Genomic DNA, 144,179 nt, shown 5'->3' with positions numbered 1-144,179 from the left:
AAGGAGGAAATAAGACACTCCATTAGTAGCTGATGTTATGGGAGGTCTTCTCAGGATTACTGATCTCCGGAACCCTATTCAATCATAAAAATTACATATTGTAGGTGTTGCTTGTTACTCTGGCTTTATGCGTGCATATAAGTTGCATATAAGAAAGGGCATAATGACACATTATCAGAATTTTTTAACTGAAGAGGGAGGAAAGTGCATCTCTTGGCCTCTTAAAAGTGAGAAAACAGGAGTGTGTTCCCTTTCAAGTTGTTCATTTCAAAGCTGTGTCAGTAGCAGACTGTGGCAAGGAGAAGGGCATGCCAGGCCAAGATGACGCACACCCGGCCCCTAATCAGCCTATCAAGGCTGGAGGCGGCAGTTCGGTAGAGAGAGAGAGCTACAGGCAGCTGCCCAGAATGTGTTTATGTTTGTGTTTTTTGTTTAATTAAATATAAATTTGATGCTTCATCCGGTTCTCACCTCCTCTTTTCCATTTTACCTTGTTACATTCGTGCTGAAGCCCAGGAAGGAGGAGGGATGTGCCATAGTAGAGTCCTCACCACTACCATCCACCCCATAGAAGTAGCCGTCCCATCCACCTGAAAGCAGAGGAATGACTGCCGACCATGTCGGGCCGCTACCAGGGGTGGAGGAGACCCCTACCGGCTGCTAAAACATGGCAGGGCCAAAGAGAAGGGGAGGGGCTCACTGCTGAATGCCTGGAGTGGGAGAACTGCTGCCAGGGGTGGAGAACTCTACCATCCACCAAAATGTGGCGGAGCATTCTGTCCACCAGGGGCCAGAGGACTTCCTCTGATCCACTCGGAAAGTAGTGGTTGTCATCCACTAGAGGGTGGAGGGGTGACGAAGGACCAGGCTACAGCGTATCAGAGAACCAGCGAGTAAGTTTTTTTTTCCTCTCTCTCCTGTCTTTCTGTTGGCCTTTCCCTATCTCTTTTTTTCCCTCCCCTTATCTCCCTCCCAGGTCCAAGAAACCGGGGAAGACCTGCCGGCAGGTGGGGCTGGAAGATTGAAGAGTGAAAAACAATCCTAGACCATAATGTGAAAAAAAGTGGCACTAGCTTACAGGGTAGTGGACCAATACAAATATAATTATTCACAACATAGTGCAGAATAGAAAGGATGACATGGTTAAAACCAGTCTGTAAAAATGTTAAATGACACTAGCTAAACAGGGTATATCATATACAGTCTATATAAGTGTATGATTCAACTTTTTCCCATGGTATAGTGTTAAAAAAAAAAATTCCAATATTTGAAGAATCGCAATTCTTAAGAATCGCAATACATATTGTATCTGCACCCAAGTATCGTGATAGTATCGAATTCGGAGATAAACATATCATCCCAGCCCTAGTAACAACCTGAGCCCTTAAAGGGGATGTCTAGCACTTTAGGGACAAAACCCTCTCTGGGCATAAGAAAAGCTTTTGATAAGCCAAGTCCCAACTCTAAACAGACGTCTATGATCAAAAGGCCGGAAGATCCCAAACAAGTTTGACTGAAGCCAAAGTGATCAGCAGCTCAGTATTCAAAGAGAGTATGTACAAGCTTACCACCTGTAGTGGCTCAAAAATGGAACCCGTAAACACATTTAATACCAATAGCTGGGTGAAAGGGTCTTGCACCATGCAAAAATGTACTGACCGGAGGGTGTTTGCCTATAGATAAACCCCCCAAGAGTTCATGGGTGGTTGCTTAAATTAGCAACATGTACTTTAAGCATGGATGGAATACAGCTCTTGCAAAAAGCATATTACCGCTCTTTTTTGGCGATAAGAAAGTAACAGATGTTAAAGGCTTTCTGTCCTTGCTTGTTGGTACACTTTCTATCACATCTTTGACAAGGAGATTCTGTGTATCTGAGCGTAGGATTGGCATGTCCTGCACTGACACGTTGGAGGAGAGGACAAACTTAAGCACAAAGGCATTTTCAATTGTGCTCAGTACCTAGCTGGAGACCCATTGAAGACTGCAGCACAGGTAGTCGCTAAGAGGAACAGAGGGTCTGTTCGCCACCCACCCTCATGATGTGATGAGTTGATTAAATATGGAAATTTTATAATTTTTGCGAGTAGGTTTGAAACTTTATTGGAGTGTGACAAACATTTGGTACAGAGCTAAGATTGCACTTTGAACATGACCTCGATCCCAGCATAGAGTGGTGGGTAGAGCATTACATGGACACAGAGGAATGTTCCGGGCCTTCTTTGGCGCTGGAGTGAATTGGCATGTGGGCATCAGGAATGATTGGCATTCCCAGAAGGAACCTCTCTGCTGGGCCAAGGGCCTGAAAGCACAATCTTTCTTTTGGTCCAGGCTGCTAGGGCCTCACTGGTGGCTCTGGCTCAACTACTTGAGGAGGAACTGGAGTGACAGTGGCAGTATGTTTTGCTCAATGCTGCCCCGGGAAGAGAACGAATGAACCGATTGAGGTAAAAACCCACCCATCAAAGTTCTTCAGCCGGTGTAACTGCTAAGCTTGCAATTTTGTGTACAGAGCTGCAACAGCCTGGCCTGTTGAAGGCTAAGCTTTAACCAGCAAAGCGGATGTAAGCTTACATGGCTTGGATGGATGCACCGTGTAGGGCTCCATGTTTAGGAGTGGGTTTGGTTATTAGCAGTAATTAATAAGACAATTATCAATTACTATCATAGACAATTATCAATTATTAAAATCAATAGAACACTGATTATAATCAATGTTAGCTTTATAATCCTTTAAATCAACAATCATCAAAGACAACCATAAATTATCTAATTCAATAGAATATTAATTATTATCTAAGATAATCATTAATTATTAAAATCAATGGAACATTGATTAGAATTAACACTAACTTATTGGTCCTTCAAATTCAACAATAATCAAAGATAATTGTTAGTTATCAAAATCAAAAGAATATTAATAAGGATTAATATCGCCGGGGCACCACCCTGGAATCAGGGACTAATAACCAGACAGTATAACTGTCTCAATATTAGATTGTTCTCCTAGGAAATTCAACATCCGCAGAATATCAATTTTAAAAAGGGAACAATGAAGGCTTGAATTCGAGCATCATCAGCCAGCCTTTTACACATGTGTATGCAAAACAAAACAAAATACTTCTCTTTGAAATATAAAGTTTATTGATGCAGATATTAATTAATAATCAAAACAATGCAGTCAATAAACTTCCGACTTACAACTACAAACTAAACAGTGACATGATTAGATATAGTAACCAAAAATAAGCATATAACACATGAGGAATGTGTGTGTGTGTGTGTGTGAGAGTGTGTGTGTGTGTGTGGAGTGACACGCACAAAATGGCGGACGTGACTCTCGTGGAGAGTACGTCACGCAAGATTTCTGGCCAGTGAGTATGGCCGCGAATGTGGGCGGAGAGAAGTCGGTTAATGGCGTCTGCCCGTTTACAGTGTGTCTCCGCTTGTATGACAACTTGGGGACAAAGCTGAGCTTTATCGCAAAGTTATCTACTGGCCAAATGTTTGTGAGGGGTCACGTGTGTGTGTGTGGTTAGTGCGACCGAAGCCGGTTTCGCGATCGTGGGAGAGAAGGCAACTGTTTGTTTATCAATCAGAGACGCAGTGAACGGCTCGTAATCCATCCCGAGGTCTTTGGTCCTTTAATGGATAAACACAGTGTGCCGGTCTCATCCGTGATGCCGTTAATACACAACAGTCCAACATGGTTGGATTACAACACAGCAAATCTCATTTGTGATAACAGTATGTTACAGTAATATCTTAAGTATTATTAACAGCAATGAGCGGACTTGGTGGTCTGTAAACTATAGCAATAAAGCAATAAACTTGATACACAAGAATAACACACTATAATGTTCTATCTCTGCCCAGACGTAACCTCTTACTTGAACCGCGTGAGGACGCGAGTAGAATGTGTGTTCATCCATCGTTTGACTCCGACTTGGTTCCTCGAGGCTCGGGTGATGACGGGAGGCCGTTTCCTCGCTCTGTCGGCGGGCAGTACGGCTACTGATTCTCGGCGGGCTGGCGGAGAAATCAGCGACGTTGACTCGATTGAAGATTAATCTTCTTTCTTCATTTCTGCAGGCAAACGGATGAAGATGAGGATTGCTCGGCTGTCTCCTTCGGATCCGTTAGTGTTCGGTGGAACACAGAGTAATCAAGATGGAGATTGTATGCCCACAGTTTCAAGTCGTATGTTACTTCCATGTGCAACGAGGCTACACCTGAGAGCAGCGATGAGCTGCATCTACGTACGGCACGCAAAGTCGCTGGAAGCACTGCTTAGAAGGAATTCGGAGGTATTTCTACTCCCGATGACATCATGGTTGAGGGGCATTCTGTTGAGTGCCTCATCCAATAGGAGTTAAGAGTTCAATCCTTTGGAATACATGGGACAAACCATGTATAAACTCTAACCTCTGGTTGATGCGTCTGAGACATGCGTTCTCACTGAGTGTGGTGCACACCATGTCTTGAGCAATTGGTTGTGCAGCTCAGGAAAGAATGGCACCAGATGGCATATTATGTGATCACGGTAACGATCACAGTAAGAACCGTTTGTCCAGCCGAGAGCACTCAGGCACATCAAGTATGGGCCATTGGAGCTGTAGTCTTTTAAATGCCTGACCAAAAACCTCTTATCAACTCGGTCTTAGAAGCAGGCCTCGCACTGTTTTCCATTGGTGCCCAGGATTCTATCACATTTGGCTGCAAAGATGATAAGTGAGATGCTTTTTCGCTCCAGGCCTCTGATGCTGAGACCTGGCCAAATCAGTACAAGTCATTTGCATTTGTATTTGTATAACTTTTCACAACACATTGTTTATAATGGTTAGGGCAATTAAAAAAAAAAAAATTAAGTACAAATTTTTATTAAAAATCATGCTTTAAATATTATTTGACTTTATGAACCCATTGAGCAAGCCAAAGGTGACTGTGGCAAGGAACCCAAAACACTATTCGATTTTTGTTGATAGAGAAAAAACCATGGGAGAACCAAGGGCTCAGCTGAAGGAGCCAGTTCCAATCTGGCTATACAGCATGAATATAATGCCAATTTTAGTGATCTATGTGTAAAACACAGGGTTGGGAGGGTTACTTTTTAAATGTATTCCACTACTGATTAAAGAATAGATGCTGTAAAATGTCATTTGAAACATATTCTGTTAGATTACTCAAGGTCAGAAACGTATTCTAAATACTTTGGATTACTTCTTCAGCACTGGTAGATTTTTTCACTTGTTTTGACTATAAAAACTCTACCAGTACAGTAAGACAAAATACACATGTTAAAAATACATTCTCAGAAAAACCTAAATATCTTATGCAGTGTTGTTTCTAAAACAAGATAAATCTAATTGACTAAATTATTTTTAGATATTTTTACAGGAAAACAATACATAAATTATTATCAAGAATACGATTTTGGCCCTAATATCAAAGGTCTTCCTAGAAAAAAAGAAATGATCCAACATGAATTTTCTTGATAAAAAATATGATCATGCCTGGTAGCATGTGCATGTACATTTACATTTATGCATTTAGCAGGCGCTTTTATCCAAAGCGACTTACAGTGCACTTATTACAGGGACAATCCCCCCGGAGCAACCTGGATTAAGTGTATTGCTCAAGGACACAATGGTGGTGGCTGTGGGGATCGAACCAGCAACCTTCTGATTACCAGTTATGTGCTTTAGTCCACTACGCCACCACCACTTCATGTAAAATGGCTGGAAGTAGCATTTTAGCTTAGCTTGAAGCTGACAATTTACATAAGTTTTATTTCTATTTCTTCTGCTCCAAACTTCCTTCTCTGTCTGCTTGTATGAATGTAACACATCATAAGAAAGTGTTTCAACTCTGTTCATATGGCCTTTTAACGCATCATTTATATGTATAAATGTTTTCCATATGAAAGGACTAAATATTAAATGAAACAAATGAAAATAAAATGCAACTTCAACTTCAAACTCAAAGGTAAGTGAGTCTTTAATTGGCTGACCGCTAGGGTGTGCCCAGGAGGGGGTGGGGCTGACCACAAACACACTATCTGAAACTGGCTCTTCTGTTCTCTACCTCCTCTATCTATGGTGTGAATTTCAAGAGTATTTTCCTTTTGAAAATAACCTTAAATTTGAGGATAAGACCTAGGGGCTTCAATTATTTCATCTTTGGGCCATCATAAACAACGTATTAAAAATATGTGTCCCTCAGTGATTGGGAAGTACATTAAAAAAAATCAAGAAAAATACTATAGAAAAAAATAACTCACTTTTCATTCACAAGTCAGCCAATTAAGCACTTAATGAAGTCATTTGTGCTGACTTGTGAAACACGTTCGAAAACACGTTTGACGGCACACCGCCAGCGGCAGCCGCTTTTTAAAAGCGGCAGCCGCCTTCCTACCGCCTTCGTTCCGCGGCCGGCCCGCTGGCTATCCGCTGTTCCGGCGCCGTTATATCGAAGGCGGACCGTCGGAGGCAAACGCTTTTTTCGAGCGATCTGTCACGCTTATTGTATGTGTATATATATATATATATATATATATATATATATATATATATATATATATATATATATATATATATATATATATTTTTTTTATATATATATATATATATATATATATATATATATATATATATATATATATATAGCATGCAGTTTATCAAGAATAATGATTGATCAAACCAGACAAATTTCCATTTGGCGTTTTAATTCCACATTTCAAAGTACAGTAACTGTCATTGAAACAAGATGTCAGATCACTGAAATATAAATAACAGAAAAATACAAACATTATATATATACACACACACACACACACACACACTAAAGAACATGCAGGTTTCCAATTCGATTTTGGTAAAAAAAAAAAGTTTTTTTAAAAACACTATTGTAACACTTACAATAATTGTTAATAATATAAAGAGGTCAGCTCTGGGATGAAAAGAATTACCAGTAAACATAAGCAATGAGGATATTTGGTACCAAATAAAGTGCAGCATACCAAATAAATTGAGGTATAACATCATATTTACAAGCCATTTCTAACAATAGGTTAAGTGGTAATAATTTAGAGTAAAGCTCTGGAGTAGAATATACCATTATAACTGCAATGCTGACCTGTGGCACAAGGATTTACAAGCTATATTTAACAATAGAATAACAGTTAAGCACTGTGACGGAATGAAAGTAGAATTTTTGGAACTAGTTAATGTGCAATATCAAGTATCAGAGGTATGAAATAGGATTTACAAACTATAATAGAATCGTTAAGCACTGACGGAATGAAATAAGCCAATACTAAAGTCACGGTAAATAGAATATTTGATACCAGATAATGTGCAAATATCAAGTATTAGATGTATAATCTAGGATTTACAAGCTATATTTAAAAATAGAATAGTTAAGCACTGTAACAATGAAATAAGCAGCAAATTGTATATGAAATAATTGAGATCTTTGGTATCAAGGAATGTGCAGGATAAAAGGTATAATATACATTTTGACATTCAGCTTACACATGACAACAAGTGGGAATAAATATAATTAACAGCAGAAAATCTGGCTGTAGAGAACACAGCCAATCAGAATGTCTGGAGAGGTTGGGGACTGCGTGGCGTAGTGGGCTAAGAATCACCGGTTTTCCCCGACCTCCAGAATGAGGCAGTGCAAATTGGCATATCTTCAGTGATTCCTCGTGCGCCTGTATAAAAGGACAAACCATCCCATATTCATCCAAGGAGCTGCCCTCAAAGCAGGGTCATGAGAGAAAAAACAAAACAAAAAAAAGCAATTTCCACAGTGAACAGTGTGGATTGGGTGAGTGTAGTCTGACACTTTTAGCAGGCTTTTTTAGGGTTCTTGATGTTACTGACTGCAGGATAAAGAAAGGGTTCCAGTTGTCAGTGACGCTGGGGTGTCAGTAGTCAGCCTAGGTTTAAGGGGTCGGCTGTGGGTCCCTCTCAGCTGTGCGGCGCCTTTTTCCACCTTCATGTTCAGATGCTCCTTTCAGGTAACGCGTAACGTTAACCTGGATCGCCTCATCAGTGGCATCCTGGGTTGCCGGGTTCTTTCGGATGGCTCCTGTAGAAAATAAAGATCTGTCATTCCATTTGAATGGCATAAGGTCATACACATCTACTTAAATATAAAAAAAATATCCAACTTACTTTGAACAATGGTCTTCAGGAACATGTCTCTAAAACATGCTTTATCCCCTACACTGCCCTACAAAGCAAAAAGGCAGTAACTACGCAGAGTGCAGAACTGAGAAAAATGACTTTAAAGTTATCCTGTCATCCAGCCTAAGTAGTTGTAGGTAGATTATTAGACATGTGGCTGTTTTGTTACTTTATATTAGCTTATTCTTTGTACATATCAATCCTCATATTTAATTTGATATTTTACCACTATTTTGCAGTTAATGTATTCTTGCTTTGTATTACTTACCAAAAACGTGGCACCATACCAAGGAAAAAGGCAGTAACTACAGATTCTCCAAAAACAATTTTGCCACAACTTGGGCTCTGGGTGTGTTAGATACATTGTATTTGAAATAATTGGAACCATTTGTTTTCCTGAACATGGATATACCAAACCCAAACTAATTTGACCATTTTAGGTCAATATTTTCCACCCGGAAGCTGTTCTGATGCTGAAACGGCTGCTTAAAGTCTCACATTGCTAAGCTGTATTAAGGCCCAAATTGGGACAATTTATTTTGAATAGGACCACATGCTTTTCTAGTTATTGAATATTTTTCCACCGCTGGTTGGATTATAACTTTGTGACATGAACAACAAAATGATGACATGGCATCGGCGATGATGTGAAGTTACAGAGAATAAAGTTACAGCTAGGAGCAGGGAGGATCAGGGGCAGGTAAGCAAAGCTATTTAAAACATTGCCTGTCAATTAGCATAATGCTATCTGAATGGACCTCTGAGAGGAAGTGCCGCCCTGGTGGCTGACAGGTGTTTATATTGTGATAGCCTAGCCTCTAAATGTTTAATTTGTCACTGTTACTTACCATTCTCCGGGTATTTTCTTTTCAATGCCAGTTCGACCATCTTCTTTCCCCAGCTTTGTGCCATCTCAAACAAAATTTGTGTGAAGTTAGAAGGGTGAAATCGCAAATGTTAAAACCATCCCGTGAGGATGCCGCGAAGTCAGCTGTGTGTGTTCACCATGGAAACAGTAACTTCACTGCGCAGCAACATGGTTATTTTTTGTTAGGTAAAACATAACAAGAATACTGTAATGGATGTTAATGTACTCATGCTTTGTTTGACTAGGGCTTTTTGCAGTTACTGTACAAACGACTACCATTTTTCTCCAAAACGACACACATTTGAGATAAGATGTTTTGTCACATAACAAAGGATGCCTTGAATGTCATGAAAATGATAATAACTCATTTTTGACCAAAAATGCAGTTACTGCCTTTTTGTTTTGTAGGGCAGTACACCAGTCCAGGTTGTATTGATGGAAAGGTGATTAGAGAAGATACTCTGAAGCATTCGCCACACGGTTGTCTTTAGGTCCCTCCCACATTTGATTGCCAAAAACCGAAGCTGAAAATACAAAAAAAAAATGTTACAAATTACATTTCTCTGAAGCTTCTCATAAATTTAAAATGTGACAGGCTGTGGATTCAGACTGTAGAATATGCAGTGTACGATCTTAATTTTACTTTTTAGATTACCCTGTGGCGTTATAAACGAAATTGGCACACTTACAAATCGTTGCTGGAGCTCTTTATCCTGCCTCAAACTGTTGTCAAGCAACACCAAATCTTCCTGGGTGTCTAGGGGGGGGAGTAACAGATCCCCTCGCAGGGATAACTCTCCAACAGACACATTGGCACTGAAATGTTGCAGCATAGCATTTTGTTGTCCATGCTACGCACAACATCGCCAAACTCTCCAAGACGTCGCAGCATTAGGGTTTGATCTGCACCTACAGGGGTTCCCAGAATAAAAGAATAAAGTAGTCAGTCCTGGTCCTTCAACTACTAAACTATGACATTTATATCTAGGTCTACTACATGTACAGGTGGCCCCAGTGGGAATTAAACCAACAACCACAGGTGTTGTTTGCAAGTTGTACCCGATTGCCCAGTGCGAGCAAATGTCTTCAACATTGTCCCAACTTGCTTCACCTGCTCATGAAGTGAGCCACTGTCACCTGGGAAGTAACAATATATTGATTAGCAATACACTAAATATAATAGTAATATAATATAACCACAATTATCATACCAGTAACTTTCCCTGTAATTTCTATCCACAGTATGTTATGCATGGCATACAAGTTCATAATGAAGAACCCTTATGATAACATCAATTTCATTTTTTTTCTTTGAAGCAGAATATTTGTTTGTAAAAGGGGAGGAAAAAGAAAATAATGAAATATTGGTATACAGATTTTGGTTGATATATCATACTGTACAGTGAAATTTGCTGTTTTTGTATCCCTTCTCACCTGAAGGACTGATAGATCAGGCAAATCTCCAGTCAGGCCTTTGTAGAGTGTGTGCTCCTGCATATCCACAGGTATTTTAATTCAAACATGCAACATATTGTAATAAATCTACAATATTCAGCCTTTACCTTACACCCTCGGTTGTTGCTCTACACTTTTATTATATTAAATACTTATTTATATAGCTTGCTCACTGTATAATCATGATAGCCTAATACTTATAACACAAGATTGCATCTTAAACGAATGACTGAGTTGAAAACTTGAATATGAATGCATTTTACACAGAGGGGACCAGTTAGGGAAACTTACCTGCCTACAATAACTGTTTTCATTTGATTTGAGTTACATTAAACATGAATAACCTTAGCCGAGTCCCCAGGAACATCGGGCTATTAAAGTAACAAGCCTGCAACTGCGGTCTTATAAATTCTAGCTTCACCATACACTCAAACTGTGAGGTTTATGTGTTTTCCTCATGGACCTGTAGCACAATGCCCTGCCAGTGACTTCACCTGTGCCCTGATCTTTATTAGAAACTGAGAGGAGAGCAAGTTAATATAATTTATATTACAATTATCACAAAAATTAACAAACAGTCTGCTTTAAAACTAAGAAAAAACAAGCTTCTATACTAACCTTACATAAAAAATGAACACGTGGCGAAGTAGCTTAGCCGCTATCTGCCGGCACGCCACATTAGATTGAAATACTTACCCTTGTAGTTGTGCAGATAACTCGATATGTAGAGTTTAAAGCCCTTGTCCCTCTTGCTTGTCGGAGCAGGGGACCAGGCATCAACAATGCGATTAACATCGCTGACGCGTATTTTCGGAAGATTCTGGAGACAAAAACAGACATTTTGGGCGACGCGCAAGTAAACCGGAAACAGATATGGTTACAGCGGAACTTCACAGTTCAGTCTTTGTAATGTGTTTTAGCAACACATTTTTAACATTTATAATGTGTTTAGATTTTTTTTTTTATTGCCTTTACAGGGACTTTAACACTTTCTTAAACATTTGTACAGGTCATAATTGCAAAACCTATAAAAGGTAAAATAACAAAAAAAAATCGAGGTTGGAAAAAATGTAGACATAAACGAAATTTCTGCGCAACTGTGAAACCAGAGGATAATTTCACTTTTTCATTGAGTTTATCCTTCACGTCAAAACAGGGATTTTCATGTTTATGACAGATATCACAATGGTTGCAAATTAATAAAAAAAATTAAAGTATACCCGAGATTTTGGCCATGTTGCAGATGTCTTTCACTGTTCACTGATAGTCAGGCATTCGTGAAAAGTCTAACTTCATCAATTTATTCTGCTAAATTGTGTTAGGAATTCCTTGTCTTGTTTCACTGTTGCCCTCTGTCTGCCATTTTTGTCACCTTTGCATTCCTTAGTTTTCACTTTTGTCCCTTGTGTAGCCCCTTAGTCTCTTTGTTAGCCTTCGTGTTCACTTGTCTTTGTTAAAGAACTACACTTCCCAGAATCCACCTGCCATCATCACTGCCATTTTGTTCATTGTTCTCACCTGTGTCTTATTCAGTCATCACTCACTGTGTATTTGTGTATCCCTGAAAACCATCTACCAGCTCGGGCTACCAACGTACCAGCTGAGGGGATTGCCGAACTCCGGAGACCTCACGTGGAGGGAATATGTGGATCTAGTCTTGGGAGTACTCGCTGCCGGGGAACCACCTCTCTCGATCCCGGTTTCCGCCAGCGAGCCAGAGCCCACGCCTGCCACAGCCAGCGAGCCAGAGCCCACGCCTGCCACGGCCAGCGAGCCAGAGCCCACGCCTGCCACGGCCAGCGAGCCAGAACCCTCGTCAGCTACGGTCAGCGGGCCAGAGCCCTCGCCTGCCCCGGTCTGCGAGCCAGAGCCCTCATCAGCTACGGTCAGCGAGCCAGAGCCCTCGCTTGCCCCGGTCTGCGAGCCAGAGTCCTCGTCAGCCATGGTCAGTGAACCCAAGCCAGCGCATACCACGGTCACCCAGCCAGAGCCTGTCGCCTCAGAGGTCAGTGAGCCAGTGCCTGTCGCCTCAGAGGTCAGTGAGCCAGTGCCTGACGCCTTGGTCGTCCTTGAGCCAGCGCCTGTAGCCTCGACCGTCCCTGAGCCAGCGCCTGTAGCCTCGACCGTCCCTGAGCCAGCGCCTGTAGCCTCGACCGTCCCTGAGCCAGCGCCTGTAGCCTTGACCGTTCCCGGGCCAACGCCAATAGCCAGGACTGACCAAAAGCCAGCGCCAGTGGTCATGCCCGTCCTAGAGCCTGCGCCCCTCGAGCCTCCCGAAGCTTCCTAGAGCTCCGCTTTCCAGAGCTCCGCCTTCCGAGCTTTCCAGAGCTCCGCCTTCCGAGCTTTCCAGAGCTCCGCCTTCCGAGCTTTCTAGAGCTCCGCCTTCCGAGCTTCCTAGAGCTCTGCCTTCTGAGCCTCCCGAGCTTTCCAGAGCTTCACCTCCAGAGCCTCCTACGTCTCCGCCTCCCGAGCCTCCTACGGCTCTGCTCCCAGAGACTCCAGAGCTCCCAGGGCTCCGCCTTCCGAGCCTCCCGAGCTTGCCAGAGCTCCGCCTTCCGAGCTTGCCAGAGCTACGCCTTCCGAGCTTCATAGAGCTCCACCTTCCGAGCCTCCCGAGCTTTCCAGAGCTCCGCCTCCCGAGCTTTCCAGAGCTCCGCCTCCCGAGCTTTCCAGAGCTCCGCCTCCCGAGCTTCCTAGAGCTCCTTCCGAGCCTCCGAGCTTCCAGAGCTCCGCCTTCGAGCTTTCCAGAGCTCCGCCTTCCGAGCTTTCCAGAGCTCCGCCTTCCGAGCTTCCTAGAGCTCCGCCTTCTGAGCCTCCCGAGCTTTCCAGAGCTTCACCTCTCAAGCCTCCCAGGGCTCCGCCTCCCAAGCCTCTCGAGCCTCCCAGGGCTCCGCCTCCCGAGCCTCTCGAGCCTTCCAGGGCCTTCCAGGGCTCCGCCTCCAGAGCCTCTCGTGTCTTCCACGGCCCTTCTCCCCGAGCCCCCTACGGCTCCACCTCCAGAGCCTCCTACGTCTCCGCCTCCCGAGCCTCCTACGGCTCTGCTCCCAGAGACTCCAGAGCTTCCTACGGCTCCGCCTCCCGAGCCTCCTACGGCTCTGCTCCCAGAGACTCCCGAGCCTTCTAGGGTTCAACCTCTGGAGCATCCTACGGCTCTGCCTCCTGAGCCTCCCTCAGCTCCGCCTCCAGAACCTCACAAGCCTCCGACGGCTCCGCCTCCCGAGCCTCCGACGGCTCCGCCTCCCGAGCCTCCTACGGCTCCGCCTCCAGAGCCTCCTACGGCTCCGCCCCCAAAGCCTCCTGAGCCTCCCATGGCTCCACCTCCTGAGCGGCCAGAACTTCCCACGGCTCCGCCTCCCGAGTCTCCTACGGCTCTGCCTCCAGAACCTCCCGAACCTCCTACGGCTCCGCCTCCAGAGCCTCCTGCGGCTCAGGCCCCAGAGACTCCTCAGCCTTCCTCGGCTCCGTCTCCTGAGCCTTCCTCAGTTCCGTCTCCTGAGCCTTCCTCAGCTCCGTCCTCTGAGCCTTCCAGGCCTCCTGACCCGGTCCCTGTCCTGTGGCCTCTGCCCAGGCCCCCTGACCCTGTTCCCATCCTGTGGCCTCCTCCCAGGCCTCCTGACCCTGTTCCCGTCCTGTGGCCTTCCCCCAGGCCTCCTGACCCGGTCCCTGTCCTGTGGCCTCTGCCCAGGCCCCCTGACCCTGTTCCCATCCTGTGGCCTCCTCCCAGGCCTCCTGACCCTGTTCCAGTTCTGTGGCCACCTCCCAGGCCTCCTGACCCAGTCCCTGTCCTGTGGCCTCCTCCCAGGCCTCCTGACCCGGTCCCTGTCCTATGGCCTCCTCCCAGGCCTCCTGATTCGGTCCCTGTCCTGTGGCCTTCTCCCAGGCCTCCTGACCCAGTCCCTGTCCTGTGGCCTCTTCCCAGGCCTCCTGACCCAGTCCCTGTCCTGTGGCCTCCTCCCAGGCCTCCTGACCCAGTCCCTGTCCTGTGGCCTCCTCCCAGGCCTCCTGACCCTGTTCCCGTCCTGTGGCCTCCCCCCAGGCCTCCTGACCCGGTCCCTGTCCTGTGGCCCCTTCCCAGGTCCCCCAAACCTGTCCTTGCCTGGTGGCCAGCTCCCAGACCACCTGAACCTGTCCTTGCCATCTGTGCCCCCTTGAACTTCCTGCCTGCCATCTGTGCCCCCTTGGACTTCCTGCCTGCCCTTTGTGCCCCCTTGGACTTCCTGCCTGCCCTTTGTGCCCCCTTGGACTTCCTGCCTGCCCTTTGTGCCCCCTTGGACTTCCTGCCTGCCCTCTGCGCCCCCTTGGACTTCCTGCCTGCCCTTTGTGCCCCCTTGGACTTCCTGTCTACCCTTCATTGCCCCCTGGACTGCCTGTCTGCCCGTCGTTGCCCCCCTTGGTCTGTCTGCCCACCACAAGCTCCCCCCCAGTCAATGGACATTTTTTGTTTTGTTTTATGTTGATCGTCTGGAATCCGATCCTTGAAGGGGGGCTATGTTAAGAATTCCTTGTCTTGTTTCACTGTTGCCCTCTGTCTGCCATTTTTGTCACCTTTGCATTCCTTAGTTTTCACTTTTGTCCCTTGTGTAGCCCCTTAGTCTCTTTGTTAGCCTTCGTGTTCACTTGTCATTGTTAAAGAACTACACTTCCCAGAATCCACCTGCCATCATCACTGCCATTTTGTTCATTGTTCTCACCTGTGTCTTATTCAGTCATCACTCACTGTGTATTTAAGCCCTGCTTTTTGTTCACTCCTTGTCGTTCGTTGAGTGTTGTTAGCCTGGTATGTGTTTCCTGCCCGTTTCCTCTGTCTTGTGTTTATTTCCCCACTGTGGGTTTTTTCTTTGTGTTTATTTGTTTATCTGTTTAAAATAAAGTAAGCTTGCATTTAGACCCGCTCTCCTTGTCTGCCTTCGCTGTCTGCGCTTGTAACAAATTGTTCATACCATGAATTAAATATCTATTTTAAAACCTAATCAGAATCATAAAGATATTTATTGCCAAGTAAGTTTTACAAAAGGAATTCTTTTTGGTTTATTGGTGCATGTCTCAAATGCGCAACAATCAAATAAATGTAAACAATTTTCAAGTGCATAAAATAATTCAATATAGTTTACATATATTACTGTATAATCGCTTCAGAGTTTCAAAGTAATTTAAATGTAATTTCCTAAACCTTACCTTATCATGGAATCAAGAGTCAAGACTCTGTTATAAACCCTAATGGCTTTGGAGCAAAAAATAATAATAGCCAACATGGCTGGTCGATTTTGAGAGTAGAAATCCTTGTATTTCAAAGCGGCTTGCCGCCAGCTTTTCGCGGGCGGCATCTCGCAAGAAATGGGAGTGACGAATTCGGCGGCAAACGTTTCATCCCCGCCAGTGGGACGCACCTATAGCCTACAGCTTAGGGACGGCAGCAAAAAGAAGCCGTGCGGATAATTTTTGCTATCTGGGAAGGGGCCCCTGAGAAGCTATTGGAGTCATTTGGAGCTTTCTGAGTGGTGTCCACCAAGCCGCTAGAAAATAAATGGTATAAATTGTACATGGGATTCACTCTAGCATCGCTTTGTGAGGTTCTACAGATCCCAAATTTAACATGGTGGTAGCCTGAGGGCCCTCAAACACCATATTAAGAGATGAGTCTTTAGAATGAGGACAAAGATTTATTGGCCATTTTTGCAGGAATCTCTCAAACAGGCCTCTTTAACTGATGCCAAGACAGAGCCTCTTGAAAGTTCAGCGTCAGCTAGGTTTAGAGTTGGGATCTATGCAGAAAGGTTCTAGAGCCCCCAAATTTTGGGGTCTGATTTAGGAGCCCATGTGGCTCAAGGATCTGGAATTTCACCTTTTGAATCCTCTTTTCCATACATCACACTCGCCCATTAAACCAATGCAATTTTTATAAATGGTCTGTGGATGACATCCCTAATTGGGCCAATTAAGTGTAAAAAAAGGTCAAAGGTTCATGGAACTCTGGACAAGGCCTAAGAGAACCCTAACAAGACCCATATGTCATTTTCTGGACATTTGGACCTTTTTGAGCACATCCATTAACCACTTACCAAAAATTAATGGAATAAATTGCAGGTAGAACTTTTCACATTTTTGATGTCCCTCAAAAGACATATCGAGTGCAGAAGGCTCTAGAAAAAAGGAAAAGTCTTTTTTAGAGTTTATGCAAGATTTTCTCACACAGGCCTCTTGCTTGACAGAGCCTCTTGAATTAGATTAGAGACAACTAGGGATATGGTTGCCATCTACACTCAGAAAGGATCTAGAGACCCTAGATTTTGGGAATCGATTCAGGGGCCCAGACGGTCCTGGGGCCTTTGGAACCCCCTTTACTAGATGTTCCACTTGCCCACTTGCACCAATGCAATTCCATAGTGTTTTGTGGACAGGCTTCAATTTGGTGCTAAGACCTGCTTCATCATAGGGCCCTTACAAACAACATATTAAAAAGCTGTGTCCCTCTGAGTTTGGGAAGTACTTAAAAATAAAGAAAAATATTTTAGAAAAAATAACTCACTTTTCATTCACAAGTCAGCCAATTAAGCACTTAACAAAGTCATTCAGACTTCAAACTTTGCACACTTACTAAGGGGGCCTGAGAAGCTATAGATTTAAAATTGGAGTCATTTGGAGCTTTCTTAGAGGTGTCCACGAAATACCTATTGAAATTAATGGAATAATTTGCTCACTGTAGCATCGCTCCATGAGGTCCTAAGGACATCATATTTCACATGCTGAAACGTCGAGGGCACCTTATCGACAAACTAAGAGGACTAAGTCCTAGGATACAAAAAAGTATTTTTCATTATTTTCAATATATCTCTCTGCCTGTCATAGAAGCTTATGAGACAGACTGCCTGAGAGGTCTAAATGCACCAGTACATTCATCACATAATTTAGTTATTAGGATGAATTTTGAGATTAAACCACATGCACAACACTCAGGGCTTCCCATTGAACACATTTACATAACCCACTAGTCTTGAACATGTTGATTTTGCATGAAAAATGACCACAGACCATCTACTTGGCAGCCTTGAAATAGATCGCATGTGGGCACTTCCTGTGTGACCTGGTGGAAATAACCTTAACTTTGGTGCTAAGACCTGGGGGCTTTGAATGCTTCATCGTAGGGCCCTTAGAAACAACATATTATAAAGCCGTGTCGCTCAGAGTTTGCAAAGTACTTTTAGAAAATCAAGAAAAATATTATAGAAAAATAACTAACTTTTCATTCACAAGTCAGCCATTTAACCTGTTAACCTGCACCAGTGCGCAGTCGCACCGAAGAGTACCCCCCCCCCCCCCAGTTTAATGTTTATGAATAGATTTAACGTGAAAGAACATCATTAATCTTGGCAAACTATATATCATTTTAAAGGTGTAAGCCTCAAGCATCGATGATAGAGCTCTGTTTTTCGATGAAAAGCTTATAACGAATGTATTTCTTGCATTTATGTAAGCAATACAGATCAAACACTCGTAATCAAAAACGGAGTACATACCAGTAGTGTCGTAATAACGAGCCACACACGCATCCACTGCTAAAAGTTCCAGATTGAATGGAAAGGTGAGGGTCCACTGAATAACATCCCATAGAGCATTTTTAGTCCAAAGAAACAATAACGTTGTAACATCGATGGTTATTCCTTTGTTTACATCGAAGTTTCTTCAGGGTGAAGTATCATACTTGTCGGTTATGCAATACAATTATGCATAAAAACAGACTCCGGTAGCCGAACGTTATATGGGTGTGTTGCTTAGAGTGTAATGAACAAATTAAGACCGCACACACACACACAAATACAAAGATAGGCAATATATAGGTCGAAATATCCAAACACTGCGGTCAGTTTTTTGACGTCATGATATGCTGATCCTATTGTTTTGTCTTTACAATGAAAGCCAATGAAAGAACTGAAATGATATGACTGATAGAAAATGTAGCCAAGCAGTGCACGATTCCAACGATATCCGGGAAGTTTAAATTCCTCGCGAACAAGATGTTTTTTATTTATTTGAATCAGCCACTAACCTGCGAATTAGGCTGTGACCACACCCCCGCCATTTGACAACAAACGAGCCATAGTAAAAGACGGTTCCCCAGTCAACATCTGTTTTCGCGTCTTACTTACTGGACGGATTATCTCATCAAATGGATCGTCAAAAGAAGTTTTTTTCTGCTGAAGATGTTTTATTTGAGATCACTCGAAGCAGCGATGACGAAATTGAGGAGTGAATACAGCGACGACGGTGATATGCTTGAGGACGGAAACATGGTCCAATTTTACATCGGTGAGTTGCTATGTAACATGCACACATTATACGTGTGTGTGTGTGAGAGAGAGAGAGAGAGAGAGAGAGAGTGTGTGTGTGTGTGTGTGTGTTTGTTTTCCCATTTGATTTATAAGGTAAATGCATTGTGGTCTGAAAAGATAAGGTACTGCACCTTATAAAACAATGGCTTGTCTGATGGCTGGCCATCAGTGTGATTGTTGATTCTATGTCTGACCATCCATATGAATGCTGTCTGTATCACTGGCCATCACCAGCCATTGAATGTTGAATGGGCTGACTATCGGTATGAATAGTGTATATGATGACTAAAATAGCTTGCAGTACCCTTCATAACATTTGGTCATTAGGATGCTTTTTGAGGTATCCAAGGAGGCTTCTTGGTACCTGGACATAGTCTTGGAAAAAATATTGCAGAAATCTCATTTTTCATAATATCTTCCTCAAATGTGAAATATAAACTGATGAGACTTGTGGCTTTCAATCAATTGCCTAACTGGATTCCTCCAGGTTGGTTCATTTATTTTTTCATAAAATAATGAAATGTTACTTGCAGTACAAATTATCTTCAAGACACTTTAAATTCTATAAATGTTTGTCTGTGTAAGTTTTTTCAACTTTTACATTTGGGTAATAAACTCCAAAGTGTCTTCTTTTTAAATATGTCTAAATTGTGCATGTAGAGCAAATTGTTCAGTAACTACAATTATTTTAGTTTGGGGATGTCATTTCTGGGGATGTGCCTCGGGCAGGTGAACAGAGAAATGGAACCAACATAGTCTTGGAAAAAAGCTTGCAGGAACCCCATTTTTCATTATATCTTCCTCAAATTTGAAATATAAACTGATGAGACTTGTGGCTTTCAATCCTTTACCTAATTGGATTCCTCCAGGTCTATTTTTATATATTTGTACATGAAATAATAAAACATTTTTTGAAGTTCACATTATTTATGAGGCACTTCAACTTTTATAACTTTTTATTTGTTTGAGCATTATCAACTCTGATTCATTGTTAGTAGAGTGCCAAGTGTCTTCTTTCCAAAGAGACCTTAATTGTGCCTGTGGTACACTGTTCTCAGGAGCTATATTTATTTTAATTCAGGTATGTCATTTTCAGCTGTGAGCCCCTGAGTGGGGGTGCAGGTTAACAGGTTAAGCACTTAATGAACTCATTCAGACTTCAGATTTTGCACACTGTCTAAAGGGCCTCTGAGTAGCTATAGATTTAAAATTTGAGTCATTTGGAGCTTTCTTAAAGGGTGTCCACAAAACACCTATAGAAATGAATGGAATAAATTGCTCATGGGATGCGCCCTGGCAGCGAGCCCAGAGGTCCCAGAGACCCCAAATTTCACAGTGTGACCCCTCGTGGGCCTCTTGAAGACATACTGAGAGGGCTAATGAGTTTGGTGAAGTTTTGGTCAAACATCAAAAAACATCTTTAAAGGACTCTGGGTGGGCAGAGCAGACACCCGCCATTTGCCCCACGAGGAAATGGATTGAAAACAAATTTGTGTCAGGAATGGCTAAAAACAAACTTACAGGGGTATGTGGGACTTAGTGCGTAAGGAACCTAGGTGGTCCGTGGGATCTAGCCCTATTCATTTAAATTGCGATTGGACCCATAGAAGGGGCGATGTATCATACCCCTTCTGTGGACTCCCACTTGCCCACTAACTTGGTGGCCATCTGTCACTTTGCACTTAAGTTTCATTCTTCCTTACCTCGCCGTATGGACACCTCTAGGGGCACTCTTGAGTTGTCATGGTCACTTCAGGCATGCCCACGAACCACCTACTGCCTACGGGGCATTTAGTAATGTAAACAGCATCCACAGAGCCCTTTTTTGTCCACAAACCCACTAGTCTTCCTATGTCCACAAACTCACTTTCTGCGTCCCCCTTACCCACTATTCTTCCTCATAGTCTTCCTCTTGTCCACAAACTCACTTCCTGTGTCTCCCTTACCCACTATTTTTACTCATAGTCTTCCTTCCATCCACAGAACCGTAGATCCCTTACCTCCCTACAGTTGAAGTCAGAAGTTTACATACACTTAGTTTGAAGTAATTTAAACACATTTTTTAACCACTCCACAGATTTCATATTAGCAAACTATAGTTTTGGCAAGTCGGTTAGGATATCTACTTTGTGAACGACATGAGAAATGTTTCCAACAATTGTTTATAGACATATTATTTCACTTTAACTTTACTTTATCACAATTCGAATGGGTCAGAAGTTTACATACACTAAGTTATCTGTGCCTTTAAGCAGCTTGGAATATTCCAGAAAATTGTGTCAAGCCTTTAGGAAATTAGCCTATTAGCTTCTAATAGGTTGTAAAATAGCCAGACTACAGTTTGCAAGTGCACATGAGGACAAAGATCTAACGTATTGGAGAAATTTCCTCTTGTCTGATGAAATAGAAATGTAACTGTATGGCTATAATGACCATCATTGTGTTTGGAGGAAAAATGGTGATGCTTGCAAGCGAATAACACCATCCCAACCGTTAAGAATGGGGTTGGCAGCATCATGTTGTGGGGGTGCTTTGCTGCAGGATGGACTGGTACACTTCACACTATTAGATACATCTAGATGCTAACACCTTCAGTCACTTGCAGTCCCTTATGACTGTAGCTTTCAGCCAGGAGAAGATGTCATCAGGTGGCATTCAACTTTCATGGGACATTTTAAACCTAAACCACAATGCCATCCAGTTGCCAGGTCAGCAGTGATTGACTGTCACTGCCCACAAAATAGATGGCATTATGAGGAAGGAAAATTATATGGATATATTGAATCAACATCCCAAGACATCAGCTAGGAAGAAAGCTCAATCGCAAATGGGTCTTCCAACTGGACAATGACCCCCAAGCATACCTCCAAAGTTGTGACAAAATGGCTTAAGGACAACAAATTCAAGGAACTGGAGTAGCCATCACAAAGCCGACCTCAGTCTGATCAAAAGATTGTGGGCAGAACTAAAAAAGTGTGTGCGAGCAAGGAGGCCTACAAACCTGACAAAGTTACACCAGTTGTGTCTGGAGGAATGGTCCAAAATTCAAGCAACTTATTGTGAGAAGTATGTGGAAGGCTACCCAAAATGTTTGACCCAAGTGAAACTATTCAAAGGCAATGCTACCAAATACTAACAAAGTGTAAGTAAACTTCTGACTCACTGGGAATGTGATGAAAGAAATAAAAGCTGAAATAAATAATTCTCTCTACAATTATTCTGAAATTTCACATTCTTAAAATAAAGTAGTAATCCTAACTGACTTAAGACAGGGAAAGTTTTCTATGATTAAATGTCAGGAATTGTGAAAAACTGAGTTTAAATGTATTTGGCTAAGGTGTATGTAAACTTCTGACTTCAAATGTATTTGTCCACCAATGCTTCAGATTGTGGCATTGGAGGTGTCATCACACAGATCGAACCAGACTATACAGATCGTCTGATAGCATTTGCCTCCCGGACATTGACACCGAAAGATAATACAGTAAGGTCGAAAAAGAGGCATTAGCTTGTGTCTGTATTTATGTCTGTATAATTGTAATGGCAGTCGCACATGGACTCTGATGTACATTCCATCATCTCCTCTAGTACTGCCTGCCAGTCTTGTGATAAGATTGCCCAGACATGACCCGCCACTTTACATCCAGTTGACTTGCCAGATGGTCCATTTAAAATAATCACAATAGACATTGTGGGACCCTTCGAGAAAGCAATACATGATTGCCGTTTTGCTATCATACTGGTGGATTTCTCTAGTAAGTGGACTGTTGCATTCACCTCAAATGTTATGACAGACACTGTTACAAAATTCCTAGCCCCTGTGTTTGTGAATGAAAACAGCTTACCTTAGTTACTGATAATGGTACTCAGATGACATCTACATTGTTTGCAGAATTTCTTGCAGAAAGAGGAATACAAAACATTGTTCAAGCATTTACTGGCCCCAAGCAAATGGTGCTGTGGAACGATGGAATCGTGCCTTGAAGGACTGTATCTTGAGTCACTATGTATTCCTTGAGCTACCCCAAACGCAACAACTGGGGTCTCACCGTTTGAGCTTTTGAGAGGGAGGAAAATGCATACTAAGTTGAATGTTACACCAGTGCTTTATGAGAATGCGAAAAAGGGCATGCGTGAATGTGTACAGAGAGCCCATCTGGAAACAGTACATTGTTATCATAAACATGGACCACCAAACATCCCCTATTCAGATATGGAGATCCAGTATGTATAAGAAAACCAATGCATATACCAAAAGCTGGAACGAAATTCCCTGCTCCCTTGTCGGTGTATAAGAGACTTATACAAATTAAAATAAAAAACAAGGTTGGAGTATTCTTGTTTAAAATGTTATTGTGTTGAATTCTTGTTATTGAATGTACTGCATGAGTAATTGTTTTGTTTGAATAAGAAACCTGCAAATGAAAGTACATAATGTGAAAGTACATTTATAACTGGTGATATAATTGGAATTATAATTCAGTAAGTTGCTGTTATTTAGTTAAACTGAATTATTCCCTTATTATGAGTAAAAATCTTAAAAATAAGAGGGGGATGTTGTGTTCTGTGATATCATTCCTAGGTTGCAATACTATCCCAGGCCCTTAGGGGACACTGTGCCATATTGAATGTGAATTCTACCTGCCAGGGAGCCATAGCGTTGAACTGCTGAGTGTTGACTGTATGCAATGTGATGCAGATTTTAAAAAATTTGCAGATGGTGCCTAACCAGCAATCCTCTACTTTGATTTATTTTACAGACGTTCACATTACAGCATCCGCCCTCAATTCGAGTCCTGCCTTGCAGAGAATACTATGAGACACTGTCTTCTGAAGTGCTATTGAAAATGGTTGCATAATTCCACATTTCTTCTTATGGTCCCAAATTTGTTTGTAAAGAAATTCATATAGTCACTACTACTGTGCTGTGAGGAAATATCTGGTTCAGTCGAAGCTTTGTTCCTTGCTAATTTAGCCACGGTATTGTTGTGGTTATATTCTATGAGTATGCTACAATATTCAGACCTGAGAGCTTTTAGAGCCTAGCTAGAGACAATATTCTTCCATGCACCACAAAACACCTCTAATTTTGTTCTCTTTAACTTGCGTTCGATTTTCTGATCTGCTCTCTTAAGAGAGTGAGTGTAATCATTGAACAATGGTGCAGGGCTTTTTCCTTTTCCTTTCTTTTATCGAAGCAGGGCGACACTATCTAGAGTTCTAGAAAAGACTGTATCTGTTGTTTCTGTGACTACATCAAGTTCTTCTGAAGTTTTTGGCATACTCAGTATTTGGGACAGATCTGGAAGATTATTAGTCAAGCTAGCTTTAGTGGTTGAAAGAATAGTCCTAACCAAACAATGATGTGTTGTTTATTGAGTGACCTTAGCCAAGCGCAACATAAAAGAGATGTATAGGGCAAAATTGAATGAGCTGGAGTGTTTGTATAAAACATTTTCTGAAACAGAGGACTTCAATGAATCCGACATTCAGCTAAAATGACTAATGGGTATAAGCCCAAGAAGATTATTACTTTATTCAACAAGTGTCCTACTTTTTCCTCTGTTAAGTGATCTTAACTGCTATAAATGAAGTCATAAGGGGCTTATTTACTGTAATACGTGAGAGCAGCCCATGGCTCTGGTGGCTCTAATTCGTTTTTGAAACTGCTTTTTTAAATGTGTTAGAAATTAAAAAAACTTCTGCCTTTTGTTTGACGTTTGTATGGTTATGAAGGCCAGAATAAACATTGTGGTCATTATACTACATGAAGATGTAGAGGCCCTGTTCCATATAAAAAAGACATTCTGTTCTTTTTCCTCCTGCTGGCTCATGTACTAGCCTTTGTTTAAAATCAGTCCAAATTTAGTAAACAACCTGGTATTGCATTTATATCCAGCAGAGGTCACTATTACCCCAGAACCCCCAGTTAAATTTGACAACTTAACTAGCAAATACCGGCTGATTCACTAGCCTAAGCAGCAAGAGTGATTTTTCAACTAACTTCAAAAGAAAAATCATGCTGGTAAACCAACACCTGCCAGTTTTGTGTTTATCCACCTGAAGAAGAAAAAAAGCAATAACCAGCATAAACAAGGCTGGATTAGCATTGAATTCATAAACTTAGCTTTTTTTATTGAAGGGACCCCTACCCAGTTTGATTTACTGTATGTCAGGGACACGCCATCCATCCAAGCAGGGTAAGCAGTGCTTACCTAACAGAAGAGTGAAAAGAAAGATTACACTTTGAAATATTTAAATACAATTGTTAATATAAAACTGCTGTTTTCGTTTCAATTCGTCATCTTTCATCTCATTTGAACAGTACAGACAGTTATTCATTTATTTGCTTTGGCGCCACCCTCAGGTATAAGCACTTTATATTATGATTTCTCTGATTTAAAGCATTGTTTACCGCATTACATTCACCACTATACATTCATTCAAACTGAATCACCCTACTAGGCAGCCCTACTAGGCAGCCCTAAGAACAGCTAGGGCCAAACTGTCACGGGCAATCAGAGAGGCAAAGCGCGCACACGCCCAGAGAATCCACAGTCACTTCCAGGACAGCGGTGACACGCGGCGCATGTGGCAGGGCATCCAGGCCATCACCAACTACAGGACAACATCAGTTGCCTGTGACAAAGATGCCTCCCTTCCAGATGCGCTGAACGACTTCTACGCTCGGTTTGAAGTGCAGAACGATGTGATGGCGAGGAAGTCCACCCCTCCTCCCAACGACCAGGTGCTCTGTCTTACCACGGCAGATGTGAGGAAAACTCTACGTAGAGTCAACCCACGGAAGGCTGCTGGACCAGACAACATTCCTGGCAGAGTGCTCAGAGGATGTGCAGACCAGCTAGCAGATGTTTTTACCGACATCTTCAACATCTCTCTGAGCAGCGCCGTTGTTCCAACGTGCTTCAAGGCCACCACCATCATCCCCATGCCAAAGAAGTCTTCAGTGTCCTGCCTCAAGGACTACCGTCCCGTCGCACTTACACCCATCATCATGAAGTGCTTCGAGAGGCTCGTCATGAGGCAGATTAAGACCCAGCTGCCCCCTCACTAGACCCACTGCAGTTTGCGTGATCGTTCAAACCGTTCAACGGACGATGCCATCACCACAACCCTCCATCTGGCCCTCACCCACCTAGACAATAAGGACTCATACGTTCGAATGCTGTTCATAGATTTCAGCTCAGCATTCAACACAGTCATTCCCCAGCACCTGATTGGAAAGCTGAACCTGCTGGGCCTGGACACCTCCCTCTGCAACTGGATCCTGGACTTCCTGACTGGGAGACCTCAGTCAGTCCGGATCGGGAACAGCATCTCCACCACCACCACACTGAGAACTGGGGCCCCCCAGGGCTGTGTGCTCAGTCCACTGCTGTTCACTCTGCTGACTCACGACTGTGCAGCAATGCACAGCTCGAATCACATCATCAAGTTCGCAGATGACACGACCGTGGTGGGTCTCATCAGCAAGAACAACGAGTCAGCATACAGAGAGGAGGTGCAGCGGCTGACGAACTGGTGTAGAGCCAACAACCTGTCCCTGAATGTCGACAAAACAAAAGAGATGGTTGTTGACTTTAGGAGAGCACAAGGTGAACACACTCCGCTGAACAATCGACGGCTCCTCTGTGGAGATCGTCAAGAGCACCAAATTTCTTGGTGTTCACCTGGCGGAGAACCTCACCTGGTCCCTCAACACCAGCTCTATCACCAAGAAAGCCCAGCAGCGTCTCTACTTTCTTCGAAGGCTGAGGAAAGCACATCTCCCAACCCCCATCCTCACTACATTCTATAGAGGGACTATTGAGAGCATCCTGAGCAGCTGCATCACTGCCTGGTTTGGGACTTGCACCGTTTCGGACCGCAAAGCCCTGCAGAGGATAGTGAGGACAGCTGAGAAGATCATTGGGGTCTCTCTTCCCTCCATCAAAGACATTTACAAAAACACTGTATCCGCAATGCAACCAGCATTGTGGACGACCCCACACACCCCTCACACAAACTCTTTACCCTCCTCCCGTCTGGCAAGAGGTACCGAAGCATTCGGGCCCTCACGGCCAGACTGTGTAACAGCTTCTTCCCCAAGCCATCAGACTTCTCAATACTCAGAGACTGGTTTGACACACACGTGTCCTGAGTTGCACTTTAATAACTGTCACTTTATAACTGTCTGCTACCTCAATAACTGCTATGTGCATAGAACATTATCTCATAGTATGTTATGTTTACATTTTTAGAAACTGTCATCTTTTTGCACTACTGAGTACTGGTCGGCGCTGCACTGTCTATTGTCCTGTTCATTGTCAGTAATTTGTTGTACTGTCCTGTACTTTTTGCACATGTTTGCACGTGCACTTTATATAGGTATATATAGGTAGTTTATATAGGTATTTTATTTCGTTGTTTAGTCTCATGTGGCCCTATGTTGGTCCTTTGTTGTTTTTATGTAGCACCATGGTCCTGGAGGAACGTTGTCTCGTTTTGCTGTGTACTGTACTAACTGTATATGGTTGAAACGACAATAAAAACCACTTGACTTGACTTGACTTGACTACAAATGACCAAGATAAGCATGCTTACCTTAACAAGTAAGCCAATCGGAAGCTCCATTCTTCAGTCATGCTATCAGATTGGATAGATTTTTATTTTGCATCAGCACGTTCAAGTTCACGTAACTAATGTGTTATTAAGCGCTAAAATACACTGTACCCCCTCCCCCCCATGTAATCAATGGAAATAAATATGAAGTGTTGTATTGACCAGTGAGAGCAGCCCATGGCTCTGGTGGCTGGGGTCTCTGATGATCCTCCGAACTTTTTCACACACCACCTGGTATAGATGTCCTGGAGGGAGGGAAGCTCACCTCCGATGATGTGTCTGGCAGTTCGCACCATCCTTTGCTGGGCTTTGTGGTTGAGCGTGGTGCTGTTGCCGTACCAGGCAGTGATGCAGCTGGTCAGGATGCTCTCTACAGTGCTGGTGTAGAACCGTGTGAGGTTGTGGTGGTTCATTCCAAACTTGGAAGAAGAGGCGCTGGAGAGCCTTCTTCACAACGGCCTCAGTGTGGACAGACCATGTGAGTTCTTCAGTGATGTGGAAACCGAGGAACTTGAAGCTGCTGACTCTCTAAACTGGTGGTCCATTTATGGTGATGGGGCTGTGTTCTCTGTCTTTTCTCCTGAAGTCCACCTCAATTTTCTTGGTCTTGCTGACATTGAGGGAGAAGTTGTGATCCTGACACCAGCATGTCAGAGTGTGCACCTCCTCTCTGTAGGCTGTTTCATCATTGTCAGTGATCAGAACTACCACCATCGTATCATCAGCAAACTTAATGAAGGCATTGGAGCTATGTGTTTTCACACAGTCATGTGTGTACAGGGAATACAGGAGTGGGCTGAAAACACTAAACCAGAGTTGAGGGTCAGTGATGAGGATATGTTGCTTCCAATTCTTATTTTATTCCTGCTTTACAGGAAGTCCAGGATCCAGCTGCACAGTGAGCTGTTTAATCCCAGAGCCCAGAGTTTCTCATCAAGCTTGGAGGGCACTATGGTGTTGAATGTTGAGCTGTAGTCTACAAACAGCATTCTCACATATGTGTTCCTTTTTTCCAGGTGGGAGATAACAGTGTGTAGTATAGATGCAATGGCATCATCAGTGGAGCGGTTGTCATGGTATGCAAACTGCAGTGAGTCCAGTGAGGTGGGCAGCACAGAGCAGATGTAATCTCTGATTAGTCTCTCAAATCACTTGCTGATGATGGGGGTCAGAGCAACAGGACGCCAGTCATTTAAGCAAGTGATTTTGGATTGCTTTAGTACAAGCAAAATGGTGGATGTTTTAAAGCATGTGGGGACTACAGACAAGGAGAGGGAAAGGCTGAATATTTCTGTAAAAACACCAGCCAGTTAGTTCACGCACGCTCTGATGACGTGGCCAGAAATGCCCGCAGCTTTACAGATATTCACCCATCGGAAGGATCAGGTTACATCTGCTACAGAGACGGAGAGTGAACCAACCTCTGTAGCTTTGGCCGCGAGAGTTCTCTCCATGAGGGCAGTGTTATTTCCCTCAAAAAGAGCATAAAAACTATTTAGCTCATCCAGGAGAGAGGCAGCAGTGTTCAGGGTGGAGTTTTTATTTGCTTTGAAGTCTGTGATAATATAAATTTCCTGCCACATGCTTCTAGAGTTGGTGGTGTTGAACTATCCTTCAATCTTGTCCTTGTACTGGTGTTTGGCTGCTCTGATAGTTTATCATAATAGGCTTATTTATGCTCCTCTGTGTTCCCGGAATTAAAAGCGGAGGTCCGCGCATTAATTGCCCCACAAACATCGCTATTTATCCATGGTTTCTGGTTAGGGTAGATTCGAGTTTTGGTTGTCATTACGTCATCTATGCACTTCCTGGTGAAACAAGTTACGGTATCAGCATAGACCTCAATGTTGTCATCAGAGGCGGACCGGAACATCTCCCAATCCACATTATCAAAACAGTCTTATAGCATAGATTCTGATTGGTCTGACCAGCACTGGATCATTCTGAGGGTGGGTCCTTCCTTTTTCAGTATCTGCCTGTAAGATGGCAGAAGCAGAACAGTCCGACTGCCTAATGGTGGGTGGGGGAGGGACTTGTAGCCATCCTGGAAGGGAGAGTAGCAATGGTCCAAAACCCTGTCCCCTCGTGTGTTGAAACGGATGTGTTGGTAGTATTTCGGTGCTATCGACTTGAATTTGGCTTTGTTAAAGTCCCCAGTCACAATGAATGTGGCCTCAGGGTGTGCAGTTTCCTGCTCACTTATACTCCCATACAGTTCCTTGAGTGCTCGGTCTGTGTCGGCTTGTGGCGGGATGTACACATCTGTGATAACGACCACTGTGAATTCCCTCTGTAGCCAGAATGGTCCACACAGAAGCATGAGAAATTCCAGATCAGGAGAGCAGAAAGACTTGATGTATGTTCCTCTTATCACACCAGGATTTGTTGATCATAAAACATACACCACCACCTCTACTTTTACCTGAGAGGTCTTTCACTCTGGCTGAGTCTGTAATCTCTGCAGACAACCAAGTTTCTGTAAGGCAGATAATGCAGCAGTCCCTCTTCTCTCATTGTAAAGAGATCCACACTCTCAGCTCGCAGGGCTTGCTTTCCAGAGACTGAACATTTACCAGTAGAATACTGGGTAATGGGGTTCGAGTTACGCGACATCTTAGTCTAACAAGAATGCTCTCCTTCCCCTTTTCCGGCTGCGTTTCCGTGGCCGGGCTGCCCAGACAAAGGGCTCCGCTGTCGTGTTTGTAAACAGTGGGTCGTTATTGAGGTATTTAAAGTCCGGTTTTCAGTGTGCTATTGCAGAACCAATGTCCAAAAGTGTTTGTCTATCCTAGACAATAAGGCAGACAACATCCAAGACAAAAAACATAAGAATTGTAGACAAAACAAACAAAAAAGCTACAACATTGGGTCAGAGCTTGCAACGAAGCAGCCATACTCGATGCCATCTTGAGCATTTCTCTTATATCCTTCTTGTGTTATGCTCTGTCTTCTTTATAGTTATAATGTTAAGGTGCCGTGTCTGTTTAGAAAAATATATATAAAGGGATGACTGTCGTGTTTATGTTACATTTGTCATGTGCATTCAGGTTAAGATTGTTGTCTTTAGTGGTTAGATTAATTAATTGCTGCTGTTCATTCCAGTGTTTATGAACTTTGGAAAGAGTGACGTAGTGAAACTAGTAACTTGCAATCTTTTCTTTTTGCTGTATCTCTCAAGCTCTTCTGGCACTATGGTTCATTGTATGATTTAATGGACATAAACATGCTCAGCTCAATATATGACAGTCAAAAGACTGTCTGTTATGTTTATATGTGATATGAGCAATATTGAATTTAAAATTATTTGGTCATGAATTTTGCCACTTTGACATTTGTTTCCATTGACTGGTGGGTTCTAAGGCAACAATTTACATCAATAACATTTCCGCGACATTACACTCACCAGTATAATGTGTTTTGGGTGCAGCATTTAATAATGTATTAAAAATCTTTGACACTTGCCCAGTCTCAAACCCATGGCACTTGTCTGCTGTACGTACATTATGTATTTTGTATTTTGTGGTTATTTATGAGTTATTCCTCAATTAGGGGAATTAATAAATAAAAGCTGAATAGTTCAATTTTCCAAATATTGGACTTGACCTAAACTTTTCCAAAAACTGAAAAATGTTGTTTCCATCACGCATCAAAATGTACTTAAAGGTTGATTAAGGCCTTAATACAATATTTATTCCAGGACATGTGATAATGTTTACTATAGATGTAACAATATTTGAAAAGGCTTAATTTTACAAGATTTCAAATAGTCCAAAGTGCCTCTTTTTGAAGAATTACCCTTAAATTGTGGTATAGTGTACAATGTACATTGGTACCTATGTAGAGATCTAGAAGGAGCAAAAATATTTTAGTATTTACATATGAAAAGGAAACTTTAACCTATTTAACCTAAAATCTTAAAAAGCAAAGGCTTGACTTTGTGCCAGTATAAAACTGTGTCTTATCTGATGATTGTGTTCTGAGAATTACTAACCATTTCCTGAATTTCAGTTTTAATAAAGAGGCCTAAATTCTACACAAGCCTCAAGATAATGAGATGGTTTTGTATTGGGCTTGATACCAAAACTTATGTAATATGCTGAGCTGAGATGGTGTACAGGACTGATACTGTATATGCTGGATAGTTCTGCCTTATTTAGTAACAGCCTGAGAAACATTCTCTGTGGTGAAGAATTTTCTGGCCAGCCTCTGTGCAGTGCCTTGTGTGGTGCCGCCCTTCTTAACAAAATCAATAAACTGCCTTTGAGGAGCATATTGGCTTTTATTTGTCTTTACTCTGCACATCTCTCGGATCTCTGCCAGCTTGTGCAGGACCTGATCATACCACCTGTACCATCTATGTACAATTATTGCAGTCTTGCACCCAGCCAAACATATCTGCAGTTTTTCTCTTGGGGCTTCACAGAGGGGACACATTTTTAGAGCTTGGAAGGGTGTCATAGTTGGACAATAAGATATTAGAAAACTTAGTCTGGCCTGTACCCTCCCATACTTTTCAAGGCCTGCTTTTCTGGACTTGTTTCTTCCAACAATCTCTTGATGCTTCAGTCTTGAAACCACCCTGTTTACATCCTCCTCTGCATATTTAATTATAAAATCAGACAAAAGTATGCAGAAATGCCCAACATTCTGCCATAAAATTTTTCCTCCAAGGACGTATCCTCTCGCGAAAGCCCACAAGGATGCCATCCATGTTCCTGGTAGAATGAGCCCAAATACTCAGGCAAAGGCAAATTGCATGCATCTTTAAATTGCCTGCACACGTCAATGAGACCGAAGACCGAAAACCCTCAGTTGTGGCCACCAAAACATACAAACAGCTATTTTGACTATTTTGACATCACTAGCTAGTTCAATTTATTTTTCAACATAGACTCACAAAGTTTTAACAGGGCACAACATATGCAACCGCTCACTCTCATCTGACTCAACTGGGCGAGGAGAGAAGGACTGCAAAATAATAACTTGCAATCGAATCGGGGTAGCACGAACCAAGTGAGGTCTCAAAACTAACTTTGATAAGCCTGGAGAAAAATTCATACATGATTGACCGACAGGGCATGTAAATCATCAACCCTCTTGAACACTGCTTCATTTAGAATGACATTAGCTAAAGCATGGATAAACCATCATTCAAGAGAGTGCCCCATTGGGATGCCTACAACTTAAGGGGTTAAGTCCGGCCAAGGGTGCAAAATACTGCCACACACAACAGATCTGTCCTGAAAGGAATCTCCCAAGAAACCTCTTCCAGGAAAGAGACCAGAGTTGAGAACCACATGTGAGAGTGCCAATACAGCACCACTAACAGGAGCAGAACCCAATCCTCTGAACCCTCTGCAAAACCACATAATGCAGATTGATCGAGGATAGACAGGTGTGCCACTGACCACTGATGCGCTAGCGCATTTAAGCACAGAAAGGCCGGGGACGAGAGGGAATCAACAGGGGAAAATGTGACGTCTCTCTCAAGAAGAACAGGTCCATGCCTGTTCTGCCTGGGAAACAGAGTCTCTTGCCTTGGTAACAGAACAGTCTTGTCTAGGTTGACTCTCAGCCCTAAACTGTCCAAGTAGCTGAGAATTATATCTCAGGGCTGTAGCATAGCCAGACTCTCAGAGTGGGCTAACGCCGAACAATCAAATTTTAATGGGGGTATAATTTATTACAGCTGACAGTTAACAAGATTTGAACAAGGTCAAATTTAAATTCATGACTGTTTAACAAATTTCTAGGCTGGTTAATGTATCAGAACAGGCAAACTTCATATTATGTGACTACGCATTACCTTAATGAGAACTTACAACCTACTAGTTAAGTCTTGCCTTAAGAACAGGTGGTGCAACCAAATTAAGCTCTTACTTAGTTACAAACTAACTAGTAGTTACTAAGTTTTAGTGTGAAATTTACGTATCAATTTAAGTGAGACCTTACACACAGCTGGTGCAACCCTACCCTGGTGATTATTGACTTTAATCACCTGTGTCTCATTTCATTGATGGCGGGACGGGCTTTAAAAGGCCGGCAGAATGCCTGTCCTGGAGAGAGAGTCCGAGATCACACACACACACACACACACACACACACGCTTGTGTTTCCATGTTTTATGGGGACTTTCCATAGACATAATGGTTTTTATACTGTACAAACTCTATATTCTATCACCTAAACCTAACCCAACCCCTAAACCTAACCCTCACAGAAAACTTTCTGCATTTTTATATTTTCAAAAAACATAATTTAGTATTATTTATAAGCTGTTTTCCTCATGGGGACCGACAAAATGTCCCCACAAGGTCAAAAATTTCATGTTTTACTATCCTTATGGGGACATTTGGTCCCCACAAAGTGATAAATATATGCTCACACATACACACACACACACACAAACAAACAAACAAACACACACACACACCAAGAACAAAGCTGTATGTTGAAAAGCCATTTGATTAATATCATTATTGAGTTTTGTTGACTGTTATCATTGAAACTGTGTGTGAAAATTGAAATTCTTGCTGCAAAGCCTAGGTTGAGCTAGGCCTAGAGAATAAAAGAATACACACATGGACTGTGAGTATTCCAGCTCCAGTTTCCTTCTTGTCACCCACTCTGAGAACTCTTACATCAACCAATCCAAATATACTTGAAATATACTTGTAATTTTTAAAAAGTAAAGTAAACAGTAAAGTATTTCAAAAATAGTAATGTGTATACAAGCAAGCAATTACATGATAATCTGTCAATTTCTTTTTATCTGGCATAACCTGATGTTATGCAAACCAGATGCAAATGTTAATCTCGGTTATGTTGCTTGGTGGCCAATTACAAGCAAATTCAAATGTTAAAATGTCTTGAACCCATGTCTGGTGCACATGCAAAATTCACATGCCATTCTTATTTTTCAATAAAAGCTGGAGAACTGAAGGAGTGATTGAATTGAGGAGTGATTGTTTTTAAATTTGATGACAGATCCAAAAGCAGGACAGAGATTATTCAGGGCAAAGGCTAAACTTAAAAACATCCTGTTAGCACATTAATTTATGTGGGAAAAGGCATATGCAAACTCACAAATGCACCCTTTGAATGAAAATAAAAGACGCTTCCCAGTCAGGGGCCACAAAATGTCCTATCTCCATCAAGAACACTTAATTAATTGCATATGCTTGGTAAAACTGGCCCTGCAATACTTTAACTAAATGGGACTTTGCTATGCTGCACTCCAACTCTAATTAAGGAGTGCAAAAGCTACAAATGCCTCTAGTTTATAAAGTGTGACCAAAATGAAAGGAGAAAATGTTCGCCTTTCAGTTCTGAATTAAATATCTCTATGTATAATGGATCAATGGCAGATTTTATTAGGGTTGTGTTTAACTGATGTGAAGATACAGGTTATGCAAGCAGTTTAATAGAAAGCATACCCACATTAAACTAAACAACTGCTGAGATTTGTCTGAATGTGAGATGCATTAGTGGAATTTTCCACAGAATATAAGTCAATGCCTGAACCATTATCAACAGACATTTGAGCAAAGGCAACAGTATGTTCCCAAAGATCCCAATAGAGTTTTGTTGCTTTTAGTCCATGGCTTCATTTACATTGCAATGCTTAGTGCACAAATCTGATCTTTTGACCATATCCGATTTTTGGTCTCACCTGTTTACATTCACTTAATGCATAACCGATTGGGTTTACATGTTTGCGCTAAGATGCACTAGGCTGTCACCCAGCAATATTAGGAGCGGCTGGAGTGGCTTTTTTTCCTCGGAAGAAGGACGGCTTTGACTGCAACGTTGCCATGATCATGTTCTCGCAATGAGAACACGAACCATCCACGAATGCTGCCTCAGTGTGATTGCGGCCCAGACACGTGAGGCAGTGGCCATGGCCGTTAGAGGCGGTGAGATAACAACCGCATCCAGGAATCACACAAAGACAGAAAGGCTTCTTTAAAAAGATGTTCATGTCAATGTGTAGCTCTTATAGAGGAAAATATACTCTTTGCAGAAATATATATTCTCTTAGTAGCTCTGTCGTAACCTGCACTAAGTGTGCAGAAGGTGAGAAAGCCGCTGGAATGCGCCATATATCCAACACCATACTCTTCTTTCGTGGTGAATAGACCGGCAGTGGAGTTCAGCTTGCTGACACACAATCGCTCGGCTCTGAAGAAAAAATCTGTATGAGTGTATGCATTCCAGCTCCTTTTATACCCGTATGTCCGGGGTAGTGGCATGCAAATTCCACTCGCCAATTCTCATTGGCCTTTTCTCCAAGATTAGAGGTGATTAGAAGAGCGACCACTAGAGTCACTACATCGATACAATGTCGAGTGAGTGATAGAAGGGGAACTCTGTCAGATTTTCTTTAAATCCTGTATAAATCAAAAAATGCCCTGATCAACTTTAACTCCAAGTACCCCTTTCCCACTTTCTGCTCATACTGGATGCAACAGTAGGACACGTGGTCTGGTACGTTTTATATGTTTCATATTTTAAACAAACAATGTATAAGTCTCTGCCATTGCAGCTTTAACATGTCAACTCTGTCATTCTCATTATTGTAATTTCTGTTAAAATTGTGGGATCAATTGTGGCATTTTAGTTTAGATTATAGAGGCATCTTCAACTGAGGCTCCAGTGTACAACACATGGTCAAGAGAGAGAGAAGCGGTAAGGGCAGTTACACCTGAGCTAAATTATTTCTAACACCTGTCTCTAATTCCAGTGAGCACGGGGAGAGCGGGTAGAACGACCCACGCCACCAGCAGTCCAGAGAGAGAGAAAGTCTGGGGCCTGAACAATTATTGTGAAGCTGTAAACTTATTATTGTGAAGCTGTAAATGTATTATTGTGAAGCTGAAGGATCGTTATTGTGAAGCAGTGAGCACTGCAGTGGGTCCATTAAAAATCCTTACCTGAGAGGAGCAACTCGTCTTTTGTGTCCTCCTTATCAGTGGTGCCGAAACCCAGGACATCTAAGTACGCCCCATGGAGTCTTTCCAGTTGGCCTCCAGTTCCTTGCCGGTATGCATCAGACAAAGCAACAATCCCTGCTTGAGCTGCGCCAAGACCAGGACCAACAGTTCTTCGAGATCCTGCGGGCTCAAGCAGAGGACCGGCACGCGATCCGGAACCTCCTTGGCCAGGAGAGAGCCCTGGCTGTGACCACGGACATCCCCCCCACACACACACACACTTCGGAAAATGGGGGCAGAAGATGATGCAGAGGCCTTCATCGACCTGTTTGAGAATCATCAGATCTGGGGTTGGCCGCGTGACCAGTGGGCGGCCAGGCTCCTTCCATTACTCTCCGGGGAAGCCCAACAGTTGCCAGTGGCTAATCTCCTGGCCTACGCGGACCTGAAGAAGGCTGTCCTGCAGCAGGTGGGTCGCAGTATGGAACAGTATCGGCAGCTGTTCCGGTCCTTGAAGATAGGGAAAAACGACCGCCCGTTTGCTTTCTCCCAGCAGCTCTGAGACACGTGCCGGAAATGGCTGCTGGTGGGAAGTGATCGACCAGGTGGTACTGGAGCAGCCGGTTCATGGACTGCCAAAGGGGACAGCGGAATGGGTCCAGTGCCACCGCCCGGAGTCGCTGGAGGAAGCAGTCCAGCTTGCGGAGGACCATTTTGTGATGTACTTGAGGGCAGAAGAGCCCACTTCTCTCTCTCCGGACGGGCACTTGACCACGCCCCCGCTGCCACATGGTCGCTTCATAATGAATAGCTCTGATTAAATGTGACTTTACTGTTCCTGCACCTCCAGTAACATATACATGGAAAGTCTCTGGCTTTTTACCTCTAACTTTCTCTAAGCACCACTGTCTTGAAAGAAAATATATATTTTTTTGGAGTTCAGAGGCCTAAGTAGATTGATAACATCTGATCTACACAAGACATACAAACTAGATTCAAATCAATTGCTTCTTTAATTCTGAATGGATAGATCAGGAATTATAGTCTACATATGTCTGCCAGGGAGGTACCCCTGGCCAGTAGCCATGAGGATGCAACACTCCTTGTTGAGTGGGCTCGGACCCGCAAGGGGGGGGGGGCACAGCCTGGGTATGGTAGCACAATGATATGGCATCCACCACCCAGTGGGACAGCCTTTGTTTGGAGACAGCGTTCCCTTTCCGCTGTCCTCCAAAGCCGACAAAGAGCTGCTCAGAACATCTAAAGCTCTGCATGCGGTCCAAGTAAGTATGCAAAGCACATACCGGACACAGCAACGAAGGGGCTGGGTCTGCCTCCTCCCGGGGCAGCGCTTGCAGGTTCACCTCCTGGTCTCTGAACGGCGTGGTAGGAACCTTGGGCACATAGCCCGGTCGCAGTCTTAGGATCACATGTGTGTCTGCCGGACCGAACTCAAGGCAGACGTTGCTAACAGAGAACACTTGCAAGTCCCCGACCCTCTTGATGGAGGTGAGCGCGATCAGTTCATCTGATTGTAGTGGCTCGAAGGGGGGTCTCTGAAGGCCCGTGAGGACCACTGAGAGATCCCAGGAGGGGAACAGGCTTGGTCAGGAAGGGTTTAAACTCCGGGCCCCTCTTAGGAACCTGATGATCAAGTCGTGCTTACCCAAAGACTTGCCGCCTACTGCGTTGTGGTGGGCCACGATAGCAGCAACATACACCTTCAAGGTGGATGGGGACAGCCTCCCCTCCAATCTCTCCTGCAGGAATAGGAGCACTGACCTAACTGTGCACCTCTGTGGGTCTTCAGCCCAGGAAAAACACCAATTCGCGAACAAGCACCAGAGAGGTAGAGGGGGCTCTGGCTTGGCTGATCGTGTCTATGATGGCAGGTGGTAGACCAGATAGATCTTCCGTGTCTCATCCAGGGGCCAGACGTGGAGGTTCCAGAGGTCTGGATGCGGGTGCCAGGGCGTTCCCCATCCCAAAAAAAAGAAGGTCCTTCCTCAGGGGAATTTGCCAGGGAGGGGCTGTTGCGAGGAGGATGAGGTCCGAGAACCAGGCCAGTAAGGAGCCACTAGGGTGATTTGCTCCTCGTCCTCCCTGACCTTGCACAGCACCTGTGCAAGAAGGCTCACTGGGGGAAATGCGTACTTGCACAGCCCCGAGGGCCAGCTGTGTGCCATTGCGTCTGCCCCGAGGGGAGCCTCTGTTCGGGCATACCAGCAATGGGCAATGGGAGGTCTCTTGGGAGGCAAACAGGTCAACCATTCCCAAATCAGCAGAACAGACTGGGGTGAAGCCTCCACTCTCCACCGGGCCAATGTTGTCATGACAGCGCGTCCGCCATCACATTGAGGTAGCCGGGGATGTGAGTGGCATGCAGCGACCTGAGTCGCAGCTGACTCCAAAGGAGGAGACGACAGGTGAGTCGCGACATGTGGCGGGAGCATACGCCGCCTTGGCGATTTATGTATGCTACCGCAGTGGTGCTGTCTGACCTGACTATGACATGTATGTCTCGAACTAATGGGAGAAATGTCCGCAGGGCAAAAAATACAGTCAGCAACTCTAGGCAGTTGATGTGCCAGCGCAGCGGGGCACCTTTCCAATGGCCCGCGGCCACATGCCCGTTGCACACGGCGTCCCAACCCGATCTGGATGTGTCGGTTGTGACCAGGACCAGAGGTCTGTCCAGGGTTTGAACATTTGCCGGCAGGCAGCGGTGATTGTTACCCATTGCGTGCCGTGGCACCATGCTTGTCTCGGGACTCGAGTCTGAAGCCAGTGCTGAACGGTCTCATATGCATCAACCCCAGTGGTGCGACCGCCGTGGAGGATGCCATATGCCCCAGGAGCCTCTGGAAAAGTTTTAGAGGGACCGTTCTGCCTGGCCTGAAGGTGGCGAGGCAGTCCAGCACTGACTGCGCACGCTCGTTGGTGAGACGTGCTAACATCGAGACTGAGTCTAACTCCATGCCAAAAAAAGAGATAATCCGAACTGGGTTGAGTTTGCTCTTTTCTCGGTTGACCTGAAGCCCCAAGCGGCTGAGGTGCCTGAGCACCTGGTCTCTGTGAGTGCATAGTAACTCTCGGGAGTGGGCCAGTATGAGCCAGTCATCGAGGTAATTGAGTATGCGAATGCTGGCTTCTCAGAGCGGGGCAAGAGCTACATCTTTTTCATCAATTTCCACGAGCAGGGATTTGGGGAATAGTCGTGGGGCTGGGGCGGAGGGTCCGCGTCGGCAATGAAAATAAATTCAACAAAGCATTCTGCTCCCAGCCCTCCACTGGGGGACGGAGCAGTCTGCTTACCTGCTCTGGAGCTAATGTCTTGGTCCTTGGGTCGAACGCCTGGGAGCCTTATGGGTCCGAGAGGGGGTCCGAGAGGCGGGGGGGCGTCGACTTCTTGCGGGGTGCTCGACACGTGTGCTGAGAGCTGGGCCCGGGTTGAGGCGGAGCAGCTTGGCATTTCCTCGCCGCAGGAGGACGCCCTCGGCGAGGAATAGGGAAAACAGGATAGGCAGACTGGCCGTGAGGCGAGCCGCTGTTGCCTCAAGCACGGACGGGAGTCAACGAGCGTGCCGGGGGGGCGGGTGGTCCGAGGGGGCGTACCCAGCGGTGTACCATACACCCGGTGCCATCCCCAGATCGCCTCCATCGTCAGCCGCACTGTCCTCAATCTCGTGGGAAGAAGGAGCAATGAGGGGGGGTGGCTAGAGTGGCGTGCTTTCGGTTGAAAGCAAGCCGCGACCGCAACGTTGCCATGGTCATGCTCTCGCAGTGAGAACATGAACCATCCACAAACGCTGCCTCGGTGTGGTCGCAACCCAGACACACGAGACAACGCCTGTGGCCGTCTGAAGCGGAGAGCACTCTACCGCATACAGGAACTACGCAGGGGCGGAAGGGCATCTTTATAAAGACGCATTCAACGTCAGTTGCGTATTTGCTCTTTTAGAGGAAATAACTCTTTTAGAGAAAATCACTCTTTATAATTCTTTTAGTTTCTTGCGCTGTCGAAGAGCCCAGGGGCAAACTGCACTGCCGTGCAGAGGATGAGAAAGCTGCTGTAATGCAACGTCGAATCCAACAGGCAAGCATCAGAGGAAAACAGGAACAGGTGTTTAACTCGCAGCTGACTGCAACATGACCATCGGCTCCGAAGAAGATTTCTGAATGAACTCGATGTATTTGCCCGCTTTTATACATGTATGTCCGGGGTGTGGTATGCAAATACTGTCTGCCTAATTCCCATTGGCCTTTTTTCATAGATCAGAGGCATATTCGTCGCTCAAGAGTGACCCCCTAGTGTCGCTTCTTCGACACAACGTCGAGAGAGCGACAGACTTTATTCACATGTCTACATATTGTCAGTTCAAATCCAATTTTGTCACATATCTAAATTGCATCACCTTCAGTGCAGTTAACGTATTCCATGTCTGATCTCTGTGGAACACCTAACCATTTTTTCAATAGTCTAATATGATGTTTTTGTTTCATCAGTCACTGTTAGTTTCTTTGGTGCTGAAATGCATTTGACAGGTTTTTAAGCATTTTTACACTCTCTTTTCTTCATGTTTAAGAAAGCAACAAATTATTATTTTATTTTGGTGTGAATCCTCTCCTTTCCAGTCATTATTCAAATGAATTAAAAATGCTTTTCATTACTAAACAACTTAAGTAATAACAGCCAGTTTTACATGGGTTCCATAATTTCAAAGGGAGAAAGGCGGCAGGCGTCTGAAAGGATCGAAGCAGCAGCGTTTGTAAAGCTTGTGCCATTGCACAAGATAAAAATATTGTATATTTTTTGTGGCTGCTGCATATCATTGACTTTTACCATTGACCATTAACTTTCCTTTAAGTGCAGTCTGATTTGATCGATTGCACCATATTTTGTGGCAATCACTACATCGAGAATAGTAGAAGAATGATTGATTTCACATTATGGCTGAGTTCTATTCGAGGTTAAACTATCTTACATTTTATCACAATATATTTTGAGTACAATATTTTGAGATAGGCTACATGTTTTCACTCTCTATTGAGTTGAAGCAGTTTACATTTAAATTTATGCATTTGGCAGACCAAAGCGACTTTCAGTGCAATTATTACAGGGACAATCCCCCTGGAACAACCTGGAGTTAAGTGCCTTGCTCAAGGGCACAATGGTGGTGGCCATGGGGTTCGAACCAACGACATTCTGATTAACAGCCCTGTGCTTTAGCCACTACGCCACCACCACTCCATAGTTGTCCCCTCCTGTTAAGAGGTGGCAAGATTGCAAAAAATATATACAACACCACCTGAAGATATCAGACATTCACTCCAACTAAACAACTGCAAATGTATTTTCATTTACATAATTTCAAAACAGTATATTTAAAAAAAGTAATACTGTTTCCCTTGATTTATACTGGATTGGGTTGCGGAGGCTAACCTTGGTGCCCCCTCAAAAGAAATTGTTTCATGATGCCCCGACTCCTCACGGCAAAATGCATGCTTCACATTTCACAATTGCTTGACACCTCGTACCTCCAGAATAACGTTGCTATACATTCACAGACATAAATGAAAACCCTGTTTTAGCTTATTTTAATTTAAAAAGATGAGAATCAGACACGAGTGCTTAGGATGTAGTTCAGATGTATATCAGATACAGTATGAATCTGATTTAAAACCACATTTGGAAGTAGCAGTTGGAATGTGAAAAAATTGTTGCTGTTTTTTTTTTTTTTACAATGTTATTGCAGACGATGTCTATTCGTTTTGAAGTAACTTTTAGCTGATATACGCATTTTCACTACACCGATTTTTGTCCAATAAAATGCTCTCTACAATGAGAATGTCTTTTCCCCTGCAAATGGTTAATGGCTATTTTGAAATTAAAGCCTGTTAGCCAATTAAAAAAAATTCCCACCAAAATAGGAAATGCATTAACATAGGATAGAAAACTGCACTTGTTAAGTCAGAAGTTTTGAGACAGAAAATTCAATGTTGCGTTTCTGTGGATATTTGGCATATGCCTAAACAGCACCTCCTCAAAAACCCCACCCACACCACAACAAAATATTTGACTGCATTCTGTGTTTGACTTCACAGTGTCTTAATGGCATATCTTGACTATCCGAATATGATTTCTCCTCAATGTAAATGGTTAAGACTATGTAGTGTAAAAGTATTTTACACTTGTGCTACATACATGAGATCCAACAGTGTCCATCTAGTCCATTCATAACAGTGTCAAAATGATCCTATTGGATCCAAGTCCATATATGTTCTTAATACCCATTAATCAGCTCTAACTCTTAAACTTTTAAATGGTTTGATGTCAGACGTTGCGGATTGTCTAAATCTGTGCCACTTGTTTTATAAACGTAATTCTGAATGCAATGTTGCACCTGTAAAATGTTAAAGAGCTTTGATCTGAAACTGACTTAATAGTAATGAACAAAACTGACCATTTAGCATGAAGCTCTGGAGCTGTCATAACTTATACTGAGAAATGTTTTCACATTATTCAAGGGAAAGTGATATTCAATGAGTAAACAACATTTAAAGTGAGGCTTAAAAATTTTAAACTGAAGTTTGACCTATGTTGAGTAAACATTAAGAAAGATTTTAGACAGTTTTTAAAAATCAATATCATAAACATAATGATTGGCCATTATATTCAACTTTCTTAGATCGCCATGGAAAGTTTGATGTTTCTAAAATAATGTGATCCAAGTTGACATATTCATGAACTGGGATCGGTTCACTGAAAATAAATATAATAAGATGTATGTGGCTGAAGCAAACAAACTAAGTCTGCTGACGTACGATAATAGTCGATCCACGCATACTCAAATTGATGTCACAGGAGGGCATGAGTGAGGCGTGCACTGAAGCTATGATGTCAAAAGTGTCAAATATTAAACCTTTACTTACATAAAGTCTTCTGCCACAAAGACTTTGACTTAAGAACAGAGGCATTATGAATAGGCAAAATTAGAGTGTGAATTAGTTCCATGATGAAATGTGTGATGTTTTTTCAATTTTGTATGTTTTGATTGTTACTAGCATCATTGGGAAAAAATACTTACTGTAAACCATTATGCTGCGTAATTGTTATTTGACTGTTAGCCAGAATTCCAATGATGTGTCTTTATGTTGAGTGAGGAAGTATTCACAATAGGAAGAATAATGTATTCATTTTCAGAGAGGCCTTTTTACTAATCATAATACTGTGTTTTATGTTTAACATTTGCGTATGTCATTTTATTATCAGCCTTATCTTTTTATGGTGTTTTGTTTATTAAATAACTAGTAACCAGAGAAGTTTATTAGAATGCTATATAAAGAACAACATATATATATTTCATTGCTGATGTTGTGATTGTGATCTTTGAACTTTAATAATTTTAAAAGTAATTTCAGCATATTAGATAAGATATAGGGTGTGCCCCTACCAGGAACTTGCATATAACCATCTTATTGTTTGCTGTGTGGTCAGTCAATATGAGTCATGATAAGTCTATTACTTCAACATTTGTACACTGCATGATGTTTCTGATACAAGATTGGCCCCTGGTATGAAGTACAATATATTCCTGGTCACACCATGGAAAATTGGTTATGGCACTTTGAACAAATAGGGCATAAAACAGAGCCTGAAACTTTTTAAAAACTAAGTACACATGAATAAATTCCATTGACATATGGTTCGGTAAAAGAAGGTTCTATACCGATGGTTTGAAATTTTTTTGAAACCCTATTATGATCTTTTGGGGCATAAATACAGTTTAAAACCCTGGTTTCTGTGATTTGTATTTTGTATCTACATAAACATCTAAATTAAATGGGCACAATTTTTAATAAAGATTCAATTAAAACAATAAGGGGCAAACTAGTTTGGGACCAGATTTGGGACCAAAATTAATCAACCAAAAATAAAATTAGTTAAATATAGTTTTTTTTACTACATTATATCAATTATCAGTTCAACAGGTTATGTCAAAATAGTAGTGGTGTGGGGGGATTGGGGATACAGACATTTGATGTGTTAAAAACTAGCTAATTTTAATGTTAGGTTAATTTTATGTCCTAACATATCTAATAGTTATTACAGCAAAAACATAGGATTTTTGTGCCTCTAATGCTTTAAAAAAGTAAAGGGACTCCAAACTGAAGCATATTTGTGAAAAGTGCCTTATAGTGTTTCTGAAATAAAGTAGTGTTTGAAATAAACTGGTAAACAAGATTTTACAAATGTGCTTTATAAGTGGTTTAATGTATTATTAGTTGTATCAGTGTTTTTTAAACAATTTACAGTATAAAAATGTATACTGTTTTGAACAGTAAGCTATTCATATGTGACAGGTTTGACGTGCACAGCTCAGCTGTTTGTTAGTGTGACGTGAACCGACTGGGGCAGATTGACTGGTTTCACTAGGATATGCAGGCACACCTGCCACACAGCTTAACTACATCTGACATGTGTCTCATTTTCTGAAGAGTGATAGAGACACATAGCTTGAGATGTGATTTATAAATATATGTGCGTTTTTGATTTTGTGATGTCATTAAAAATATATGACAGAACATTTTCTAAAATGCAGCAACAATTTTTACAAGACTGTTTACAAGCCTTAATTTGTTTTGTAGGATTCAATTATTCTGAAAGAATATATATGTTTGCTTTGTTCAATATGTTACAGTTTAAGAGTGTATGGAAAATGTATGAGGAAAAACTTTTAAAAAGACATTGTGTGAGTGTAAGAAGAGTGCTTGAATACAATACTGTTGTCTACTGCTGTCAAAGTTCATCTACTTGTGTGTCAACATAATACACTGTAGTCTCATGTTTCTCATTCTTTCTTGTCTGTCTTGATTCAAAACAGACTGTATGAAAAGCTGAACTAGAATCACATTATCAGTGACATGACATGGCATGCATTTACATATCTTGCTGTTTATTAATATATTTATTGCTGGGCTCCAGCGTCACTCCTTGGAAGGACATTGCCTGATCTGCTTAACCCTTCCATGCATTTGGCAATCAAGTAGCAATGTCAGCAGCCCTTAGCGGGTAAAATTGATCTGGCTCATTAAATTGCAGTTCAGCAGTCACAATTTGCACATTTCCCCCACAACTAGTGTTTTACAATCAATAACCATCCTGTGTGTGTGTGTGTGTGTGTGTGTGTGTTCACTGGGCTCCTCCAGTCAGGGTCTAGGTTCTCATGGACAATTTTGCTCTGACATCATAGAGAATTTAAAATGAATGCCTCGCTCATGAAGACCTCATTCCACTCCTGAGGAGATACATTTTAAAGCCAGATGCTCATGAGATTGACTTCAGATTCGAGTCCCAAGATGAGCCCAACGCAGTGGACGGTAAGTCCCTAGGGAAACACGACCTGATCATCAGATTCCGCAGAGGCGCCTGGAGGCTGAATCCTCCCATGCCATGCCTCGCCTCTTCCCCTCATGGGATCTCTCCTCGGGCCTCCTGGGCCTTCTAGAGCCACTAGAATCAGTCAAGCTGAAAGCCCTCTCCTTAAAGATGGCCCTCCTGATAGCGCTCACCTCCATCAAGAGTGTGGGGACCTGCGAGCGTTCTCTGTCAGCGACACTTGCCTGGTGTTCAGTCCGGCAGATTCTTACGTCATCCTGAGACCCTGACTGGGATATGTGCCCAAGGTTCCCATGACCCCCTTCAGGGATCACATGGTGAATCTTCAAGCGCTGCCATGGGAGGAAGCAGACCCAGCCCTGTCGTTTCTGTGTCCGGTATGTGCTTTGCTCACCTACTTGGATCGCACACAGAGCTTTAGATGCTCTGAGCAGCTCTTTGTCTGCTTTGGTGGACAGTAGAATGGGAACGCCGTCTCCAAATAGAGGGTTGCTCACTGGATCGTGGACGCCATCGCATTGGCCTACCAGACCCAGGCCATACCCGCCCCCTTGCGGGTTCGAGCACACTCTAAAAGGAGTGTGGCGTCCTCGTGGGATCTGGCCAATGGCACCTCTCTAGCAGGCATCTGCAGAGCAGCAGGCTGGGCAATACCCAATACCTTCGCAAGATTTTACATTCTCCAGGTTGAGCCGGTTTTGTCCTGTGTTCGTTCATGTACGAACAGGTAGATTTCGGTAATACGGAACAGCTGGCCAGGTGTATCGCTTGCGTATAGCGCCTTTCCCCTCTCCTGAGGTGAAAACGTGCACTTTTACCCCCAGTTGAGTTCACGAAGTCGTGGACCCTGGATGTCCTTCCTCCCTAGCCCTATGATTTGCGAGTTCGCAGCCAGCCCCACTACGGGGTCTAATATGCCCTGTACTGGGATAGGTGCTCCACAGGTGCCGATTACTCCGGTAACCCCTGTAATGTATATTCCTCGGTACAGTCTCCGTGTCGGTGGACCGTGTCTCCCTTGGGCAGAGCTCTCTCTGACCCCGGTCGCTGTGTTTGTAGAGTTCTCCTCCCTTTCATGGTGGGACCTACCACCGCGCCTCTTCCATGTGCGGCTGCTGAACCCATGTGTCGTAAAGAATAGGAAAGGAAAAGAACACATTCTCCGATGCGTATGATAGTGTTAGATGGCCCCAGCCGAATCTAATACTCTGTGGAAACAAAATATAACGAGAAAAGTCTGCAGTTGGCGTGGAGCAGAGGTTACGACAAGGAATGGAGGTTACGACAGTAACCGAGATGATTAGTAGCATGTAAGGGCTGTGGATGTGGTATGCGCACTGGATGTGATAACTGTGAGTTCCCTATTAATTTTGGGATAGGAAAAGAGGCACCAGCAACTAAACGGAGACGTCTCCACTTGTCAAGCACGTTCACGAGATTTAAATCGAGAATTCACTGTCTGCGGCACACACTGCGATATATCTTTTTTTTTTTACTTTCTGCGGCTTCCGTGTGTCATTGACCAATCACAGGTGACTGTAATCAACTTGGTCAGTTACCTTCAGAACAGTCTGAATTTTCCCCCATTCTGCAGCATTCACTATAAAGATAATTAATTAACGAGTGAGTGTTATCGTTCACAGCCAATGTCTGCCCACCAGTCACATTTATTTAAGCCAAGTTCTATTCATGACTTAACTGTTTAATGAAGAAATAAAATATTTTATGGAGATATTAAAGCAAAATTAACATAACATATATCGAAATCGGGGAAGAAGGCAACAACAGTGAACTTACGCTGGTCAAATGGATGTAAACAGAAAGCTGAACTCTGCAGTATCCATCCATCCATCCATCTGTGGAGGCGAGGCCGTGGTCGAGCGTTCATCTGGGGAGAAAGGAAGCAGTAAGGGTTTTCACCTGAGATTAATTGCTGGTAATTGCTGTTTCTATGTTCGCAGTGAGAGATGGCGGAAATAAAAGGTGCCCATTCCAAAGAGTAAGAGAGATAGAGACTGTGTGTGTGTGTGTGACTGGGAGAGACACCTGAAGCTATTTGGTGTGTTGGCCATTGCCGTATTTGATTTGTAATCCATTCATCCATCAATTTTCCATAGTGTAAGAAGGAATAAACTGTACTTCATACCACAGGCCAATCTTGCATCAGAAAAGCATACAGTGCACAAATGTTTAAAGAATAGTTTCTGCCTTATCATATAGTTGACTGACCACACATCAAGCAATAAGATGGTTATGCACAAGCACTAAAGTTCCTGGTAGGGGTGCACCCTATATCTTATTTTATATGCTGAAATTATTCGTGAAAATATGAAAGTTCAGATGCATTATATAATGCTCAACAGATCAGCGGTGTATCACAGTACATTGTAATTCTAACCACATGATAAACCAGTGTGAGAAAATATCAAAAGAGAAAACATTTTATACCTAGGGTTCAGGCCTAAATAAAAAATAGGATGGTATCAATAAAAATAAGAAATCAGGAATGTTTTGTTTTGTTCATGTCCTATATACTCATATAAGCAAAGACATATCAAATAGTGTGGATGATTAGAGACAGAAATTATCATCTGATGAAAGATTTTTATCCTGTTACTTTCCTACCCTGTTATGACAATATTTTGGCAGGAGATATTGGCAGATATGGAACCCTGCGGTACTGCACGTATTAAACTTAACTATGTCAGCTGAAAGACATCCTGTAGGAGCCTTAATTCTAATTTCATTTTACAACGTTTCCATTAAGAATTGATTAAATATGTTATGTTATTTTTGGTTTGTGAGTATGTGTGCCCCCTCTATAAGTTGTGAAGGAGAAAAGAACTTCTAAATGAAGCGCACACTTTCAATTGGCCATGTATTGGGAGCCATAGGATGGCAGCGTCTTATCTAATGAGCCCCTAAACTTGTCACAACTATGTTTAAAACTATGTTTTTATATATATTTAAATATAAATATATATGTTTGATTGTTTATTTCAAATATATGTGCAACAAGCTTCATTCACATCAGCATGAGACCTGTTTTATTGGAAGCACACATCAAATGATCAAAGCACCATGGTTTCCAAGTGGTAAAACAAAAGAGGACATAGAAACGAAGGTTATTGGAAAACCAAACTTTGTTTTAGCCATCTAGCCAATCTCTATCCCCTTTCCTGAGTGAGCAGCCATCACAAATTACAGACCAGGGGCCTGTACCTTGAAGCTAGTTAAGCAAACTCAGTCATACAGGACTAGTTCCGAGTTGACAAAACCAATCCAATCAGGCTTAATTTGTACTTTGACGCTGCTCATGAACTTTCTCTGTTTTGATCCTGAGTTTACAACTAGTTAATGCACACAAGCACATGAATGAGTGATTTTTGCAACAGATCATGTGAAAAATGGAGAAAGAGAGAATGTGCTCATTATGAAAATATGGAGAATTTAAGAAATCGCATTGGGAACTCTATACATTCACACCATGTGAACAGTAGCTGACAACTGTCTATGCCTGTGTGGCAAGCATATTAATGGTAAATGGTCTGCACTTATATAGCACCTTTTTTAACCTTAGAGGTTACCAAAGCGCTTTACACTGTGTCCCAATCACCCATTCACACACACACACTCATACACCAATGAGAGCAGAGTTGCCATGCAAGGCGCTAGCCTGCCATTGGGAGCAACTTGGGGTTCAGTGTCTTGCCCAAGGACATTTCGGCATGTGGAGTTGTGTTAGCCTTGAATCGAACCATACCCCATATATTACACAAGTCTGGCCAGGCGTGCCACATGCTACCCTGTGCCTGAGACAACATGTCTGTTCTGTCTGTAATCTCCCAAACATTTCCTCCAGGAGAGAGATCAGAGTCGAAAACCATAATTGAGGCAATAACAGAAGCTGAACCTGATCTTCCTGAACTCTCTGCAGAACTGCGTGCAGCAGACTGATTGGAGGGAACGCGTAAATATATGTTGTCGGCCACTGATGCGCCAGTGCATTGATGCACAGCGGTATCGGGGGCGAGAGGGAATCGCATGAAGCAAACAGGTCCACTTCGCTCTGCGGAACCTTCTCCAAATTTGTTCCATAATCTGTGGATGTAATGTACATTCTCCGGGCATTAAGCCTTGTCTGCATAGGAGATCCGCCCCCAAATTCAACTGGCCCGGGAAATGCACAGCTCATAGAGACAGCATATTGTACCGTGCCCAAAGAAAAACGTGACGTGCCAGCCTCAGTATGGCATGAGAACGCACTCCTCCATGGCAATTTATGTAGGACACCACCGTCCTGTTGTCCGACCGGATAAGAACATGGCTGCCCTGAATCTTTTAGGAAAATCTTTTATAGCAGCAAGACCATGAAAATATCTAGACAGTTTATTTACCAATATTGCTGCTGGCCCATCCAAACCCTGTAGGCTGGATGACCCTCGTATACAGTGCCCCAACCCGAGGAGAAGGCATCTGTCATTATAAATTTGCAATGACACACATGTCCCTATGGAACGCCCAACATCAAAAGGCAGGTCAGTTTCCATGGTAGCACCCACGCTTCACTTTGAAGAGATGGTACGCATGCGTCAGTGGTTGAAGTCCCTTTGTGGTGGTCTTGCATGCTACATGCCCAAGGGAATTACATCAGAAGCTGCAGTCATGAGCCCCAAAAGCATGTAAATGTTCTCACATTGAACATTGCCAGACATAAAAGTATGAAAGAACGCAAACTGGAGACAGATTTGTCTGCATCGGCCAAGAATCCAGCTCCACCCCTAGAAACAAAGTGCATTGCCTTGGCAACAGGACACTCGTCTAGGTTTATGCACAGCCCTAGATTGCTCAAATGGCTAAGAATGACATCACAGTGTTGGGTAGCTCACAGATGCCCTGAAGCATCAAGAACGTCAAAGCTGCATCCTTGCATTTTGTGAAAATGCATGGTGCCAGTTCAAGTCCAAACAGAAGACCACAAAACTGATACACCTTGCCCCCAAAAGCGAATCTGAGAAAGCACGTGTGCTTCAGCGCAGTCTGAATATGGAAATAAGCATCCTCCTCAGCTACACTTGTGACATTATTTGCTTCTGCATCAGCCTTCTGAATTGACATTTCATCAGATTGTAATTCAAATGTCTCAAATCCAGAATGGGTCACAATCTGCCATATTTTTTAGAGACCAGAAAATAACGGCTGTGAAAACTGAATCTCCTCTATTGGCCCTTTTTCTAAGAGATAATGAATTTCCTGAATCAAGGAACAGAAACAACTTTAGGAACAACCCCACTGAACAGTGGAATTCGCCTGAATTGAATTACAAAACCATGCTTTATCGTTCAATATATCCAGTAAGAAACGCACGTCAGCTGTTGCCAAGCCGACAGACAGGCAGACAGAGAGATTAAGAGACAGAGAGGTGTGAAAATGGCAAACTCAACCCGATGCTGTGTGATGGGCAAACAGGAAAGACGCGGATACATTTGTACGGTCTGATTTCGTTCACCAAATGAGGGCTCACCCTTCGTTTCACTGCAAGTCCATCAGGCTTGCTTCTGGTGTCCTGCCGGCCACTTAAAAGGGGCTGGTCCCACATCTAAATGCCTATGTTCGCTGGTGATGGCGAGAATGAACGAGGACCCCATTCCTTTTGAGGAGGTGCAAAACTCATGTCCGATACCTTATGCAGCTCTCTGGTGGGACGTCGTGAAGATACCGAACATGAACGCACCATAGTTGCAGCGGGATTTTCTCTCTATCAGCGAGGAAGCATTTGCTGGAACGCAGCAGTCTGCTGTTTCACAGCGCTGAATTTTTCCAACCAGACTGGACTGCATCACTGAACAGTCCAGAGCGTGACACAGGGGCATTCATTAGGAAAGCCTTGTCCTTTTCACGAAAGTCAAAGATGGCATTCTTCCGCCATGAGGCCCGTCATATTCTGACCAACCGCATGAGCAACATTTCTGGCACCGAATCAGAAGCTCGGTGCAATTCCATGACAGCCTCAGCATTCTGTCCAGCTCAATCATCTAAATCCAGAAGCTTGACACACATTAAAAAATTCCCAGGCCAATTAATTTGTGATCCTGGTCGAGTAAGGTTGATCCCGGAACTTTGAAATCTCACGATGGAGGTGCGGGGAAAAATGAAGCGGCCAACGAGGCATAGCAACGTTTTGGCCCGCTGAAAAAGCAGTCATCCAATACTGATTTACGATCCTCCAACTGCGCTACATCTGGCCAATCCAGATGCAATATTTCCACCGCATGTGTAATAACCTCCAGCAATTCCATATAAAATACCGAAGGTCTTCAAATCCAATCGCTAAGAGGCAAGGCTTCGGCCTGATCCGATGCCACCATAGACATGATGTCCTCATCCTCAGCCGATGGAAACCACTGTGCGGGCTTTAGGGCTAGGACGCAAATGCACACGTGTTAACTCCATGGGAGAACATCTAGCCAAACCCGGGGAGTGTGACAGAGAAAACCGAAGGTGGTCTGCTTCTCAGCTCCCATCTCCTTGGTATCCACGACAGCCTCCCACGAGTCACACGGCCACATAACGCTGGCAGACATGAGGCCTGCACCAGCATGCGGCTTGACAGAATTTCCAGAGGCAAGTCTTTAACAGAGCATCCTGACTTTCATTAAATCATCCAGTGGGCAATCCGACCTCTCCAACGCTGCCTCTGCATGGCGAAACCACAGACAAGTGACACACATGTCATGGCAATCTTCACCGATGATGAACCGCATGCACATCCTGAGTTGCCACTCAAAAGGGAGAATAATAGTGATCTTCAATTCAAAGTGAGTCATAGGTACAACTCGGGACAGACGATATCAAAGAACAGAAAATCTGACTAGATGGTACCAAAGCAAGTGCTTTTTTGGAGCCTGAGACATATCTCCCTAGGGACATTGCTTAAGCACCACCAGCCAATACATTTCCATGTGAATTCCTATGTGAAAAATCAGTACTTCTGAAACTACTTCAAAGTGTTCTCATCAAAAAATCTTCCACATGTAGCAAGACACCTTTTCAGATCCTTGGCATTCTAGCTGTCAGTTTGTCCAGATACTCAGGTGACATTACACCCCACGCTTCCTGTAGCACTTGCCATAGATGTGGCTGTCTTCTCATGCACCTTAGCTAATCCCCAAAAAGCTAAATGGGATTTTTCCCATAATGCCTGCACCTCTGAGTCTTCTCTTTACTATTGTACATGAAACTTTGTATTTAGTGGGTAGAATTCAATGAAGCTGTCAGCTGAGGACTTTGACATCCTTGATGCTTCAGGGCATCTGTGAGCTGCCCAACACTGTGATGTCATTCTCAGCCATTTGAGCAATCTAGGGCTGTGCATAAACCTGGTTGAGTGTCCTGTTTCGTTTTTGTCATTTTTGACCTAATATTGACCTTAAGACATGACAGTCTACTGCATACTGTGGCAACTCAAAAACAAACTCAGACAATGTTAAGCTTCATTTAATGAACCAAGTAGCTTTCAGCAGTGTTTGCTATAATGTCAAGTGATTTTCTAGTACCAAATTAGCAGTTTAGCATGATTACTCAAGGATTAGGTGTTGGATTGATGGCTGCAGGAAATCGGGCCTGTCTAGATTTGATAAAAAATATATTTTTTCAAATAGTGTCCTGACCATACTTTGTGATCAGTTGAATGTCTTTCCAAAACAGCAAAATCTGTACATTATTCCAAACGTTTGGCCACCAGTGTAAGTTTTAGGGTAAGGGTTGACAGTGTAACTACGAATGTTATTAAGTGCAGTTACTTTAAATGCAAGTACTATGCAACAACATGTTTATAATTAATAAGTACATTTTATAGTATATAGTATATAGTAGTTGAAAGCACCTAATATAAAGTGGGACTAAAGCTTTTATATATATTTGAATTGATAGCTTAATATAATTTAGTACTATTACAAATTAATATAGGCTACTATTGAATAATTAAAAAGTGAGCAATCAGAATACTGTATGCAATAATGTGTATGCTATAATAAGACGTATTTGTTATTTTTCAAAGACTTATTTTTTTGTACTGCTTATCCTGTACTTCAAGTGAAAAAAATTATGTTAATTTATAGTCCATAAAAAAAGGGGTTTGTGTGACATTTATCCCTTTCTATGTGGAGTAAAGAGAAGTCCACTAACATAATGCATGTAAATGTGAACACGCTTTCATATCTTATTTTCTTAGCTTAGTGTCCATGTGAACGAGCTATTGTAATTTGACATTATGATACAGCACAATATACTATAATGTTGTATATTATTATTATTATTATATTAGATTAAATTGCATTGCATCACATTATACAGTATGATATATAAATTATAACCTCCTATTCTTCCCCATTAATGCAACCATTTTCAATTTTGTTCTTTTACTGTGTTGTCCTGTATTTCTTCATACTATTTAACCTATGATTCTAAAAACAATTCTGCATCTAACACCCTATGTACAAACATATAATCAATCTCTTTATCTCATACTTTTTTATGATTCTTTATTATTATCATTACTATTATTGGTATCATTGTATCTATTTTCATCATCATGGTTTACCTAAACCAGTGGAAGGGAGAAGATCCATCGTGTCCGCTCTGCCAAAAAAATGGCAACTCTAAGGCACATCCTTACCGGCTATAAAACCAGTGTTTCTCAAGGCCTCTATACCTGGAGACACAATCAAGTACTCCGGCAACTAGCAAAAATCCCGGAGCAAAGGAGAACTGTTGCCAACGCCCTACCTTCCCATACAACTGGCTTCTCATACCAGCAGGAAAACTGCTTAAGCTAACATATACAAGGAGGGAATCAAGCCTGCTGGACATAGCCTGTGACTGGAAGATGCAGGTGGATCTAGACCAGAAGCTCATCTTTCCGCCAGAGATCATGATAACAAATCTAAGGCCAATTATTGGTACGCTGGCAGGCTACAGTAGATGAAGCATACATATGGAAAAGTTTGAAATACGCACATATACCAGCTGAAGCAGGGCAGCAGGGCTGGAGAGTAAGAGTGCTACCAGTGGAGGTGGGTTGCAGATGTTTTGTGGCCAGATCAACCACCGGCTCCTGAAAGAGATAGGAGTTCGAGTGAGGGCCCTACGGCAAGCCACCAGGTCATTGTTGGAGGCTGCCGAGTGTAGTAGTAACTGGCTTTGGCCTGTAGGTAAAAGTTTACTGGGAAAACTCCATATTGTATAATACTGCAGTACACAGCAAAAGGATCTGTGCATTTGTATGTACAGTAAATATATTTTTGTAGCAATGTGTTACATGTAAACAGAAAATTCACATTTGCATGTCCATTTTTACACATTTCTTTTTTGTGATTAACATTTTTTTATTGATTCATACATTGCAGTTTTTCTCAGTCTTTTTTCTCAAATTTTATACATTTTTCAAAACTATAATCAGTGCTCTTAAAACAATTCACACAGCGGATAAAACAGGCACTCGGTTTTGCAAAACAATTCAATTTCACTGCATAATGAAGCAAAATATTCTTTCCTGATAATGCATTTATTAAAACTAAATAAAAACATTAAAACTATATATGTGTTCTCTATTTAATTCATAACATTTTCAACTATAGACACACAACTCTAATTGCAAACAAAACAAACAAAAAATTGCAGTCTTGCTCAATTGCATGGACCAAAGGCAGCACTATAAGCACAGATGGTACATTAATTGTGATAGACTGGCATGCAGAGGAATGGCATTTCTCCCTCTTCTTTTTTGTTGAGATTGAAGTCACTGTAGATCTGCTCACATTAGTCCAAACACTTTGTGTGTCTCAGAGAGACCGTGATTCATAATATGATAAATTAGATTATCAGATCATTTGAGACTCTTCTGTGTCTTCTTTAATCTTCCACCCTGCTGTCCACTTTCTCTCTGCTCACCATCATTACACCATCTCCATTTGGTCCTTCCTCAACTCTTTTAATGCAGTGCTCACCCTTGAAAGAGTTGAGAAAACCTCACCCTTTTCTAATCTCTTCTTCCTCCTATTTTTTCTTCCTTTTCCCACTCTACCTCTTCACATTTTACACTTCTTCTTTGTGTTGTTATTCTTCTTCTTCTCCTTCTTCTTCATTGTTTGTTTGCTCTGAATTTTTAAAGATAGCAAAGTCATGACACTTGTGTGAAACATTTACTAGACTGCATTTTCTTTGCTGTGTGCATTACTAACACAGATATCAATATGAAGGCATTTGACAACCTGACACGTGCATTTGAGAGTATGACTTTAATTTAGTTGTTTGTGTTAACTGTTTTGAAACCATGAATTTTAGATCAGACAAATTTGTATGTAGTGTTTCGAGAAAATTAGGAAAAATCTGTTTAGGACAATTGCAAAGTGTTCAGATGGCTGTGTTAATTGTATTGAGAGTAGTGACCTGAGTTTAGAGGAATGCATAAAATCGATTGAGAAAAACTGTAAACAAAGATAAGCAAAACATATATACACAGGATAAATATTTAACCCCCACTATTACCCCTCCAAATCCCCAACCCCACCCTGACCCTCAACAAACATTCCTATGGTCACATATGAGTACATACACACACACACACACACACACATATATATATATATATATATATATATATATATATATATATATATATATATATATATATATATATTAGCAGGGAGTAATACACTGATGCCTCATGACCTTTTCCAAAAGCAGTAATCACAACTCCCAGAGTGTCTGCTGCTTTTGGGGGGGTCTATGCTACTCCCAAAAATAGTACACAGCTGGTAGCGCAGCTGTAAACCTAAAAACTGAGATCTGGGAATGTTGAACCTAATTTTCAAAGGATCCCAACATTCCACTCTCATACAGGTCACCAAGTGTAGTAACCCCCGTCACAATCCACCAAGGAGGGGCTCTCTCAGGTGGACGTGTCCAATGAGCCAAATGTCTGAGACTGAATGCATAATAATAAAACAAAATTTTGGGTAGGCCTAGCCCACCTTTACTGAAATGTAAATTGGGACGTTTCCCAGTCCAAATGAAAGACATCGCTATGCTATCAAATTGGTTGAAATAAGAGAGGGGGACATCTATAGGGAGAGACTGTAGCTGGTAGTTGAATTTTGGAATGCAATTAATTTTAATAACATTAACATTCATAATCATAGATAAATGTAATGAAGCCCATCTGCCCACATTGCTTGATGAATTAAAGGTTTAAAATGAACTCTAACTAAATTACAAAAATTAGCTGGGAATAAAATACCCAAATACTTAATGCCCTGTTTGGGCCACTGGAAAGCCGTTACCTGGCAGTACGCTGTCAGAGTCAAAGCTTTGGATTTAGACCAATTAACTCTGTATCCCGAGAACTTAGTAAAGGAATTAATAATTCTGTGGAGGCAAGACATAGATCTAGTAGGGTCAGAGCCAAATAATAAAATATCATCTGTGTAAAGCAAATGCTTATGCACCACACCTCCCGCCACTACTCCTGGAAAATCATCCTCCATTCTTATAGTGGCTGCTAATGATTCCAAGGCAAGACAGAACAATAATTGGGAGAGAGGGCAACTCTGCCGGGTCCCCCTATCTAGAGTAAAATAATCTAAAATTAATCCATTCTTTTGTACTGCCACTACCGGGTGTCTTAAAGTAACTTAACCCAACCAATATAAGAATTTCCAAAACTCCAAAATGTAAAAAAGAATAATCCAATTCTTTCATATTAAACGCCATTTCGGTGTCAAGTGAGATGGCAGCGACCGGAGTCTGATCATTCGCCACTGACCACATGATATTGATGAAATGTTAATGTTATCAGAAGAGCTATGGCCCCGAATAAACTCCACCTGATATATATCTATAAAAGATGTCATAACATTACTTAATCTGTTTTTACTTAAAATTTTTGACAATATTTTAACTTATAGCTGGTCCAGGGAAATTGGATGTTAACTCTTACACTCGCTTGGATCTTTGTCCTTTTTAAGAATCAGACTGATCAGGGCTTGCTTCATGGTTGGCGGAAGCTTTCCATTCTTTAATGATTCCATATAAACTTCTAGCAAAAGTTGAGCCAATTCTGTAGCATAATATATAGGCAAGGCCTTAATTACCTTTCCAAGCTCCTCCAAATTTACCTTAGAATCAAGAAAATGCTTTTGTTCAGCCGTCAGTTTAGGTAGTTCTAATGGTTCCACAAAGATTCTAATATTCTCACCAGTAGATGCCTTGTCCCTTGACTCCAGTATGACTGTCTTACCCCGAATAACGAGTTCTCGATTTTTTTTGTGAATGAGGCGTTATGTATGATCCGGCCCCTAAGAACCGCTTTAAGTGCCTCCCAATCCACACCCACAGAGGACACTGAGCCCAAGTTGGTCTCCATATAAACATTGATTTCAGCCTTTAACATTTGTTGGAATTCAGGATTTTGCAAAAGAGTTACATTAAAGCGGCAACTGTATGATTTCCTTTTCTCCATATGTGGCATCACCACTAAATTTACCAGGGCATAATCTGAGACTTATTTTTCCAAATATATATATATATATATATATATATATATATATATATATATATATATACACAAATCTATTCTAGAATAAATCTTATGGACTGATGAAAAAAATGTATAGTCCCTGCCAGATGGGTTCAAAGTTTCCAAATATCTGTAAGACCAAGAGTTTTACCCATCCTGTGAAGCGTCAATGTTGTTCTAGGGGGCTTACGCACTTTTGCCCTGATCATAAACTTTAGGTGCATAAATATTAGCCAAAATAAGACTTTGCTAAAACAATAATGACTCTTCCTAATTTATCTTTAATCTGTTTGAGATATTTGAATTGTAGATGCTTACTTATCAGTGTAATGACTCCCCTGCTCTTACTTGAGCCAGCACTAAAGAAAACATGTCCACCCCATATCTTCCCAAAATGTTCAGCTTCCTGAAGGAAAAGATGCATTTCTTGAAGAAACACTATATCATATTTCTTACGCTTAAGAAGAGAAATAACCATCTTTTTTTATGGGGTGCCCCAAACCATTCACATTCCACGTGGAGAGAGACAATCCACTCATATTAACATTTGACATTTTGACATATTAGAAAAAAATTATAAAGACCACATTCCAACATTAGTGCAGTAATCAAACCCCAAACTTCCCCCCGAACCAAATAAACAGAAAAAAGAAAAACGTGCCCATTAACCCTATGCACGAAAGTGCCAACTGGTGTCCATCCCTCTAAACTAAAACAATCCATGTACGCCTACAAGAGCACCCGTGACAAATCTGCTGTCGGCTTGCTCAAGTTCGGTGTTTCTATACAAATTGTGTGAGACAGAACGGTTTGACGGATATCCTTAGCATCTATTCTCAATTTGGCCAGGAACATCAGCGCAAAAGCGACCTTGTAAGAGTTTCTTGCATTCCTTGAATCGATCACGTTTCCCTCTTGTTGAATTCTCAAAGTCTGGGAAAAAGAAAATGCTGTGGTTCTTTCAAGAATGCCTTCTTTTACTCCTTGTCTCATGTAACACAAGATCTTTGTCAGATGATCTCAGAAATTTAGTCAGAATTGATCAGGGTCTGTCTCGCTCAGATTGCCGAGCTGGAACTCTCTCAATTTCCAGTTTATGGCCTGTTATGTCGAGCAGACTCGGAAAGAGCCCGTCCGGGAATTTCACCATATCCTGACCCTCTGCTCCCACAGGAAATCCAACAATACGGACGTTATTCCCCTGGATATGTTTCTTCAAATCTTCCAACTTCTCCCAGACATGCTCCAAATCCACCTAGGTCACCACCGTAATAGCTGATAATTCCCTCTCTAATGACTCCAGATAATCTATCAGTTTCTCAACATCCCCCACTCTTGTAACCACCTCAGTGAATTTTCTCCATGGCAGTGATCGGTTGACGTATTACAGCAAGATCCTCCAAGTCAACAACGACCTTCGACCGCATTGCCGACATGTTCAACATTTCTCACCGAAATTGCCTCATTTCTCCAATCCTATCGACTACCGGGATTGCGGCCTCCTGCTTAGGGGCATAAGCTTGAGCACATAAGTGTCTTTAATGTCTCCAGAGCCCAAGTATTTTGAAATATTTCACATTTTGTCCTCCTAGAACAGTTATGCAACAGAGTGTATCAGATCTCACTGGTTTATGACATTATTAGTGTTAAAATTAGCAAAGTGCACAGAAGTCGCCGTTCACACGTCCAAACCTTGCATGGTGTCACGTGACTCCCCATTTTTACACATTTCTTTAATACAAATTCCTGTGGAGTTTTCTAATTCCTCCTGGTTAGCCACTGTTCTTGCACTATAGTCATCTGTTCTGCAGTTAAACGTTTTAGTGTAGTTGCACTGTTTACAGTTAGATTTCAACCAAATGAGTTCAGTCATTTTAGTTCTAGTTTGATTAATGAGTTATCACTATATATTCCGATCCATAGTAAATTAAGTGAAGAAAATCTGAAGAGATGGCGCCAAGCGGACGCTTATAAGGAGCTCATGACACAGCTCTTTAATATGCGTCGCTTAAGAGCTATCAGCCGATGAATTGCTGTGATTCTTCGGGGCTTCAGACCATCTTGACCAGCTGGGGGTATTCAAATTGCATCAGCTACTGACACAGCATATCATTCCCTTCTCATGGAACCTGGGTTTCATACACTTAAGAAGGGTCATATTTGTTCCTAAAAGTAAAACAAGATGGAAAGAGGGAGATTTCTGCCATTCCATGAATATTCAGAAAGGCCAAAGAAAAGAGTGTAATCAGTTGTTACCTCGATGCTAGAAATTTCCTTGGTATGTGCTGATGGTAAGTTTGAATTTTGTATTGTATACATTAGATCATTCATGTTTTGACAATCAAACAGATTAATTAGTATTTTTTTTTCCCTTGCCTGACCCATGACTTGGAGTACCTGAGCACACACACTGAGGATGGCATCTTTTACGTCAGTTATTCACAGTCTGAACAAAGTCATATTGAAACTATTTGAGTTCAAGCTTAACCAGAATTTTTAAAAGAAATTATAACATAAAAATATTTGTCTATAACTTGGCCCATACTGTTTAAAGAGACTAAATAAAAGTGAATGTGGACCTAGGCACAGGTGTGTTAGATATTCCAGATATCTAATGAGTGCCCTCTCACTAATTTTAAAATAATATAACAGAACCTGTTATTATTGCCACTTATGACTTACTTTATCAAAGTTAAAAGTTTTAAAGTCAGAACAAATGTGATTAAACATTTAGATTCTTAGCTCGCTTAGTACTCTTGAACATACTGTTGCGTGAAGTGTGGAGAGTTCACAAAATACTGATATAAAGAAAACTATTCTGTTTGGATGCTAATTCCATGTCAGTAAAACTTCTTTGATCTCACACAGAGGCGTTTCCAGCATTGAAGGACATCCGGGGCTTAGCCCAGACAATTTTATTTTCACACTAGCAACCACTTCTCTGTAGTCCAAAGCTGGTGAGAGGGTATTCTTTGAGTTTTGCTCTGGCTGGGCCTGTTTCTACAGTTCCTAAATCTTCCACTCTAGTACTATCCTCGACTAACTCATACTCTCTCCTCCCTGAATCATCTCTGATGCAAAATAACAGATACAGCACATAACTTATTGCAAATCAGCTTCAAACAACTAATTCAACAAGTGCTACATATTTCAAATTGTAGACCAATACCACTGAAGAAAATGTATTGGGAAGAGCAGATCAGTGGGATTGCCCTAAGATCTATCATGATTCTTGAATTTTCATGTACATTACCATAAAGTAATCACAAAATAGTTATATTATAGTGAGTAAAGTGAGGTAAAAAATAATATTGAATATAAATAATTGATATTTTTTGACATAAATAGTCAAAATGATGTATAAGATCCTAAGTTAAGCAATACATGAATAACATTAGTCTAAGTTCATTGACACACCATGGCATCGAACTGTATATAATTCTCATCATCTCTATGAGAATAATTCATCTGTCAAAATCCTTTCATTAGGATCATTGGGATAAACAATGTTTCACTTTTAACTTTCTCTAAAGTAAAGTGACTGATTCTGGCACAGCTGCTGCTGGCTCCTCGTTCTGTTGCTCATCTTTGCTACACTCTACAAAACCATTTAATCAAATCAAAAAGTGTATATTTACTACAAACTAATATCATAAAACAAGTCACACATACATTTTATGTTAATGCTCATTGGTTATCCTTAGCTAAAGCAACACCTGATAAACAAGAAAAGTACACTCCGAACAGGACTTGAACCACAGTCTCTGGCGAGAGAGGCAAATGCGCTAACGAGGAGCTACCAAGATGCGTTAGTTTATACAAGGATTAGCCTACTGTGGGTGAAAGCCAGCTGGATGATGATCTTCAGACTTTAAGGACAAAAACATATATGAATTCTTACCCACTGACTTCTTTCGGAAAAATCCCCAAAGCCTCATTTGGTAATTTTTGCTGTCTTTCCTGCTAACTGCTGTTAACTCGCCACTAAGTAATGTTAGTTAATGTCAACGACTGTGCAAGCTCCTCCCCTACCTGCTGCATATTCAACAGAGGAAGAAACGGAGTCGCCCATAGGCTACCGACAGCAAAGGAACTTATTCTATTGGCCAGATTATGCCTATGTCTATTTTTACAGGCTGTATGCAGTATGTGCAAAGCCAAAGCACAATGATGATTTAGTAAAGCAACTTATGATTTCGGGGGTTTACATAGGCTTTTGTCCGGTTTCAGATTTGTCAGTCAACTTTTCAAAATACATTCGGGGCTACACTCAAAACATTCGGGGCTGAAGCCCCGGCAAAATCGGCTGCCGCCGCCTCTGATCTCACATGCCCTTTTTATTGGGCCTTGACCTAAAATGTCAGAAGTTTCTTTTGTTGCCATTTGGCAAGATGGTAGCCGAATGCTGTAGAACCTCATGAAGACTTTTAAGAACAGGGGCTGAACACCAAAATGTTGTACCTAAATTCAACATTGAATTGACTGACTGATTTTTCAATCACCTCTTTTTAATGAATTAATAGGTCTAACTTCATGAAATCTTTCTCATTGCTCTAGCCTACATCTCCAAGACAGTCTGATCTCAATTAGACAGTCTTGGGAAAAGCACAGCTGTCAAAACAATGCATCGCTGAGACAACAAACACTGCAAACATATCTGACTATATGTATTGTATATGTATTTCTCATGTTCATATTATGCAAAAGTATGTTTTCTATGTGGAAAAAATACAGGTTCTTCAAAAGGTCGGAAACTTATATAGTAACTTATAAAGTTTCACACATCATACCTTTGTCACCACTGTGCCTATTGGATAGCCATGCCCCTGTTTAGTCTCTTTCCTCTAAAGATCGTGCTGATAATTGGTGACCAGCTGCAGTGGACTAAGAGGTTACTGGGTATGATGGACATTTTGTCCTGTTTTATCCTCCCAGCAAACTGCTTTTTCAGCTGCAAACAGTCTTGTCCTTGGCATCATACCAGTGTTTTCCCCAAATAAAGTAAAGTTGAGAATACAGAAAGGTCGTACGTCATAGTTTTTGCTATTAGCCTATTTGTTTTAGCTTTAGACATCTAAACATTCAAATGTTAAAAAGAGATAGTACACCTAAAACTTAAAATTACGTGACATTTACTGTTTGATTTTGATGACATCATTTTTGGGTGGACTATCCCAGTGGTGGAAAGAGTACTGAAATATCATACTCAAGTAGAAGTACTGTTACTTCCCAAAAATTTAGTGTGAGTAGAGTAAAAGTATCTGTCCTAAAAAATTACTCAAGTAAGAGTAAAAGAGTAGCTTGTTAAAAAGTACTCATGAGAAGTGTGTATTGAGTACTAGTTTCAAAACCTATGCCCCATTATAATGAACACTGTATGCCAACTTTTAAAATACATCACTTATCTATGATAAACACTACATGAATCTGATTCCGAAAAATATAAGAGAGAGATGATAACAGAAATGAAAAGATTAAAAAGTTATTTTCAATACACAGGTCACCATTTTAAATCGTAATATATATAAAAAAATTACATTAAAATCAGTTTATGTGCAGGATCTAAATTTCCCTTAATGCCGACAGTGTGTTATTGTTGTGCATAAAACATGTTCAAACGATGCAAGGACTGCAAAAAAAATGCTAAATAAGTAGGATCACTTGGCATGTCATGTCCTGCACAATAGAAGAGGTAGAGTAGGCAAGGGAAAATTTGTTTGGTATAGGGGCTACATCACACTTAAAAAGGAATAATTCACCTACTCATGCCATCCTGGATGTGTATGACTTTGTTCTACAGAACACAAATTAAGATTTTTAGAAGAATATCTCAGCTCTTTTGGTCCATCCAATGAAAGTGAATCAGTGCTAAAATATTGATGCTCCACAAATCACATAAATCAGCATAAAAGTAGTCTAATCCATGTGCCTCCAGTGGTTTAATCCATGTCTTCAGAAGAGATATGATAGATGTGATGAGAAACAGATCAATATTTAATTCCTTTTTTAATAATTATCCTCCCTGCTCAGTCAATCTCCACTTTAACTTTCACTTTCTTCTTGTGTTTTTGTGTGATTCACATTCTTCATGCATATGCATCCACCTACCGGGCAGAGAGAAGAATTTCTAGCAAAAATTGACTTAAATATTGATCTGTTTCTCACTCACACCTGTGATATAATTTCTGAAGTCATGGATTAAACCACTGGTATGTATTACTTTTATGCTGCTTTTATGTGCTTTTTGGAGCATCACAATTTTGGCATACAGAGCTGAAATATTCTTTTAAAATTCTTCATTTGGTTCTGAAGAAAGAAAGTCATAGACAGATGGCACGAGGGTGAGTAAATGATAAGAGAATTTTCATTTTTTGTGTGAATTATTTATTTAAGTAGCACATGGGGGCCCACAGATACATAATGGAAATAGTTGTGTTCTCATTCTAATGCATGATGCACGGTTTTCTGAAGTTTGTGACTGGTGGAATGTTCTGCTGAAGTATTGCTCTGCAAATGTTACTGCTTTTCTATCTTAATAAATGCTAAGCATAATTATAAATTATTTTATCACCTCTACTTTCCTGGTAATTTATGATACTAATTAACACACTCTCTACATCAGGGGTCTGTATTATTAAAAAACTAGCAATATTTTAAAAACATATTATTATAAGAAATTTCACTGTTTTATTCTATTACATTAATACTTTTAAAGCTACTCAAGTTATTCAGCCAAAAGTAGTGAGTGGTTTTCTCGTTTCCTTGTTAATATTGTTTGATTAATAGCCTTTATATGACATAGCTTACTAGACATTGCTCAATTCGGTTACATGTACACTTCAAGTCCGACTTTTTGATGCAAATACGCTTTTTGTCCCACTGTTTAAATTCACTTTAGGCCACACTGACTGCGTTTACATTAATGCCTCATCAAGACGGGCATTGGCGGAATTATAAAGTGCATTTGACCATTTGGGCGCAAACCCGCGTCAAACAGTATGCAGCGACAAACGTCAGGAAAATAAAAAGTCAATCTTTTATATTTCATTCAGATCAACCAACCAGTGGTGCGCTTGCTATCGCAATTGTTGTAATGAACAACAAATGAACAATTCAATCTTTGGTTCTAGATTGAAAACATAAATATAGAAAACTACTCTTTGATCGAGGACATCTCTCTTTTTTCAGATAAACATCTAGATCATTTTATTGCCCAGCCCTAGTGATAACATTGCATCAATCTTATCAGTGATAGATAGTTAAATTACAGGCTACATTATAGGTACACAGAATCTAGTAAGCAGAAATATGAATTTTACCTTGATTCTTCAAATTAGAGACAGGATTAATGCTGATATCTGGCTTGAGCAAGTTAAACTCACATGACACTTTCAAGCAATTGGCCTTTTTCACTGCAAAAAGCCCTTCCACGTGCGGCCATGATGTTCAGCTGTAAACTATTCTTGAGGCATTCTCCAGATTCATAAAAGTTGGCACCAAATCTGCAGCTGCCATTCAAGTTTTTTACGTGTGATTTGATTTGACGGGAGTCATGAGAAAAATAAAATCAGGACAGGGAAGTAGCGAACACAGACGGTGGGAAAATAGCGCAGTAAAAGTACAGTTACAGCACTTAAAATATACTCAAGTAAAAGTATAAGTCTACAATTTTTAAACTACTTCAAAAAGTACAATTCTTGGGGAAAAGTAGTTAATTACAGTAACGTGAGTATTTGTAATTTGTTACTTTACACCCCTGGACTATCCCAAAACTTTACATCCTCACAGTCTGGGTAGATACTATATTAAATTTGACTCAATTGAAAACAAGACTGGACTTAAAGTCCAGTCTGTTCAGTGGGTTGTTCTATTGTGTTCCTTGATGCTTATTGCTCAGCCAAAATTTTCATTGGACTAAAACCTCTGGAAAACATGTTTTGTGAAAATGAGATGTGTCCTAGAACCATAAGACAGTACAACCCATTGAACGTCCTGTCCTCATATTCCTCACAAGCTCATTTTCATTCACCTCAAATTAAATATGGCGTCTCCTGACTAAGGTCCTTGTGCTCTTTGTATGATGTGGAAGTAGGCAAACAGGTCTCAACTGGTTAAGCATGGTGATTCATTTGTTTGTAAAAGGACATTTCCAGGATCCATTGCAGATCACGTTATATGCATTTTGGTTGACCTATAGACTGATTACAGTGGATTTCCCTCCTCTCAATTATGTACAATTAGCTCTGATGTGATCATTGATAGCCTTTGCAACCAGGACCTGTTTTATTTGTGCAGTTTTCCATAAATGAAGATCCATGAAAATGTTACTAATTTTTATTTAGCTTGTTCATTCAAGCAGGTCTTTGTTAGTGGGGGAATGTGTGTTTGACCCAGATTTATTACATAACTGCCAACGCCCCACCCCCATTTTCCACCTTTGCTGCACAAAACATACATTGTCTTGGCTCTATTCAGCTGCCATGGCAACTGTGCAGATTTGGTCCTGCCTTGTTCCTCTGCCACATTTTGGATTTAACCTCCCCCTAAGCTCCAAAACGTTTGCTGTCTCCATATTGCTTTTGTTATTTTTGCAGTTTTGTGTCTTTCGCAACTTCTACCATCTTGTGAAACTCACGTTTTGCAGTCCATTTTGTCCTACAATTGCCTACATTTTATGTTTGTATGTGTGTGTGCACGGCTCTCCAGCTAAGTGGCAATTGTCTTTGTGGACTGAAGAGTGTAATTGCATTTCTGCCACATGGCTCTTACTGATGCTGCATGTGATTTGCACATGACAGCATTCAGTCATGCTCTGCCCCTATTTGTGTGTGTGTGTGTGTGTGTGTGTGTGTGTGTGTGTAATTATGTATGCCTATTGTGTAAAAAGGGAAGGGAACTAGGCTAAAGGCTAAGGGAACACAATATTTAATAATCACAAAACTCTTTGTGCCATAACACTATATCCCACAAACAGGGGAGAAGACGATGCACCATCTCAGAGTTTAGAATTCGAATAAGCCTAATCAGCCTTGATAATCATTCAGAGCATGAAACTAACTGAACGCTGATTGGTGAGATTCATCCGGACTGTTCTGGTCCAGGCCTGAGACCTCCACTGCTGAACTGAGACACACTCACAACGCCATTATGTAATTTTTCCACCAGACAAATAATAGCAACAGCAACCTCCAACCTGCCTGATTTAAGACTGTTTATGTGTGCCTTGTTTCCAACACTACAGAGTACACATTTATTAAATTTTATTGTCAATCGATATTATTTTTGGTTACTGTAGAGTCTGTCTTCTGTCAAATGGTATGAACACTGACTGTGAATGAATTTACAATGGGCATTCTAATAAACAATCTGCATAATTTTCAGTCTTTGGAATAAGACCGCACCCAGTACAGACGTTCAAAAGATATGTAACTAATCAAATATTAGAAGTGTGCATCAGAAAGAGAAAGAGTTCAGAAAGTAAAGTCAATGATGGAATTTTGATGTGGGTGCAGCAGTTTATTTTGTGAATTCTGTTGGGATATCAACTTCACTGAATGTTGTAATTTTTGAATGAAAATACTTTTATTTGGTGTGCAGCTGTGCATTTTCACAAACATGTGGCTCTGTTTATTGGACATTTGGTTTGTGTCTTTAGTCACCTGTATTTTGAAAAACAGAAAGTGTAGTTTTACAGTATTTTTTTTTTTTGTTTGTTTGTTTTTTTGTACTTTGTACTTTTTGTACTTCCAATCAAACAAAAACATCAATAACAGTTATTTTATTTTGAAAGGAGGCCATGGAACATGAACATTATTCAAAATAAAATATGGCCTCCTTTCAAAATAAAATAACTGTTATTGATGTTTTTGTTTGATTGTATTTTAAAAAAAAGAGTACAATGTGCTAATAAGGTTTTATATGAAATAATTACATCAGATCAATCCCAACTAAATTTGCTGTGCTATTAAGCCTTCTTGAATTCAGCTAAACATCATTAGACTCAATAAATTCAATAGAATTTGTTTATTATTGACTAGCATTTTACAATTTAAAAAACGTAAAGTTTTCACTTTGGAACAGGTAAAAGGGGTTTAATCCCATTTTTCATTATGTTCTTCAATATATATATATATATATATATATATATATATATATATATATCAAGCTTTTAACTTTTCCTTCTCAAGTCTCAAGAGTATTTCTAAGTGACTTGGGATGAAAGGGATGTGAAAGCTCTGTCAGATGTGATCCAAAACATGACCGTGTATAAATCAGACCTATGTGTTTTGAATTGCAGCGTGGTAATTCAAGCTCTAACAGACTTCCTCTTGGCCCAACGTGGTGTCCAGTGCCAGGGTATTTCTGCTTCCACGGTCTGCCAAATCACGGTCATCTCAATATAGCTACAACATATCCTCGTCAGTTAAAAGGTTAAGGACTTCCCTCCAAATAACAAACCACACGCTTCCACCTTTACAACATAACTGACCTACCACTGTTTTTTCAAGGAATTTGGTGAAAGGGTATGAAAACACACAAGCAAAAACTTGCAGGTTCATTGAAACATCTAACTTACCTTGATATTTCCTTGCAGGCTAAATCTTCCTGGTGCCTTTTGGGAAGTGTTTACAGCTTAACCCTTATATGCATACCTCGGAAAGTCATTGTATGTAAGAGTGTTGATTATTTCATATCTATATGTTTACTATAACAGGATATACATTTCATTGTTTATTAAAAGAGAAATACTGTTAAGTAATATATTCATACAAATAAATACAATATCACATTGATTTTAAGTGATACTATGAACTATCAGCAATGGTGAATTATAAGTACCCCATATGCTTATGCACATACATATTATACATGCAATTTGTTTCACAGTATGGCGCTGTTTTTTCAGTTATTGACTTGATTTACAAATCACATTGCTATTTAATGAAACAATATGAAAGTAAACTATAGCAAATACAACACATGAACAATATATGACTATTGTCATGTGGGTGGACCACTAAATTTACGTAAGTTGTGCATCTATTAAGACTCATTGCGTGCCTAGGAAAAAATGCATATGTGTAACTTCTGTTATGCGTAGCTCAATATGTGTTTGACAACAAGTTGCATCTCATGAAGTTTGTGAGAAATTAATGAATCCTCTTCTAGATTTGTTGCAACTCTTTGATTTGTGAAAAATAAAACATTCAAATATATTTCATTCTATTATTTTCTAATTATCTTAATATTTTGAAAACGTTACACTATCTGGGCATTTTGTAGATCAATGTGATATTAAGAGAAGTACTGGGTCTCTAAAGACCTGAATAAGAGTGTTTGGGAAATCACATCATATGCATTTAAGGGTTAATCATGATGACACAGTCCACTGATGTTCGGCAGACAGGTGTTGGAGTCTAGATAAAATACACGGATCAGCCACATTAAAACCACCTGCCTAATATGGGTGTACGTCCCCCTTGTGCCACCAAAACAGTGCCAACCCGCATCTCAGAGATGCCATTCTTCTCACCACAATTGTACAGAGTGGTTAGGAGTTACCGTAGACTTTGCCAGTTCGAACCAGTCTGGCCAATGGCCATTCTCTATAAATCCCTCATCAACAAGGCATTTTCATCCACAGAATGTTTTTGCTTTTGGCACCATTTGTAGTAAATTCTAGACTTGTGAAAATCCCAGAAGATCAGCGGTTACAGAAATACTCAAACAATAATGCCACAGTCCAAATCTTTGAAATTATATTTTTACCCCCATTCTGATGGGTGTGAACATTAACTAAAGCTCCTAACCTGAATCTGCATGATTTTATGCAATTGCGCTACATGAGATGATTGTTGGTGCCAGACGGGCTGGTTTAAGTATTTATGTAACTGCTGATCTCCTGGGTTTTCCCCCACCCTATAGTTGCTTATCCGAAGATCAAGAACCCACCTTAAAACACCTCCGTGTCAACACGAAGATGAAACTAGTATTAAGGGTAGTCTTTTTCCCCCTCACCAGTCTTTAAAAAGTCATGCAGAATGAATATGCCTACCATAACATTTTTAAACAGCTGTGGATTTTTAACTAAATTCTTGATACAAGCACACAAAAAGCATATATATATATATGGAACTTGTCAGGGAGGACAAAACACTGCGCAGACAACTGACATTTTAGTAAAATCCTTAAGTGTTTTTAATGTATAGACAAGTTATTCACGGTTTTCTGAAATATGACTCTTAATGCAATAAATGCTCTTTGAACACCATGATATCTGTATAAACGATGCATGTTGGTCACCAAAAGACAGTACCAAAATTTACAAACCAGTGAACACTATTCTAAAATTGACAACAAGCATGTATACAGTTCATAAAAATCTTGTTAAAACAATAAGTCAATACACAAGAATGACTGTAGATATAAAGGCAAAGTAGTAATCTTAGGTGCAACTTCAGTCTCTATGAAACTAGATTTATGCCAGATGCTGGCATCATTGGACCCACTGAATCAGTTCTAAATAAACAGGAAAATACCAGTAGAGAGAGAGAGGAAAAAAAAAAAAAAAAAAGGCCAATGTGCATTTCTAAGGACAACCCACAAATTGGTGAGCAATTCATCTAGTTCCATCCCTTGTTTTAGACAGACTAGGGAACAGCAAAATAACGCAGTACTAAAATAATTGACACGTTCACGTCGCAGAGCAAGAGAAGATAGATGATTGGTTTGGTCCAATTATTCACTTTAATTCCACAGGCTCTTCACCCTCTTCATTGAGTAGACATGTGCGTATAAGAGCTTCTGTGACTGCGTATGGATCACAGTTGGCTGAAGGACGGCGGTCTTCAAAGTAGCCCTTCATTTCCTGGCCCACAGAACGTGGGATTCGAATGCTAGCACCACGGTTCGCCACTCCAGCAGAGAACTCATTGATGTTGGAGGTCTCGTGATGACCGGTCAAGCGTCTGGCATTGTCCAGCCCTCCTTTAGGATCATATGCACGGATATGGTACTGGTGTCTCTTGGCCAGCCTATCAATAGACTCCTCAATGTGTCTAACATGAAAGTGTTTGATTAGTTAACAGCAGTCTTTTGATGAAGTAAACTATTTTAAAAAAATGCTCCAGTTCCTTTATAAACACTTACTTCAAACCACCTTCCTCACGCATCTCCTTGGTGCTGAAGTTGGTGTGGCAGCCAGCTCCATTCCAGTTGCCTGGGATGGGCTTAGGGTCGAAAGAGGCCACAACACCGAAGTCTTCACAGACCCTGTGCAAGAGGAAACGGGAAATCCACAAGTGGTCTCCCATCTCAATGCCCTCACAAGGGCCAACTTGGAATTCCCACTGCAGAGGAACAAGACTGTAATATTAGAAACTAATTTCCAAAAATATCCAACATCTAATCATCACGGTATATTGTCCCAATACCAAAACTTTACCTGTGCAGGCATGACTTCAGCATTGGTACCGCAGATTTTTACACCAGCATACAGACAAGCTCTGTAATGGGCCTCTACAACATCACGTCCATAGGCCTTATCAGCTCCCACACCACAGTAGTATGGACCTAACCAAACAAAGCTAATTAACAGTGGAACCAGCAGGATTTTTCCAAGCCATTTAAAAGTATTTAAGTCAACATACAGTACATTACACATACCTTGAGGACCAGGGAAACCATTAGAGGGCCAACCAAATGGATGACCATCTGTGCCGAGAATAGTGTACTCCTGCTCCATTCCAAACCAAGGATGCTGGTTTTGCACCATGTCCATGACCTTTTTACATGTCTTCCGTAGATTGGTTTCTGAGGAAGAAATACAACCAACATTAAATGTGTAAAAAAAAAGTTTTTATTTTTTTATTAAACAATTCAGGGTTTCCCAAATTCAAAATTTCCTTTTCAGGACCAACTAAAAGGAAAGTCAAGTATAAGTTCATGGGAACACAATATGTCATTGCATCGTTCTCCAAATTTAAATGCCAAGGGAGCACAAGAACTCATTTACTGTATACAGTAGTAACATTTCAAAGTTTACAAACGCAACTTAACACATCTCCATACATTTTTAAATAACTTTACAAAAGTAACACGATATGGCTTGAATACCTCTGCCCTTAAATCACCAGAATGTGGAAATAACTTGCCTTCTGATCAGACCAATTGTACAATTTATATTCCTCTACGACGAAGGCATTTCATTTTAAGCATTTAAACAACACCCAAAAATATACCTCAAAGAAATGGAATAAAATAAGAGATCACCAATAAAAACATGTTAAAAACATTTTTTCAAATACATTTGACATTATATGACTTTTCATTTGTTATAAGAACCTCCCTATGATTATGCAATCCAAATCCTTTGTCCTAGATTAGCCAATATATAAATGCACACACGGTGCCACGCAGTTGACATGATTCACGAACGGCAAAGAGACATGCCAAGGTTAGAGTAAGTGGGGGTTAACTTTTGAGCAATAGGTGGCGTGTGAAGCATACCAGGTTTCATTTTAAAACAAAAAACATTGCCTCATTTCCTGTTTTTCGTAGACCTTGTTAAATGTGCGTTATCGTAATTTCAAACAAAATCAATTAAGCTATTATTCACTTTGTGAGGAACGGTCTGGAGATTGATCCATTGTCTAGGCAAAGTTCGACGGAATAGCTAATAAACGATAAATATCAATCCACAATGGTGGCCACTGTAATTAACAGAGCTTTTATTCAAGCGATCCATTTGCATCATGAGGTGTGCAATTATAGAGAATAGTGTTTCTATGACAAATGTTTCAAAAGATACATGCAAACGAAAAAGTAATTTTTTTTTAATTGGTGGTGGAGCCAGTGTCCTAAAGACCCTACATTTGGTATGGGGGGCTATTCATGCCCAATAATTACTAGTCACTTTAAAACGACTAACACAATGAGAACCCAATTGCTCATGCAAAATTTAATACCATGACCTTGACAATTATTGCACTGATTTAAGTCCTTTTAAAAAGGCATTCATTTGCTAAAGGGTAATTTTTTTTTTTTTTTTTTTTAGACCTACAGATACCCTGCAATTGTACTGAAAGCATTTGTGACATCAGATACTCACCCGCAGGTTTGTGGTTGTATTTGAGAACTTCGCACAAGACCAGTTTGTTGGGGTCCTTCCTGAAGGGGTCTCTGAACATGGCTTGAGGGATCAGGTACATGTCACTGTTGGATCCCTCAGACTGATATGTGCTAGAGCCATCAAAGTTCCACTCAGGGAGTTCTAAAGAGAAACAGAACATATATATATGCGGTCAATCGATTGATTTTTTTTTTTAATCGAATGATTGATCGAATTACATGGTGTCCCGATTAATTAAATCGCAATTAATCTCGTATACAAAATTTGCTGAGAAAGCCCCTCATATACCTAAGACTGCATTTGCGCTCCTTTGAGTGTTTTGAATGCAAGAGAAAAAGAACATATATATGCGGTCAATCGATTGATTGATTTTTTGATCGAATGATTGATCGAATTACATGGTGTCCTGATTAATTAAATCGCAATTAATGTTTGTGTTCTGCCTACTGAGGTGTTTTCTTCACTGTATGAACTGCGGGTTGCTCATACAGCTGAAAGTTCACTTACTGCCATCGGGAGTAAACAGGTGGTACTACAAGCTTGCATTTCTCAGGAATCTTCCTTATGGTCCGTGGGTGTGCGATTAATTGCGCGCGCGCATATTATATATATATATATATATATAAAAAATGGACGAGTGAATTTTTTTTTTGTTGCCATAAATGATGTCAATTGAGCTTCACTTGTAATGCACCCGGAACACAATTTTAATCGTTCTAATCGTGGCTTAGTTAACAACTTTGTCAATTTAATAATAAAACTCCTGTGTACACAATTCCTACCTTCAATGGTCTTGGGTTCCGAGTCTAGAGTCCTAGTCTTGCACCGCAATCCCTCTCCGGTTCCATCAATCCAGATGTACATGGCCTGAACCTTGCCTACCTGAGGGAGCTCCATGTACTGCTGTTTCACAGCTTTGCTCAGCTTGGAACTGTATGAAGTGGCCATGTTTGGGCTATATCCAACCTGAGGTAGAGCACTTGCTTAAAAACATGGTTCATAGTCTTTAAATAAATGCATCTTATACATGATATAATTTCGATCACATCTAGAATCTGTCCCCAAATCCAAAGTGTACACATCTCACTAAAGCGGATTTCACAGGGAACCCCTATTGTAAGAAACAACGTGGCCGGAGAAGAGCTGATCGGTCAATACACAATAGAGGATGAAGCACCGAGAGCGAGCTGTTCACTTTTAATCTTAATATACTGAATTATTATGAATAATGATCAAATTATTGCCGTCATTACTACCGATTAATTATCGTTACAAAAAAAAAAGCACACAAAAACACAAAAGGCATCAATGGTAAAAAGTAAACAAAAGCAATTTAAATACTTTTATCGATACTGATGCAACAGACTACTGAAGTACATGAAAACAATGTTGCGTTTTTTTTTTTGTTACACCAGTTCCTGGTTAATCAAACCGCAGCGTTGACAAATGAATCCTTCCGATTAAGACAAAATCATATATAGCGACTAAACAGTAATAAAAAAAGCTGGCATATTATCATGTAAATATTTTTGTCAAAGCATAATGATACATACCTATCAACGAGTATAAATAATCACTATATGAGTGCCTGTATCTCCAGGTGGTTTTAGAGGATAACCTTTCGTGTCTGTCTCTCATTATACTACCACTTCGAACCTCAACTACTTCGTTGGGCGACAATTTATAGTCGGGCTCAGAACTCTCTGCTGCTGATTGGATGTAGAGAAACGTGATACGCGCGTAGCTATGTGTAAGCAGTATTTCATTGGGTGCCTCTGACATAATGGGCGTTTCTTTCCAAACGCGTTCACGAGTTAGAAAGTGATGGGCCATACAACTCTTTATTTTCTTTTCGGTCCGATAACAATTATTTAATGTCCAATATCGTCGATACCGATACTTCTATTAAATTAATTTTGTGTGATTTATTGGGATAAAATTGGTCATAATTCAATTCATTATTATTATTTTACATTTGTGAGCCTAAACAGAAAATTATTAAACTTCTGTTTCGTTTACCCTTGCAAAAATGAACCATCTACACCTCTAAAAGTCACCGATCCTTCTTGTCTGAACGAGCCTTGTGACGGCGCAAGCGCTTGTCCGCTTGTGTCGTTCAGCATGAATGTTAAAATGGGCGGAAGAAGAAATAGTTCCCATCTTGTAAAATGATTTGCTAATATAGCCTAATCTATTTTATTTCACTTTGAAGCTTATTGGTATTGTTCGTGTGCATGGTAACCCAATAATAATATCCCTAGTAACAACAAATAAAATAAATAAATATATAAATACATGTTAGAATCGAAAAAATACCTAAAGCATTGCCACATCACGCCCCTTAGCGGTGTTATGAAAAACAGCACGTTATCTACAACACTTAGAGGTTTTGGGAAAATTAAAACTAAACTAAATATAATAAACCTAGGCTGTCTGTTGAAAAATATAGGAACATATTGAAAATGGGAAGCTGGATGGTTTCACATTATATTGTAAACCCCAAATGAAGAGTGGCTACCATATCTATCTCAGCCAGTTTGATGGAGTCAAAGATTCAATATTACTGCTCCTCTGATGGTGTAACCCAAAAGTCATAATTGAGTGATGCATCAAAATTAACCATTTGAAACCAAAAACCAGGCAGGCCCTCCAGTTGGTCCATTGAATAATAGAGGTATTGTAGGCTACACCTTATCAATGTTGTAGCTATTTAATAATGAATAAAGCTATTTAATAAACTTTTCATTTTCATACAGTGCCTCTACAAATGTTTTAATACTTTTTCATGGCACTTGTATGAATATAAAGATAACTAATTATCAAACCAAACGGCATCTGCATACAAGTAATGCAAGCAACTTCAGTTAACCCATTCATTATGTTAAATAAATGGGAATGTTCCACTAACACCACAAAGTGTCTCGTCCAGAAACAATATTTTTTGTCTTTATTTTAAACAGTTATATCTTTTCTCATTTAAATCCTTACAAAATTATTTTAGTGAAATGCTTTGCTAGAAATTTGTACTTATTGTACTTTGTACTAGTAACTTGCTTTAAAACAAATGGCACTGGTTTTCTAATTCAATGACATCGAACATGATAAACTAATCTAACTTTGATTACCTGGATCTAAATGGGCCAGTCGTAATTTCTCAGAGTAAGCAGCCTATTCAAATTTGATTATAATAAACTGATTTAAGGAAAATATGTTACACTTAGAACAACAGACATTTTTAATATTTTGTTATTATGTTGCATATATAAGGAAAATATTTAACGTTTTGTATTATATAATTTTATGCAGACTTACTTTTTCATTTTGTATGTTGTAATACATCTGATTTCAGATTTGTATGGGTTTAACCTGAAAGCTATTTAAAAGTCAACTGGTACTGAAATAGGAATTTATATAGGATTTGTAAAAAAATTAAATAAAATTCAAAAGTCCACCACACCCCACTGAAATGGGCTATATACAGTTTGTTCTTTGGGAGTGAAAGCATCAATATAATTGATGACTACTGTACTGATTATTATAGATTAGCACAAATCTGGTTCTCAAAGAGTACTTTATAGCAAATATATCCCACAAAACAGGACAATTTTGATTTATTGTAAATGGTAAATTAAATAGGTGGAACAAGCTTTACCTTTTTATGTGATGTTTTATTGTTCTCTTTACATAATTCTGGGGTAGGATAGCAAACTGAGTCTACAAACCATATTGCAGGAAATGACTCTTAATACCATTGATTTGAGCTATTTGTTCGGTATTGAGAAAATTAGTGAGATACATGGACAATCTCCCTAGATCTACCAGGGTTTAAATATCTTAGTTGGGCACAATGTTGGTAGAAGAACACATTTCTGTTTAGTTCTCTCCTTTTCTACTGAACCCATTCCAAATAAGCAAAGTCATGTCATATTTTGTAGGAAATGCATTTACATTGATTTAGAGTATTTTTAAACCCCTATGTGCATGAATACTTAATAATTTTTTCTTTGCAGAATTATAAATTGAACAATTAAATCAATAAAATGATGTCAGAAAATCTATGAAAATAGTGCACTCTCCTGGTTAATGACAGATATAGCAGTTTGCATAACAAATGTTTGCTGTAATTGCTGCCTTCACATAAGTGCAAAATTAGTGGATACATGCAAGTTTTTTCTTTGTGTGGTTGTGTGTCTTTGGTGAGGATGTGGTGCGGTTCAGTGCATATAATCAGGTGGTTGCATTACAACTGCTGATAACTGCATAATTCCTATACAGGGTTCTGTCTGATCACTCTTTCTATGGTTTGGGTACAGGCTTCAAATACCCCAGTTCTATACAAATGTACTTAATCATTACATAACAACTTATACAGTGCTTTGAGGCACAGTGTCCAATGTTTAGGGCTCCCTAAATTGTTTTTGAAAGCACCTTTAGTGTATGCATTACTGTTGTGGATGTGATACTCAATTTTATTTTTATTTTCTTTAATTTTGAAATGGCTTGCTTTGTGTAACAATTAATTGTCTTGTGAAGGTCATCTTTGTGTCTTTGCCTGATTATGAGGTCCTTGGCATTATAGAAATGGGATATTGTCCAAAGAAGTCTTCAATTTGTCTACACATCATAGATCGAACACATCTTTTGTTTAAACTATTGTTGATTTGCTGTTTTTAAAAGGGTGTACATCAGCGTTCTGTTACTGTGTTACTGTGCTCAGAGCAGTGGTGCAGAGATAGCTGGATAGATAGAGACAGATAGAGTAGATGTGTTCACGAAACGAATGAGTGTAGTGTTCCAAGGGATGTCCTTGGACACCAACCTGCAGGGACAGCAGATGAAAATTAGCCATTGGCTAAATCTGAAACATTTAAATCAGTGTGATGTTTGAATAATGTGTATTGTCCCTGACAAATAAATGAAAATGAAAAATGGATGCAAGTTCAAGAATGGCATGTCTAAATCCCAGTCTCCCTGATTCTCCATGATAATATTCTGTCAGCATCCCCAATACCAGTAGTAAAAAGCCCCTTACACATTGACCCCAAAACAAATTTGGGCAATAAAGCCACACTTAAAAATATATATTCATTTAATTGCATTAGATTAGAAAATATAAAACAATGTGGCATCTGCAAACAAAGAATTTCAGACCTTTTCTTAGTACTAATTTCAACAAACTTTTATTAGCCATTTTTGTACTGACTTTGTACTGGTGTAAAGGAGGGTTTTGTTTGTGGATTTAGGAAGTCAGTTCCTCTCAGGTCCCCCAGGTGTCCTAGCAGAGTATAGACAGATGTACTTCATCTTATTAAATATGGACATATTCCACTAACCTATAAAAAACACAATGTGTACCTACTGTATATACAGAATTTGTGTGTGTGTGTGCCTGCGTGCGTGTTCTCGCGCGTGTGTGTTTGTGTGTGTGCCTTAAGTGTCTAAATAGTTTTAAGGTCATTACAAAATTGTCACTGCCTTCGAGTTATTTGAATGCAAAGCTCGTGGACCCTTGCATAAATTTCACACCATGTGTACACTATGTACATTATTACTTTTCCCTGAATTTTGTAATATATTTATTATTTGTATTTATTGTTTATAGTGTTGTTTAAAGTGGAGTAATTGCATTGCTTACAGTGTGTTTGTTACCAAGCCTTCTTTTCTTGCTTTAAAAGTGTACTGCAGACCTGGTGAAACAACCTTTCATTTCACTGTATAGGTGTACAGTATATGGCCTGAACAGCAATAAACTTGACTTGACAGATTACCAAATAACCAGAAAACATGCAAAATAATCAGGAAAATACATTTTATTTTTATACCAATACTGCATTCATAGTTAGAAAATGTTTCTGCAGATCTCCAAGTCTTTCCATTTTTTTTTCTTCATGCTTAATTTTGATGGAAGGAAATCAAGGCATTTTAATTTTTTCCTGAGTAACAACATTTTAGCCTACACAGGTCATGTTTCTCTGTTTGAGAAACCAACAATTACATGTTGTGTCCACAAGGTGCCAATCTTAGCTTTATTATGCTCTCTAGTAAAGCCAAGGTTACAATTCAGCATTACAGAGAAGACTGCACACAGTGACATTTTGCAAAACAGTTTTTCCTAAAACATATTTGAGCTATTGCCTATAAAAATCTTTACTTAGAATAAACAAATAAATATTTAAATAAATAAAGAAGTAAATTTACTTCACTGATGTAAAGATAAAGTGGTGTATTGAGTGGCTTATTTGTGTACTCAGAAGGTATATGTATTTGTACATAATCAAATTAATTTTAGATCAAGCAACGATGCTAAAAATGACACAGAATGGAGCAGAAGAGGGAGTGAAGAACTTAATGTTATTAAATTCCCTGTCACCCAGGAGACTGTGAAACAAACTTCCTTAATTAATGCAGAGAGACTAATGAGCAGGGAGGTTAGTAGATACAGTATACAGTAGAGGGGCCAGTTTTCCCATTCACCCTCTGTGGGTTAATTAGCTAGTTGGGGTTGAATATGAATATTGCTGTGGTCACATAGCAGTAGGACTGTGGTTACACTTACAGTAAACTAACTTAAACAGCTGAGTGTCGTTTACCACAGCCTCGGTGTCACACTAACAATCTAAACAAGAAGAATTATAGGTGAGACATATTGTTAGAGTGGGGCTTGGGTGTTGGGTGGGGAATTTATTGACAACTCAAAAAAGCTGATTTTCTGGCCCAGGGTGACTTTACTTTGCTGTTCTCTGTGTTCTGAATCTCACATTGATACACACTGCAGACTGGTTTGGTTTTAAAATTATTGTGGATAATAACCGTACAACGATATATAATTATGTTCACATGCATCATTTCCCAGCTCTCTCTCTCTCTCTCTCACACACATACTGTATATATTCTTTGTCCTTTTTGACTTGTAGCATCAGTTTCTCATTTTTATGCACTAGGTTTAAATGCTAATGTTAATAAATTATGTTCTCACACCACTGAATTCATTGATCAGTGAAACCTGTGGATGAGTCATCATCAGACTCTGCAATGCACCACAATATCCCATACTGAGGGAGGGTGGAGACTGACAGAAGCTTCCAATGAAAGATTTGTTTCAAATATAGACACCAACTAAGTTGCACCATTATGGTATTTTTGAATAATGGGCTTTTTTAAAAAAAAAAATATTTGTTTGTTTTTTGTTACACACTGGATGTTCAGAATGCCACAACAATGAAAATGCCCACAGCAGGCTTTAAGTCTGATGTGAAATCAAAGAGGAGTTTGTTTCTTTGTGTTGGCTGACATAACTGGGAAATCAAATCACCGGTGCAACCTGTTGCTTCACTGTATTACATGAAGAAAAGAGATTGGAACACAGTGAATACAGACAAGTGGAGTGATACAAACAGTGCAATCTCCCAGTGCTGAATACTAAATATCACTCTTACCACATTGCTTGGAAATTCAGATCTAAAATAATGCATATAAACTTATAAAATCCATAGCTGATGTTATAATTACAGCTTCTAGACTGAAAGTGAAATATGCATTTTAGTCAGTGAACACATTTACATTCCTAAACTCTGCCATGGCAACCCTCATGTGCCATCGTCAAACAAAGTAATGGTCTAACTTAAGTGTCAGATTTCTACAAAATAATAATAATAATAATACCTGTGTAATAAGGATAACATTTGCATAGCATTTTAGCCTACATAATATGAAAACAATAAGCATTCAGGTGGATTAGTGTCTGACATCAACTTACATCTACAGTAAATGAATAGATCACTCGGACTCTTTTGGGTATCTCATTTTCAGGCATCATACAAAAAGAAAACATTGTAAGTTTCCAATTATATGCAGCATACTGTAATACACCTTTATCAATGGGATTGAAATGATAATTTTAGCCCTGAATACATAAACATGCAGGGGACATGGTTAATTAAGACATGCCAAATGTAAAATGTTTTGAAATATGGTGTTTAATAGGATATTAGCACAGAAGCAGTCAGTACAACATGGTGAATAGAGCTGATTGGTCCAGGAGGGGCTTGTCTCTGTCTGTGAATAGAATATAATTATAATAATAAGACCTCTCAAGGATTTAAAATGATAAAATAAAATTTCACAAACAGCATAAATTTATAAGACAGACAAATGTGTTGGTGACATTAATTAGGGAGTCAGACACCCTTGGGTCATTAGCATGCACATTTCAAAGCAGAGGGGCTAAATTGACCAGAAGGTAGCCAAATATCAGAGCTAAACATGCTATTCTAGAAATAAGAGGAGGTGGACTCTTCTGGTAAAATGTGCCCATTACTTTACTTTGTGAAGTGTAATTTATTGTTATCTTATGTGTTCCTCCTTTCATAATAAAATGCATAATTAATGGCCAATATCTGATCTAATTGTGAAAAAGACAGTCAGACCATATAAATAGTAGACCAATCAGAGATTCATGATTTCAAACAATAATCTCTATTTTACAGTAATCCAATACAGTGAATATAACTCTTGTTAGACTTTATAGATACAGCCACAAAGGGTTCAGCCTGAATGAAATGAACCATGATGCCATTATTCAATTAAATTATTATATATTTTTTAATCAGGTTTCATGAACATTTCTGCTAAAAAATTTGTTATAGTAACAATTATGGAAATGGTTTATTTGAACATATATCATTAAAGAACTGAGCTAGTAAGAATTCATTTAACTTTATTGTATCACTATAAGCAGACATTTGCCTGGAAATCTCATCAGTCATTTAGACATTGTACATGGGCTAAAGCAACAGCAGTCTACATGGAAACTCAACTGAAACTTGAACAATTATGTATGACAGAGTCACCGGCGCTGCAGTGCGTTAGCAATATTTCATGAGTGAAAAGTTTAAGAGTAGGGAATGACAGCAAATCGGCTGAGCATTTGACAGCTGGACCCAAGGGAGATGATGGAATTTACTCTGTAATGTACAATGAAACAGGATTTTTAAAAGAAGCAAGAAGAGGGTTAGGTACTGTAGAATGCGAGCGAAAGGGAGGAAAAGACTAAGGTAGACGCTTAGCCCACTATTTGTATGCAGGCTTCATCTTTCAGAAATATCTTGTGACGGTTCACACCATGTAATTTGAGTCTCCTGGTGTCATTTAAATGTCATCTTCATCCAAGGCTCCAGAATTGTATTGTGTTCCTGCTGCCACAACTGAGAGCATGTCTTTTACATTATAGAGCAGGTGAAACCACAGCACTCTTTCAGCAAAGTGAGGCCTGTCTTGGTCACAAAGGGTGTCGAGTTCGGCTGCGCTCTGGGTGGCCTTCTCCCACTGCGAGGGGTATCTGTAAGCATTTATTTCAGATATAAATGGCTTATTTTATACCCAAGATACAGGATAGGTAATAATATGGGTTTCAATTAAGAACTGTAACAGAGAGCTTACAGTAAATAAACCTCAAAGTCATGAAAATGTTGCAAACTGATAGTTCCTTTGACATGTAATTAGATAAGCAAATACATTTGCGTACTCTCTCTTTGTCTAACGTTTAAATTGCCTCAGTTGCTTGAAGGTATGCCAGTATCACTGCAGTGCTCTACAAGAGGTTTCTATATGAAACCCTCCTCCTTCCCAGTAACATATGTCTAAATCTCCTTCAAGGAGATTGCATGGATGTATAATTGTGCAGCAGCAGCAGTATGTCTGACATACTCATCACAGCAAGTCTGTATATGGACCCTTTTCCACTGTAGGTACTAAAGCCCATTTGAGGTACTTTTCCCTGAGACTAGTACTTTTTGTCACTTTTGCACCTGAGGACCTATAGTTCCTTGTAGATGTTTTAAGGGGACATTTTTAGATCCTACTTCAGCGTAATTACTTTTGGGGTGTATAGAGACTGTGTGAGGTGCTGCAGCCTGTGATTGATCAAAAATGTATGACGCACAAGCATTAAGAAGGGAGAGGAGTCCACAGCTGCCATTTGTAAACAAACTAGCTGTGAGCCTGCTATTCAGAGGATTGTGCTAATTCCTTTAAAGGGGTCATGTCATGACGAATCCCATTTTCCTTGATATTTTGACATACAAGGTCTTTTTACTATAAAAACGAACTTAATCCCCAATAAAAGCAATCATTGAAACCAAGCTGCCCAAACGCTTCATTTTCTACTTCCATAATATTCTGATGCCACAAAGGGTACTCATTAATTCATAACTGCCTCTACAGCAACATCATCAATGCCTACTTTACATCATTGCACCCTTGAAACCGTCCACTGGCCCTTGGGCTCAGTTCGTAAACACACAGAGAGAAAGCAGGGGCTGGCCTAGTGTGGTCTGAAAATCCTAAACACCAAATGGGACCAATCTGGACTATTTTGAATTATTTTTGTAAATAAATATGGACTACACAGATGTCTTTGACTGTTGTCATGTCTCTAGCGCTGCTTTTAAAAGACACGGTGTCAAATTACAACTCCGTTTTAATCCATTCGGTTACATTCAGCTGCCGCCACTTGTTGTGTGTACAATTGCTCAACATACCATTCTTTCACCCATCTGCGCTATTTTTAATTGTTTGTGTATTTAAACCATTTTGATGTGTTTCTGATGATGTGCACCTCAGTACAGGATGATACTGGAAACAGGATGTGTGCATCTTCATTGTGCTTTGGACTATGATTGCGTGTCATGTGGATGTGTCTTCAGCGTATTTAAGCGTGGATTGCTTGTGTTTGTGACACAAACTTTCGAAAACATTTATTTGTGTTGTTGTTGGCAGTATTTGCGCCAGCACGTGCAGAGAAAAATGGAACGGGAGATCTGTTTACTGTTTACTGCAGCGGACACTTCCATTTGTAGACAGCATCATTGATTATAAAGGGTTCTATTGCTTCGATGCGACATGTCTCTCTCATCCAGTTGCGCTTCAGGTGAACAATTTAATATATTTGGATGCAATGTGTTGGATCTGTGTTATGTGTAATCCATGAAATTTAATTCGATAATATTGTAGGGTTGTCCATTCTCTTCCGATTGAATTTCAAATATGGCTGTATTTGAGATGCTGCACGATGTTAGCCAATCAGAACAGTGGGCGTTTACGTTGACAATTTAAAGGAGGAACTGAGGCCAAAACCGAGTGTTTAGTCAGAGGGCTAAAATCAGGTTGGAAAATGATCATATATTACATATATGACTGTTTTGGTGAAGAAAAAAAAAACCTTCACTAACATTATCAGTGGACCTAAGGGAAGATAATAAAACTGCAAATAATAAAAACAAAAAGAGCATATCATGACCCCTTTAACAGAAATAAATGAAGACCAACAAATTATCTGAAGAGGATCATGTTTCACATATGTGTGTTCGAACTTTGAGTTTTCATTGCATCAGATGCGTGTTTCAAAATAATGTTCATTTGATGGCAGGGAGTTTAAGGCTCTGTTGCTCCAGCCACCTCTGACCAACTTTTATCTTCATACATGTCCAGATGAACATTGTCTAAACATGCAAGAATTTTTGGATCTTTCGAAACTTTGATTTACCTTTTTGTGGATTTTGAGGCTGCTTCGACTTCAGGCTGGTTGTGGTACTCCAGTCTCCATGTCATGTTATGGTGTTGGGAAATCCTTTCTTATTCTTTCTTTTTTTGAAACACAACAGTAATCTTGTGTAAAATAATTAGCTATAGCTAGTTTTGTCAGTTTCTTTTGTCAGTTTCTTTTTGTTATTAGCCTGGTTTTGTTTGTTTTTTTGGGCATTGGGTCTCTCTGAAGCCACTCCGCATCTTGCTGCTTTTAATAAATTTGAGATTAATTTATTTTTTCCTTAATAAATGACCTTTGAAGTTATTGTGCTTCCCTGGTGTTTTGGTCTGACGGTTGAGTGGGAGTCTTGTTTTTTATTGTGTCTTACCCTTTAGTGGATGTAAACATTCATTATCGGACATAATATCTGTTTGTTCTGTGTGACTATACAGAAAATAAAGTGATTTCTAGATTACTACATTTATGCCGTTGCACCATCCATGTGGATGCTGCACACTGGTGGTGGTTGAGGAGAGTCCCCTGTTCACTAAGTAAAGCACGTTGAGTGTAGTATCAGAAAAGTGCTATATAAATAAATATAACATTAATTGACACATAATTGAAATTTATTATCAACTAAACCGTTATTAAATCTAGTTTAAACAAGGGAAGTATTGTGTGCCTGTTACTGTGTAGTTAACTTGCATCAAGACGCCTTTTTTAAATCAATGAGTATTTCAGTAATTTATGTTGAGTTATAAAAGCCTTTATTGTAAAAGATTGTGTTGATAAATAGGTTTTTAATGCATTTTCAACATGTTGTCCACTAAGTTCAGTGTGTGCTGTGTGCTTAAAGAGCACCTCTGCTGCCTTGAGACATCTCTTCTCCGGCTGCAGCATGGAGCACCGCACGCACGACTCACGAATTAAACTGTTTCCTGAAGACACAGGATGCATCTGAAAATTGGATAATGCTGCCTTCGGAGGCTGTATTAAGAGGTAGGATGAAATAAGGTGCTTTTTAAACTGTTTTAAACAGAGATCAGTTTTTATAGGAGTTCCATTCATCCAAAAATGCTGTCGGTTAAACCATTAACTGATTAGGCAGCTGCCTACATTTTCAGATTTAGCCAAAGTTCTCATAAAACAGCCCTAACAAAAGTGAAGCTCCGATCCCAGCATCCTCCGTCAGTGTTGTTGATTTTGCAGGTTTTGCTATTGAATCTCACAAGAAAAATGGTTGATACTAGATGACGTCACTACGGCGTTACTTTTGTGAGTGCGAATGCAAGCGGGCAAAATTATCCTCAGTTGTTCCGTTCCTCTTATGAGTTCTCATCTAGAAAGTTACTTAGGGAAAAGTACCAGGACTGTTAAAAAGGGCCTTATGTTCTAGCAGTAGCAAGTCTTGTTACTTGCTCTGCAGCAGCGGCAGTGTACTGTAGGCAGATCTAGTGAGCAGATCATTTAGTTGTCATGACTGAACTAAATAACATTTAAGTTTAATCCAAACAGGAAACACAGGTTATAGGCTGCAGTTAGTATATTCTGTGCAATACAGTGGCATCAGACTCTTTTGATTTTATTGATTGCATAATGACTATTGCCTTGAATAGCCAACTGACTTTGGAAACTTAGCATCTATACACACTACATCACTTGGTTCAACAAACAATAAATGAATAACTTACTCTTGGCATGAGGACATATTGATAATTTGGACTTTAGATATTCAGCCATTTCTTTGTCCTCCTCCCGTTCCCTGTAGAGTAGAGGTAACTATGGTGATTGAAGCAGTGCATTATGGGTAGATTGACTATATCATTGCCTTTTTAAGTACAGTCTTCATGTCCTTCACTCAAGGTCTGGAGTTGTTGCAGGAGAAGCAGTATCTACATTTAACATAAAATTTATTGTATCATGCATTTCCTAAAGGAAATAGGCTAAAGTATGTGCAATGCATCTTTAACACTAGCTGGACTAAAAATATATTCAGCGCTGTTCAGTTTTGCCTCAGCTGCCACTTCTTAACATGTAGCTGCAATTCCTAATTTGTACTTAGCACTTAGAATATAAATGCACTGAAGCTAAAAGAATAACAATATGTACAGAAAAACCGAGTTGTTAAATCCCTTTAAAGGAACAGTTCACCCAAAAATGAACATTCATTATTACTCACTCTCATGTCTATCCAAACCCAAATCACTTTCTTTCTTCTGCTGAACACTCAAATAAAATAAAAGCACTGATCAACTGCTGTAAACAGAGCACAAATCAAATATGGCAAAACATCAATAACATCAAAACCTCATTGGTTCTTGTCTCATGATGTTTGATCACGAGACACACAACCAATTAGGCTTGTTTGCTATATCTGATCTGTGTTCTGTTTACAGGAATTGATCAATTATTTGATTTAAGAGCTTTTGGTCTGTCCATTGTACAAAGTGATCGTATCCTTTTAAGAGACTTGGAATATGTGGCACAAGTCGCATGGAATACTTCTATGACACTTTTGCTTTTTTAAGATCAGGGGTTTACAAATTGGTTGAAAGTGAGCCTCCCCCTAGATAACTTGAAAACATTATTATTGGTACTACTAGGCTACTACTATTAGTAGTAGTAATACTATTATTAGTATTGCTAGGCTTTGTTCCACTCAATTTATTTAATCACTATACATTTTTTTGGCGGAAAGCGGAAAACCCGCACTCACATAAGTGGAGGTGAAGGGGATGAGGACTTTCATAGCCTTTCGAGAGAGGTGGGGAAACACATTCCTATATGTAAAGCAACGCAATATGACGCTTCAGTCGCCTTAATATTAACAGAGCTAAAAGTCTGGATAACTTTCCTTTGTGTTTGCAATTCTTTCAGTTTTCAGTCAAAAAATTCTACACTAAACTAGAGCTTTGCCTCAGTGTGACGCCGGAGCTTACAGTGTCTCATACTATCATTTTCTAGTACCTATTTGCAAATAACACACCGTTGCAGCGACGCATCATTGGGAGCAGTACACGAAAATCCCGACTTTAAATATTCGCGATCATACTTACTCTGTTATTTGCTTGGCCCAGAATCTGCCTCATCTCCTGTAGACTTTTGTATTGTAGACAATACAAAGCGATCAATTTTGCGACACGCATATGCATAACATGCACTTTAACATGCAAGCTAGCAGGACAGATGTGTACAGACGTGAAATGTTATGATTTACTTTCCACACGTTGCGCCTACCCTGGGACTCTCTGGCGCCCCCCAATGGCAATTGGTTTTCACCAATTGAAAACCTCTAGTCTAGATCCTTTTCACATTTCCGGGTTTGGAATGGTGAAGTAAACTATTGGAGGATAAACTTCTATTGCAATGAATGATACACCATAGCAAAATCATTTTTTATTTCCCATATGCTTCAATAGCAAAAGAAAATGTCCACAGAAAAGTCAGAACAGAGAAAGATGCCAAGTTTACTGTTAATTCCTCAGCTTGGTAACTAGTTTATTATTATTATTATTATTACTATTATTAATGCCAGGGTACGATAACAAAAAAGATAGTTTTATAAATGTACAATAAATAATAATAATATTAAAAATAAATAAAATAATGTTTTCTAGACACTACTAAAACAAGCGAAAAATGCATCATTACAGTCTGTGGAAAGGTCCATTGAAATATAAATATAAAATATCTCCTGTTATCTGCAGAAAAAAAGAAAGTACATTTGGTTTGGAATGACATGATCATGAGTAAATGATGACATATTTTTCACTTTTAAGGGGTCGCTGCATTTAAATTACATTGAAAAGATTACTATTCTATAAAACAAACAACAAAACAAATAGGATCTTAAACACTGGAAAATCCAGATTCAATCCCATCAACATTTGTGCAGATTTCTCAAGTACTGAGCAGAATTGTCTTGCTGAATTAAATTCCTGAAATCGCTGAGACAGAAAGTGGGAGCATGGTTTTATTACAAATACAATTGTATTACTTCTGTACTTAGAGTGTGAGTAATGTTTTTCCTCAGGGCTGAGTCAGAAAGCTGTCTGCCTCCAAATGTAATTCAGTCAGAGATTTACTAAAGAGTGCAAATGAATTGTCTGTCAGCTTCCATTATTTTCCAGCATAATCAGCTCATCTCACCTGAGACGTTCAAACTCCACGTCATCCACCAGGAAGTCTCGAGCCTCCACTAATTTATGAATCTGTTGCAGGAGCTCTTCCTCCTTCTGTTTATCTTCATTAGACTTGTCATTATCTGAAAATTGATTTTTATCAAGCAACAGCTTTTATTACCATGTTTAGAGCCACTCTTTACTCTAACTGAAAAACACAGGTGTTCACTTTACCAAATTGTTTATGCAAAATTATTAGTTTGTCTTAATTTAGTCAATTAAAATGTACTTTTTTTAATTGCTTAAATTTTGAACAGAAACAAATATTAAAAGTAGAATGTATTTTTGAAAAATATGTTTAAAATGGTGTCAGCGAACATAAAAAGAAAATGTGGAATATGTTATAAAATAATAAATTAATAAATATCATTAAAAAGCAGGAGAATAACAACAAGCAATATCATTATTTGGTAACACTTTACAATAAGGGTCCATTCGTTAACATTTGTTAATGCGTTAGGTATCATGAACAAACAATTAACAATATTTGATTACAGCATTTATCAATCTTTGTTAATGTTGGTTAGTAAAAATACAATTGTTCATTATTAGTTCATGTTAGTTCATAGTGCAAACTTTTAATTTTTAAAAATGTATTACTTCATGGTGACCTTAACATTAATTAACATTAATAAATGCTTAATAAGTAGCCTATTGTTTATTGATAGTTCATGTTAACTAATGTTAACACCCGGGAGTAAATAATGAGAGAATTTTCATTTTTTGGGTGAACTATCCCTTTAACAAATGGAAACTTATTGTAAACTGTTACCAATTAATTACAGTATGGTTGTTTTCCTTAGTGATTTCTATTAAATTGCAGCAGAGGGATCTTTTCAGTGGTATTGTAACAGCTACTGATAGCTTGTGACGAGGCAGGCAAAGAATGAGGATCTAAGTGCAGCTTTATTAAAATAAACAAGAAAACACAGAGTAAAGAAAAACACAGGGAACCTAGCACAGAGCATAACAAAACATGCAAGAACTGACAAACAATCTGGGGGAAACAAGGGCTTAAATATACAAGGGAACAAACAAGGGAACGAGGAACACCTGGGGAAACAATCAGGGGAAAACCAATCACAAAATGAAACTACAAAGAACTACAAAAACAGGAAACAGGAACTAAACCAGAACTTCAACATAAAAGCACAAAAACAAAAGACAACAGGGAATGTGACATAGCTAAACAAAAGGTAAACAATATTTGGATTTATTTATTACAGAAACATTACAAGAGATCACCTGGGATGGATAGAAGCATTTTAAGTTCTTTTTTCAGCCTTGTAATTTCTTTACATAGCTGGATATCGTCCATCCTATGAAACAAATGGACAGGCAAGCATGAGAACACCCTGCTGTTCCAAATTCATCTAAAATAAAAAGAATGTAAATAATTAAGCAATTAAAATAAGATCACTATTAAACAAGGTACATAGATATGGCAAAAACAGTGAAGAAGGTCAATCTAGAAACACTTGTTAATGGAAGAATTTATTTAAAACAAAGTTAGTTTTTTTGGCACACAATACTTCATCAGGTTTTAAAGTAAACAAATGAAGAAAAACTTTTTTTTATACAAAACAACAGCAAAATCCAAAAAATTAATAGACAAGAGAGCATTAAATCCAGGATTTGGAATTGGTGTGTTCTAATTGAGGGATGACACATTTTATTGTCTATTCCTTGGCTTGATTAAGATATTGTTTGTATTTAAAGTTGAAGTGTGACTTTGTGAAAAGTTTCTTTTCATTTGTTTTCATTTAATCCTGGTGAAGGCCTATGTGCCGAAACACATGCAAGTTAAGTCAGAGAGCATATTGAAGTGGCATTCTGTTCTTAAACCTGTGTTCATATAAATAAAACTTGGAATCCCTGTTTGTTATAAATCTGCAGTTTAATCCCATTTTAGGCACAAAATATGCAGCCAAATGGAGAAGCTGTATTATTGGATATCTCACTACAACTTTGCTGTTCAATTGAGACAGACTGTGGAAACTGATCACCAATCAAATACTTTCATAATAAGCAAAGCGCCTTCCCAAATGATTGTGAGGGGAAACAGATATCGATACATTAGACACTCTGGTAGCATCAAAATCAAAGCATTAACATTTTAATAAGGGGCAGCTGGCTGATTGTAGCTCTTGGCAACAGGAAGGATGGATGGCTGCAGTTGTGATAGTAGGAAATAACTCAAATCAACTTATTTAATGCTTGTGAGTGTGACTGAGCTTTATCTCATGTATGGAGAGTCAAGGTCTATTAAATCAATTAGCCATGAGAAACTGTGCACAATTACATGCAATAGGTGTTCTTAGGCATGACACAAAGAAGAGTATAACCAATGTAAGTCTAGAGTGGCTTGTTGCTTTTATAAAACAGAGTCAACAGCATACGATCAAAGACATCACCGTCAAATAAAAATAAAAATGTAATAATAAATAATAAATGTATTAATAAAAAAATATTTCGACAAGTATTTTAGTTCATTAGCCAAATGTTGTGCTGTTTGCGATTGCATTAATATAGAATGGGCCATCACTAGTGTGAGTTTATCAGCATTTTCCAATGGCGATAAACATGGCTCAGTCACAATTTGGAACTATGCATTTCATAATATTGATTTTTTTTGTGGAAGGAAAGTTTTGATTGGGATATGTTTACAATTTATAATTTATCATTTATAATTGATATAATTAGCAGTCTATTAAATTCATTTAGCAGTTATTGTCTAAGTAGCAATTGTAAAATCTATAATCTGAAAAGTGTACGCTTTTAAAATTAACTTCTGTTAATCTAAAAACACTATAAACTTGTGCACACTTTGTCTGTCAGAATCATATTGTTATGATTCAGACGAGGGCAGATGAGGAGTGAGGATCTAAATGCAGTTCTTTAATGAAAAAGGTGAACCGGATAACACAAAATAACAAAACAATACAGGGAACAAACAAAACATCCACGAAGGGAAAACAAAGAATAAACATGAGAAACATCCATGGAGAACATGGGCAGGAGAAACATTGAGGACAACCATAACATTATTTGACGACCGACAATGAATGAACAAACAACAGGGTGTAAATACAGAAGGGTGATGATGATTACATTACATACAGGTGAGAACAATGACACTGGCAGTGATGAGGGCAGGGGATTATGGGAAGTGTAGTTCGGGACAGGTGACAGAGGAGAAACACTGAGCAGACAACAGGGAATCGTGACACATATGAACAAAACCAATAACTTCAACTTGAATACTATATATAAATATGTATATATATAGGATTATAATATATATATATAGGATTGGGGAGTAACGGAATACATGTAACAGGATTACATATTTAAAATACCAAATATAAGTAACTGCATTACGCTACAGTTACAATTTAAATAATTGGTAATTAGAATACAGTTACATTAAAAAAGTATTTTGATTACTGAAAAGATTACTTTTCATTTTATTTTATTATTTGTTTCATTTAATATTTAGTCCTTTCAGATGGAAAACATATGAATTATGCAATCCAAAGTGCATTTGAACTGCGGTGAAACACTTTCTTATGATGTGTTACATTCATATGAGCTATTTTTAGCCATTTTACATGCACATCACCAGGCACGTTCATATTTTTTTAATCAAAAAATTCACTTTTGATCATAATTTTTTTTTTCTATTGATATTAGGGCAAAAATTATATTCTTGATATTCTTAATAATTTTTTGTATTGTTTTCCTGTTAAAGTATCTAAAATCAAAAATCAATTTGATTGATCTTGTTTTAGAAACAACACTGCATATGATATTTAGTTTTTTCAGAGAATGTATTTTTAACATGTATTTTGTCTTACTGTACTGGTAGAGTTTTTATAAGCAAAACAAGTGAAAAAATCAACCAGTGCTGAAGAAGTAATACAAAGTATTTAGAATACGTTACTGACCTTGAGTAATCTGACGGAATACATTACAAATTACATTTTACACTCCCAACCCTTTATATATATATATATATATATATATATATACATACACACTGGTGGCCAAATGTTTGGAATAATGTACAGATTTTGCTCTTATGGAAAGAAATTGTTACTTTTATTCACCAAAGTGGCATTCAACTGATTACAAGGTATAGTCAGGACATTAATAACATTAAAAATTACTATTACAATTTGAAAGAAAATAAACTACTTAAACTATTTCAAAGTGTTCTCATCAAAATATCTTCCACATGTAGCAAGACAACTTTGCAGATCCTTGGCATACTAGCTGTCAGTTTGTCCAGATACTCAGGTGACATTACACCCCACGCTTCCTGTAGCACTTGCCATAGATGTCTTGTTGGTAACTTCTCACACACCTTGCAGTCTAGCTGATTCCACAAAAGCTCAACGGGATTAAGATTCATTACACTCTTTTACAATTATCTGTTGTCCAATGTCTGTGTTTCTTTCCCCACTCTAACCTTTTCTTTTTGTTTTTCTGTTTCAAAAGTGGCTTTTTCTTTGCAATTCTTCTCATAAGGCCTGCACCCCTGAGTCTTCTCTTTACTGTTGTACATGAAACTGGTGTTGAGCAGGTACAATTCAATGAAGCTGTCAGCTGATGACATTTGAGGCATCTATTTCTCAAACTAGAGACTCTGATGTACTATCCTCTTGTTTAGTTGTATCTGAGCCTTCCACATCTCTTTCTGTCCTTGTTAGAGCCAGTTGTCCTTTGTCTTTAAAGACTGTAGTGTACACCTTTCCATGAAATCTTCAAGCATTGTATAGCCTTCATTCCTCGCAATTTAGCATAATTACTCAAGGATAAGGTGTTGGAGTGATGGCTGCTGGAAATCGGGCCTGTCTAGATTTGATCAAAATTACTTTTTTCAAATAGTGATGGTGCTGTATTTTACATCAGTAATGTCCTGACCATACTTTGTGATCAGTTGAATGCCACATTGGTGAATTAAATGTGGAAATAAGTTCACTCACGTGTATCTGAGCTCGGACTCTCTCCTGATCAGAATGTCTCTGATCCGTTCGATCTTAAAAAGTTCTCCCTCAATGTCCCCCACTGTGATAGTAGAGTCTGCCATTGAGACCACATCTGCCTCTGAAAAGACACATAAACAACAATATTCAGACTGAAACCACACTGATCACAACCACAAAGAGATGAAAAAACATAAATTGTGCTTTACAAAATATTTCAAAATTTCACATTGCATATTGAGCTACATTTCAAGAAGCATCATTCAATTCACCATCATTACACCCCTTCCTGATGCAGGTTTAAAAATAGCTTAACAAGCACTGAGCTTCTTTATTCAGTATCATGGTTAGAGGAAGTGCAACTCTAAACAAAGCCATCTCTTCCTCTGGGTCTGTCTTTACTACCTTCTTCCTTGTGAAATGTTCTTAAACCTCCAATCCAACTTCCATGGTATCTCTCCTGCACCAATAAATCATTGCCTTAACAGCAGCAGAAAATTTCAGCATGTCCAAGTGTTTCCCACAATTTGTTATGTCACTGCTAATGTCTCCAGTGGCATTGTGCACTGTTGCTTTCTCATAAGTGGCATGGTAACCGTTATGCTGCGCTGAAGTAAATACAAGGCTGAGTGGCTGCTTGGGTCATGAGATGGGGAAATTCAGATAAGAGAGATGATTTCTCTTGTAATAAAGCATTGCTTTGTTGTTTTTCTCAACATTTCTCCAAACACTAGTGTCTTATTTAAATTTTTTCTAAAGCGCAACAATAGGCTTCTGAGAGAAAAAATGATTCCTTGATTTTCTCTATAGAGAATTTTAAATAAAGTATAAACCTTTTAAGACAGACCTATTGTAAAATGAGATCTGAGATTGTTAAGCGATTATACCTTCTGTACAAGCTATGTACAATCTCAAGCCTCAAGTGTGTTTTTAACTACTCCATCGAACCACTGCAAATTACTTTGAAACTAATTGTGTGCTTGTGTGTATCTGGATATTTTAGAGTGCACACGCCGCTCATGCTCGAGCCCCTCCTTTACAGATAGCAAGCCAAATATGTTTACCCTCAACAATCAATTTATTAATCCCACTTCCAGGGGCTAGGTGGACAAGTGATAGAAGTTGCATTTAATACTTGTTTGATCAATTTCATGCCATATTCTTTATGTAGGCTATGTATCTTGTCTTCAAGCCTGAATTTGAAGCACATTTAAAAGTGCTTGACGCATGTACATAGTGCTAGATGGCGCTAGGATGCGTAATTGAGCTCATATTCATGATCATCAAAGAGAATGCTGATGTCAAGATTTATAGTGAAAAAAGAGTTATATTTTGGTCTGTTCTCATCCAAAATCCAATGGATCGCTTCAGAAAACATGGATTAAACCACTGGAGTTTTATGGATTACTTTTATGCTGCCTTTATGAGCTTTTTGGAGCTTCAAAGTTTTGGTCACCATTCACTTGCATTGTATGGACCTATAGAACTGAGATAATCTTCTAAAATATTTGAGTTCTGCAGAAGACAGTCGTCATGTGCATGAGGGTAGATAAATAAAGTTTCCTTTAAGCTGAATAACTGTAATGATGCTTTACACAGTAGATCAACTTTGCATTGGCCTACTTAGTAGCAAAACTAAAATAAACCTATTGTAATTTCTGAATAAACTTCACAGAAATTGAGTGACAAGATTATGTTTAAACTCTCCCTTCATATTGACAGATTCTGTCTCTAACCGCAGGTGTACACTGTTTGAGTCCTGCAGTTCAGTTCAAGCTCACTTATGCTAAACTATGCACAATAAATGACTTATTTACATGGTGTCTATGCATTAATTATAATGGGAGCATTCTAGCATTGTTGTGTTGCTCGCTTGAAGTGTATTTACAGTATTTACCATCTAAATTTCAAGTGAGCCGCACAACATGCAACAAATCCAATATAATTCCAAATTCGCTTTTGTTTTAAAGCTTCTTTTTCGATTTTCAGGTGATATTTTTTCAGCACTAATTCTTGTGTGCCAAAGAGAGAGCTGAAACATTAAGCAGGCATAAGGGGCCTGTACCACAATACCGAGTCAGGATGCTAGCCAGGTACATTTTCGTACACAACTTATTTTGGGTAGGGGCCTACCATGAAGGTTGGTTGCATTTTAGAGAAGTAAATCCTGCCGACTCTCTCTCAAGAATTGAATAGCTTTCTCTCTATCTCTCACATCATGTTCCATGTGATTTGGTGTTCCCAACTTAACTTCCCAACTTACGTGAGACATTACATATAGCTGGTGCAACCCTTGGTGTTATTTAACATTATGCAGTTAAATTCCAAATGCACATTTTTAACGCATTTGAGCCCTCTCAAGTAATGGCAATACTAATGAATGCACATTTTTGACGCATTTGGACCTGCTCACGCAAGGTCAATGCTAATTAATGTGCATATTTGATGCATTTGGACCCGTCCAAGTTTCAAGAGCCCCTATCATGAATCTCATGATCTGCTGCCTGGCAAAACAACAGACGCGACAGAATAGTCGAAGTTTACATAAACAAACAAACAAGCAAAAAATATGCAGAGAGTGTTTTAATATTCATAATCTCTTAATCACTTTGAAGCTGTGGATAAAAAACTTTTGCAAAGTAAATATTTGCAAATATAATTTATTTCTCCTGAGGGGCACCTCAGCCCAGAGGATCAAAGGGGCAGTGGCTTGTGCACACCCCTGTACATTATACAAATTATTATGCTGTAAAGGTTTTACATCTTTCCAGTATATATTGTCTAGAGTGCATAAAAGAATTCAGACCCCTTAATTTTTTTCACATTTTGTTATGTTGCAGCCTTATGCTAAAATGCTTAAAATCAGTCTACACTCCATACCCCATTATGACAAAGCAAAAAAACTGATTTTTAATAACTTTGTGCAAATTTTTATATATATATCACAGTGACATATGTATTCAGACCCTTTGCTATGACACTTGAAATTTAGCTTAGATGCATCCCATTATGCTGGATCATCTTTGAGATGTTTCTAGACTTTGATTGTCCACCTTTGACAAATTCAATTGATTGAACATGATTTGGAAAGGCACACACCTGTCTATATAAGGTCTCATAGCTGAAAATGCATATCGGAACAAAAACCAAGCCGTGAGGTTAAAGGAACTGCCTGCTGAGTTCAGAGACAGCTCAGAGACAGGATTGTGTCGAGACACAGATCTGGGGGACTGGTTAAGGTTGAAGGAAAACTTAACACAGCAAAATACAGAGATACCCTCAATGAAAACCTAGTCCAGAGTGCTCAGGACCTCAGACTGGGCCAAAGAATCACCTTCCAAAAGGACAATGACCCTAAGCACACAGACAAGACAACCCAAGAGTAGGACAACTCTGTGAATGTCCTTGAGTGGCCCAGGCAGAGCCCAATTGAACATCCTGAAAATGGCTGTACACTGATGGTCCTCATCCAACCTGACATCAGAGCTTGAGAGGATCTGCAGGGGAGAATGGCAGAAAATCCCCATTCCAGGTGTGCAAAGTTTGTCTCATCATACTCAAAAAGATTGAGGCTGTAATCACTGTAATCCAAAAGTGCTTCAACTAAGCACCGAGTTAAGGGTTTGATTACTTACTGTATGTCAATGTGATATTTCAGTTTTTTATTTTTAATACATTTGCAAAGCTATCAAAAATCTGGTTGTTGCTTTGACATTATGGGGTATTGAATGTGGATTGATGTTAAAAATAATAGTAATTTAAAGCATTTAGGTTGCAACAAAACAAAATGTGTGTTTTTTTTTTTTTATAAAATATGAAGGGGTCTAAATACTTTATGAATCCACTGCATAAGAGTTAGAAGTGGCAACCACATGATAAATGTCTTGTGTATCTCTGAGAATTGGTATTATGAATCTGATGCTCGCCATCTACTACAGTCTCAAAAAAATCAATAGGTATCTAGGCATAGTTTATGCTGGCAAATGCAGTTGTTTTAACATCAATGCTAAGAAGCAACTTTGAATAATGGCATTTTCATGCGTAAGTTAAACTCCACTGAGGCAATGAGACTTTTCATGTCTAGTGAAGCAAGGTTAAAATAAGAAACAATTACTTGAGAAAACTTTTTTTTTCCCTTTCCCCATTGGCCAATAGTAAGTTTTCTTGTTATAAGCATAAACCTTAATACATTTTTGATAGATTTCTCTGTAAACAAAATATGTTATTGCTTCTTTAGTATGTATCTTGTTTTAAGGATGTTTAGATATTTTTACTAGAAAACAAAACTAAAATACTCACTAAGTAAATACATTGTTGCAGGTCAAAAGTATCATAGTCTTCATAAACTTTAAAACTCATTAGCTCTTGTGTCTCATAAGCAAACATGACATCATGAACCAATGAGGTTTGATGTTGTTTATATGTCGCCTTATTTAATTTGTGTCCTGTTGACAGGAGTTTATCAATTATTTTATTTGGAACTGAATAACGACTTTAATTTCAGCCTATTCATCAGACAAAGTGACCATATGCCTTTAGAAGACTTAGACTATGACGCACAAGTCACATGGGCTACTTTTTTACACAATAAGGGGTTGGATTATCCTTTAAAATATCCCCTTTTTTTCTGTAGAAGAAAGAAAACCATAAGGGTTTGCAACAACATGATGGTGAGTAATAAATTACATAATATAAATTTTTGGGTAAAAGATTCCAGTAACACTTTACAATAAAGTTCAATTTGTTAACATTAGATATGCTTAGTTAACATTAACTAACAATGAACAATACTTTTACAGCATGTATTAATCTTAGTTTGTGTTAATTTCAACATACCAATACATTTTTTAAATTAAATGTTGTATTTGTTTCAACTGCTCTAATGCTTATTTATTGCACACACATAAAACACTCATGAGATCAAAGTCCATTGTAAACCTTTCCCTAAAAATGAAGAACTAGCTTTGCAACTTAACATGCTAATTAAGGTCCAAGCTCGATCATTTGAATGGACCACAGTAGATTTACCCTTGTCAAGATGATACGTTAATTTCCAAAACTTCCAAAGGTTTGGTGTGAGCTGTGCCTCTGACTTACAGAGAGACAACAGCCAGTTGAGAGCCCTGCTCTGGAAGGTACAGTGGTGCACACATTTATGAAACCATAATAACAGCGGATGATAAGACGGTAATTTTCATTTACAGCGATGATATTTAAACACTGTGACTTCAAAATATTTTCTGTTAAACTAAATATGCATTTCATGGTGTGATCTACACCTTTATGAACAGCTAGCCTACAAAAAGATCTCCTAAACAACATTTACAAATTCCACCCTGGCATACAATCCATCTTAAACCCACGGAGAAGTCAATACAACAAGTACACGATAGTCTGCCACACCTTTCACTAATACGTTTGGGCAGGTTGTTTGGACAGTGATAGATCTACAATGACAGGCTACCTGTTTGGTCCACATCTGTTTTCCATTTCGTGCATTTCAGTGATCCATACTGACAGGATGCTCTGCGCTTTTCATCCATTACTCGCAACTGGAGTCTGATCTATTACGAATAAAGGATCAAATCCTCACTTGAGATAAGCAAAACAAGACAGCAACCTAGAATAAGGCAGATGATCCAGCGGTTGCCAGCGGTTTCCGTTGCTGAGTAAAAACAGCGGAGGCTGAGGGTAACTACATTTCATTACGCACTGGTAAAGGTGACAATACTGTTCTTGAGTCTTTGGCGCCATCTTGTGTTAACTTAAAAAAAACACGCACTATCACGGTGTCGTTAGTCTCACTATAAAAGGTAGCCTCCTTAAAATAGTAATAATTATATACAGTACAGTGCAAAAGTCTTGGGCACATAAGATGTTTCACAAAAATTATCTTCAGCTTTAGTGTCAATAGGAAATATAAATGTTAGACTCCCAAACATTACTTTTGCAAATATAAAAAATTTGAATAGAAGAACAGGGAGCCCTGCAACATATGTCATGGTCCCCACAAAGCCCCCCACTGAACATAATGTCAGTCTGAGATGACATAAAGAGACAGAAGCAATTGAGACAGCCTAAATAGATAGAAGAACTGTGGTAAATTCTCCAAGAGGCTTGGAACATCCTATCTGCCAACAACCAAGAAAAACTGTGTCCAGGTGTACCAAGGAGAATTTGTGCTGTTTTAAAGGCAAAGGTGGTCACACATACTAATATTCATATTTTAAATCTATATCTGTCTCTCTCTCTCTCTCAAATTCAAAATGCAAATTCAAAATGCTACATTTATTCATGTAAAATACGTATTCAATATGCATTTACAAAATCAAACTACACTTTTTACAAAAACAGAGGTCAAATCAATAATTGTGCAAACACTATCCAAATAAGGATTTTTCAAAGTAGGGCTGGCATTAATGCCATAAACCTCAAAGAATTAGGGATTGCTGGTGTCAGCTTAGAACTGCTGGGAAAGAACCCCCAACACATCATTCAGACTGTTCAGAGAATCATTTGAGGAAGTCAGATCAAAATACTGGCACCTTCCTAGGTGTTGAACCATTTGTGGAACAATATTGCTGCATGTATTGTTAATTTACAGGGAATCTGAGACAAGAACAAAAATTGCTGGAGCAATTGACGAGACTTTTTGCTCTTTAATTACATAACATAACATTAACACATATAATTTTTGATGCTACAAAACATGTCATTCACTTGGAGTGTTGTAAATCTAAACATCTATAGTTTCTGGGGGAAAAAAGATGGGAAAAAAGTGCAAATCACTGGGTCAATTAAAGTTATGTCAGTTTTTTTTAAACACTTGGTCATATGGTATTTATCAACAGGCACTCTAACTATTGTAAAGCATTACTCCGTAATATTTTAATAAACATTCACTTCACTTGTCTGGTGGCAAAATTCTAATTGAAAGGGAAATCAAATAAATTATTTTTCATACTCTATAACAAGAAAAAACACTTTCAGGTAACCTTAAAATGTGTTTACTGTGGTAACATTTTTGTCTTTTTTTCCCTTTTTCTCACAATTTTTGGAATGTCCAATTCCAAATGTACACACTAAGTCCTCGTGATGGCGCAGTGATTCCCCTCAGTCCGAGGATGGATCCCAGCTGTCTCCGCGTCTGAGACCGTCTACTCACACATCTAATAACGTGGCTCGCTGTGCGCGTCACTGCGGAGGTACAGCACGTATGGAGGCTTCATGTCACCCATCGCAGTAACCACGCTCAACTCACCACATGTCCTACCAAGAGCAAACCACTTTACCCTGTGTGACTCTACCATCCCTAGCAACCGGGCCAATTTGATTGCCTTGGAGACCCAGCTGGATTCACTCAGCACGCCCTGAGATTCGACCCAGCGAACTCCTGGGGTGGTAGCCAGCGTCTTTTATCACTGAGCTGCCCGGGTCCCCTATTGTGTTAACAAATTAAATGTTTTTACTCAAGTTAATATATACTATGTAATGATTAAATCAACTTGAATACATTAGGTCACACTGAGATCAAGTAGAAATAGCCATTTAAGTTGACAAATGCATGTAACCACTGTTTACAGTATGTGCACTTGTACACATAAAGGGAAGAATTAACTGTTAAAGTCTAAAGAACAGAGAACAAGTTTAATCTTTGAGTCTTTGAGAAACTCAATAAAATTACTGCATTAGTGTTAGTTATAAAATACAGTAAAACCTGCTTGGCTGTGACGTGTCTTAGCTGATTATTTGATCACACAGAGACACTGTTGTATAATGCATTGTTTAAAACACAATACATGTTACATACTGCAAGAGTCCTGAACTGCCCTTCACAATGATGGAAAGTTCTACGCCCTGATTCTTGTTCATTTAGTCCATGATTCCCGCAAATGTGTTGATGGGCAAAGTTAATCCTTTGTTCATGTACTTGCTCAGTCCAGCATCATCACCGTCTGCTGCCATGAACTTTGACTTCATAGATTTTTGAATATAATATCCAGGGTCTCGGCATGGAGCGACCTCAATGCTGTGTTTAAAAACATAAACAATACATAAACAATTCAGTATCTGTCTAAACCCAGGGAAATACATTTTTAAGAGACAGTAGATAATAAATCTTGGTATGAAATTTTAATTAGTCTCAAACCTATGACTTCACTTATGTGGAATAAAAATAACCATTCACTTTCATTGAATGGAGAAAACAAAATGCCATGAAAGTGAATGGTGACAGAGACGAGCATACTGCCTAACATATCAGAACAAATTAAAGGACAAGCGAAAGATATTAAGGTTTTGAATAGGGCTGCAACTAACGATTATTTTGATAATGGATTAATCTAACGATTATTCGACTATTCACAGATTATTGCAAAGATGAATCATTAGCTCTTAACCGATTATTCAGCTAGTGCCCCGACTTAAAATGTTGGATTAAACGTGCTTACCAACAATAAAGAGGACAAAATTATCTTTTAAAAATACCTCTAAATGACATTCACTGAATTAACGGGAAAAAAATACTTTAAGTTTAATTCATACTTTAAAGCATTAGACTGCAAAAAATCCTATTGTTATCAAGTTTTTCCTCTTGTTTTCCATTTAAAATTGTCTAAAAAACAAAATACATTTACTTGAAAATCAACATAAGATATTTAGACTTGCTTTAAGAGAATGTATCTTAAATGTACAGTAAGTGTATTCTGTATACAAGTGTGTTTTTTTCATTTATAATTCTGCGAGTGCAGTAAAGACAAATTATACTTATATTCAAGATCTATTCCATTAAAGCAAATATAAATATCTGATATGCTGCTTCTCAGGTGAATGCATCTTTTTTAAAGGATTTTTAGATATTTTAAAATTAGCATTTTTATTATTATATTCAACATTCTCAGAATGTTTTTTCTTCTTCTGCAGTATAGTGTCTTAAGAAAATGTACATTGTTTTAAAGGAGTTTTAGATATTTATATCGGAAAACAAGCCAAAAAAATATCAAAAACATATTTTGTTGCAGTGTATAATGGGGCAAAGAGTACCCTCTCTCACCTTTCTGTTCACTTCAATCCATCTTTAACTCACACAAAAAACAAACTCTCTTGTATTAATAAAGCTGGTATTGCCAATTTTCTTCACAATAAGAAATGCACAGTGACACATATATTATGATTCAATAAGTCGTGAGCTAATACGTTCTAATCTAGTTGCATTACGCGTGTACACTTGAGGGACGAGCGTCCCCATGACAGAGGGTGCATCAGCCGGGTGCAGTTTCAGTCTCCCCCCCTTAGATTGGGACATTTGCGAAACTCATAGAAGAGGCACTGACCACACAGAGAAATGCCAGTTTTGGAGTTTGTAGTTATTTACCTGATTTGCTTCTGTATTATTATAAAGTATTTGAACTTTAATAAAGCTATAACGCATTAAAATATAAATGCATTTAAGATGTAACACCTGGGTGTTTCCTTTAAAAGAGCTCTGGCTCTGCTTATTCCACAACGACAGTGCTTCTGAGTTTACATTAGTTTTTGTTTTTTATAATTCCCTCATAATTTGCAATCTACCGTCTTGTCTTGTCTCGTCTCGTCTCGTCATGGTATGTCTTGTTTCTGTTCTTTCCCTTTACTCGGTCGCCCTCTGCTGGCTTTTTATAGGTTACTTTTCCTGTCCTTCCTCTCCTCCTCCAGCTGTTCCTCGTCTCCCCTTAATTCCTCGTTAATTCTCTTCCCACCTGTTCCCGTTCCCCGCTGATTACGTCTCTACTTCTCTCCCTGCTCTTGCTGCTTTCGTTGTCTGAGTCTCACTAGAGTTTCACACGCAAGAAGCAAACCACTGTCTCGTCTGTCACTGTCCAGTCCTGTCCTGTTGGCATCCGCCTTACCACACTACCTGTTCACAGCTAACGTTCTCGATATTTGTATTTTGTCCAGTTCGTCCTACGCAGTGAGTGGTCTGGTTACTACAGTCTCGCCTCGACCCTTGCCTCCCCTCGGAGAACATGCAGCCTGTCGCCGCTTCACTGCTACCCCCGACTGCTGCCTAAGGACTCTCTCTGAAAGTTAACAGAAGAAGTTTCCATTATTTTTCGCCCTCTCTGCGGGTAGTTTGTGTTTGCCATTTACCTCTCAAGGAGAAGATTTGTGTTCTTCATTATTGCTGCATTGAACTGTCATTAAAGACTCTATTTTTGTTATATCGCTTTTGGGTCCTCTCTTACCTGCACAACATCTACATCACCTGAAGCTGTTTGGAAAGTTTAGAGTGAATCTTGACTGTGAAATGTGTAATTCTTCAGTCTTGCCAGAACTGCAGTGCAGTGAAAATGTTTGTTGAGAATTTTTTATTGTCGACGTTGTCGAAAATGTCGACAAATAGTTTCAGTCCTAGTTTTAAAAGACATGATGATGTGTACATTTTTAGGTTCAATATTTCTTAAATCGTTTTTTTTTTTAAATAGGCCTCTTTATTTAAAATACAGTATAATCATATGAGCAGAAAAAAGTGTAGATGTAGAAGTGTAGTGTCTTAATAATTTCACACCTCTCAACATCCAAAAATGTCCTTCGAAAGTCTTTGTCCAAACGCACTGTGAAAGTTGATCTGTCTGGTGTCTTCAATTTAAAATGGCATGTTCTGATCTTTGGCTCCTGCAAAGAATCACACAGCCAAAATATCCAAACTTAACAAGATAATATCAAAGCTAAAAAGCAGTCCAACAACACAAAGTAAACTGAAAATAAAAAAGTAGTACATAGAGAAAACATTGCTGCTAAAATTAGCAACTCATAGACCAGCATGAATTCCATGTTGGTCCAGGCTAGTTTATGCTTGTCTAGATGGTGGACCAGCATAGCAATGCTGTTTATCCAGCATACCATCATCGTAATAACCAGCACACCATTATATCAGTACCCCATGCTTTCGAGATTTAAGAAAATTAGTAGGCCAGACCTACCATGTTACTTTTTGGCTTTGTGTCGTTGAAAGCAACTGTGAGGCAATTCAGATCTACAAACAGAAGATAAAAATAGTCTCCGAATTAATTGGTTTCAGAGGTAAAATAAACACACTCTATTGTAGCTTTGATTATATTCAATTAATATGCTTGTTCAATTCCAAATGTACATAAAACCAATACTATAACTACCTTTTTATTTGAATTGTGACCTTACCTTCAGTTTTGTTTTCTGGTATGGCTGAAATTTGAGCACCCGTGGTTCTGAGTGAGAACCCTCTTTCAACCTCCCTGTTGCTTAGTGACACCTAAAAGGAATGTGAAGGGTGATACAAGTTCAGCAAACAACAACAACAACCAGATTTTTAACTTTAGAAAAAAAAAACTAGATTGCTTCTATAAGACTCACTAAAACATACCAGTCATAATAAAAATATCATCATAAAGAAGAAGATAGCATAGGTTACAGAGAGATAACACTCACTTTTAAGTATCTAAATGAAATCAGTGCTCCACACAGCTCTGGTGACATCTTCTTTTGCCTGTCTAAAGAAAGAATATAGGCTGTAAATACAGTGAACCAATTGCAAAATATTAGTCTCATTTGATAGAACCACTATCTCCCTGCAAAAAGCATCAGTTCATTCCACTAGATGACAGCAAGTACCTCTATCACCTTCCATAACAATATGTAGATCTGAAACGCAAGTGCAGCAAGCGCAACTGAGCACTCGCAAAGAATACTCGTCCACAGACATTGATTCTATCATTTTATTTGTGTTCACATTCCCAAATTAATATCTCATCCTCTGAGTGGACTTGAAGCTTAATCTAGGTGTTGTTTGAAAGTTGAGATCCTCGGCGATGATGTACAATATTTTATCAACATATTTTGCAGATTATTATATATATATTTTTTTCTTCTGGACTGCACATTTTGTTCTGGATATCTGAGATATAACATTGTATTATTTTCTGAAGCAAGCTCTCAGACTAGCTTATGAAAACAATGTTCGGAGCTGACAAACAAGAGACATTTGTAAATGTTGTCTTACAGAGATCATATTTATCTTCGTGATTCTTTTTATAATAATTTAATCTGTGGCAACTAAATAAACCCCTTAATCACGTTACTGAGAATGGGAGCTTTGAGAGCTATTTGTAGTGTTATCTGAAAAACCTTTACATTCATTTTCATATTTCTATATCATTGCTAAATGGTGGCACTTATTTGTGACGTGTATTTTCCCGTCTTTATATTTTATGTAACATAAAAGTAAAAGTTATGATGTTCTGTGAAAAGATCAAGCTATCAAATGGTACCACATATGACTTACATATCCATGGACTTTGACATTTTAAGCATAAACCTATAAAACAATCCTTTGTAATTACATACAGAGTACAAGGGGAAAACCAAATGAAACACTGGCATTAATTTTGGCTAGCTGTTGGTGTGACAATGACTGAGCTACAGCAGCAATAGTTTTGATTAAGGTTGAGGATGATTTCTTATCCTTTCTTTTAATACAGTTTTTTCTTCTAAGTAAATGCACTGCAGTCACATGCAAAACACTTTTGTTTTTAAAAAACATTTAAAAAAATATAGTTCTCTTTAACACAAACACACACACGCGCACAAGCACGCGCACACACACACACGCGCGCAAGCACGCGCGCGCGCGCGCACACACACACACACAAGCACTCTCACACACAGGCACGCACGCACACACACACACCTTTATGTGCTGCTTGGGCCATTTTAAACTCTGGGAAATCCACTTCAAGGTGTGTGACAAAAACGTCTTCTACAGGTTCCTTCGACATGTTGGAAAAGGAAATCTGCAAAAATATAACAGGAAATTAATACAGGACTGTGTAAGGACATTTCTGTAGATCATTCAACAGGCCAAATAAGGGCATGTAACTACCTTGTCTATGAGAAAACCTGTTGTTCAGAATAACAAATAACATATAATATTATATTACTGCAACATTTTTAACATCCTGTACACTTTGTCTGCTTTCATATATGTTGATTATTGTGTATTATACAGTATATATATATTTACACTGAACTTCAGAGTAACTTATTTCTACATGCAAACTCACAATGTCACTAAATTCCACCCTGATATTGATTCAGTCATTACAGTTGAAAGTTGAAAAGGGTGAATTGGTAAAGAATTTGAAGTGAATTCACTCTCACCTTGATGTAGTAAACATTGAAGTACACTGGCTGCTGTCCCATGCGCACATAGTATGAGATGACATCAGCTAAGAAAAGATCTGATTCCTGCTGTTTGCCTGTGTTTGACTGAAGGATTAAAAAATAGTACAAGGCAGGGCTATCAGTATATTAAAGTTATACTGACATCCTTGACATGACATGCTAGTATATGTTTATATCTCAGCAGCCCAAAAGCTTTCTTTAACCCTCAAAGACACAAGCATTGACATTCATTATGTTTTTTGTTTCCCCTTGAAAGTGTTTTAGGAAGTGATTTATTATGAAAATATTGAGTTTTAATCATATTTTGCTTAGGGTTGAATTTCGTGTGACCAGCAAACTGAGACATTTAAAATGCTTTTTCCCACACTTGTATACATGTTTTTCAAAGGCCAATGAGAATTGGTGTGTGGGATTTGCACAGCGAGTTCACAGTCACGTTCGCAGCACGCAAAGTGGATATGCTTTCGATTACAGCATCGGAGACTGGGTTGGTTCAGTCTGTCGCCATGTGCAGCTTACGGCCATGCTTACACCGGTGGCTGCAAGTGTCGGGATGGAGTGGAATCCCCCGCTCCCCCCTGAATCCTTGCAGCCTGATGATTGGTCTCGGGGCTCTGAGCGCCACTTACGGCCGTGCCGCACCACCGTACCTTTCTTCCTGGAAGTGCATGTTGAGCTAATGCAATCACCGCTGGCACCTTTTACTGCCCAGATCTGGTTCATGGGCTCATCCTCTCTCACTACCCTTGACTGTGGGGTGGCCAGGGGGTGCTTGGCAACTCCCCAGGTTGGTAAGGCGATTACGGTGCACCTGTGCCCGCTGAGCACCGCCACCTGGTGGAGCCATCCGAGTCTCCCGTCCAGGGCCTGTGGGTTTATGTCGTCACTCATGACTGAGCCTACAGTGCCACTGGACAGGCCGCCTCCGACCTACATACCACGGCTCTCCTGCAAGTGCACCAAGCTGAGGCACTCAAAGAACTGCATAAGGGTAGTTCTGACCGGAGGTTGATGTAGGAACTACTCTCGGTGACCAATCTCGCCCTCAGAGCGATGATGGTCACGGCGTGGTCTCTCGGGCAGGTGATATCCACCTTAGTGATCCAGGAGCGCCACCTTTGGCCCAACTTGGTCGAACAAGGCAGACTGGGACCATACAACACATCCTGCCCTAGGGCAACGCAATGTCTTGCACCCCCGTCTATTTTTGGCCAAGGGTGTCCCCCTGCGGCAGCAACACTAGCTCCGCCACACCCGCCTCAGTAGGCTGGCACCAGCATCTAGCCACCCGCAGAAAGCAGACGTCACCCATCTCAAAAGAGAACCACTCCTTCCCCGTGGAGGGCCGGGTGGGAGTTCTTTATTTTCCTTTTCTTATTTCATTGAATGCCCCCAGGGCTACGGAAAAGAGTGGTTTTCTCATTTCCTGGGCCTCACAGTCGGTGTCCCCGGCCATCGTTATTACGACCACCAGGCACCGTGTCTCTCTCTGGCAGGTATGGCACCACGGAGGCGGACCTCCTGCCCCCGGGCGCCCAGCTGTGGCAAAATACGCCCCTGAAATGATGGTCTCCATGGGCTACAAGGACAAAAATGTTCCACCCCCGTCCCAGGCTGTTCCAAGAGCGGTCACAAGGAGCCAGGTAAGTGCTTTGATGTCTCTAGACTCAGCACAGCCACAAGTGGCACCTCAGGCTCTGCCCTGTCACAAGGCCCCGCCCACTGGTATGTCCGACACAATTGCTCCCCCTCACTTGGGAGTGTGGCTCGTGCTCCCCAACCCCCTGTGATGGCAGATCGGGACAGTCTGACTCGGCTACGTGATTCAGTTCACTAGGCGCCCTCCCAGGTCCAGCTGCGTCCGCTTCATTACAGTGAGAGGCGAGAACACCGCCGCTCTGTGTGCGGAGATCGCCTCTCTCCTACAGAAGGATGCAATAGAGCCTGTCCCTCCAGCTGAGGTGAAGAAGGGGTCTTACAGCCCCTAATTCATCGTACCAAAAAAGACGGCGTGTTGCGGCCAATCTTGGACCATTTTTAATTGGGCTTTGCACAGATTCCCGTCCAAGAAGCTTGTGCAGAAACGCATCTTAGCGAGCATCCGGCATCAAGGTTGGGTTGCGGCAGTAGATCTGATGGACGCATACTTCCATACCAGTACATGGTCCTCCCCCTCGGTCTGTCACTGTCACCTCACGCCTTCATGAAGGTCGCAGAGGCAGCCCTTGCCCCATTAAGGGAAGTGGGCATCCGCATTCTCAACTATCTCGACAACTGGCTACTTCTAGCTCACTCGCGGGACACGTTGTGTGCACACAGAAACCTGGTTCTCAGGCACCTCAGCCAGCTGGGGCTTCAGGTCAACTGGGAAAAGAGCAAGCTCTCCCCAGTTCAGAGCATCTCTTTCTCAGTATGGAGTTAGACTCGTCTCAATGACAGCGTGCCTCACCAACGAGCGTGCGCAGCCAGTGCTGAACTGTCTGCGTACACTCAGACAGAATGCAACGGTCCCACTGAAATCCTTTAAGAGGCTCCTGGGGCAAATGGCATCATCAGCGACAGTTACGCCGCTCAGGTTGATGCATATGAGACCTCAGCACTGGCCTCAGACCCGAGTCGAGAGATGAACCTCGTGCCACGGCACACACCGCGTTCTCATCACGCAGGCTTGTTGCATCTGTTCAGCCCTTGGCCAGACCTAGCATCCCTACGGGTAGGAGTTCGCCTAGGCCAGGTCTCCAGGCATGACGTGGTTACGACAGATGACTCCCAGTGTGGCTACGGTGCCATGTGCAACGGGCACACAGTTGCTGGCCCTTGGAATGGCCCGCGACTACATTGGCACATCAACTGCCACGAGTTGTTGGTGGTACTACTTGCCCTGAGGAGCATCACAATGGCATACCATGCCCAGCATGTGCCGCTCCTTGCTGGCCTGCAAGCCCACTCTACCAGGGGTGTTGTGGCTTCTTGGGCATTGTTCCACAGCACCTCTCTAGCAGACATCTGTTGAGCTGCGGGCTGGGCAACACCTAATACCTTTGCAAGGTTTTATAACCTCAGGGTTGAGCCAGTTTTGTCCCATGTGTTATCAGGTGGCACAAACAGGTAAGTTCGGTTCAGCTGGCCGGGTGTACCTCTTGCGCATAGCGCCTTTCCCCTCCCTTGAGGTAAAGAAGTGCGCTCTTTTCTCAGCTGCGTTCGCAAAAAAGTGTGAACCCTGGATGTTCTTTCTCCTTAGCCCAGTGACCGTCATTTTTTTGGCGACGTTCGCCTCCTCCCCAGTACGTGCGTCACTGAGGTAAGTGCTCCACATGTGCTGGTTGTCTCCTTAGGTAACCCCGTGTGATGTATATTCTACAAAATGGTTTCCCTGCTGGTAAACCACATCTTCCTTGGGCAGAGGGCCCTCTGTCCTTGGTCACCGTGTTTGTAGTAACTCCTCCCCTCCTTGGATAGGACCTACCCCGTTGCCGCTCCTCACGACATGCTTCCGCTCTGACCCGGTAAGACCGTGTGTTGTATTCCACTTAGAAGCCCCCCCCTCTCGGGGCTGGGTGTGGTCTCCACGGTGTCCTCCTCTTTGGAGGGACACCCCCGAACGTGGACGTTATATGGCCCCCAGCTGAATGATTTGTTCCTTTTTTGGGGAGAACAATAGAGAGAAGGCTACGGCTGGGCCAGCCAGTCCTTAAAATTCGGAGCAGTTAGCTGCTCCCTGAGGTGAAGGGGACCACTTCATGCCTGCCAGTGTGTTGAGGGTAGTTACGTGACGGCTTGCTGCGCTGGCTATGAGGCACATTGAGCTCTGCCCATCTTGCACCGCCAGTCTTGCAGTCCTTGCAGTGCGTATCCCGGTTCAGCTCTTGTGGCATTTTCCATTGGGACCCCTAGTGTCAACTCATTGACACAACGTTGAGTGAGTGACAGATAGGGATTGAGTCCCTCTTGCCAGAACACTGAACCAACTACTGAAATGGCCGGGTCTTTGGCTTGGCTCCTCAGTGCGAAACCTGAGTGTGTGTTTGCAAGCGACACTCCTTTTATACCCGTATGTCCGGGGGAGTGGCATGCAAATCCCTCATGCCAATGTTCATTGGCCTTTTCTCAAAGATCTGAGATGTCTGGGCTCCTAAGGGTGACTCCTAGTGTCAACTCATGGACACAACGTCTCGTTCCCTCCATCAGGGAACGGAGGTTACATCAGTAACCAAGATGTTTTTAAACTGACCTTTCATTGGGGATTCAATAAACTCCTGCAATTCACACATTGTACAAACATCTTATTGTACAGTACAAATCAACAAGTTGCCTAACAAATCAGCAAACATGAATGTTTTTCAAAAATGCTGAGAAGAACATGTTCTTCACAACAAGCTATTTAGGTTTACAAGGAAATTCTTCTGAAACTATCCCTGAGGGAGAAATTTAAAACTTCCTCATACCATGCTTACTGACATCATTTTTTTCCTCCCAGAACAGGTAAAATGGTAATGATCTCTCTTTCTCTTGACATACCGTTCTCGCAAGGTCAGGAATAATCTGGCCAAGACCACAGATGTTACATTCGTACCACGGATCCACCATTCCAAGATAAGAGCCCAGAGCACAGAGGCTACTGCTTGGAAAGGACACATTCTCCTAAAGACATTTTAATTTTTGTATTAAACAAATACAGTACAATACAATTACTCATAGGTATTTATCAAAGTTCACATGCCATTATTTTAATTTAAAGAGAGAGAAAGGATGTAATCCCACATACTTTTAAGGGGGAGGTTGCAGACGATGGACGAGCAACTGGTATGTAGTACATCTGAAGGTTGATTTTCATTGTAAGAAACAGTCTTCGGGCTTCCCGTTTCCTGTGAAAGAAGAACAAAAATGTTGTGTGCTGCTGGACCACAACTCGATCTTATCTGAGTGTTAAATACAGTGGTGAGAAAACCTTTAGGGATCTGATAATTTTAGAAAAAAAAAACATCCAAAGAGCTTCCTCATTACAGAGAATTGAAAGGCTTCTGTTTGTAGAGTATGTACAGTATGTTTACACTATACCAACCATACAAACTCTAGACTCTGTATCGACCAGGGCTGTGTTTCCCAAAAGCATTGTAAGCTTAAGTTGATCGTAGAGAACATCGGTGCCAAAGCTTACGATGCTTTTGGGAAATGCAGCCCAGATCGGTTACAACCATATGGGTCAAGTCAAGTTTATCCCACAGTATTGAATAATAGAAAGTTGTTATTTCAGCATGATTAAAATATTTTTAATGGTTTGCTTCTGAAAATTCTTGTACTCTAAAATTGACCCCATTCTGCCAAATTTAGAGTTAGGGTATGTTTTAGGGAGTAACGTTAATAAAAATATGTATTCCTGTTAACTATATTACATAATTTACTAATAAAAATTAAGGCTGTCGATTTAATGTGTTTATTATGAAAAAATTATTGTTAAAAACAAATCACAATTAACCATGTCCCTGATCTGTAAGGTGCTCCAGGTGTGCAGGCAACACATCTAGTCAAAGCAACGAGCAGCAAGCACAGCCTTCTGCTGACAGGCTTTTGCGCTCAAGACAGCTGGACCAAACACAACAGAATGCCCAATGCAGGCTTCTTGGGACATGTTTTTCAATGATTCAAACTACGTTTAACTTGACACAACTTCCTAAAAACACCACACTTATGATTAAACATACTGAAAACTGGTCAGACAAGATGCAGTCAAAGTGAGACGCTCCAAAAGAGTCCGTCTGATGCATGAGTACAAAGAACAACAATTTTAAATAGTGTAGACGGGCGTAGGCCAATAAAAGGGATATGTTCATTGATATAGAAAAGAAAATTTAGTATTTTTACTTGTAAGCCACTTTTTGCATTTGTATTATCTTAATTATAATTTACAATTATTAATTATACATTTTAATAATTACATACTAAATAATTTGGAGGCTTTCTCAGTACATATTGATATATGTGATTCATTTCATTACCGTAATTTCCGGACTATTGAGCGCACCTGAATATAAGCCGCACCCACTGATTTTTAAATAAAATATAATTTTAAACATAAATAAGCCGCAGGTGCCTACCGGTACATTGAAACAAATGAACTTTACTCAGGCTTTAACGAAACACGGCTTGTAACAAAAATAAATAGGCTTTAACGAAACACGGTGTGGCAGCGGGCGTGGTCAAGCGCCGTCCGGGAGAGAAAGCGGTAAGGGCGCTTACACCTGCGCTAAATTATGTCTAACACCTGTGTCTAATTTCAGTAAGCATGGGGAGAGCGGCATAAAAGGCAGCAGCCACAGAGCTGAGAAAGTGACACACGTCAGTCTAGTGTTGGCGCATAGAAGAATTGAGAAACTTTATAAAATTGATTGTAAACATTGCTGTGGCCATTAAAAGCCTATACCTGGAACGTCAAGTGCCCTGCTGAAAACTGTCACACTGGTGCCCGCGTGACAGTTTTCCCAAGAAGGACACGTGAAGCAGGGCACTTGAAATTAGACACCGGTGTTAGACATAATTTAGCGCAGGTGTATGCGCCCTTACAGCTTTTCTCTCCCGGACGGGCGCTTGACCACGCCCCCGCTGCCATACACGGCTTGTAATAAAACATTTGCAGTAAATAGTAGCCTACCAAGAAAGTAATTGGTCACTATCTTCCTCGTCCTGTGCACTGAAGTCATCTCCTTCGGTGTCGGAGTTGAATAGCCTCAGCTTTTGTCTTTTTGCACTGAGTCAATTCCTCACGCTGCTGTTTCCAACGTCTTATCATCGACTCATTAAGACCAAGCTCCCGTGCAGCAGCTCTATTTGCTTTTCCAACAGCCAGATCAATCGCCTTCAACTTGAAAGCAGCATCATATGCGTTTCTCCATGTCTTTGCCATGGTGAGGGTGACAAAATTACTACCGTAATCAGAATGATGGGAAGTTTGAGTGCGCTCGATTTAATCTAAACCGTAAACAAAAAAAGTTGTTTTGACCTTAACCCGTTCGGCAATTTCATTGGTGTAATGAAAGCTTCACGCTGCCGAAAAACTGAGCACGTCACAGAATATTTTATTTATTTTATTTTTTTATAAAATTTGAAAGCGGGAAAAATCCATATATTAGCCGCGTCATTGTATAAGCCGCGAGGTTCAATGCGTGGGAAAAAAGTTGCGGCTTATAGTCCGGAAATTACGGTAATCAGCACCTAATGAAATAAAGTTTATAAAAATATTTATCGATTGAAAGCCCAGATTTAAAATACACCTCAACAACACTTCCAGCTTCAACCAATGTCTGTAAGCTGGGCAGTGGTTCATATTTCCATAAGAACAATCCGATTTAAGCAGCAGAATTTTTGACATCCTGTTGCCAAATTTAAAGTATGATTAGTCTGGTTATTTTTTAAAGCCGTTTTTAGGACTATCACCAGCATGTCACCTTCTATTGACGTTGTGTCTCACACTTTTAAACAGCTCATATTTATCTATATAAACCCTCTAGGGTACACATTATGTTTTAACAATGGAATGTATTTCTCATTAGAATTTTTGACAATAGCTCTAATAAAAGATTATTGAACAAAAACACAATGAAAATTGTCAAAACTCTAATTTCTGAACTGGTTAAACTAGTCTCAAAATTTTTTAATAGTTTTTAAGTATGAATTTCTCAATGTTTATTTTATGAACTGATTTATTACATTGATGAATTTGGAACACCAACAAACTAAAACTGAGTTTAAAATGTTTCATTAATCCTTTAATATAGTTTGGAGAGTCTTTGAGAGAATATAATGTAGCTTAAAAAAAAACTCTATTGTTAGTTTCTTTAAACACTTCCATTTTAATACCAATGATGGAATAACTTTTTTTCTCTCTGAATAGCAAGAAAGTGATGAAAACTGATGATGCCATATGGCAACACCATAACATAAAAAGGTTAACAAATATCACAGATAACATAATGGATGGTCTCCTACCTTAACTGGTAGATTGCCCTAGCTAGTCTTCCCAGTACCCGGTCATCCCCCATCACCACTATTTTAGCAGTGTAGTCCCGTTCTTGTTTGGGCAAGGTGGTACAGCAGTTTCCTGCTCTCCTCTGCAGTGTGCCAGTGGTGCCAGAAGTGCCTGTCTCCTCTAGTGTGTCCTGCATCAAAACCATACTATCAAAAACCGATGGCTTCACCTTGATCCCTCCACGCCGAGAGAGTCGTCCAGAGGTCAGTTCAGATTTTAAACTCCTTCCTCCAGGAGAGTCTGTGTCAGAACTCTCTGCTCCCAGCATATCACGCTCTATTCCACTGTCTGTCGATATGACAGAGTGCCGTGGCATGTCTGAGTTAATGTCTGTAGGGAGGTCTGCAATTAAAAATTCATCTGGGCTGAGAGAGAGGTTATCTGAGAAGGATCCAGATCGGATGAACTTGGCCACTTCTCTCCCTGTGTCAGACAGGATAAAAAGACATGTTTTTTTCACAATGTATACAATTATTAAAGGTGCACTCAGTAATTGTAATCAATACACTTTTTTTGTACAATTCTGCAAATATCTCCTCACAGTCTGCTAGCTGTCTGTTCTGTGGGTGGGCTGAAGAAAATCTAGTTTTTGTACACAGCCCTGGCTATGGGACAAAAAACAAAGTGGAACAGGCCGATCCACACAACACAACTCTAGCCGATCAGCAACAGGGGATGGTTCTTGCACGTGCACAGGTTGGGGGGTCGGGGCAGAGCGAGAGGGAAACTAATTTGAAGAGCGACGGCAAATTTATCGATGCAAACTTTCTAAACTCCAAGGAGGACAAATGGCTGAGAAACAGACCAAGAGAAATAGGTAAGATGAATTCAAACTAAAAAAAGAAAGATTATAATAAGTTGAGGGCTAGGAGGCACATCAACATCAGTGAGGCTTTTCAGCGGTGGCGAGACCTCAGAGAGGTAAAATGCTTGAATTCGGATGCAGAAGTTTCTCTTTTTCTTCTCCATAGGTGGGTAACATAAATGTTGTTATGTTTCACAGAACACATATATGCTGTTGTTGCGATGTTAGATTTAGTAGCAGGAGAGATGTGAGTGGCTTCAGCTGTTGTGTGTAAAACTGTCTGGCAAGCATACATTTGGGGAGTGGAGCCTCCAAAGGAGCACTGAAGTGATGGGTGAGTTTATTTTGGCAGTTGAGTTCAAATATAAACAGTGTTTCTCAGGAATCGCTGAGTGCACCTTTAATTGAATTTATATATCAAAATGAACACAAACATTATTCTTATGCACTCTTACTGCATGTCAACAGTTAAAGTGAATTGGTCTCTGACAAACAAGGATGTCCAAAGTGAATAAAATAAAAAGTCTTTTAAAAATGTAGTTTAAAACATAATTTTTTTTTGTTTTAAGCATCCGTTATGAATCATGGAACACTTTTGCATTCAAGAAAAAGGTGGATGCACAATACCTTACAATAATTCAGTAAAGACGTGGAAACAACTGAGAAATATACTTTTTACTTCTAATAATGTTTTCCTTATATCTGGATTAGCCGTGCATGTATATGGAGTAATTTAACATACTTGATAAAAAGGTCTTCATTCACAGAATGCAATGGGCAATTATGCCAAGAAATGTGTGATGCAGCAGTTTCCTTTAAGATCAAAACACGTAAATGTTTTTAATTGTTTGGGTGTGGTTACAAAAGTTTATTGTGACACTTTGGCCTTTGGTTTCATAAAAATAAAATATCAGAACAAACTTAACCAGCTATAACCATTTACCCGTGTTTAAAATAAGATTTTCACTCCAGAACAATTTAAAATCATTCATCATTTTCGGTTACATTCCTTGAACCATTTTAGTCCCTGGTGCAGATGTGTAAGAGCAACTAGATATGGGGTTCTCTTTTAATCATATGTTTTGGTGCCTTACTGTGGGATCCGCCCCTTTAGAGTATTTCTTAGAAGAACTATTCCATTACGCCAGCCCTTATTGGCCGGCAGACGCGATGCTTGTTTCTGGGAGTAGCTCGGCTCTCCAGAATAAAGGGAGCGACACAGCATCATTACGTTATTCAAAAACCTCTTCTCACTCTGTTCGGAATAGTCATTGACTAGGATCCACACTGGCTGCTGACTACTCAATCCAGTACGGAATTCCTTTGTTCTCAGTACTTGAATTACTGCCCACCATGCTGTGTTCGTTTTGTCCTACAATTTGCCCTCAAGCTCATTGTTAAGGTTTCTTTAGCACTCCAGCTAAATGGCTGCAGCAATGCAGAGTTCTTCAGCTAACATGGGGGATTCTTCACGGCTTTGCTATTGCAGGTATTGTCACGGTTCCAGTGAGTTCGTCAGTTTGTTATGTTATTTCTCTTCCTCATGTGTCTCAGGTGCTGCAGGCATGCATGATCAGTGTTTCTATGGGAACACTGATTGTTCTTAGCGGAAACACTGATCATGCCACTAATTAGCGTGCTAACAGCACCTGGTTCTCCGCTGATTCACTGCCTACTTAATCCCTTCGTTGTGTCAGTATCTTTGCTAGATTGTTGTGGGGTGTGAAGTAAATTACCTCACCCTCTCTGCCTAGTTGTTCCTGTCTCATGTATCTGTTTGGTTGCCCTCTGCCTGTGTGTTGGGAGTGTGGTTTGCTGTATGCTCATTCTCTGCACTCACAGCTCTTCAACTGAGGATTCCTTGTCCCTGCCCACATGTCAGAAGTGTGGTTACCTTCCAGTTTTATGTATGCTTATTCTCTGCGCTCATGACTCTTCAACGGAGGATTCCTCAGGGATCTGCTACTGACTACCACAACGCATATACTTGCCTACAAACGCACTCTTCATGGAGGATTCCTCACCGATCTGCTCACTGTGCGACCATGGCATGCACGCATCAACAAACATCTATCTCCTGCTTACTGCAGCCAGTGCTGGGTTCTCCACTCTTTGCCAGCTCAGTTGAAGTTACAATTTATTGTTAATAAATCCTTAGAATTGTTTCTCTGCACTTGGGTCTCTTTATCTCACATTCTGACATTAATATGATTTCATCCAAATACACATACCTGGTATGCTCTGCGTGTCTTTTGATTGGCAACCGATTGACAACCCAGAATAATGTGAGTGTTGTGTGTGCATCACCATGAAGAGCCTTTCATTGCAGACTAGCACACCAAGTTAGCCTTTCAGGCTGGAACCCCCTCATGTCAGCTAGCCCTGCTTTTGCTATGCACCGCAGGTATCCATCCCTGTAGAGCTGCCCACCACCTTAGTATTGAGCATCCAGTGAATAGCTTGATGCATGCACCAATTTTGTCAACTGCACTCAGTTCAGATGAGGACGAGAAGGAGGTGCTGGGTCTCGAGGATGAGGAACAGTCAGACTTATTTTCTCTGAGGGGGAGGAAGCATTTGAGGGTTCCATTTCCTTCCCCCTGCACAATCGGCACAACCCCTCACCGCAACGGGAACTATGGAAGAGCCAACAATCTTTGATGGTTCTTTGAATTGGTAAATAAAGTGAATAGGATGGAAATATGTTGTGGTTGAATTTGATGTAGCAATGGCAAAGTATGACCATTATCTAATAGAAAGATAAATAGTTGTTTCTCTGTTGATTAATAAGGTGAAAACCTTATTTCTATTTAAACAAATAACTTAGTTCATTTGCAAGACATTTGATACACAGGTTATGCAATCTAAAGAACATTAGAAAATCATAAACTGATATTTTACATCAGGGGTCAGCAACCTATGGCTCGCGAGACACAAGTGGTTCTTTGTTCAAAATCAAGTCGCTTGCTGGGTGTCTCTCCCTTCACCAACACATGAACGTTTAAAACTTTTTTGAAACTTTTTGCAGTTTACATAAACAGTTCGATGAACAAACTTGCAGTGAATGTGAGTAGATGTTGTCCGTATTAGGAGTAAAAGTTTGTGTGTTACGTTTTTTCTTTGGCTTCTTTGTTTCATCTTTTGCCGCATGGTAAGTTAATGCTGCTTCAAGAGGTCTTCTAGACTTTTTATGGTCCTTAGCTCAACTTTGGCCTTAGGTAAAAACTTAAGATTGGGGATTAAGATGTTGTTAAGAAACCATTCATGGACCAATGAGAAATCTTTTCCAATGTATTGGAAGATATTTCCTGCCTTGTGAGGGGTGTCTGGCAGTTGTCCGAGCATCTCATCTGATGGCTGCACTTGGCATTTGTTTGTGTTGGTCCTGCTATGATCCAATCAAAATGGAGCCACTCTTCTTTGCCTTGACAGTTAGGGTTGGGCTCTGGTCTCCTGGAAGTCCTCTGGTCCGACTGTTCACCACACTACTAGAGCTCTTTGAAATTGGATGTTTCTGCACAGACATTAGCACATGCTGTTCTGAGTGTAGGTACTTTAGTCCCACCATGACTCTTCCAGCCCTGGATATAAGGTAATTATGGTTGGCAGAAGATTTCATAACAGGATATCTGGCAATACAAGAGTTAGGATATCCCACAGTGAGACACCAAAACATATGCTTGAAAGAGAACTATAGGTTACTTGCATAACCATGGTTCTCTGATAACATTAAGTGAGGTGTCTCACCAGATCACCCTCCTTGCTGTGTGAAGTCAGGAAGAGGTGTGCTTGTTTGAATAACATTATGAAGCTGTGCAGCTCCTTTTATACTGGGAAGCGGAGCCACTCCCAGATTCTGCACCTTCAGTTGACGAGTGGTTTTCTGCAACTTATTTCTAACTTCATGGTCACTCAGATTACTACTGCCACACTACAGCTGAGAAATACAGTTTAACTAACAGCTTCAGCATTACTGCAGATCAACGTTGATCAACTTCCTGATACTCGAGAATTTTCGAGTACGTTTCCGAGGTGGGCTGAGATGTAAACTTTCAACATGCCAAAGTAAAGTATGGTTTATGTGCCGGTGTCAAAATAAGAGTTCCTGAAGAAATTTACAAGATTGAAACTGCTGTCCTTGGTTTTTTCTCCAATATCAAACCACTTGTATAAATGGTGGTCAAGCTCCAAACATCACATAAATACATTATAACAGTAATCCAAACAAAAACAGTGCTTCAATCAATGTCTTCTAAAGTGATTCAATTGGTTTTGGGTGAGAACAGACAAAAATTTAATTCCTTTTTCACTATAAATCTTGACAGTAATCTCATTGTTAATCGTGTTTTCAAGCTCGATTACACTTCCTTATACGCCATCTAGTGCTCTGCACATGTATCAAGCACTAGGAAGTGTAATTGAGCTTGAAATCATGATCGTGCCTAGAGACTGCAATGGAAAGATGTACAGAGAAAAATTTGGTATATTTTGGTTTATTCTCACACAAAACTGATTGAATTCCTTTAAAAGACATTGATTAAACCACTGGAGTTGAATGGATTATTTTCTGATGCCTTTTTGTGATATTTTGACCTATGTTGACCTCTGTTCACCATTCACTTGCATTGTGAGGACCTAATGAGCTGAACTATTCTTCTAAAAATCTTAATTTGTGTTCTGCAGAAGAATAAAGTTATACACATCTGGGATGGCATGAGAGTGAGTAAATGATAAGAGAATTAAAAATGTTTGGGTTAACTATTCCTTTGTTAGTGTTATTAGACGAAATTGTGACACAGTGATAAACACTCGACCATCCCAACTTTTTTGAAGTGTGGTGCATTCATGCAATTTGAAATTAGTTTATTAAAAAATAATAATTAAGAAAAAGATTAGCTTCACTAGGTAGAACATCTAATATTTTGTTAAAGTGCTTATAGCACAGGGTGAATTTAATTGTCATTTTTTTTGTTTATTACCATGTTCCAACATTTTCAGAAATGGGTTGTATATTTGAATAATTTAATAGATTGTGGACCAAAAAAAAATTTGCTTCATGTCACTGACCATTGTATCTATTTTTATTTCTCCAAAGGAATGTTTGATGTTTAAATGAAACATAACTCCATTAAGTCTCATGAGCTATGAAAAAGCAACATCTGAGCAATAAAGTAGTTAGAAATAATGATATACAAGGTAAAGATAGCAAACACAAATTTAAAATGTATTGTTTTTTTTTTCGGGTCACACTGTCACATTTGAAAAGAATCAAATAAACTCATAAATAAACATAATAGATGTTTTATCTTATTTTAAATATGAATGTGAGTATTATCAGAAAAAGTCTATTGTAAATGAATGAAGAAAATATTGTAAAGTATTAATATTTTTGAATACAACTCACAGATCTCCTCCTCCTCCCACCACAAATGGAAACTCATCTCCGGATTGGGAAGTGGAACACCGCACAGGGAGCCACGGGACAATAGATCTGAAACACAAAACTATCACAATCACACCACAAACAAATCCTGCTTCCTGATCCGGTTCCATGTCTGATATAAAAATACCCCGTTCATTTATAAGAGAACATATAAGTTATTTTGATACAAATGGAGTTAGACCAATAGTTTGTTTGTGTTGGTGAGATATAAAATAGGATGCACTGTAAAAATTGATACCTTATGATGCTATTTCTTCCTGATGTAAACCTTATAATTAGTTTTGTTGGTGTAACCTAATGAATTTATGTTTATTTAGTGATGTTAAATGACTTATTTATGTAATAAGCACATTTCAGGGTAACATTTTTCAATTTATGCCAGAATAGAATAGAATAGAAAAAGAGGTAACCTGAAATTGTTACCTCAAGCAGCTATTACTACCTGATCTAACCCTTTAAATTTGTTGGTTTAACCTTATGCATTTAGGTTGATTCAGTGGTGTTAAATAATGTTTTACTTGAATCAAACCAGGTAATTTAGATGTTACCACATGAAGCACTTTTTTTAGATACAATTTTTTTTTTTCAGTGTAGAATAGAATTTAGGCTTATAGTGTACCTTTGCCTGTGTTGTGGAGGATCTGAGTGTATAGCTGTTGTAGTTGATTTCTGATCTGTCCTTGTTCACCTCTGCTACTGTCTGTGCCCAGTTCTATCGTTGACAGCACTTCAGTGAAGTACGACTCCACGTCCTGGTTCAAGTCCTGTCATATGCACAGGCAGACAGTCAGACACAGCAAAATCAAACACCTACATAGACAGACACACACAGACACAAACATAAAACTTGCACAGAAGCACACGTGCAAACATGCACAAGTATCCCATCCAAAGACAGACACATATCAGATGTTCTGTGGATATCCTGTCCTGTTGCTTTGAGTTTTACTTTGTCCTGCTCATTTAGTCTGAAAATAAACTGTTGGCAGCTAACCTGTGGGCAGAGACAGAGAGATGCTGACCTGCACTAAATACACTGCCCTTCTTCTCAATTACTCTATACTTTATAGTCCCACAATAAAAATGATTGTATACTGAGTTTAAATGAGTTGCATGCCATAAAACTATTCCCTGTACTTGGGTTCACTGATTTTGACTTTACTATCAAAGCAGCTAATCAAATTTTGTTTTTGTCACTGAAACATTTCACTAGAGGGAAGATGTCGAACTCACATGCAGCACTTTTTTGTCTCCCAGAGATGTTTATGAATGATCGAGACAACTGAATTTCAGTCCAAAAAAAAACCTGCTGAAAAGTGCACTTCACCCAGAAATGAACATTCTGTGATTGTTTCCTCACCCCTGTGTCGCTCCAAATGCATATGACTTTCTTTAGTGCAAGACAAAAGGATCAATTTTAAAGAACGCTACTGTCATTTATTTCTGTGCAATTACAAAGAATGGGCCCCGGTGCTGTCAGCAGTGTCAATGCCAGGATGAATAACGAAGGGCGGATTTGAAATTTCTAGAGGGCACACATTCACTTTACACTAACTGTATTGTATTGATACTAAACCTGCTGGTTGTGGTCTGTATGACCCTAAAGTGTGTGGAGTGGTGGTGGTGTAGTGGTCTAAAGCACATAACTGGTAAACTGGTAATCAGAAGGTCGCTGGTTCGATCCCCACAGCCACCACAATTGTGTCCTTGAGCAAGGCACTTAACTCCAGGTTGCTCCAGGGGGACTGTTCCTGTAATAAGGGCTCTGTAAAAGCGTCTGCCAAATGCATAAATGTAAATGTAAAAACACACCAGATATTCAAAATATTATTTATACTTTTTTTACCCTCTTAGAAAATGGACAAAATCAGGCACAAAATCATTTAAGAAACAGCTACAGAAAAATACACTAGAGGCGGTCCGTGAGGGAATTTTTACCAGGCTAACATGTGGAGTAAATCAACAATTATCGATCAAACCATTTCATTGATCAAACCATTTCATCATTAAAGCATTTTCATCTTTCTGAAATCCAACTAACCATTTTTCAATAGATACCGTAGAATAGACCAAATCAATCACAATGGAGGGCCCAATTCCAGCTAACAGATCAACTCACCATGTGAAGATCAACTTCATCCTCTACTCCTTTATGAACCAAATATATTTCCTTCAGTCTTTCTCTTTTGAGATCCTTCAATTGTTTGGATTTCTGTGATATTTGTTTAAATTTCACTTTCTTCACATGTTGCGATAACCACAACCAGGCTTGACCATGCATTAACGTGATACTAAAAGCTGACTGGCTGTTACCTCAGATAATTATTGTTCATTAATACGGAAGGAAGCAAATTGCATATCATCTTATTCGGATATTAAGGTGGGAGCAATTGACATTGCGTCATTTAAAAACAGTGATCTGTTCCTCATGCAAAGCTATTCTTTGACTTCACAACAATGGGTATATGGCATATGAGGCACATGAGTCACATGGACCAGTTTATGGTGATTTTGCAACCTTATTTGAAGGTTGACAGGCTTAGAACCCCTTCATTGAAATAAAAAAATGAATCCTTTAACTAGTTTGAACTTAACTTAACACATTCATATTTGCTGACTAAGATTTGCTGGTGAACGTCTCAGCTATGCAGGTAAACCATCTAGACCAGCATAAAAAAAGCATAAACTAGATTGTACCAGCATGTAAATTCATGCTCGTTTAAGCTTGACTTTTCAACAGGGACAGGATATATCCACATTGATCTGGAGGCCTTTCCTTTTCTGTGTCACACAGCACTGACCTGCAGCGCCTTGTTGAGGGAGGGTCCATGACACTCTTCTCCCAGCATTGCCTGAAGACTATGCTGCACTACACTGCGCATAAGGCTCAGAGGGTTCCGGAACATTCCTTGAGTCTCGATGTCAGCCTTCAGAACAGTGCTCAGAGACTCCGAGAACACTGCAGGATCTGCAAACACAAACACCCTGCACACAGAACACTGTCCTCAAAACACAAAATAAGTTACACAGAGGAAGACAGATTCAGATTTCTGATTGGGATGAGGTTTATTTGATAAAGCTTACTGCTGCCTTCAGCAACCATATCAACCTCACAATTTGCATTATCTGTGCAATAGACTGGAGTACATTTATTATCATGGCAAAACACTCAGCAATTTAGTTTAAGCCATAATGATCAGCTGTTATGAATGGAGCGTGAAAGAATGTATTTAAACTATTAACCTAATAAATATTCATTTTAAAGTTCTGTCTTTCTGCCTTGTGTTGTTACATCATAACAGCGCTGGTATGTTATTGCTGTTATGTGAGGTTAGATGTGTTAGAAAAGAACACACCTTTATCTTCATTTCTACTAAACGTCTAGGTTACTGAGACATTGTGTCGAGTGAATCGACACTAGGGGAGTTTCTTGAAGGCCTCGGTTACCTCTGAACTTGAGAAAAGGCCAATGAGAATTTGGCAGACAGAGTTTGCATGTCCCTCCCCCGGACATACGGGTATAAAGGGAAGGAATCGTGCCTCTGTTCATTCAGGTTTTGCACTGAGGATCCAAGAATAAGTTTCGGCCATTGCAGTGGCTCGGTTCAGCATTGTGGCCAGGGGGACACAATGTCTCGTTCCCTCCATCAGGGAACAGAGGTTAGAACCGTAACCTAGACATTCCCCGTCTGTCACTCACTTCGGCATTGTGTCGAGTGAAGCGTCACGTGTATGTGCACTACTGATGCAGGTGCGGGCAGGCAGTTGCATGCCAAAGCAACAGGCTGCGTCAGACTACACATGCCCATCCCCAGTGCCCATAAAATCGTCATAAACTTTTTAGGTTCCCAGCATCCCGAAGGGGGGTGAACAAAGCGATGTGCCAAGCTTGGGAGCAGGCCGCGCCTTTTCTCTCGCATAGAGTTAAAGTGACTGGGGCCATCTTAACACTATCACACGCATCGGAGAAGCGTTCATTTCCAACTCCTATTCTTTCAGGGGGAAAAGACCCTGTGGATACCACCAACAGCCAAGGATGGGTGGTTGTAAAGAGTGGCAAAATACATCACATGGGATTTCAGGCCACATGTGGAAATGGCGCGGTGGTACATCCTACCTGCTGAGAGGGAGGAGTTGCTACAAACACGGCGACCGGGGGGCAGCGGGGACTGCCCAAGGGTGATGCACACAGGGGGATTACTCCACAAGGGCCCATCCTGTGGAGCACCTATTCCAGTACAGAGTAATTTTAGTACACGTATTGATTCTAGTCGGGGAATTCCTCCACTGAATTCGTGTACCAGAGGGCTAGGGAGGAATAACATCCAGGAAGCTCAAATCTAGTGGACTCTCCTGGGGAAAAAGAGGCGCACGTGATCACCTCAGTGTAGGGGAAAGGCGCTATGTGCAAGTGGAACACCCTGTCAGACGTTCTGCATTCCCGAGTTCTACGTGCTCGGACCTGAGAGAACATGGGATGAGACCAACACAACCCTGAGATTGTAAAATCTTGTAAAGGTATTGGGTGTTGCCCAGCACGCTGTTCTGCTAATGTTTGCTAGGGAGGTGACGTTGTCCAGTGCCCACGAAGATGCCACACTTCTCTTCGAGTGTGCTCGAACCCGCAAGGGGGTGGGCACGGCCTGGATGTGATAGGCCAAGGTGATGGAGTGAACGACCCAGTGGGAAAGCCTCTGTTTGGAGACAGCATTCCCTTTCCACTGTCCACCAAAGCAGACAAAGATCTGCTCAGAACATCTAAAGCTCTGCGTGCGGCCCACATAGGTACGCAAAGCAAGCACCGGACGCAGCAACGAAAAGGCTGGGTCTGCCTCCTCCCAGGGCAGCACTTGCAGGTTCACTACCTGGTCCCTGAAGGGGGTCTAAAATTAATTAAAGTCTTTATGTAAAGAAAATGTATAGTCAAATTACTTCTTTTAACTTAAAACTTGATTTTGATCATTAAGTCTCCTCACATTCATTCTTTTTCTGTCACATTCCTCATTGATAGGCCCAGGGGAGGGGTCATTTTCTCCTCAGGTGTGAATCACATCATTATTCATTATAGTTCACTCCTCCTCACATATGACCTTTCTAACACTAAAAGTGTCTTACAAAAGTTAAATTACTATATTGTTTTGTATGAATGAGTGATCAGGATGGTAGCAAAAACCCTAGGCTACAAGATCCAGTTCTCAAAAGATTTGTGGACAAATGATTTGTATGTGTTATATGGCCTTATTTCAATTAATTAAAATTTTAGTTTTTTCATAAAAGTTATTTTCTCATAAGTACAAACATGTACAGTGTATACACATGTTGCTCACATATTATTGTAGCCCAGTTTGTGCTGAATACAGTGTTATCAGACTTTAGCCATTAATATGTTTTTAAGCAACTGAAAAAAGCACAAATGTCAATGCATGTCAAAACTTCTCCAGGGCCCAAAACACCCTCAGACCCCAGAGGGTTAGAAGGAAAGCCACGACCGCATCGTTGCCATGGTTAAGTTCATGCAGTGAGAACATGAACCATCCACAAACGCCGACTCTGTGTAATCGCTGCCCAGACCAAAAAAATCGACCGCATCCAGGAACACAGGGGCGGAAGGGCATCTTTACAAAGACGCGTCCTGAAAAGCACGTTCAACGCCAACTGTGTATTGCTATTTTAGAGAATATAAACTCTTTTACAAAATATTTTCTTTAGCAGCACTGTCGAAGCGCCCAGGGGCAAAGCTGCACTGCCGTGCAGAGAAGGAGAAAGCCACTGATATGCGCCATAGATCCAACAGCATACACTCTGCAGAGGTGAGTTGAACAGTATTTTAATTTAATTTAATTGTTTAATTTAATTTAATTGATCAATTGTCACACATTATACATACATTTCTGCATATACATGGTGAAATTATTTATTTTTCACATATCACAGCTAAGCTAAGCTAAGCTGGGGTCAGAGTGCAGGGTCAGCCATGATACAGCGCCCCTGGAGCAGATAGGGTCAAGGGCCTTGCTCAAGGGCCCAACAGTGGTGTCTTGGTGGTGTTGGGGCTTGAACCCCTGACCTTCTGATCAGTAACCCAGAGCCTTAACCGCTGAGCCACCACTGCCCTTTAAAAAGTAAGTGACAGTAAGTGATCTCAGCACGCTGATCGCACAACCCCTCGAGCCGAATACAAAGAAGAAATCTGAATGAACAGAGGAACGATTCCCTCCCTTTATACCCGTATGTCCAGGGAAGGGACATTCAAATTCTGTCAGCCAAATTCTCATTGGCCTTTTCTCAAGTTCAGAGGTAACCGAGGCCTTCAAGAAAGTCCCCTAGTGTCGCTTCACTCGACACAATATCGAAGTGAGCGACAGACGGGGAACAATGCATTTGTTTATTTCATAAAAAGCACTGACTGTAGCACTGAAGCACTGATGTTTCAATGTTCTCTTTCACAGCTCTGCTCTGATTACAGATTTAATCAATCAACAGTTATGATAACGGAAACTCCAGCGTTGCAAAAATGAAAAATCTGGTAGGACAGGTTTCAACAATGAGTAATCACAGAAACTCAACTCCATGACATAAAAGCGTCAGAACAATTAAATGGTATGCCAAAAAAAAAAAAACGTAAACAAAAAGATTAGGTGTGGATTGTTCCACATAGTTGCCCGAGTACATACACAGTATGTCAATGAACTATTATAGCGCATGTGTGATGGTAGCTCTCAAGCAAAAGTTAAAGGTCCAGGAATGAAAGCATTCAAATGCAGCTTTGTACAGGGTTTTCATACCTTTTAGACAAATGAAATTTCCATGACATTTTCCATTTATATTCCGGTCATTTGAGATTACTGGATATGGATTTGTAAAAATCACTTAGATTCGCTGATTAATCATATAGAACAATTTGTGAACATCTTGACAAATTAACTGAATAGAACTGACTAAATTCGCTCATAAATTGGACAACACTAAGTTTTACTCTACACAAGAACAATAGCCGATGAATTATTTTAGAACTGAGCTTAACTACAATATTTAGTCACTATAGCAATTTCTGTGATTTTCCATTACGTTTTAGATTGTATTAATTTTTATGAATATTCCAGGCCTTTAAAACACAATTTTTAAATTGCTTAATATTTTTTCAGGTTGTCCATGACAGTGTAAACCCTGTCTGCAAACTGCTTAGAAATAACAGACAAAGCCCGTCTTGGCCCATGAGGGTGCATGTACGAGTCTCTGGACTCACCATTCCTGCTGAGGATAGTGTTCATTTTTTAGATTTTGTTCAGCAATTATCCTTCTCTGATACAAAAGACCTATGAGGAAACAAACAAGAGTAAGTAATCATATAAAGCATTTCAAACTCTTAGATCTATTCTTAAATCTACTGATAAGTTTGCTTCTTGACTACAAGACAAGAGGAAAACATCTCGGGTTACTTAATTGTAACCCCTGTTCCCTGATAAAAGCGGAACGAGATGCTGCACTGACTTAGCGCTTTGGGAACAACTTTAGGTGTGACCAGCTGTGAATATGTGTGCAACACATCAATGAAATTGACCAGAATTTATAGCCTCTGCTGGTGACATCATTGGATGTACCTGTAGCAGGGCTATAAATAAATTAGTCACAGGTGCATCGTCAGGTATTTTGTCTGAAGAGAATTCCTGGGGCATCCCAGTGTGGCAATGAAGCGCAGCATCTCGTTCCGCTTTTAGCAGGGAACAGGGGTTACAGTTAAGTAGCCCAAGATGTTCCCTGTCAAAAAGCTACACTTTGATGCTGCGCTGACAGCACTTTGGGAACGAGAATACCCACGCCACCGCACTGTGGATGTCCGGACGCCTTACAGTTGTGTAGTGTGCTCATAAGAGCGCAAGAGTTCTCAGACACAAGCTTGTGATTTTGACTCAAGGACATAAGAGCCTGGAGTGACATAAACAGCCAAACTATAAAATCTTATGAATCTACCAGCCTGCTGAATCACAAACATGCTGCAGAGGGACACCTCTAGCCACAAGGCGTGGCAAGCCGATAGAGCAGCCACGTAAACCCTGAGAGTTGCGGGGCATGTGCCTTCTGAGAATTATTAGAGCCCTACGATGGAAGTGTGGGCGCTGACTCTCGGAATTAAGCAAGACGAGTGCGAAGCATTTTGACTGAGAACAGATCGCAATGCTCGCACCCGCCCCTCCCCAATGCAAGAGCAGCATGCTCTTCCCCCAAACATACAAAACAAAACTGATGTGTGTCCCTCTCAGCCATAGAGGGAACACACAGCGCTTTCTCTGTATTTCAATCATTTTGTTTTTTTAAAAAGAGAAAGGTTTCTGTGCACCGTCTAACAAAATCTAACTCCTATCATAGGAAAGTAGAAAGTTTTTGACAGGTTCATGAAGAACACACGCAGAGTGATCTGAAGACAAAAGATCTGATGATGCCCCTGTGACGCATTTATTTATAGCCCTGCTACAGGTGCATCCAATGATGTCACCAGCAGAGGCTATAAATTCTGGTCAATTTCATTGACGTGTTGCACACATATTCACAGCTGGTCACACCTAAAGTTGTTCCCAAAGTGCTAAGTCAGCGCAGCATCAAAGTGTAGCTTTTTGACAGGGAACAGAGATGAGAAGGCTTTTCAAATTTTGCTGGAAACCAAGCAAAGGTCATTTACCTGGAGTTAACCGTTCTGATTTAATTTGCCCAGCATAACTGAGGCCAACGGTGCAGTACGGCTGAGGCATTGTCAACAACCTCTTGCAGAAGTCATATATTCTCTTATAAAGGTCATCAGGCATGTATACTGTCTGTAAAGAAATATACATGTGAACAAACCCACAGATACTATATGTAGTTTCTATTTTGCTAGTTTATGAAAGTGATGGCTATGGGAAATTTAAACTTAAAATAACCACAAATAAGCAGAGTCAGTCAGTACCAATGTATAAAAGACAAAAATGCAGATAAAGATGTAAAAGTGGCCCTTCTCTCTGTTACCTGTATTACTGCATAGATAAGTGTATTAAGTAAAGGGATGAGGTGTTTCTTGCAGTCAGCTCTTTCAGTCTACATAGTAAATACATAAATATACATTAAATCATGTGTATCATCTACCGTCCATTCATTCACTCATAGGTATAAATCTACACAGTAAATTTGAATGTATTCAGTTAAACACAGTCTGTTATGTGCCTATTTTTATTTTCTTCATCTAAAGTAACAGGTTGTGTTGTTCATTTAACTTAATAAATTCAAAACATTATGTAATATGACTAGCATAACCTAACCCTATATTGAGTTACACCAATGAAAGTAAGGTCAGGAAAGGCAGAAATGTATTTTTATGGTAACATCTTCTTGTCTAAATTAATAGGTTGCATTTAATGGCATGCTTAAACTATGCCAATTGCAGTGTTTTCAGGACACTCCCATTGTCTGAAATGGCAATTTTGAGTCAACATTTCAACAAACATTATGCTTTCGAAACTGATGACTCACTCTCTCTAGTTCCTTTATGGCAATCTTCACCAGGGCCATACTTCTAAGAGAACTGTCCTGTGCCTTCTTATGTAATGTCCATCTCAGCATCCCTGCAGGAAAACAGCCATTAACAACTCTTATTACACACCAAACTAGCATCCAAAACCAGGCAAAGAAGTTTAACTGAGATCAGATAAATAACAGGTTTTTTTTGTAGGGGAGGCTTTGCCTTCAAGTCAAGTCAAGTTTAGCCACATATCTCAAAGTCTTAGCTTAAAAAAAAAAACTATTGATCATTTCCACCGTTATTGCCCAGGGAAAAAAAAAGATTAATTGAACACACGTTGACCTTAAGTGACAACATGGTATTTACAAATTTTTCAATTTAAGACGGTTTTTAACTATGTGTTTGAAACCAACAAACAAAAGCATTGCTAGATAAACACATTTGTGTAATCTGCTTTTGTTTTTACTAACAACCTTACAGTTATAGCTTGTCATGTGATTCTGATGACGTGCAAAATTCACACGAGGGCAGGAAGCGAAAAGCAAAATGGACGGGATGGAGGAAAGTCCGTACTGTACTAGTTTAGATGCTATTACGAAAGAAAGGTATAAACAGAAAATCACAACATATGATGGACGGGATCCTTATGTTATGAAGAGGAGCAATTTTTCAACTGAATTAAAATATTTGCCTGCCATCGAGGTGGTAGATATAAGCAGCTACCTTGTCCTCTAGACATCCTTCTATGCCAGAAAACAAATGAAAGCATACAAAAGTATGTAGGCATACACATATTTTGTTAGTGGTTGACTCCTCCCAATCGCAGATGCAGGTTTACAAGACATTTCTTGCATTTCCCCCCTTATGAACAACAACTTTTGGTACACGATAAAAGCTCCTTGTAGTTTCTCGGTTTGATCGATTTGAGCAACCAAAAATGATGCAAAACATAGGCATTTTGAGTTTGTGATAGTGCTTCCAATGTAGAAAATCACTTCCTGCCCTCCATCTGCATGTCACGCCACAGCAACGCAGTGATGTGATGTCATGTTCAAACAAGCTATAGAGATATAAGTATTGTGACAACTTTCCTATGGAAAAAAAAACACTGTTTCTACTGCTGCATGAAACACTGACATACTACAGAAGGGGTACTCAGTCAAAGTTCCAAGAGGTCTGGTCTCTACATTTTCTTCCCAGCAAAGGTCAGTATAATAATACGTCACTTACACAGTGTCATATGGCTATGAAATGATATGTTTTTAATTTCTGTTTATATTTTTGAATAGTTTTTATAACTTGCTTACGTTGGCAGCATTAGTACTTTGTAAAAAAAATTGAATTAAAATAATTCTAAACAGTCAAATTAGTCTCTACAAAACTGGGTAGGGATGAGGACATTGGGGTCCCAGAGACAGCCAAAGTGGTGGGGTCAGCTTTTGTGTTTAAATATTTAAACATTTATTCTATACAGTAAATGTATGGTACATAGGAGGCCTTTAGATGGATACAAATCCTGTATGTGGGTTCAGGGGTTCCTCCTGAGAGAACATGTATACAAAATATAAAAGTCTGAATGGACCATTTCTATATTTTCCTCAAAGTGAGAATCTACTAACAAACAAACAATTAACATAACAACAGTGAATCATTAAAGTACTTTTTGCTTCATTTAAGAATAAATAGACTTTAATTGCCACCCATGCCATGACGACATATCCGATTAATTTTCACAAAATTAGAACAAAAATCTGTTTGTTTATTATGAAAGGCTTGCTTATTAATGAAGCTCGATGGAAAAAATGTTATAGTCTAAAGGCAGCATGTTAACTTGTCCTGACACAAACCTGGCTTAGCTGAACTGTCTGAATCACACATCAGATTGATGAAGATAGTTTCACTTTGATTCATCTTTGTTTTCTGCAGTGTGTTTAAGTGAAAGATGCTAGGATCTGTAGCGGGGTCTCCGCTACTGTTTTTAAAATAACCACTCCTGCAATTACCTACAGTGAATCAGGCTTTATGCAGGGCCCTTATAGTGGGTAGAGAGCAGGAATAAAGCGTGTTCACGCTTTAAGCGGGTAGCTAGTTATCTGACACTGGCTAAGTGATCACTTAGCCAGGTGTCAGATAACTAGCACAAAGATTTTGGTCGGTCCGGACTGAACTGTCCTTTTTCACACTCTGGGTTTTGGAATGCGGAAGTAAAGGTTTGCAGGATAAACTTCGAAAGCAGTGAATGAGAGTGAATGGGAGAACACAGCAAGTATTATTTTCACTTATCTATTTGCTCCAAAAATCCACTAACATTTGAATGAAATCAAAATTTCCAGAAAAACAAAATTATAGAGCTGTGGATTAAGGCAGTCAGATGGGAGAAGATGCCAAATTTACTGTCAGTCTCTCAGTAGCTGTAATAGAGACCCCCTCGCAGATGTGGTAATTCATTAAAAACTAATTCCAGGGTAATATAACACAAAGCATAATTTTATAAACTTATAAAAATGTTGCTAGATTTACGTTGCTATATAAGGTCGAACACATCATCACAGTCTATGAAAAGGGTCTATTGTCCTTTGTTCTGGATCCGGTCCGGAGTCTGCCTATTGAGTACCCCACTAGATTTTAAGTTGTGTTTCAATATTTAAAGCAACAATATGTATGTAATCATATAATTACAGACAGAATATGGCCAAAAGCATGTGGTCACCCAAACATCACACCTATAGGTGCCTGCTGAGCATGTCATTTCAAAACCATTAGTATTAATACACAGTTGGTTGTCCCTTTGCTACTATATCAGCTTTATTTTTTCTAGGAAGGCTTTTGACTATGCTGGATCATGGCTGCGGGCATTTGCTCCTATTTAGATATGAGTATCAGAGTGGTCAGGCACTAATGTTGGGTTATGGAGCCTGGCTTGAAGTCAGCATCATTTAATTCCAAAGGAGTTCAGTGAGGTTCAGGTCTGGGTTTATTGCAGGCCAGTAATTTATTTCACACCAGACTCAATTACTAATTTCTTTATGGACCCTTAATTTGTGCATTTGCATTGTAACGATGGAACCGAAAAGGGCCCCATCTAAACTGTTGCCATTAAGTTGGAATTGCACAATTCTCTGGAATGTCATTGTTTGTGTAGCATTAACATCTGTCTCCACTGGAATCAAGGGGCCTAGACAAATTAGATGGGGGTGTCCACATACTTTTGGTCATGTAGAGTTTAAAACATTTTCTTCAAATGTGGTTTCATAGGAATATGTACTGTATATTATTAAAAGTGATCCAAAAAAAATTATAATAAAAAAAAAGCTTTTAAGGTCTCCAAATAAAAAAGCTGGATCAGTTTTTTGTACTGTATGGCAGCAGGCTGTATTGAAAAACTAAACAAAACAAGGACTGCTATTTGTAAGAAGGCAGGAGCCAAAGATAACCTATGTGTGGAACACCCTGAAATTAGTGAGAGTAGTGGTTTAGAAACACAAAAACTCCAGAGACTGTGGTTATCAGACTATATGCTGTATCATGAAATATTTGCAATCTACTGCATCTGGGTCAGGTTTGATATTTGTGTATGCATGTTTTTTAGGTGATTGAGATCTGTTAGCATGTAATGTATCATACCTTTATTAACACTTGGCTGATCAGAGTCTGTTTCTCTCAGAATGGTTAGCAGGCTGCGGTTTATTTCGGATTCAATGGCATCAAATTCTGATTTTAAAAAGATATAATTTTAAAATGATATAAAAAATGAATACACAACCTGAGATTCATTTCAAGACTAACTAGCAAATAATACAAATGTTTTAAAAAACGAATTTGTCGAAAAACACCCTACATTATTTATAAAATACTAGTAGTTAGTACCTCCTGTGTCCATTATGTTAATACTGCTTGAATTTTTCCAGAATGCCATACTGTTTCTTGGTCCTTCCACTCATAATGATGTAAAGGGATATAATCACCTCTGTGCCCACTGTTGACAGAAAGAAAATATTCACATATTACAGTATATGATACATTATTCACTACATTCTGATCCTGAGATGCTTGAACAAACCGTCAGTTTATATTGTTAGAACATTGAATGGAACGTTAAGCAGGTTTATTAGTAAAAGCAATGTATGATGCACCTTCATTAAAATGCTGGTCATATTAACATTAACCATTCTTCTATTTTCCACTTCATGGTACTGAATGTATTTTTGAGATAAAAAAAAATACAGGAACAGCAAAAGGTAGTCAAGATGAAGATATTTTGATAACATGATCACTTACACTCTTTAACTGTGTAATCCAAAGCAAACACACTCACATAATGATAGCTAAATGGCTAAGGTGTACTTTTACCCACCACTGACAATACACACACACACACACACACACACACACACACACACACACACACACACACACACACGTAGTGTTTCCATGTTTTATTAGGACTTTCCATAGACATAATGGTTTTTATACTGTACAAACTTTATATTCTATCCCCTAAACCTAACCCAACCCCTAAACCTAAACCTCACAGAAAACTTTCTGCATTTTTACATTTTCAAAAAACATAATTTAGTATGATTTATAAGCTGTTTTCCTCATGGGGACTGACAAAATGTCCCCACAAGGTCAAAAATGTCGGGTTTTACTATCCTTATGGTGACATTTGGTCCCCACAAAGTGATAAATACACGCTCACACACACACACACACACACACACACACACACACACACACACACACACACACACACACACACACACACACACACACACACAAAACTTCACATTGCCTTAATTTCTCCTTCTCAGACATGGTTCATAACTGAACAGCAATGAAACTCTACTGCTGTATGACTAGACAATTTAAACTTAAAACAAGTTACAAAAGAATCCACTTCCAGGAAATTTAAGTTAGGTAAGAAAATGGAGAAGCATTGGAAAAAAATCATGTGATGTCCAGCCCCAGTTCTTTAGTTAGCTATTTAAGATAGCTGTAATGAGTGCAAATAACATGCAGCCTAAATAACTGGAACCGAACAAAGGGACTTTTTACAGACACAGTTCACAATTACACAACTTTCCGATAACTCGGTTTCTCAGTGCTGAGCTCAAAATAACATTTAGCAGGCTGCATAAATCATGCAGCAACTATCAGTTAAGGTCAAAAGTACTACTAAAAGGAGTTCACTTACCTTCTGTTAAACTTGTGAGAGAATTTTTGGACTACATGATATGGCATACGTACAAAAACTTGTGCTGGCCAGGGAGAGTGATAGCTGCACAATGAGTAACACTTCCTCTAACTACTGTGGCTGTCACTGAGGACAACTGTAACTTTGACTTGAGGCTGAATGAAAGCGAGGGAGGGACGAGAGAGAGAGGCATGGCAAAGGAAAGTTTAGAAGGAAGATTATGGGTGGAAGAGTGGCTAAAGTATAAAAAGGTGTGCAATGTGGGTGTGTGGACAAACTGGATGGAAAGTCCTCTGAATGAGTGTGCTAAATGTATCATACATGTTAGAAACAACACCCTGAAACTGAACTTAAATGAGATCATTGTGAACTTTGTCATATGCAGTCAAACAATGTAAAACATATGCACATGCGCATCAGCAGAGCTCTAAACCTTGTGCAGCAGAATGACAAAAGCAGCATGCAAACATTAAGCCTCTGCTACTATGCAATAATGCAATTTTAGAGAAACATGGTCAAGAGCACACTATCAGCACAGTAAGCTGAACCACAGGTTTCCTGTCGCTCACTTGGCCCACTCTCTCTTACAGAGAAGGCAGATGTCAGGACCTGACAGACATCCTGCCCCCATAAATGTGGGGGTGGACCACACATAGCTGAGATATATTTAGAACCAGCTGGGAGAGAAAAAAGTTACACTTACTACTGTAACTTTTACTTTCTCACCTCTCTTTAAAATAAAAATCTCTATTTTAACTGCTTTTATGGGCTTTTTGAATAAACCTACCATCCTGATGATGAAACACAGCTTTTGACAGCTGTCCTACTCTTCAAATTCAGTTGTGGGATAATGATATATTTTTCACATAAAAAAGAGACAGCAACAAATATGGGGCAAAAATAAACAGACAAATATATGCAAGCATAGTAATAAATCAACAATCAAATAATAATAATAAAACACCTCTGTGTAATACAATAAACAGTAGCTAATTAAACTATTGGGTGCTGTAAGACAAAATCAAGATTCAAGCAGATGTCTTTACTGATAGTGTGGGATGAGAAAGAGGCTGTGTGAAAGTGTCTGTGTGTATGTTAGAGAAAGAATGAATGGCAAACTTTCTATGCAAATTTTTTTGTGCGTGTTTGTATCCTTTGGAAGTGGCTGCTAACACCCAACATCAGAAACGGCAGAATGTAGAGTCCTATTAAAATCTCATCTTCGATTAGATTAGACTAAGTAACAGGAACAACAACTAACTTCCTCTGCCCTATACTTTTAGTTGCTGTAACCAGCTGTGTAGTTCTAGGTTAAGCAGTGGATGGCTAAAATATTGACCTATAAATTCAAATTTGAACGATTGTGTCAGAGGTGCAGGATTTTAAAATGCTGATCTTAAAAACTCCCAATAAATGTTTTACATTATTTGCACATTAGAGAAGAGCCTAGGGATTAGAAAGTAATTTTTGTCAATAAAACACGTTTTGTGATAAAGACATTAATTGTAGGCTAAACCTAAAGCTTGCTTTGTTCAGGAGGCCTACTTTTTCAGATAAAATTGTAAGTGCATATAAATAAGCAATGAGTAAAGATTATGTGGGAGTGAGGGGAGTTGGAAAGCAGAAAGTGGGGTAAAATGTCAATGCTCTATACTCCTCATAATTTTGTTTATTTTGTGATGTCATTTTGCACATGGAATTTGTTAATTTAGCCTTTGTTTAGATTTCCATTTGTTTAGTGGTAGATAATACGTTTTACAAAATATCACTTTATTTACAAAAAACAAAAACAAATTTATGTCCCTTGGAAATTATTATCTCGAGGTAAATCTTCTTGAAAAAGTCAAATTTTATTTTTGACCAGTTAATCTTAGGTTTATCGCATCGCATATCACTGCATACTATCCAAGTTTATCTCATATCACAGTGCAGCCTTGGTCAGTCACTGAGGTCAGTTCTTAATTTGTTTGGTCTTTAGAAATTCTTTAAAAAAAGGCACATTTTCATATAGTGAGCCTGATAAATAAGTAATGAGACTTGTTATATGAGGTAATAATGTTATTTTGCCTATATTACCAGACGGACTGTCTTGCGTTTTCTTAATACCAACATATTTAATATTTTAGCCTGTGTCCCTGCCAACTTTCAAACCAAATCTACGCCATTGCAGGTGACAGCACTGTTTATGCTTCAGAAGAGGTAGGGCAATAATTTATGCATTAATAATTATACTAAGGACATTTAAAAGTTGTTAAAATTAAAATAAAACATAGTATAATTTTTAAGTATTTTCTGTGTGGTCAAATTGCACAAATATTGGTCGGGACATTTTCGATTTCTTGAACGTTGATTGGGACATGTCCATATCATCCCTACCTAAAATTATGCCTATGGGTATGTAACACAGGTTCATTGCAGAAGGGAAGGAGAACACAGGGAAGCAGGTTTTTCCAGGCTCAAGTAGGACATTTAAATGGCCACTTCAATGATTTACAACTTCACAAACTCATCAGCTTCACAGGCACGTTGTCACTTAAACACATTAGCTTCACAGGCACATAGTAACTTGAACACATCAGCTTCACAAACACGATAGATTAAAAGTAACGTAAGCACCCATTTCTGGAAAGGGAGTCGGCGACAGCCATCTGTGCTCCTGGCCTGTGGACCACCTTGAACTTAAACGGCTAAAGAGCCAGATACCAATAGGTGATCTGAGCTTTGGTATCCTTCATGCAGTGGAGCCATTGGAGTAGGGCGTTATCTGAGCAGAAGGTGAACGCCCGCCCCAACAGGTAGTACCAGAGAGTGAGGACCTCCCACTTGATGGCGAAACACACCTTTTTTACGGTGCTGTTCTTAGTCTCCCTCAGCGAGAGCTTGCGGCTAATGTACAGCACCGGGAGCTCCTCCCCCTCCATCACCTGCAAGAGTATGGCCCCCAGCCCCCTGTCTGAAGCATCCGTCTGCAAGACAAAAGAGAGAGAGAAATCAGGTGAATGTAAAAGCGGTCCCCCGCAAAGTGCGGCTTTAACCTGCTTGAACGCCTGTTGACACCCACCCAACCGTGCACTTCTTGGAGTTTGCTGTGAGTCCCACTCATCGCAGCAATCTCAGAACTGTCCTCAGATACTGCATGTGCTGCTGCCAATCATTGCTGTAAATGGTAATCTAAGTAGGCAGTGGCATAAGCCATAAGTAGTCAGAGGATTAGGTCCATAAGACCCTGAAACATAGTCTGGGCTCCAAAAACACCGAACTGAAGCATCAAAAATTGGTGTAATTCAAATGGTGTGGAGAAGGCTGTTTTTTTCCACAGGAAATTGGTGTGAAGGGGATCTGCCAATAACCCTTTGTCAAATCCAGTGTCAAATAAAATGGAGCATTGCCTAACTGATCGAGCAACTCATCAACGCGAGGCATTGGGTAAGCATCAAATTTAGATACCACGTTGACTTACCAGTGTGCCCCCTCTATCGGTTCCCTTTACTTCATAATCGAGAGCCCCCACTCGTCGTTTGAGCTCAAAGGGTCCTTGCCACTTAGCGAGAAATTTGGAGCTTGATGTGGGGAGTAATACTAGTACATTATCTCCCGGTGCAAATTCCAGCAGCCGAGTTCCCCTGTCATACAGTCGGCTATGTTGTTCTTGAGCAATAACATATTGAATTTAATTCTTACTGTATGAAGGTCCCTCCTCCCAAGCTTCGTGTATGACATCAAGCACGCCATGCGGGTGATGCACATACAGCAGCTCGAATGGGGAAAACCCAATGGAGGCTTGCGGGACCTCTTGTACTGTGAATAACAGAGGATCATGCCATTTGTCCAAATTTCTAGCATCCTTGTGCACAAACTGACATATCATGTTCTTAAGGGTTTTATTAAATCGCTCCACCAGGCCATCTGTTTGTGGATGGTAAACGCTGGTGCGAATTAACTTAATGCCAAATAATTCGTAAAACTTGCGTAGTGTTTGTAAAATAAATGTTGTGCCTTGACCGGTGAGGATTTCTTTTGGTATCCCCACCAGGGAGATTATTTTGAAGAGTGCCTCCACAACACTACCTGCTGAGATGCTTCGTAGAGGCACTGCTTCTGGATATCGCATTGCATAGTCCACTAGGACCAATACGAGGTCCATGCCAATTCTCTCGAAGGGGACCTTGATTAACAGAAGGGCGCAATGGTGCTTTTGTGGTGGCTGGTTTATTCACCAGCTGACATTCACGGCAAGCCGCACACCACCTGCGGACATCGCTGCCAATGCCCAGCCAATAAAAATGGGCTATGAGATGGTTCAGTGATTTCTTTCCCCTAGATGACCCACCATTGGATTATAATGAGCCGCCTGGAACACCATCTCCAACGACACTGGAGCTGGGTTGTATCTTCCTTTGTTTGAGCATCCTGCATCACTCTATACATCTGCTCATTTACAATTGCAATATAGGTATATGAAAGTGTGACATTTGGCTGGAGTTCTTGAACATTGATCACTCTCACTTGGTCGAAGGCGTGCTTGAGGGTTTCATCTTATGACTGCTCCAAAGGGAAATCCCTTTTGGGAAATCCCCTGAGGCTGGGAGGGGCTGCAGCCTCTCCCTCCATCACATCATCCTGATGTGGAGTAGACAAAGATGGCCCTGGCTCCGCCTCCCCTGCCAGAGCATTGCACATTTCACATCTCTTCGCTTTAATGCAAGACCCATCCACACAAATTCCCTTTAAGAAATTTCTAAATTCAGGCCAATTAGTCCCCAAATCAGCAGATGGGTGAGGCAGGAACTAACCGCAGAAACTAATCACAAGAGTCACCACACGGTAGTTATGAATATCCCCATGCACACACCTCACCCTCGCTGTTTTAGCTGTGCACAAAGCATTGTGTTGAACCTAGCATTGATGGATAGTGGTTTCATTACAACCCGCGTCAACCAAGGCTTGGTGAGTAACCCCCTTGACACTTACCGGTATCCGGTACACTCCGGCCCGGTCGGGGGCAGCCTGCAGAGTGTCGGGAATCTGGACCACCATCCCCATCTCCATCACAGGGCACTGATCCCGGAAGTGTCCCGGATCCCCGCAACTCAAGCAGGCTGGCCCAGGTGCTACACCCGCACCTGCATTGGTGGGCGCCACCACCTGAGGGAGAGAGCAGCAGGGCACCGTAGAGTCCTGAGACTCTACTCTTGAGACACTGAACAAGTCTTCAGTGTCCTGCCTCAATGACTACCGTCCCATCGCACTCACACCCATCATCATGAAGTGCTTCGAGAGGTTCATCATGAGGCACATCAAGACCCAGCTGCCCCCCTCACTAGACCCACTACAGTTCACGTAACGTCCCATCCGTTTAACAGACGATGCCATCGACACCACCCTCCATCTGGTCCTCACCCACCTGGATAAAAAGGACTCATACGTTAAAATGCTATTCATAGACTTCAGCTCAGCGTTCAACACAATATTTCCTCAGCACCTGATTGGAAAGCTGAACCTGCTGGGCTTGGACACCTCCCTCTGAAACTGGATCCTGGACTTCCTGACTGGGAGACCTCAGTCTGTACGGATCAGGAACAGCATCTCCAATGCCACCACACTGAGCACTAGGGACCCGCAGGGCTGTGTGCTCAGTCCACTGCTGTTCACTCTGCACAGCTCGAACCACATAATCAAGTTTGCCGATGACACGACCGTGGTGGGTCTCATCAGCATGAACGACGAGTCAGCATACAGAGAGGAGGTGCAGCGGCTAACGGACTGGGATGGAGCCAACAACCTGTCTCAACAACCCTTACATCTCTAGATGCAGACTAGACATTATTTTAAATCCTAGCCTTTAACTCCCTCCTCCAATACCAAGTTTAAATATTTCTCCCATAATCTTTTGATAGAAGTTAAAGCTCCGCCCCAGACATTGAATTATCAGGATGCCTCATGACCTTTTCCAAAAGCAGTAATCTCCACTCCCAGAGCATCTGCCACTTTAGGGGGGTGTATGAAAATCCCAAAATAGTACAGAGCAGGTGGAGCAGCTGTAAATACCTAAAAAACTGATATCTGGGAATCCCAAAATGTTGAACCAAATTTTCAAAGGATCTCAACACTCCACTCTCATATAGGTCACCTAGTGTAGCAAACCCCCTCACAATCCACTCTAACCAGCAGAAAGGAGACTTATTAATAAATTATTAAGGGTTCAACCATATGCTCGAGGCAACATTTAAATAAATGTCCGAATTAAACAGTCTGGACACTATTGTCCATACTGAGTGCAAATAACTTGGTGTAATTTAACTTCTCCGGTTAGTTTGATAGAAAGGCTTTGCAATGGCGAAATAGGGGCAAGAACTTCCTATTCAATACAAAACCAGGAAGGGGCACTCTAAGGTGGAAGCAACCAATGAGCCAAATATCTAAGACCAAATGCATAATAATAAAAGCTAAATCTTGGGTAGGCCTAGCCCACATTTGTCAATCGGGCTATGCCATTTACTAAAATATAATCTGGTATGTTTATCATTCCAAATGAAGGACTTCGATATGCTATCAAATTGCTTGAAATAAGAGAGGGGGACATCTATAGAGAGAGACTGTAGCAGGTAATTTAATTTTGGAATACAATTAATTTTATTAACATTAACCTTCCCAATTATAGATAAATGTAATGAAGCCCACCTGCCCACATCACTTGAAAACCTTATTGTTAAAGGGTCAAAATTAACTAACTAAATCACACAAATTTGCTGAGAATAAAATACCCAAGTATTATTGCCCTGTTTGGGCCTGTTACAAACATTTATGTAAGGTCTAGGGGTAGTGAACGTAACACTCATTATTTTACATTATTGCTGGCTGCAAGCTGAGAACCAGAGGCAGCCATGATGCACAGGTATCAGTATCAAAGGTTATATTTATTATGACAGGCCAAATAAATTCGAATGAGGTGCAGGATGAGCTATTTACAGAGTAATTAAAGCAAATAAAAATAAACAAAAAAGACATAACACAGCAAAAAGGAACCCGAGTGTTGCCAAATCAAAGAACAATTCCCTTAAATCTAATCCACAAACTCTCTAATCTACCTACGAAAAGGAAAATGTAGAAAGAAACCTAAATTCTTCAGCATATACGACACTCTAAATGACCTACTCTAAAGAGAGCACAAAAGTACAAGGGGTGGCACACACTCCTTACCTAATATGTCTAACAATCAAATCACTGTGTGTACCATGTATATCACACGACCTGCTTACCTGTTCTCTTTTCCCAAGGGCACACTTTTTGCAAAGGGCACAGTTAACAAACTAACACGTAACCGTAACAACGAGTAGGTTTCAAAGAAACCAATAATTTCAACAAGGGTAAATATCTCAAACCAAAAAGAACACTCACACACTGCACATCTTCAAACAGGCACGCCGGATGGCTTTTTAAACAGGCAGGGCATTCTACCATATCAAAAGCCTTTTTGGCATTTAGTGAGATGGCAGCAACCGGAGTCTGATCATTCACCACTGACCACATGATATTGATGAAATGCCTAATGTTATCAGAAGAGCTGCAGCCACAAATAAACCCCAGCTGATCTATATGTATAAGTGATGTCATAACTTAATCGGTTGGCCAAAATTTTTGACAATATATTTTACATCTAGCTGGATCAGGGAATTTGAACGGTAACTCTTACACTCGCTTCAATCTTTGTCCTTTTTAAGAATGAGACTGATCCAGGTTTGTGTCATGGTCAAGCATCAGTGTCAATGTTGCTCTGGGGCATGCACACTTTTGCTACACTATGATCAAGGACTGAGTCCATCAAAA

The 144,179-nt window shown here is 40.1% G+C and overlaps 3 protein-coding genes across 5 annotated transcripts; all 3 read right to left on the bottom strand.

Moving 5' to 3' along the window:
* Positions 1-70,926: 70,926 nt before the first annotated feature.
* Positions 70,927-75,182, bottom strand: glulb (glutamate-ammonia ligase (glutamine synthase) b). The gene is made up of 7 exons (XM_052141674.1): positions 75,061-75,182; positions 74,290-74,473; positions 73,487-73,648; positions 72,043-72,189; positions 71,822-71,949; positions 71,527-71,726; positions 70,927-71,435 (listed from the first exon to the last, which is right to left on the bottom strand). The coding sequence occupies exons 2-7, from the start codon at positions 74,453-74,455 to the stop codon at positions 71,120-71,122; spliced, it is 1,119 nt and encodes a 372-aa protein (XP_051997634.1). The 5' UTR covers positions 74,456-74,473; positions 75,061-75,182; the 3' UTR covers positions 70,927-71,119.
* Positions 75,183-81,484: 6,302 nt separating this feature from the next.
* pik3r6a (phosphoinositide-3-kinase, regulatory subunit 6a) lies at positions 81,485-99,773 on the bottom strand. Of its 2 annotated transcripts, none has more exons than XM_052141677.1 (6): positions 99,665-99,773; positions 94,201-94,321; positions 90,458-90,531; positions 89,181-89,295; positions 86,723-86,793; positions 81,485-82,844 (listed from the first exon to the last, which is right to left on the bottom strand). In XM_052141677.1, exons 1-6 carry the CDS (start codon positions 99,741-99,743, stop codon positions 82,726-82,728), a joined length of 579 nt encoding a protein of 192 aa, XP_051997637.1. In that variant the 5' UTR covers positions 99,744-99,773; the 3' UTR covers positions 81,485-82,725. The 2 variants fall into 2 exon arrangements, with proteins under 2 accessions (XP_051997637.1, XP_051997638.1); XM_052141678.1 differs by lacking the exon at positions 99,665-99,773 and adding an exon at positions 94,606-94,719.
* A 1,066-nt stretch (positions 99,774-100,839) lies between these two features.
* Positions 100,840-139,286, bottom strand: LOC127654459 (phosphoinositide 3-kinase regulatory subunit 6-like). Of its 2 annotated transcripts, none has more exons than XM_052141669.1 (20): positions 139,193-139,286; positions 135,026-135,134; positions 134,783-134,869; positions 131,170-131,261; positions 130,669-130,737; positions 130,346-130,478; positions 128,915-128,984; positions 124,470-124,653; positions 122,288-122,432; positions 121,630-121,716; positions 115,381-115,843; positions 112,163-112,262; positions 111,916-112,038; positions 107,374-107,481; positions 106,904-107,006; positions 105,646-105,707; positions 105,379-105,469; positions 105,162-105,214; positions 104,747-104,853; positions 100,840-102,229 (listed from the first exon to the last, which is right to left on the bottom strand). In XM_052141669.1, the coding sequence occupies exons 2-20, from the start codon at positions 135,072-135,074 to the stop codon at positions 102,073-102,075; spliced, it is 2,283 nt and encodes a 760-aa protein (XP_051997629.1). In that variant the 5' UTR covers positions 135,075-135,134; positions 139,193-139,286; the 3' UTR covers positions 100,840-102,072. The 2 variants fall into 2 exon arrangements, with proteins under 2 accessions (XP_051997629.1, XP_051997628.1); XM_052141668.1 differs by lacking the exon at positions 139,193-139,286 and adding an exon at positions 136,353-136,549.
* Between the last annotated feature and the right edge of the window lie 4,893 nt (positions 139,287-144,179).

This window comes from Xyrauchen texanus, chromosome 13, assembly GCF_025860055.1.
Source record: "Xyrauchen texanus isolate HMW12.3.18 chromosome 13, RBS_HiC_50CHRs, whole genome shotgun sequence".
NCBI lineage: Eukaryota > Metazoa > Chordata > Actinopteri > Cypriniformes > Catostomidae > Xyrauchen > Xyrauchen texanus.
This window is presented reverse-complemented; position numbering and strand designations above follow the sequence as displayed.

Bases quoted from the DNA above. Each gene is read 5' to 3' on its own strand.
- pik3r6a (XM_052141677.1), bottom strand. From the start codon at position 99,743: ATGGATGAAAAGCGCAGAGCATCCTGTCAGTATGGATCACTGAAATGC. The intron at 89,296-90,457 runs GTGATCTCTTGT...ATCAATTTTCAG, and splicing joins AATGCTTCTATCCATCCCAG to ATAATGACAAGTCTAATGAA. The intron at 86,794-89,180 runs GTGAGATGAGCT...TCTACTCTACAG, and splicing joins GTGGAGTTTGAACGTCTCAG to GGAACGGGAGGAGGACAAAG.
- glulb (XM_052141674.1), bottom strand. From the start codon at position 74,455: ATGGCCACTTCATACAGTTCCAAGCTGAGCAAAGCTGTGAAACAGCAG. The intron at 73,649-74,289 runs GTAGGAATTGTG...GTTTCTCTTTAG, and splicing joins GGAACCCAAGACCATTGAAG to AACTCCCTGAGTGGAACTTT. The intron at 72,190-73,486 runs GTGAGTATCTGA...TTTCTTCCTCAG, and splicing joins ATACAACCACAAACCTGCGG to AAACCAATCTACGGAAGACA.
- LOC127654459 (XM_052141669.1), bottom strand. From the start codon at position 135,074: ATGGCATTCTGGAAAAATTCAAGCAGTATTAACATAATGGACACAGGA. The intron at 131,262-134,782 runs GTATGATACATT...GTTTTCCTGCAG, and splicing joins TCAGCCAAGTGTTAATAAAG to GGATGCTGAGATGGACATTA. The intron at 105,708-106,903 runs GTGTGTGTGTGT...TTCTTTCTTTAG, and splicing joins GGCCCAAGCAGCACATAAAG to ACAGGCAAAAGAAGATGTCA.